Here is a 113,636-nt window from a genome sequence, read left to right on the forward strand (position 1 = left end):
TGCAGGAAACATATTTTCCAGGCCATTAAAGCTTGTTGGTGAAACCTAGCCAATTTAGCAGGTAAACTTTCAGGAATATAATTACATTTCAGTAAAAATTGAAGACCTCCCAACTTATTTAAAGCATTATTTGGAATGAAATACCATATTGAATCAGTATTGATCAAGCATCTTTTCAACCAGTTTATCAGTGGTCTAAGGCACAGCGTCTTAGTGCAAGAGGCGTCACTATAGTACCTCGTTCGAATCCAGGTTGTATCACATCCGGCCGTGATTGGGAGTCCCGTAGGGTGGCGCACAATTGGCCCAGCGTCTTTGAATGTGTACAACAACATAACCAACAATCAATGCCTGTGTATTAGTGAGGAAGCATGTGATAAAAAACGGGTTCAATGGGTATGACGTCATCATGGTGGGCGTGGCATCCCGTGTAATGACGTGTCTGTAGAGGCATAATAGATGTAAAATTACATTGGGGTCTGCGGTAAATAATGTTAAGGTTATAAAAAACTAAGAAAGGATATTCAGTGTCTCATTACAACATGGGATGAAAATGACTGTAAATGGTTTTCTTCCTACCTGAGGCGGCAGGTAGCCTAGTGGTTAGAGCTTTGAGTCAGTAACCGAAAGGTTGCTTAATCGAATCCCCGCGCTGGTGAGGTAGAAATCTGTCTTTCTGCCGCTGAACAAGGCTGTTAACCAACTGTTACCCGGTAGGCCGTCATTGTAAATAAGAATTTGTTCTTAAATTACTTGCCTAGTTAAATGTAGAATATTGACATTTTGAGAGTGTCGCAGTATGTCAACCACCTACTGTCAAACTGGCACACCCTTTTACTGTAAAACTGGGAACCTCCTCTAGGCCATTTAAATGCAGAACAAATATTTCGGGGATTATGAAATATACATTTTCTTAACAGAAATACATTTTCTAAATAGGATCAAATGTTTAATTTCATTTTCCTCAAATCTGCTATAGCTGCATTCTTCTTAGAAAGATATTACCTCGCCAACATAAAAAAAATCCAGCTATATTCATAACCATACAGGTGTATGATGACTAAAACGTTATTTTGCTGTATTTGACTCTGGCGACAATAAAACAGTTATTGAAATTGTTGAGGGGTGAGGTCTTTCTGGTTTCATTCTACAAAATGTCCATTAGAGTGTTTGTCATGTGGAGAATGTAGAGCTGATAGGCCTACATGAAGTTCATTGTATTTTATTCATAGGCTGTAATTACATACAGACTACATCATATCATTAAAATCAAGTATGATTATTATAATAATACATTATAATAATAATATTTATAATAATACATGATCATTCTTAATGTTACACGAAAATAAGTAAATAAAGTTAATACATTTCATTTTTGTATTAATAAATGAAGTTTATCATTAAAATATTGAAATGACTCATATAGTCTCCAATTCTTCCGTCTTTACAATAAAGAATTAAGTGTTCCACTTTGCCAATCAAGGTGTCCCAATTTGCCCGTATCGACTTAAAAAAATGTGGTCTCAGCACAATTTGTGTTTGAAGAAGAGTCATTCATCCTGTGTTTAATATTTATTTATTTTGTTTAGTGTAGTAGAGTAGAGTTTTTAAACTATTTAGAATAGCATCACGTTGGAGGTTAAGACAATGGGATGATTCTGTAAGGTGTTCCGGAAAACGAATTTTCAGAAAGTGTCCTATTTGACCAATTCTCAGCCTAATTATATAATTTGGCAAATGTATTTGAATTTCTCTGCATCACTTCCAGCGCAACCCTTTCTGCAGCGCTATGTTCTCTTCCATGCGCTGTGCTCTACCCAAGGCCTAATAAATTAATCAACACTTCTTATTATTATTTACATCCCTTGTGGTCAGTAACCCCATATGAGGTTATTATGTAGGTAGGCCTACTGTAACAACAATATTTAAAATAATCTATCAGCAAGTAGCCTACAATTACGAGAATAAATGCAGTAAGTCAATTAAGACACTATTGGTTTAAGCTATATTGTTATTGAAACGATGACCTTTTCTAACAAATGTCTTGAATAGCCTATGGGAAAGTGTACAAATGTGTATTCGCCTAAGGAGGGCTTACAGCAGCACCTAGATCTTCTGCACAGATTCTGACAGACCTGGGCCCTGACAGTAAATCTCAGTAAGACAAAAATAATGGTGTTCCAAAAAAGGTCCAGTTGCCAGGACCACAAATACAAATTCCATCTAGACACCGTTGCCCTAGAGCACACAAAAAACGATACATACCGTGGCCTAAACATCAGCGCCACAGGTAACTTCCACAAAGCTGTGAACGATCTGAGAGACAAGGCAAGAAGGGCCTTCTATGCCTTCGAAAGGAACATACAATTCGACATACCAATTAGGATCTGGCAAAAAAAAGTGAATCAGTTAATTAAAGAACCCATTGCCCTTTATGGTTGTGAGATCTGGGGTCCGCTCACCAACCAAGAATTCACAAAATGGGACAAACACCAAATTGAGAATCTGCATGCAGAATTCTACAAAAATATCCCCAGTGAACAACGTAAAACACCAAATAGTGCATGCAGAGGAAAATTAGGCCAATACCCGCTAATGATCAAAATCCAGAAAAGAGCCGTTAAATTCTACAACCACCTAAAATGAAGCGATTCCCTAACCTTCCATAACAAAGCCATCACCTACAGAGAGATGAACCTGGAGAAGAGTCCCCTAAGCAAGCTGGTCCTGGGGCTCTGTTCACAAACAGACCCCACAGAGCCCCAGGACAGCAACACAATTAGACTCAACCAAATCATGAGAAAACAAAAAGATAACTACTTGACAAATTGGAAAGAATTAACAAAAAACAGAGCAAACTAGAATGCTATTTGGCCCTCAACAGAGAGTACACTGACTCAAAATGAAGGAAATCTTTGACTATGTACAGACTCAGTGAGCATAGCCTTGCTATCGAGAAAGGCCGCAGTAGGCAGACCTGGCTCTCAAGAGATGACAGCCAATGTGCACACTGCCTACAAAATGAGGTGGAAACTGAGCAGCACTTCCTAACCTTCTGCCAAATGTATGACCATATTAGAGACACAGATTTCCCTCAGATTACACAGACCCACAAAGAATTCGAAAACAAATCCAATTTCGATAAACCCCCATATCTACTGGGTGAAATACAACAGTGTGCCACAGCAGCAATATTTGTGACATGTTGCCACAAGAAAGGGTCAACCAGTGAAGAACAAACACCATTGTAAATACAACTTATATTTATGTTTATTTATTTTCCCTTTTGTACTTCAACTATTTGCACATCATTACAGCACTGCAAATAGACATAAAATGACATATTTTTTCCCTTACATTAGACATCCTCTACGCTTGACTCTGTGTCGCTCAGCATTTTACATTTTAGTCATTTATTAGACGCTCTTATTCAGAGCGACTTACAGTAAGTGAGTGCATACATTTCTCGTACTTTATTCTTTTTTGTTCTGGTCCCCCGTGGGAATCGAACCTATAACCTTGGCGTTACAAGCACCAAGCGCCAACTGAGCCACACCGGACTAGCATCTTTGGGAATGTATCAATCATGCCGTGGCACAACACTGTAATAAACCATGCGTGTGATCATTTCCACACAAAGTCTGAGATTTATCAATATGAACATTTGCTTGATATTGTGCCAAAATGTATGAACTGCCATGACCATGTGTATTCACAGTACCAAGTGGTGGATTATGGGGGAGCCGGGGGCTCAGCTCCCCTGAATGAGACATTAGCAGTGGCGACCCGTCGTTCTGCCCCTGAACAAGGCAGTTAACCCACTGTTCCTAGAACGTCATTGACTAGGAACAGACTGACTTGTCTAGTTAAATAAAGGTAAAATAAAAAAATAAAATACAGGGTAGGTGGGGCAGGGCCCTACCTGCGTTGAGCCCCACATTTTTTGCAACAACAAAAAATATATTAGTATATATATATTATACTTTTTTTTGGGGGGGGGGGGGGGGCGACTTGCCTGTTTTGCATGTTATTTTGACATTAATACGTGTCACATATCAGTTTGCAAACAATGTAAAAAAAAAATATATATATATCATTTAGTTAATAAAGCCGCATACAAACAGGCAGCTCCAAAATGCAGGTGTTTCAGCCTAGCTCAGTGCTTTCTGTGGTGTTGGGGCAGGCTAACAGAAAATAGGAGCATTGCACCATGATTGGCTCAGCGTTGCACCGTGATTGGCTCAGTGTTCTGTCACTCATAGAGATACTACGTCACCCGCCTTTAGTAAGGGTAGACATCAAGAATGTCCCAGTCATACACTTAGATTAGAAGTGCCCTTCCAAGAAGGCTCGAGGTCATTGACCACAGATAAAATGACGTCAAATCACATATGTACAGTAGCTTTGATTGGACTGATCATGTCAACATCTTACTTTCGAAATCTTAGCTAGTAGTCATCATCATAAATCAAGTAGACAGTCTACAAGCAATACTTTTAATCCTTGTCATATGAAGAGAAATAATGAAGATAAATTATAGATAAAATGTATCGGTGCTCATCCGCCATTGGACATAAACATTACACAACAAGTTGGAAATCGCAAATTAAACAATACGTTTTCTGGAAGGAATTGGTGACAGTGGCTAACCGCAAGCATTGCCACTGGGAAATTAGGAATAAACAGCTCAAACTGGGAAAATAGTTTTGAACGGTCATTCAACTTGGAATTGTAAAACCGGCATGTTTCTCTTTGAAAACACATTTTTTCCAGGAAGGACCGCTGGGTCACTTTCCTGTTCAACTACATCACAACAACGTGAGTCCAAAAATGTATTGTATGCTGTTGCATAAATGATGTAATATGCCAGCTAGATGTGTATAGTGTAGCTAAGAAAGTAATACTAAGTGTATATTGTGTAGTAAGCTGTTAGTAGCACATGTGCCTAACTCTAATAATTTGGTCTATTTTCACCTCTTAATTTCACCTACTGTTCTGACTCGGTGGGGCACATGTAGCCTATAACCTATTTTTGAGGAACATAATCATCGAATATTGTAAGAGCTTTCATTGTCTGCTTGTATCCCTTTCTTTATCCTATGTTTCTGACTTTGGTTTACAGGGAGAACACTGTAAGAACTTCCCACTGTACATTTCAAAAGTGCTGAACAAATAGTTTTATTGAGTACATCCATCCTAGCTCGCTCATTAATGTCTTAATCGAAATTACGGATTGCCTCTTATCCGCTTGTCGTCCCCTTATGCCATAGTTTGTACATCTCAATTGTCAGTAGAAACCACATTTGTTTAAGCAAGTCAGCCATATCAGCGAAGTTTTTTTAAAAGGTAGTAAATGAGGCTGAATGAACTGATTCGCTGCCAGACAAGGCTCTGCTGATAGCCAGGTGTAGCAGTAAGGTGTTGGGACTGCTGTTGGGACTCTGCTGTTGGGACAGCTTTATGTAGGCCCTAACAGTTTGTGGGCACCGTTTGTCACCGTTATAGTGCAATTGATGTATTGTTTAGTGTTGTGTAGTGGCTTTGCTGGCATGCATGCCACTTCATAATTTATTTTGTCCCACCAAGCTTTACATGCTAAAATCGCCACTGGATATATAGATTTCCCCGCCTACCACTTTCAGGTAATCAGTTCTACGCAGTTGGCCATTATTATTATTTTGCATTTCTTATACCAATACACTATTCGAAGAGGGACGCAAGTTGTTTTTTCCTGGATGTTATATACAGCAGCCAGTAGAACTCACCCGTAGTTCGAAAGAAGCGCGATGGCGGTAGGCTATAGTTGTTATTTATTAAGACCCAACCATTCAATCTTCGTGAAGAGAAGTGAAAGCCTTCTGCATCTAATTCTAGTCCTATATTATTCAAGGATGTCATTAAAATGATGAAGATAAGGAAAACAAACTTATTTCATAACTGTTGAAAACGAGAAAGGAATGACGCAACAATAGAGAAAGAGGAGGTAGGTTAATAACATTAGGGGAAATGTTATGAAAGGTATGTATGCGTCAGCCTACTAATTATACAAATAGGCCCTATTATATTTCAAAGTCAAATTCACTAGCTTATACTTGTAACTTTGTAGGCCGCATGTGCTGCACCAGAATCACATGTTCTCTTCTGCTTTATCATGTTTTGAACGATGTGCATAATTACAGTCCATAATACAATACAGTACAGTAATACAGTTCATATAATACAGTATAATACAATACAGTACAGTAATAGAGTTCACGCTCAAAAAGATTAGCCTACTAGAACTAGTTTGATTTATTTACCCACACTGTTAACCCCAACAGTGTCAAGCTAAAAAACAAAAAAAACAATAGTGAATTAAACTCATTACGTGGAAAGTCGTTGTCCTGACTCTGTTTTGGGTTACCCTAACGTGCATGTAGCATTTACATTTCCTGAACTCAACTATTTGATCTGAATACCGTGACTGTACTCATACAGTTACAGCTTCTACCCCCAAGCCATAAGACTCCTGAACAGCTAATCAAATGGCTACCCGGACTATTTGCATTGTCTCCCCCACACCAATTTTACGCTGCTGCTACTCTCTGTTTATTATCCATGCCTAGTCACTTTACATCTACCTGTACGGTCAGGTCCATGAGTATTTCTGAAATAGGAGATACACTTCTGAAATAGGAGATACACTTCTGAAATAGGAGATACTCTATATTCACTTCTGAAATAGGAGATACTCTATATTCACTTCTGAAATAGGAGATACTCTATATTCACTTCTGAAATAGGAGATACTCTATATTCACTTCTGAAATAGGAGATACTCTATATTCACTTCTGAAATAGGAGATACTCTATATTCACTTCTGAAATAGGAGATACTCTATATTCACTTCTGAAGTAGGAGATACTCTATATTCACTTCTGAAGTAGGAGATACTCTATATTCACTTCTGAAGTAGGAGATACTCTATATTCACTTCTGAAATAGGAGATACTCTATATTCACTTCTGAAATAGGAGATACTCTATATTCACTTCTGAAATAGGAGATACTCTATATTCACTTCTGAAGTAGGAGATACTCTATATTCACTTCTGAAGTAGGAGATACTCTATATTCACTTCTGAAGTAGGAGATACTCTATATTCACTTCTGAAGTAGGAGATACTCTATATTCACTTCTGAAGTAGGAGATACTCTATATTCACTTCTGAAATAGGAGATACTCTATATTCACTTCTGAAATATGCAGTGCAGGGAAACTTTAATGCACCTGAATGTGCAATATCTGTACCAGCAGCACACACTCATGTTGGACAATTACCACACATAGACCCACTCTGAAATACACATCAACATATCTGTTACACATAGACCCACTCTGAACTACACATAAACATATATGTTACACATAGACCCACTCTGAAATACACATCAACATATATGCTACACACACTACACACTAACACACTCAAACTAGATGTTGCCAGTTCAACGCCCCAGTAACCAAGCTGTCAGAGCAGCAGTCCCTTAAAAAGCATGGGCTGAGGCACACCACTAAATGTTTGTAGAGTTGCTGAGTAACGGAGGGTAAACAGTATCCAAAGAAAGAAAGGGAGTCTCTCAACAATGATTGTATTAAATTGTTGGAATCATGTGATGTGTGACTTCCTTCCTTGATGTTTAGAACAGCAGTGTCTGACATCCGTCTGAAAAACGTATCCCTTCAGATAGCTGCAATTTTTTTGAACGTTTTACTTGCAATGATTGTGATGTGTGGTTGTTTTTGCCTACTTTAGTTGAATGCAAAGTCAGTGTGGAGTTGAATGGAAATATTTAGTTGAATGGAAGTCGCTAAATGTAGTTCAGTTTGTAGAGCATGGTGCTTGCAATGCCAGGATAGTGGGTTCGATTCCTGGGACCACCATGACTAAGTTGTTTTGGATAAAATTGTCTTCTAAATGGCAGATTATTATATTATTATTATTGTTAAGTTAATGTAAATGTTGCTGTCCCTCCCTCTGTCCCATATTCTACATGAGGAAGAAGGTGCAGAAAGTCCTGGATGATCAAGAGAAACTGATGTCCCGCTTTGGATTGTGAGAGACACAACCAACAGAGACTCCATATTCACCGGCTCCCCTCTCCTTTGTAAAAAAGTTAACCTTTATGTAACTAGGCAAGTTAGTTAAGAACAAATCCTTATTTACAATGACAGCCTACCGGGGAACAATGGCTGAACTGCCTAGTTCAGGGGTAGAACAACAGATTCTTACCTTGTCAGCTCAGGGATTCGATCCAGCAACCTTTCGGTTACTGGCCCAACTCTCTAACCACTAGGATACCTCCTCTCCTTCTCTTTTTCCCCCTGCTGGAAAGGATTTGTACTGTATTTTCTTCTGCTAAAAATGCTAAATGTTACCCTTTTTTTCTTGAAATATGAGTAAATAAATGGCATCTTTTTGTAGAAATGTGTCTTGTCATTGTTGTCTGTCTTCAGTCTAGAAGACCTCAGTTGCATTGAACCATAAGTGGTTGTGGTTTTGTACTATTTTGAGTACTAAACGTTGTGCTCATTTTGTGATAACCGATGTGTTACTGTTTTCTGTGGTAAAGCAGTAGGTACAGGCTACACTAACAGGCTACACTAACAGGCTACACTAACAGGCTCTTTTGGGGCAAAACATAATCCAAAACAACCAAAACAACCAGAAAATGCATCTGAGTTTGTAGAGTCACCAACTTCATGTAGTCATTGCGTGTAAGGAATATGGGACTAAATATTAACGATTTGACTACTTCAATACACTCAAAGACAATGTTTCCCAACTCCGGTGCTCGAGTACCTCCGGGGCAACAACAAAATGTGTGCTGTTGGGAGTAGGCTACTCTTGGACTGGAGTTGGGAAACACTGCTCTAAGTGAATTGGTCAGAATACTTCTTCAAATGGGGGAACAAGATACATAACATGAATTCATTTCTAAACTGTGAAACGGATATGCATAAAATATACCCTAAAATAAAAGGTGAAATTATATACTGTCTCCTCATACTAAATATTTGATCTCAAATCCAAAAATGCTGGGCTGTAGAACAAAATGTACAATTGTAGCTTTACTGTCAAAATACATATGAGGACCGTAAACGCATTTCTATTCCCTCTACTCAGTCTTCCTGCTTCTGCTCCTAACCTGTTATGTATATAAATAATCAATAGGAATTAAGGTTGTGTGTTTATACCACTATCTGGACTAAATGGTTGTGTGTTTATACCTCTATCTGGTCTTGAAGGTTGTGTGTTTATACCACTATCTGGACTAAACGGTTGTGTGTTTATACCTCTATCTGGTCTAGGTTGTGTGTTTATACCGCTATCTGGTCTAGAAGGTTGTGCGTTTATAACTCTATCTGGTCCAGAAGGTTGTGTGTTTATACCTCTATCTGGTCCAGAAGGTTGTGTGTTTATACCTCTATCTGGTCCAGAAGGTTGTGTGTTTATACCTCTATCTGGTCCAGAAGGTTGTGTGTTTATACCTCTATCTGGTCCAGAAGGTTGTGTTTTTATACCTCTATCTGGTCCAGAAGGTTGTGTGTTTATACCTCTATCTGGTCCAGAAGGTTGTGTGTTTATACCTCTGTCTGGTCCAGAAGGTTGTGTGTTTATACCTCTATCTGGTCCAGAAGGTTGTGTGTTTATACCTCTATCTGGTCCAGAAGGTTGTGTGTTTATACCTCTATCTGGTCCAGAAGGTTGTGTGTTTATACCTCTATCTGGTCCAGAAGGTTGTGTGTTTATACCTCTATCTGGTCCAGAAGGTTGTGTGTTTATACCTCTATCTGGTCCAGAAGGTTGTGTGTTTATACCTCTGTCTGGTCCAGAAGGTTGTGTGTTTATACCTCTATCTGGTCCAGAAGGTTGTGTGTTTATACCTCTATCTGGTCCAGAAGGTTGTGTGTTTATACCTCTATCTGGTCCAGAAGGTTGTGTGTTTATACCTCTATCTGGTCCAGAAGGTTGTGTGTTTATACCTCTGTCTGGTCCAGAAGGTTGTGTTTTTATACCTCTATCTGGTCCAGAAGGTTGTGTGTTTATACCTCTGTCTGGTCCAGAAGGTTGTGTGTTTATACCTCTATCTGGTCCAGAAGGTTGTGTGTTTATACCTCTATCTGGTCTAGAAGGTTGTGTGTTTATACCTCTATCTGGTCCAGAAGGTTGTGTGTTTATACCTCTATCTGGTCCAGAAGGTTGTGTGTTTATACCTCTATCTGGTCCAGAAGGTTGTGTGTTTATACCTCTATCTGGTCCAGAAGGTTGTGTTTTTATACCTCTATCTGGTCCAGAAGGTTGTGTGTTTATACCTCTATCTGGTCCAGAAGGTTGTGTGTTTATACCTCTATCTGGTCTAGAAGGTTGTGTGTTTATACCTCTATCTGGTCCAGAAGGTTGTGTTTTTATACCTCTATCTGGTCCAGAAGGTTGTGTTTTTATACCTCTATCTGGTCCAGAAGGTTGTGTGTTTATACCTCTATCTGGTCCAGAAGGTTGTGTGTTTATACCTCTATCTGGTCCAGAAGGTTGTGTGTTTATACCTCTATCTGGTCCAGAAGGTTGTGTGTTTATACCTCTGTCTGGTCCAGAAGGTTGTGTTTTTATACCTCTATCTGGTCCAGAAGGTTGTGTGTTTATACCTCTATCTGGTCCAGAAGGTTGTGTGTTTATACCTCTATCTGGTCTAGAAGGTTGTGTGTTTATACCTCTATCTGGTCTAGAAGGTTGTGTGTTTATACCTCTATCTGGTCCAGAAGGTTGTGTGTTTATACCTCTATCTGGTCCAGAAGGTTGTGTTTTTATACCTCTATCTGGCCATCCACCAAATTCACTTCAATATTCACCACCAACATTGACCAATATCAGTCAAAGCTAAACTTAACTGAGTGTCTAAACCAAAGATTTATTTCTCTTGAGGAACTCTGGGCTACTGTACACAGACAGAGACGGGTGTGTTGTGGTTACTGTATGATGCAACACATATTTAACAAACTAATATTTACAAAGTATTTGATCACATTTAACAACAAAGTGTCTCCTATTCAAAGTCAAAGGCATTTTACATAACTGCACTAACATAACAGAAGATGGATGTACAGTCACAGGAATATAATCCTCTGATTTATTATTGTCATGACCACAGTCATCCGCATCAAGTCACACGGTTGTGTTAGAACCGAAGGGTGTGTGTGTGACTGTTGTCATGGAGACCCAGGTGTTCCTCCAGGACCGAGAAGTCTACTCTACCTGGCACAAAGACACTGAGCAAGGGTAACAGTTAACTAGTCCAAAAGCTGGATAGAGGGGCTCAGTGAATGTGGTGTGGAATGTGTACATGTGGGTCAATGTGTCAGAGAAGACCGTGTAGAAGGACAGAGTGCCGGCCGGCCAGTCCAGATACACTCCTATTCTGTGCCTAGAGGGGTTCCTAAAGGGGTGGACTTTTATATCTGCGCCATTATGACAGAAATGTGTTTTGTACTCCATACACCAGGACTTGTCATTGTGTCCAATGACAAAGTCATTACTGATGCTGCCTTTTCTTTTGATTCCTTTGTACGTCACGCCGAGAACAACGTCATCAGTTGACTCCGTTTCCCAGTAATGACGCTCAGTCAGACCCTCTCTACAAAGAACCTGAAAAGCGTCATAAAATCTCTCCGGGTGATCAGGATATGGCTGTTCCTCAATCTCATATCTCACCACTCTGTTTCCTTCAGACAGAGAGAGGTGTTTGTTTGCTGTGTTTGGGTCCAGTGTGAGATCACAGGCATCTGTAGACAAGAGGTAAGAGAAGAGGATCAACTGGATTAAATCAGGAGTGTATTATTTAAAACAATGTGTAGTATAATACTTTCTTTTGTACCATGTCAAGTATAATGTATTCTTACACTTCTTCAGCAGCTCCAGTTTCACCCAGCACTCATCGTTGTGGTCAATACTGTGCGAGAGGCAGGAGAACAGACAGTGTGAATATACTCAAAGGTCTTACTAGAGTATCTTGCATTATTTTCATCAACTGCACTTACTTGATTTTCAGTCTACAGTCTGGATCTTCCATTGTAGCAGAGAGCATCTTCACTCCTGAGTCTCCTGGGTGATTGTAGCTCAGGTCCAGCTCTCTCAGGTGGGAGGGGTTTGACGTTAGTGCTGAAGCCAGAGAATCACAGCCTTCCTCTGTGACTCTACAGAATGGCAGCCTGCAAAGAGAGGTAATGATGATCCTTGGCACATAAATCCTGCTTTTATCGCTCACAGCAGATTCAGACATGAGACCAAATTGCAAGGCTCAAGACACGCCCACTTTATGATACACCTATCTGCCTTGAGATAGAAGCTGTTTTTCAGTTTCTCGGTCCCAGCTTTGATGTTGATGCATTCAAGACAAGGTCGTTTTTATTTACATCAGATTGTCACAGAGGTAAAGTTGGTTTTATATTCGGACATTCAACAGACATTCGCCAAAAGCCATTTGAAAATGTAAAAATCAATAACTAATTCACCGTTTGTCACAGAATCAAACTAGATATGATTTATTCTATAAATGTCTAGTATACTTTTACAACTTTTGTTTTGTGGAAAAATTCCAGTTTTGATTTGATAGAGGGCATGTAGTCTGTCTAGAGGGCATGTGGTCAAAGTTCTAACTAGTCTGTTATACCCTGTTAGAAGGGGCCTGGCATAAAATTCTGCATCTTCAGTCATATGTAAGCCTGTAATCGAACCCACAAATGCTGATGCTCCAGATACTCAACTAGTCTAAAGAAGGCCAGTTTTATTGCTTCTCTAATCAGAACAACAGTTTTCAGCTGTGCTAACAAAATTGCAATAGGGTTTTCTAATGATAAATTAGCCTTTTAAAATTATAAACTTGGATTAGCTAACACAACGTGCCATTGGAACACAGGAGTGATGGTTGCTGATAATGGGCCTCTGTACGCCTATGTAGATATTCCATTAAATATCAGCCGTTTCCAGCTACAATATTCATTTACAACATTAACAGTGTCTACACAACTACCACACATTGTACCCATTATACCTGTGTAGAAACTACGTCACCTTCATAGGTAATACCAAATCCCTTTCAATTCACATTCCTTGCAGAAATAACTACTTGCAAACCTTTTAAAACATCCAGAAAGACAGTGGTCTTAGAAGGGCATTTATAACTTTAAAATACATATTTTATGTGAATGGATGTGGATGAAAGAATTCTGCCAGTGTTTTAATGGCCTAGTTTCATATTTTTTTTCTTTACCTCCAACTCTATATATCCAAGTGAGCCTATGAGGACCTTGGGGATCAGATTTACCATTATACCCATTGATCAAACGTATAACAGACAGACACTGCTCAAAAGGACTTGTTTGTGATATCTACACTCAGTTGCCACTTTATTAGGTTCACCACCCTATTCACGAAAATAAATTGCTCCTACACACACCAAGTCCAGTGGTCTTGGCTTGCCAGACACTAAAGCATGCAGAGAAGTATTCAGGTATTCTGTTACTGTTTGTTTGAACTTTAGAATGTGCAAAATGACAGCACAGTCTGTGATGGTCTTTTGTAACTCAGAAAAGTTCCAAAACAGTTTAAAAAAATAATTCCAACACTCAGCTTGTATTGACTGTAATAAACTCCAACTGGACATAAAAACATGAACACTTTATCTCCTTTCCCAGTTTCATGAACTGTGTGGAATTCACGCTGCTCCAGATGCATAGGGGGTTGTACCTAATAAAGTGACCACTGAATCTATAGACTTTCCAGAATGTGTTCTGGGAATACCCAGGGTATTAAACATTTGGCTGTAAGTGTTGAACAGTTGAATCTATTACCTCAGGAGATGGTACCATTCAGTTTGTCTGGGGATGACAAAGAAGGACTTCAACAAAGCCAAAATTGAAAATGATTGGAAGGAGCCTCTTTTCTGTTAAATTAGAGACGTATAAATACACAACTGTTGTGCCTTGTAACTACTTTAAAATGTGGAACTGTTGCACTAAAAATGCAAACATTGATTTGGCATACAATTTAAGATTGTAAACATTGTACAACTTCACATAGAACAAATTGCACTTGAAATGAACATTTCTTTAAAGTTATTGCAAATAAATGCATATTTTCACTTTTTTCTGCCAAAAAAATCACTGAATTAGTTATTGATTTCTTCATCTTTAAAGGCAATATTTGAGATTTTATGTATTTCTATCAAATCAAAACTGGAATGTGTATTTCGATTCAGCCTGTACACAAGATTTATTTAATTTTATTATAACATGCATTTTGTTTGTCATTCAAAGATCCCAACATGCTAAATCAAAATGCCTGCATTAATTTAGTAAATCAAACAACCCCTGACAAAGAAATGACTTTGAATTCACAGTCCAAATGAATGTACTAACAGAAAAACTACTGACCTCAGTATCTCCAGTTTACAGTGTTGACTCCCTAGTCCAGTAGAGAGTACCTCAACTACAGAATCCTGCAGTGTGAAGTTACTCAAGCCCAGCTCTCTCAGGTTGCAGCTGAGAACTGTTTTCATAGACGAGACCAAATTATCACGTCCCTTTTTTAAGAGTCCATTCCCACAGAGACTGCAATTGCAGATATAATGCATTAAGGCAGCTTGTTTCATCAACACATTGAGGCAGATTGTTTTGTGAGACATGCTATTATAAATGTACGTTTAATTACATGTTACTTAACCTCTTGTGGACAGATGCACGTAACATAACTGGTATCGTAGCATCTGTCACCAGACTGATGCGACGACTAATGAGAAAGTTTGTTTCGGTGTGGCATTAGCACATGGTTTGCAGTAACATATAATCTTGGACACCCAGAACAAAAATCTTGCATAATTGCATCAGATGCTCGATTAATGCCGCATTCACGTGCTAGTCAGAACATGGAAACTATTACATTTCCGACTTGCTAACTAGTTGAACGCGGCACGCGTATAACTACAACCAGTTAGCAAGTCAAAGATTTCAAAGTTTCCTAGTTGCTACTAGCACGTGAACGCGGCATAAGTCAATTTGAGGCAAATGTTTGCCTAAATGGTAATTATAGTGACAAAGAAAATATTAACACATACAAGAAAGAAAATGTTACCTCATCATTCAACAGCGCTTGCTGACATAAAATTACTTTTTTTATTTAAAAGAAATAAACAAAATCTCTCCAATTACCTCAGTGCTTCCAGTATACAGTGTGGGCTAGACAGTCCAGTGCAGAGCACATCCACGTCTGAATCAATCAAGATTGAATCTATCAGGTGCAGTTCTCTCAATGGTGAGTTTGGTAACTGGAGAGCTGAGGCCAACGTTGCACAGTACCATCTATCCAGATAAACGCCTTCAATTCTGCAGAAACAGAGGAAAATTACATTTAGCCTACATTTGAGTCATTTAGCAGACGCTCTTGTCCAGAGCAACTTACAAGAGCGATTAGGGTTAAGGGCCTTGCTTTTCACCTAGTCAACTCTGGGATTCGAACCAGCATCCTTGCGGTTACTGGCCCAACAGTCTTAACTGCTAGACTACCTGCCGCCCTAATTATTCCTGTGAGGATTTGGATCTGCACAGTTCTTCATAATTTTTGTATGCACACAAGCCCCGATTCCGACCTGAGTTAAGCGCGCTTAAATGGAATGGAATTCCCTTTTTATGTGCTTTTCTCGGAGTATTTTTGACCTTGAATGCTATTCACCCACTATTCAGTTGAGGTGGAGCTTGAATAAATGAAGGTGTGTCTACAAATACACCTTTACGCGCGAGGAAACGACAAATAAGGTCGAGCGAACCTGACGGTTCCAAGTGGAATTTTTAAAATGTTATTTAACTAGGCAAGTCTCTTAAGAACAAATTCTTATTTACAATGACAGCCTAGGAACAGTGGGTTAACTGCGTTGTTCAGGGGCAGAATGACAGATCTTTACCTTCTCAGCTCACAGATTCGATCCACCAACCTTTCGATTACTGGCCCAACGCTCTAACCACCTGCCACCCCAAAAGTTTAATGTTTGAAAAAGCATCTACTTCCTTTTTTCCCATATAAATTAAAGCATTTTCCATGCACTGTAATTTCTAAATTGACAAGTGCTAGGTAAATGAGTAATCCATTTGGAGAAGGGGATTGTAAATACACAGTAATTGTTTTAGATTTTTCCTTATGATCCCTGGAGAGTGCCAAACATTGAACTCGAGGCCCCAGGAGTGCCAAAGATTCAACTTGAGATCCCCGGAGTGCCAAACATTCAACTTGAGGCCCCCGGAGTGCCAAACATTCAACTTGAGATCCCCGGAGTGCCAAACATTCAACTTGAGATCCCCGGAGTGCCAAACATTCAACTTGAGATCCCCGGAGTCCCAAACATTGAACTTGAGGCCCCCCAGAGTGCCAAACATTCAGGCCAAAAAAGCATGATGCTAGAACGTCTGCACCAATAAATCCGTTCTGCGTGAAATTGCCATGTGCTTTTGTGATATTACAACAACAAAGAAGTTACATCAAACAATGAACACTGTTTTGTTCCCCCCAACATCATTGCAGACGCGATAGAACACGCTGCCGGACCCTCCTCTCCTCCGTTTCTTAAACAAAACAAAAACACTAATAAAGGTATTGGGGTGAACAGCTGCGCTGTGCGGATTCCAGCTTTAAAGGGGATATCCAGTAGAAATTGAGAGTTTTCAGTTGAGAAATTATATTCTAGGGTTGGAAATTATTTTTTTAGTGTTAAAGTAGCCAGGGAAACTAATTGTTCTCACTTTATGATTGAACATTCAGATTTTTCTCCCTGACTGTGGCGCTATTTACCTGAATTATTAGGATTTTCTTGTGATCACAACAAAACTACATGGGTGGTAGATGAATCAGACAATATGTTTTCATGCATATAAATGCCACCTGCCTCTGCCTCCTCAGTTAATTGGCAATCAGGTTTAAAAAAAAGTGAATCAGGTCAGACTCGGCTGGAGAGTGTTGTTCAAAATGGATAAACAAAAAGGTAAGACAGGGTTATGCACAAAAACACTTCAAAAAGCTTTATCTGATCAAGGTCGTGCCATATTACCGAAGATCATGGTGGGGGGGTCCCAAATGCCGACTTTATGGGGGTCCGGAGAAACTGAGCTACACCAGTGCATATGTTCCATACTTACAACAGCCATCCAAATACAGACTATGCTGATTTCTCAACAGCATGCTTATTGCAGTTCGGGTAAAAGAGGTAATGAAAACAATAACAATTCAGTATATTCATTGTTATTTGGTATGTGTGAATTTGACGATCTTTCTTACATTGCCTTTCTGCAGTTCCTCACAGCTGGAAGAAGTCTGAAAAAACCCTTTTGGGAGGTTTTATATTTCTTCAGGACAAACTCATCCAACACCTTTTCTGACATCAGAAGTACATGGTGAGAGCTCTCTGTCTGCTTCCTTTTCTGATAGATATCTCTGAATGTCTTCCAGTAGTGAATGGTCTTTAACTTCTTCAGTCAAAGAGAAGAGATTGAGGCACCTCTCAGGGGACACATCAATTAGATCCATCTCCTTAAGTATTATCTTCATTTCTTTAACAATCTCTGAACTGTTCTCTGTCTTTGGCAGCAGGCCTTGTAGGAGACACTGAACGGATTCCATAGAGATTCCAAGAAGGAAGCGGAGGAACATGTCCATCTCTCCATTCTCTCTGGACACAGAATTGTACATGGTAATCTCCATCAACTCATCCAAGGGAATGTCTACAGGCTCCTTCTCCAAGATAGCTTTGAGATATGGTTCTGAACCTTCCACCAGGAAAGACTTGAGGCTCGATGACGTCTTGAGGCTCTTGGTTGTGAAACAGTGGAAAACAAAGAGGGCAGCAACAAACTGCTGAATGGTCAGATGCATGAAGCAGTACACCTTTTTGTACACCTTCTCTTCTTTAAAGATTTCTGTGCACAATGCAGAGTAGACTGCAACTTCACTGATGTCAATGCCATATTCATTCAGGTCTTCCTCATAGAACATGAGATTGCGTTTCTCCAGATGTTCAAATGCTAGCTTTCCCAGTTTCAGAAGGAAATCTTTATTTGATTCCCAGATCTTCTGTTTATCTCTCTCATGCCCAGGATCCTTTTGTGCCAGCTGTATTTGAATGAGCAGAAAGTGAGTGTACATCTCAGTCAGAGTTGTAGGGATTACTCCATTCAAAGTTTCTCTCAACAGTTCCTCAAGAACCTTAGCGGAAATCCAACAGAAGACTGGTATGTGGCACATGATTTTAAAGGTTCTTGATGTTGTAATGTGTGCAATGATTCTTCTGGCCACTTCCCCATTCTTGACCCTCTTCTTGAAGTACTCCTCTTTCTGTCGCTCATCGAACCCTCGTACTTCTGTCACCAGGTTGATGTATCTACGGGGAATCTGATTGGCTGCTGCAGGTCTAGAAGTTATCCAGATCAGAGCTTTGGGAAGCAGCTTCTCCTCTGAGGTTTGTCACCAATACATCTACATTGTTACCTGTCTTTGTAATATCAGTCACCCTCTTGGTATTGAATTTTAGTGGATGTCGCTTTTCATCCAGACCATCAAAGATGAACAGAACTTTGCTCGTAGCATATATCTTTGCGTTTTCTATCTCTGTAAGTTCAGGGTGGAAGTCATTTATAAGTCCATGAAGACTTAACTCATCATCTTTGATCGAATGCAGCTCTCTGAAAGGGAGGACAAAGATGAAATCCAAATCCTGATTGGCTTTTCCTTCGGCCCAGTCAAGGACGAACTTTTGCACGGAGACTGTTTTTCCAATGCCAGCAATGCCTTTTGTCAGCACAGTTTTGATGGGTCTCTTCTCTTCTCTCTCTTGTCCAGCTAAGGGTTTGAATATGTCATTGCAGTTGATTGGAGTGTCTGACAATGTTTCTCTCCTGGATGTATATTCAATCTGCCAAACCTCATGTTCTTTATTAACTCCTTCATTCTCTCCCAGTGTGAAATAGAGCTGTGTGTAGATGCTGTTCAGGGGAGTTTCTTCCTCTGCAGTGCCTTCAAACACAAACCTAAACTTCTTCTTCAGACTGGCTTTATGTTCCTCTTTAACTCTCTGTATGAGTTCTGTAAGGACAGAGTCAGAATAAAACAGCTTAGTTAGAGCATAAGATGAAGAAGTCTTATCCACCTTTCACTCATATGGATGAGACTGTCTACTAATAAACCACTATAAGGTCTAGTGAGGTGCTGTGGGGTTTTCATGAGACTGTCTACTAATAAACCACTATAAGGTCTAGTGAGGTGCTGTGGGGTTTTCATGAGGCTGTCTACTAATAAACCACTATAAGGTCGAGTGTGGTGCTGTGGGGTTTTCATGAGACTGTCTACTCATAAGCCACTAACCCTAACCTTAATCGCAATCCTAACCCTAACCCCTAAGCTTAAAATAGCCTTTGTCCTCATAGGGACGTGGGAAATGTCCCCACGATGGAGAATTGTACTTGTTTTACTATCCTTGTGGGGATTTTAGATAGAAGAACCAACACACACACACACACACAACACACACACCTAAAATAAAATAGGTCTGACAACTTTCAAATCGTCCAGTATATTTGCGGCCTGGTAATTTTTCAGTTTTTTCTTAGTATTTCACGCTATGACAAAAAGAGAAGAAGTTCCATCAGTTCTAGTGACGGCAAGAAAGAGCTCTGGCTGTACATCTGTTTCAACATGATAAGAGTCTCTGTTACTGGACTCCTGTTTCAACATGGTAAGTGTCTCTGTTACTGGACTCCTGTTTCAACATGGTAAGAGTGCTTCTATATACACTGCTCAAAAAAATAAAGGGAACACTTAAACAACACAATGTAACTCCAAGTCAATCACACTTCTGTGAAATCAAACTGTCCACTTAGGAAGCAACACTGATTGACAATAAATTTCACATGCTGTTGTGCAAATAGAATAGACAACAGGTGGAAATTATAGGAATTAGCAAGACACCCCCAATAAAGGAGTGGTTCTGCAGGTGGGGACCACAGACCACTTCTCAGTTCCTATGCTTCCTGGCTGATGTTTTGGTCACTTTTGAATGCTGGCGGTGCTTTAACTCTAGTGGTAGCATGAGACAGAGTCTACAACCCACACAAGTGGCTCAGGTAGTGCAGCTCATCCAGGATGGCACATCAATGCAAGCTGTGGCAAGAAGGTTTGCTGTGTCTGTCAGCGTAGTGTCCAGAGCATGGAGGCGCTACCAGGAGACAGGCCAGTACATCAGGAGATGTGGAGGAGGCCGTAGGAGGGCAACAACCGAGCAGCAGGACCGCTACCTCCGCCTTTGTGCAAGGAGGAGCAGGAGAAGCACTGCCAGAGCCCTGCAAAATGACCTCCAGCAGGCCACAAATGTGCATGTGTCTGCTCAAACGGTCAGAAACAGACTCCATGAGGGTGGTATGAGGGCCCGACGTCCACAGGTGGGGGTTGTGCTTACAGCCCAACACCGTGCAGGACGTTTGGCATTTGCCAGAGAACACCAAGATTGGCAAATTCGCCACTGGCGCCCTGTGCTCTTCACAGATGAAAGCAGGTTCACACTGAGCACATGACAGCCGTGACAGAGTCTGGAGACGCCGTGGAGAACGTTCTGCTGCCTGCAACATCCTCCAGCATGACCGGTTTGGCGGTGGGTCAGTGTGTCTGGAGTGTGTCAGCAGTTCCTGCAAGAGGAAGGCACTGATGCTATGGACTGGCCCGCCCGTTCCCCAGACCTGAATCCAATTGAGCACATCTGGGACATCATGTCTCGCTCCATCCACCAACGCCACGTTGCACCACAGACTGTCCAGGAGTTGGCGGATGCTTTAGTCCAGGTCTGGGAGGAGATCCCTCAGGAGACCATCTGCCACCTCATCAGGAGCATGCCCAGGTGTTGTAGGGAGGTCATACAGGCACATGGAGGCCACACACACTACTGAGCCTCATTTTGACTTGTTTTAAGGACATTACATCAAAGTTGGATCAGCCTGTAGTGTGGTTTTCCACTTTAATTTTGAGTGTGACTCCAAATCCAGACCTCCATGGGTGGATAAATTGGATTTCCATTGATTATTTTTGTGTGATTTTGTTGTCAGCACATTCAACTATGTAAAGAAAAAAGTATTTAATAAGATTATTTCTTTCATTCAGATCTAGGATGTGTTGTTTAAGTGTTCCCTTTATTTTTTTGAGCAGCATATATATTTTTTTTCTTCAAGTTCAACTGGTTCATTTGCAGGTACTAAAATAAATGCGTACATTTGAATGATTTGGTTAGAGATCTCACACAGTAGTATAAATACAAACACAGTAGGAGGATCTGAATCACCATGAAGGGTATTTGAGAGTCCCTGTGGTGGTCTGGATGTGAAAACCCCACTATCAAGAAAAATATTGTTATAGTATTAGAATATAATGATTTGTTAAAACCAGGTTTAATTAGCCATTTAGTATTATATATATCTTGTAATTATGCACAGGTGTTCCTCTTATCAGGCCTTGTGTATCCTCTCATAGCATTTGTTCTCATATTATTTTGCATTGATTATACTGTGCATGAAGTATGTTCTGTCATGCTGATGATGTTGACTGGTTAGTATACTGTACATGAAGTATGTTCTGTCATGCTGATGATGTTGACTGGTTAGTATACTGTACATGAAGTATGTTCTGTAATGATGATGACTGGTTAGTATACTGTACATGATGTTCTGTCATGATGATGATGTTGACTGGTTAGTATACTGTACATGAAGTATGTTCTGTAATGATGATGACTGGTTAGTATACTGTACATGATGTTCTGTCATGATGATGATGTTGACTGGTTAGTATACTGTACATGAAGTATGTTCTGTCATGATGATGATGTTGACTGGTTAGTATACTGTACATGAAGTATGTTCTGTCATGATGATGACTGGTTAGTATACTGTACATGAAGTATGTTCTGTCATGATGTTGACTGGTTAGTATACTGTACATGAAGTATGTTCTGTCATGATGATGATGTTGACTGGTTAGTATACTGTACATGAAGTATGTTCTGTCATGATAATGACTGGTTAGTATACTGTACATGATGTATGTTCTGTCATGATGTTGACTGGTTAGTATACTGTACATGAAGTATGTTCTGTCATGATGATGATGTTGACTGGTTAGTATACTGTACATGAAGTATGTTCTGTCATGATAATGACTGGTTAGTATACTGTACATGATGTATGTTCTGTCATGATGATGATGATGATGACTGGTTAGTATACTGTACATGATGTTCTGTCATGATGATGATGTTGACTGGTTAGTATACTGTACATGAAGTATGTTCTGTACTGATGATGATGTTTACTGGTTAGTATACTGTACATGAAGTATGTTCTGTCATGCTGATGTTGACTGGTTAGTATACTGTACATGAAGTATGTTCTGTCATGCTGATGTTGACTGGTTAGTATACTGTACATGAAGTATGTTCTGTCATGATGATGATGATGACTGGTTAGTATACTGTACATGATGTTCTGTCGATGATGATGTTGACTGGTTAGTATACTGTACATGAAGTATGTTCTGTCATGATAATGATGTTGACAGGTTAGTATACTGTACATGAAGTATGTTCTGTCATGATGATAATGACTGGTTAGTATACTGTACATGAATTATGTTCTGTCATGATAATGATGTTGACAGGTTAGTATACTGTACATGAAGTATGTTCTGTCATGATGATAATGACTGGTTAGTATACTGTACATGAAGTATGTTCTGTCATGATGATGATGTTGACTGGTTAGTATACTGTACATGGATGTTCTGTCATGATGATGATGTTGACTGGTTAGTATACTGTACATGAATTATGTTCTGTCATGATAATGATGTTGACAGGTTAGTATACTGTACATGAAGTATGTTCTGTCATGATGATGATGTTGACTGGTTAGTATACTGTACATGAAGTATGTTCTGTCATGATGATGATGTTGACTGGTTAGTATACTGTACATGAAGTATGTTCTGTCATGATGATGATGTTGACTGGTTAGTATACTGTACATGAAGTATGTTCTGTCATGATGATGATGTTGACAGGTTAGTATACTGTACATGAAGTATGTTCTGTCATGATGATGATGTTGACTGGTTAGTATACTGTACATGAAGTATGTTCTGTCATGATGATGTTGACTGGTTAGTATACTGTACATGAAGTATGTTCTGTCATGATGATGATGGTGACAGGTTAGTATACTGTACATGAAGTATGTTCTGTCATGATGATGATGTTGACTGGTTAGTATACTGTACATGAAGTATGTTCTGTCATGATGATGATGTTGACTGGTTAGTATACTGTACATGATGTATGTTCTGTCATGATGTTGACTGGTTAGTATACTGTACATGAAGTATGTTCTGTCATGATGATGATGTTGACTGGTTAGTATACTGTACATGAAGTATGTTCTGTCATGATGATGATGTTGACTGGTTAGTATACTGTACATGAAGTATGTTCTGTCATGATGATGATGTTGACTGGTTAGTATACTGTACATGAAGTATGTTCTGTCATGATGATGATGTTGACTGGTTAGTATACTGTACATGAAGTATGTTCTGTCATGATGATGATGTTGACTGGTTAGTATACTGTACATGATGTATGTTCTGTCATGATGTTGACTGGTTAGTATACTGTACATGAAGTATGTTCTGTCATGATGATGATGGTGACAGGTTAGTATACTGTACATGATGTTCTGTCATGATGATGATGACTGGTTAGTATACTGTACATGATGTTCTGTCATGATGATGATGTTGACTGGTTAGTATACTGTACATGATGTTCTGTCATGATGATAATGACTGGTTAGTATACTGTACATGAAGTATGTTCTGTCATGATAATGACTGGTTAGTATACTGCACATGAAGTATGTTCTGTCATGATGATGATAATGACTGGTTAGTATACTGTACATGATGTTCTGTCATGATGATGATGTTGACTGGTTAGTATACTGTACATGAAGTATGTTCTGTCATGCTGATGATGTTGACTGGTTAGTATACTGTACATGAAGTATGTTCTGTAATGATGATGACTGGTTAGTATACTGTACATGATGTTCTGTCATGATGATGATGTTGACTGGTTAGTATACTGTACATGAAGTATGTTCTGTCATGATAATGACTGGTTAGTATACTGTACATGAAGTATGTTCTGTAATGATGTTGACTGGTTAGTATACTGTACATGAAGTATGTTCTGTCATGATGATAATGACTGGTTAGTATACTGTACATGAAGTATGTTCTGTCATGATGATGATGTTGACTGGTTAGTATACTGTACATGAAGTATGTTCTGTCATGATAATGACTGGTTAGTATACTGTACATGAAGTATGTTCTGTAATGATGTTGACTGGTTAGTATACTGTACATGAAGTATGTTCTGTCATGATGATAATGACTGGTTAGTATACTGTACATGAAGTATGTTCTGTCATGATGATGATGATGACTGGTTAGTATACTGTACATGATGTTCTGTCATGATGATGATGTTGACTGGTTAGTATACTGTACATGAAGTATGTTCTGTCATGATGATGATGATGACTGGTTAGTATACTGTACATGATGTTCTGTCATGATGATGATGATGACTGGTTAGTATACTGTACATGATGTTCTGTCATGATGATGATGATGACTGGTTAGTATACTGTACATGAAGTATGTTCTGTCATGATGATGATGTTGACTGGTTAGTATACTGTACATGAAGTATGTTCTGTCATGATGATGATGTTGACTGGTTAGTATACTGTACATGATGTATGTTCTGTCATGATGATGACTGGTTAGTATACTGTACATGAAGTATGTTCTGTCATGCTGATGATGTTGACTGGTTAGTATACTGTACATGAAGTATGTTCTGTCATGATGATGACTGGTTAGTATACTGTACATGAAGTATGTTCTGTCATGATGATGACTGGTTAGTATACTGTACATGAAGTATGTTCTGTCATGATGATGTTGACTGGTTAGTATACTGTACATGAAGTATGTTCTGTCATGATGATGTTGACTGGTTAGTATACTGTACATGAAGTATGTTCTGTCATGATGATGATGTTGACTGGTTAGTATACTGTACATGAAGTATGTTCTGTCATGATGATGTTGACTGGTTAGTATACTGTACATGAAGTATGTTCTGTCATGATGATGATGTTGACTGGTTAGTATACTGTACATTAAGTATGTTCTGTCATGATGATGATGATGACTGGTTAGTATACTGTACATGATGTATGTTCTGTCATGATGATGATGTTGACTGGTTAGTATACTGTACATGAAGTATGTTCTGTCATGATAATGACTGGTTAGTATACTGTACATGAAGTATGTTCTGTCATGATGATGTTGACTGGTTAGTATACTGTACATGAAGTATGTTCTGTCATGATGATGTTGACTGGTTAGTATACTGTACATGAAGTATGTTCTGTCGTGATGATGTTGACTGGTTAGTATACTGTACATGAAGTATGTTCTGTCATGATGATGTTGACTGGTTAGTATACTGTACATGAAGTATGTTCTGTCGTGATAATGATGTTGACTGGTTAGTATACTGTACATGAAGTATGTTCTGTCATGATGATGATGGTGCTTTTGTATCCTCTTCTTCGTCATCTTGTTTCTCTGTAGGGTGCTGGATCTCAACACTCCAACCTGGCAGTCATCCTGCTCATGACTACAGGTAAACTAGATGAGAAGAAATATTATTTTAGTTGTATTTGTTTGTTTACCTCCTGAAAAGGAATGATCTGGATTTATGACGTTGTTGAGCATATAGCAGTATATAGTCATTCAGGGAAAATAGGGTGTGTACAGTTTCCAGTTGACAACTAAACCTCACAGTACTTCTCTTTTGGTGGTTTTTCTCTAAAACACTTGGAACTCTCTTAGAACAGATTACACAGAATTCAACACCTCAAATGTACTTCTTACTTCTGGGAACTTCTTCTTTAGTTTGTCAGTTAAAAACACATTCACCACAAGAGGTTAACATCCCATAGTGTATATAGTGACCATCTTCAGTATCAATTCATTTATGATGGAATTATGATTCAGCATCCTGATGTGTGACCTATGTTTCAGGGTGTCTGAGTCAGGACAACGGGAGTGTGACTTACACCGCCAGGAGAGTCTGCTCCTTCGAGGGCTCTTCTGTGACCACGCCCTGCTCTTACACGTTTCCCAAGGGTCACAAAGTCACAACAGCTTTCTGTTTCAAAGGTCAAGTGCCTAGTCTCTGGATCTGAATTTGAACCCTGAGTACAAAGGCCATGTGGAGTAACTAGGGGACAGTGACCGACTCTGTACACTGAGAATCACAGACCTGAGAGAGAGCGATTCATGCACCTACAGCTTCCTGTTTGGGACTGACGTCAATCCTGGGGGATGGATGGGGAATGCAGGAGTAAGGTTAATTGTGACAGGTAAGGCCATGGCATGAATTCATCCACATTAATATGGATAAAATCATTGTCCGTCAAATGTTCAACTCAAGTCAGCTATTTTTGGGCGAGTTGCATACGCACAAAGTCTGCACAAAGGCCGACAAAAGCATATACGTAGAAAAAGAAGGGAAGCGCTGCTAAGGTACACAATAGTAGATGTTGGTAGACTGAAGGTGCTCTTTGGTTAAAGGGGTGAATTGGTCATCAAAAAGAAAGGAGGACCAAGGCCCTCTTCATATAAAACAAAGTTTAAAAACTCCAACGCATTTCAGCTGCATGGCCTTCGTCAGGGAGTACAAAGAAATGATAATACAATGTCCTCTTTTGAACAGCTTATTTTTTTGGGGGGAAAAAGCTGTTCAAAAGAGGACATTGTATTATCATTTCTTTGTCCCCCCGACGAAGGCCATGCAGCCGAACCGTGTAAGAGTTTCTCAACGTAGTTTCCATTGAACATGCCATACTTGGTCCTCCATTCTTTTTGAAAAGCATATGCGTCTTTTAGACTGACAATCATCTCCGCTGTCCATCATCCGTCAGCGGATTACTCCCATTGAAAAAAACATTGGCTTCATCTGTAATTTTAAGAAACCAAAAATAGGAGAATCTTCTAGATGCTTTGGGAGGAGAATGTATTATGCTTTATGTTACTGTCTGTTATATTCCTGGGTTTGACTTGATCTAATAAAGCTATTTAAAAAAAAAAAAATCTAATCAAAACTCAAATCAAAATGACCCCCACTCTACCCAGGGCTCCATGTTGATTTGACCCCTGACCTAGTTGTGGACGGCGAGTGGGCAGACCTTACCTGTGGCTCCTGCTTCTTGAGTGAAAATCCCACCTACAACTGGTACAGGGACACACAGCCTTTGACCTACACCAACAAGGTCATGGTTATGGCCAACTACCTGGAACTAGACCCGGTAGGCAGGGAGGATGCAGGCAGCTACTCCTGTGCGGTGAGCGGCAGAGAGGATTCCCCTGGTCCGGCAGTGATCCTTGTAGTGGGATGTGAGTAGAGTGCTTAGAGAGGATATTAGAAATGTATGAATTTCATCTGTTTATGTCACTAGCAAATCATCTGTTGATTCTGAGAGTCAGCAACCCAAATATGGTTTTGTTTACTGACCTACATCTTAGCATTAGTTTGAAAAACAACAAAGGGGTATACTACAGCTAACTTTGATAAACAACCAGAAATAACCATTAATTTTCTGATTCATTAAGAAAGCTAAACTTCAATATGTGTTTTTGGTTGTTCAGTCAATTAGATCATGTCATTTTAAGCTTGTTTTCTATGAATAAAACATTATTTTAGAATATTTAGGCAAGTTAGCTGGCTAACTCATTGACCCTGCTTCGTAGTAACACCCGCATGAGTGGTAGGACCCCAGTCAGCATGCTCTAAATAACATGCCATAAACAGCTCAATGTCACCACAACATCAGCTGTGGGTGTTAATCTAGACGTCACAAACTGTCTTCATTGTTTTCTCCTCCAGTCTTCCTAAAGAACACCTCAGTGTCAGCCACAGTCAGTCCCTCTGGGGAAATAGTGGAGGGCAGATCAGTGACTGACCTGCAGCAGTGATGCCAATCCACCAGTGGACAAATACACCTGGTACAAGAAGAATGAAGAACGGACAGGGTTCTCAGAAACAGGATCGGGTAGTTACATCATCCTTAACACCATCAATGAGGACAGCGGGCAGTACTTCTGTAAGGCTAAGAATCAATACGGACCACTTGACTCTGCACCTGTGAGTCTCAGTATAGCAGGTAAGATATCCATTTAATTAAGGCAGAATAGACCGGACATATTGTAGGTCAGGAAAATGTCAGATGGGCTGGTTTATATTTCTCCTAGTGGGCCGTTCTACATGATCATTATTAAATGTCAGATGGGCTGGTTTATATTTCTCCTAGTGGGCCGTTCTACATGATCATTATTAAATGTCAGATGGGCTGGTTTATATTTCTCCTAGTGGGCCGTTCTACATGATCATTATTAAATGTCAGATGGGCTGGTTTATATTTCTCCTAGTGGGCCGTTCTACATGATCATTATTAAATGTCAGATGGGCTGGTTTATATTTCTCCTAGTGGGCCGGTCTACATGATCATTATTAAATGTCAGATGGGCTGGTTTATATTTCTCCTAGTGGGCCGTTCTACATGATCATTATTAAATGTCAGAGGGGCTGGTTTATATTTGGCCTAGTGGGCCGGTCTACATGATAATTATTAAATGTCAGATGGGCTGGTTTATATTTCTCCTAGTGGGCCGTTCTACATGATCATTATTAAATGTCAGATGGGCTGGTTTATATTTGGCCTAGTGGGCCGTTCTACATGATCATTATTAAATGTCAGATGGGCTGGTTTATATTTCGCCTAGTGGGCCGTTCTACATGATCATTATTAAATGTCAGATGGGCTGGTTTATATTTCTCCTAGTGGGCCGTTCTACATGATCATTATTAAATGTCAGATGGGCTGGTTTATATTTGGCCTAGTGGGCCGTTCTACATGATCATTATTAAATGTCAGATGGGCTGGTTTATATTTCTCCTAGTGGGCCGTTCTACATGATCATTATTAAATGTCAGATGGGCTGGTTTATATTTCTCCTAGTGGGCCAGTCTCAACTTGTCAACTTCTGTAGGTGCTCACCTTCACCAGGGTTGTAGGTTAAATGTTATGATGTGAGTAGCTGTGTCTTTATCTGGTAATTCGTCCTCTCCCAGGTAAACCAGTGTTTCTCTGGGCTCCCGTTGTGGGGGTGGTGGCTGTGTTGGCAGCTGGAGCTCTCCTATTCGTCCTCTATGGCACACTGAAGAAGAGGTGAGTCCATTAAGATACCAGGGTTGGGGTCAATTCCACTTAAATTCCAGTCAATTCAGAAAGTAAACCAAATTCCAATTTCAAATGTTCCTTATTGAAAAGTATTGAAATTTCAGTTTACTTCCAGAAATGACTGGAATGGAATTGATCCCAACCCTGCCATTAGGATACCCATGTTTTAAAGACACAGTATTTGCTTGAACAGCTTATTGTGCTCAAAAAGGTGAAGTATTTAGAATCCAGTTAGGAAATGACAGCATATAAAAAAATAAGTGCGTCTTTACAGTGTTACGGCCCTGTTGACCTGGGACTACTACATCACCTTTACTCTACAGTGTTACGGCCTGTTGACCTGGGACTACTACGTCACCTTTACTCTACAGTGTTACGGCCTGTTGACCTGGGACTACTACATCACCTTTACTCTACAGTGTTACGGCCTGTTGACCTGGGACTACTTCATGTCCTCTGTCACTCTCTCCAGGAAAGCCCCAAGAGGAATGGACTTTGGAGGGGAGGCACAGATGGTACCTTGTGGTAAACCGACACACACGGCGCAGTCTGATGACACGTACATGACTCTGAATAAAAGGACCATGTCTCCTGAGTATGACACGCTGGCTGTAAGTTTCTCCCTTGAAAAGAACTATGATGACTTACGGGTTAGTCACAATAATATTTCCTTTCTCCCGAAGTGTGCACATGTTCCCCAAGTTTAAAGTGACATCTAGTTCTCTCTCTCCTCTCAGAATGTCAGAAACACTGTTGGCTGAAGAAGACCGTATGGCTGCGACCTCAACATAAATAGGGTTAGAAGTAAACACCGTATAACCTCTTGAAAATTATTTAAAAAAGGTATAATTTTAAAATGATCAATTTTCAATACAGAATACATAAGTGTTGCTACTTGTCTGGGCTACACATGTCCAATATCATCCTATGAAGGTGTTACAGTAAAGAAAGTACCTCATGTTTTGGGTACTCATACAGTCACACTTTACATCTAATCCCGTGTGAAGTGGAGAAGGCAGTCTAGAGCAGAGCGTGTGAAGTGGAGAAGGCAGTCTAGAGCAGAGCGTGTGAAGTGCAGAAGGCAGTCTAGAGCAGAGCGTGTGAAGTGCAGAAGGCAGTCTAGAGCAGAGCGTGTGAAGTGGAGAAGGCAGTCTAGAGCAGAGCGTGTGAAGTGGAGAAGGCAGTCTAGAGCAGAGCGTGTGAAGTGGAGAAGGCAGTCTAGAGCAGAGCGTGTGAAGTGGAGAAGGCAGTCTAGAGCAGAGCGTGTGAAGTGCAGAAGGCAGTCTAGAGCAGAGCGTGTGAAGTGCAGAAGGCAGTCTAGAGCAGAGCGTGTGAAGTGCAGAAGGCAGTCTAGAGCAGAGCGTGTGAAGTGGAGAAGGCAGTCTAGAGCAGAGCGTGTGAAGTGGAGAAGGCAGTCTAGAGCAGAGCGTGTGAAGTGGAGAAGGCAGTCTAGAGCAGAGCGTGTGAAGTGGAGAAGGCAGTCTAGAGCAGAGCGTGTGAAGTGGAGAAGGCAGTCTAGAGCAGAGCGTGTGAAGTGCAGAAGGCAGTCTAGAGCAGAGCGTGTGAAGTGCAGAAGGCAGTCTAGAGCAGAGCGTGTGAAGTGGAGAAGGCAGTCTAGAGCAGAGCGTGTGAAGTGGAGAAGGCAGTCTAGAGCAGAGCGTGTGAAGTGGAGAAGGCAGTCTAGAGCAGAGCGTGTGAAGTGGAGAAGGCAGTCTAGAGCAGAGCGTGTGAAGTGGAGAAGGCAGTCTAGAGCAGAGCGTGTGAAGTGGAGAAGGCAGTCTAGAGCAGAGCGTGTGAAGTGGAGAAGGCAGTCTAGAGCAGAGCGTGTGAAGTGCAGAAGGCAGTCTAGAGCAGAGCGTGTGAAGTGGAGAAGGCAGTCTAGAGCAGAGCGTGTGAAGTGGAGAAGGCAGTCTAGAGCAGAGCGTGTGAAGTGGAGAAGGCAGTCTAGAGCAGAGCGTGTGAAGTGCAGAAGGCAGTCTAGAGCAGAGCGTGTGAAGTGGAGAAGGCAGTCTAGAGCAGAGCGTGTGAAGTGGAGAAGGCAGTCTAGAGCAGAGCGTGTGAAGTGGAGAAGGCAGTCTAGAGCAGAGCGTGTGAAGTGGAGAAGGCAGTCTAGAGCAGAGCGTGTGAAGTGGAGAAGGCAGTCTAGAGCAGAGCGTGTGAAGTGGAGAAGGCAGTCTAGAGCAGAGCGTGTGAAGTAGAGAAGGCAGTCTAGAGCAGAGCGTGTGAAGTGGAGAAGGCAGTCTAGAGCAGAGCGTGTGAGCGGAGCTGAGAGTTAGACATCCTGCTCATCGTTCATGAAGTAGTGCTCACGCACCCCTCTGCTAAAAACCTGTGTTCACAGGAAGAAAAACAAAACTGCTTTTTAAGTAATGAAAGCAAACCATATGGATTTGAATGAAAAGTATTTGAATGAACATGAAAAGCTGAACGTAAGAAGCAAGCAATTTCAAATAGGCTACATGTCATATGAAACAGCATATAAACTCTAAATTGGTCAGGAGCCAGACATGAAGCTAAGAAAAAACGACAAATAATGATTTAGTGTATATTATTTCAAGGCTATAGCCTACAAATAAATACATTGTCAAGCATTAGCGAGTGCGATACAATAGGCTGGTAGGCACAAAGCGCTCAGCCTTTTTAACAACATTTCGTTGTATTAAATCATTAGTCTATAAATTGCTAATATAGGCTGTAACTTACTTAGAATTAAATACAAATTAAACAAATGACTTAGTGCCTTTGAATTCATTTTTAGAAACATCAGTTTGGCCAGTCTGTGGCTTCTGGTTCATAAAATGCTGCCTGGAGAGCAGGTGCCTGCCTGGAGAGCAGGTGCCTGCCTGGAGAGCAGGTGCCTGCAGCAGAGAATACCCTCTCAGACCTTGCAGAGCCACCGGGGATGCTAAACACCCTTTTGGCCACCCTTGCCAGACAGGACAGAGATGGAGAGTTGTATTTGTTTTTCCTATAGGTACGCCTAAAAGGTTTTTAGGCTAAATAACCCATTCAAAACGGAAAGCTCATTGAACGTGGGGATATGCCAGGGCTATTGTATAAATAGAACAAAAATGAATTAAACGTTTAAGAGATCGGATTTTTAGTTTATAATTATTTTGCTACAATGACACACTTAGTTATCTACCCACCTCGTTCCTTTCTTTTAGCATGTGCACATAGTAAGTACACAATCATACTTTTCAAAGGCACTAAGTCATTTGTTTAATTTGTATTTAATTCTAAGTCACCACACTCTCTTGCTCCTCATCTTTGTAAGTCACCTTGCTTTAGCACCTGTGCGTTTTATCAGTTTCTTTATGAAAATATTTAGTGAACTCCATGACAGTTGCTTAAGCAGCACACACGTAGACTACAAATGCATGCCCGGCCCAGCATGTACTGAGCGCTACTTGGAACGAAATTGAAGCGGGTGAGAAGGCAGACGCTCCAGGTTTTGGGAATCTCGCTCCTTGCTCCGCTCAGATACTCTGTTCTAGAGAAGCAGAGCCATTGTGCCACTAGAGGGCGGTCTCCCTCCATTTGACCCTGCTTACTGATTTATTTTATTTAACCAGGAAGAGCTCATTGTGATTTGAAATCTATTTTTCAAGAGCGTCATGGCCAAGATAGGCAGCACCAAGTCATTACACAATTACAGACAGACAACATGCAAAACTACAAGTAATCTAGTAAAAAACAAAGAATCCACAGGAGTATAACAAAATCATAAAACAGCAAGTTAAAAACATTGACAGGTCAGGGAATCAGTCTAAAAATTCGTCATCAGTGATTTAAAAAAACACCAATCGGGACAAGTTCTACAATTTAAAAAGTATTTTGTAAGGCGTTCCAAGACGATGGCGCAGAGTACATAAAAGCCCTTTTACCAAATTCAGTTCGGACATTTGGAACAGTTAGCAGGATAAAGTCCAGCGAACGAAGAGAGCACCCACCACATTTCTGAACAATAAAAATGCCCAAATAAAATGGTAGTAAACCCAAAATGGCTTTGGAAATAAAAGTATACCAGTGACTGAGCCTACGAGTGACTAGAGAAGGCCAGCCAACCCTGGTATACAAAGTGCAGTGGTGCGTAAGGGTTTTGCAGTTTAAGATAAATCTCAAAGCACCATGGTAAAGGGTGTCAATTGATCTCAAACACTGAGCGGAAGCATTCATGTATAAAATATCCCCATAGTCTAGTAAAGGCATAAATGTAGCCGATACTAGCTGATTGACAGAAAGGAGGGCCCATAAGTGTCTCTCTATTCAACTTGTTTCCACCAAAAACAAAGACACACACAAGTCCGAATAGCCAAAAGCCACTTTATTCATGAAACAACCTTAAAGTGACTAGACAAGGGGTCTAGTCTGGCGGTATGCTGTCTAGTTTCTCAAAGTGGAATGTATTCTAGCAGTGTTGCTCAACTCCTGTCACAGGTCCCCCTAGGGCAGGGGGTACTCAACTCTTACCCTACGAGGTCCAGAGCCGGCTGGGTTTCTGTTCTACCCGAATTAGTTGCACCCACCTGGTGTCCCAGGTCTAAATCAGTCCCTGATTAGAGGGCAACAATGAAAAGTTGCAGTAGAACCGGTTTTAAGGTCCAGAGTTTAGTTTGAGGGCCTAAGGGTTGCACAATTGTTTACTTTAGTCCAGCACTACAGTAGCACACATGCTGCAACGATCAACAAGCTCTTGAGAAGTTGTGTCAAGTGTTAGTGCTGGGCTATAACAAATATGTGCAACAGGGGGGTGAGGGCCTGCGAGACTACACTCCCGGAGAGTTGAGTAACACTATTAGAACATTGGTATTGCTGCACCGGCCTGGGCAAAGTAACACTACCATAAGACACCTATAGGTTACACTCAGTAACCACTGAAACTTCAGGGGGATTCATCCTAGAGGTTGAGTTAGCTCATCCTGCTGGCAACACCAGGGTCATTGTGGGTTCATCTCTCAGCCCACATATTACATCAGTCATTTGGGATGAGACTAGAAAGTGTCCAATGACCACATTTAGCATAGTTCCAACCAACAAAACAGCATGTTTTCACTCAAAGTGTTGGTCTGACACCTTTCAGTGTGTGTAAATACCTGTTTTTGTCCCCCGATTCCCTTGTCTAACACTTCAGATACCTGTGGACTGAAATAATTAAAATGTTGCAGATTGAAATACATTGTATAGAATGAACGCTGTTTTGATCTCCACATAAGAGAATCCCGTTTTCTCTGACACGTTCTATTTCAACCTCTTGGGGAAAAGTCTCTGACTTCAGCTATTAAGAATGTAAAGCTAAAGATATTAGCAAATTACACATTACTCATTTGCAAAGGCCGATTGAGTTTCAGGATCATTCAGCTCAAATTCTTGACCACTAAACCACCATGCCACTTAGCATGAAACTTTTGGGCATGCACCAAAGGAGTATGCTAGCATGGACATTGGGGCACATCCAGAATCTGTATCTGAAATAATACCACACGACAGACATCAAAATGGAGTCTGGCGATCAGAATTCACAATAGACAAGTTCACGTGCACAACTTTACTGTATAAATGGAACTCAAGCTAGTAGGACATTGAACAGCGAGCCTAAATAATTGGACATGATCCTATAGAAATGGCAACAGTATAAGGCCGTGTTCACACAGGCAGCCTAATTCTGATATTTTCCTCACTAACTGGTCTTTTGACCAATCAGATCAGCTCTTTGCCAATAACTGGGGGAAAAAAGAATGAAGAATTGGCATGCCCGTGTAAACGCTGCCTAATGACACAATAGTGAGTTGTGGCCTTCGACTCTCAGATACAAATACAGAAAATGAGAGATTGAGGCTAGTGAGGACCAAAATACCTTCTCTATTACAACACTGCTGAGGCGTTTAAAAGACAGGAACAGAGATTGCCACTTCTGTGTGTAAATACTGAAGAGAAAACTACCTTGGAATGCAAGAAAAGCTAGCCTACACTTGCTTGTTGCAATGCAGAACACGTTGGCAAAGACCAAACATGGCTTTTTTCCCCACATGGTGAAAAAATAAACAAGATGATCACCTGGATGTGTAGCTATGTGACTTGCGTCATTAAGTAATCAATGAATTACTCCGCTCAGATGTTTACCACTAGGGGCAGTAAAGTGACGTTCATATTTAAACCCAGTCTATAAATCCCCTCTTCAACTTCTAGTTTCTTGTTACAATTGTCAGAAAACGTGGATAAACTGAAGTCACAATGCTAATGGTGCAGCCAATGACAAGCAACAGGAAGTGAAGTTTCTGTTACTACGGTGACGACACTAATGACAGAAAGTGGAACTTGGATGCGTTCACAATTCCAGATCCCGTCAATACGAGCGGCAACGTCTCCCATGTGGTAAAGGAACTGCAGCGCGTGAGGGGGTTATTGGGCTATGTGCAGCGCGTGAGGGGGTTATTGGGCTATGTGCAGCGCGTGAGGGGGTTATTGGGCTATGTGCAGCGCGTGAGGGGGTTATTGGGCTATGTGCAGCGCGTGAGGGGGTTATTGGGCTATGTGCAGCGCGTGAGGGGGTTATTGGGCTATGTGCAGCGCGTGAGGGGGTTATTGGGCTATGTGCAGCGCGTGAGGGGGTTATTGGGCTATGTGCAGCGCGTGAGGGGGTTATTGGGCTATGTGCAGCGCGTGAGGGGGTTATTGGGCTATGTGCAGCGCGTGAGGGGGTTATTGGGCTATGTGCAGCGCGTGAGGGGGTTATTGGGCTATGTGCAGCGCGTGAGGGGGTTATTGGGCTATGTGCAGCGCGTGAGGGGGTTATTGGGCTATGTGCAGCGCGTGAGGGGGTTATTGGGCTATGTGCAGCGCGTGAGGGGGTTATTGGGCTATGTGCAGCGCGTGAGGGGGTTATTGGGCTATGTGCAGCGCGTGAGGGGGTTATTGGGCTATGTGCAGCGCGTGAGGGGGTTATTGGGCTATGTGCAGCGCGTGAGGGGGTTATTGGGCTATGTGCAGCGCGTGAGGGGGTTATTGGGCTATGTGCAGCGCGTGAGGGGGTTATTGGGCTATGTGCAGCGCGTGAGGGGGTTATTGGGCTATGTGCAGCGCGTGAGGGGGTTATTGGGCTATGTGCAGCGTGTGAGGGGGTTATTGGGCTATGTGCAGCGTGTGAGGGGGTTATTGGGCTATGTGCAATGTGTGTGTGGTGTTATAGAATGGTGCAACGTCTCTGAGTGCTTTTCTTGCTCTTCTTGTTGCTGCGGTTGGTTTCCTTATACCTCCTGATCTCCCTGACTAGAGAGTAGAACGCCTCCTCCACTCCCTGAAACAAAGACGCAAAAAGGAGAAACTTTACACTCAAATGAAGCGTGATGGAATGCAGCTTGGTCGCCTTCAGTAGACTCAAAAACAGAGCAAATGAGTAGAATAGAAGAGTGCTACCTGAATGTATCCAATAACAAAGTTATCCCATTTGTGCCCTCAAATACTGACATAACGGCTGTGTACAGATGTGTTATGTTACCCAATACCTTTAGTGAGTCAGTTGAGTTTATTCAAATTATACACACAACAGTTAAGGACATAGGAGTCTGTCAGGACAACACATCTCCTCTCTGACCCTCCGTGTTTAGGACCAAAAGGCTCCTTAACAGCTTCTACCCACAAGCCGTAAGACTGCTGAACAATTCATCAAATGGCCTCCGGACTATTACATTGACCCCCCCCCCCTTTTTGTACACTGCTGCTACTCACTGTTTATTATCTATGTATAGTCACTTCACCCCTACCTACATGTACAAATAACCCCTAACCTGTAACCCCCCACACTGACTCGGTACCCCCTGTATATAGCCTCGTTATTGTTATGTTATAGTGTTACTTTAAATAATTGTTTTACTTTAGTGTTTTTGGTAAATATTTTCTTAACTCTTCTTGAACTAGACTGTTGGTTAACCTGTCTGGGCTAGGGGGCAGTATTTTCACGGCCAGATGAAAAACGTACCCAATTTAAACAGGTTACTACTCTGGCCCAGAAACTAGAATATGCATATTATTAGTAGATTTGGATAGAAAACACTGAAGTTTCTAAAACTGTTTGAATGGTGTCTGAGTATAACAGAACTCATATGGCAGGCAAAAACCTGAGAAAAATTCAACCAGGAAGTGGGAAATCTGAGAATTGTAGTTCTTTTGAATCCCTATCGAAACTACAGTGTCTGTGGGGTCACGTTGCACTTCCTAAGGCTTCCATTGGCTGTCAACAGCCTTTAGAAACTTGTTTCCTCCTCCTCCTGTTACTGGGCAGAGAATAGTAGCTCAGTCAATGAGTGGACTGCCTATGGACAAAGGGCTTGGGTATGCGTGAGCGCGCCGTTCCTTCTTTTTCTCCTGGAATGAATACGCTATTGTCCGGTTGGAATATTATCAACGTTTTATGTTAAAAATACCATAAGGATTGATTGTAAACAACGTTCAACATGTTTCTACGACCGGTAATGGAACATTTTGACTTTTTGTGTCCTGATTTACGCTCGCGCGTTATGCCTCTCGATAGTGATCTGAACGCACGAACAAAACGGAGGTATTTGGACATAAATATGGAGTATTTCGAACAAAACTAACATTTCTTGTGGAAGTAGGAGTCCTCTGATTGCATTCTGACGAAGATCAGCAAAGGTAAGAGAATATTTATAATACTAATTCAGAGTTTTGTTGATGGCAGAACTTGGCGGGTAGCTGTATAGCTTGCTTCGATGGCTGAGCCATGTACTCAGAATATTGAACAATGTGCTTTCTCCGTAAAGTTATTTTGAAATCTGACAAAGCGGTTGCGTCAAGGAGTAGTGCATCTATAATTGTTTTAATAACTGTTGTAAATTTTATCAATGTTCATGATGAATATTTTTGTAAATTGATGTGCACATTCACCGGAAGTTTTGGTGGGAATACATTTTCTGCTGTTTTGTATTTCGCGCCATGCTATTTCACTGGCTGTTGAATAGTGTGTCCCGCAGGTGGGACGGTCACGTCCCACCTAGCCCATAGAGGTTAAGGGGTTGTAAGTAAGCATTTCACAGTACACTTGTATTCGGCGCATGTGACATAAAGTTTGATTTGTCCAGTTTGAGGCCTAACAGGCCTGCTACAATGGACGTATCATCTCTGCAGAGTGAGAAGTAGGAGACAGAAGCTAGCGCTGCTCAGCGTCTTGTTCTATTTCAAGATTCCCACCTGTGAACACGTGATAAAGTGGATCACGTGCTGCTCAAAAGTTACGCTTCCAGTGTAGCTGGTCCATATCTACTACTCCCCTGTGTAGTTCCCCTGGCTGGAAAACCCACCTGTCTGGTTTTGGCAGAGGTCTCCACGAAGGGCACACCATAGCCGCGGGCCAGCTCCTGAGCCTGCCTGCTCTCCACGCTCCGACTCCCCAGGTCACTCTTGTTCCCCACCAGCACCATAGGCACACTGTCACTGTCCTTCACCCTGTTGATCTGTTCTCTGTGGAGGAGAAACAAATGGACATGTTTTTTTGTCATCTAAATCTACTTTTAATTCCAAAGCCTCGCCTCCATTGTCAGTGACAACGCAGTTCCTCCATGTCCGCCCGGCCGGACGGGAACCCACATGGTTCAAATGATCATGTTGACTTCATGGACCGTCAGTCCTTGCATTCATAGAGCCATCTAGAAATTGGAGTGGCTACAGTTATCCAGCCCCATCCCTCAGCTCTAAAGCAAACCAAGTAGAGGGATTGCCGTGTAGCTGTTGTTCCACATTTAGAGTTGGGCCTTAATGGGGGCGTGATACCTAACGGAGTCTGACAACAGTAAATAAATGGATGCTAACGGAACATGATCATGACACTCCAGTGTTGTATTCAGTAGTCGCGGACCATAGCAAAACGTTTGGCCTGTTTGCGAAACATTTTGCAACGGAAATAGTTTACTCCAAATGGAAACCATTTGGCAATGAAAACTAGAGTTTATATTGGACAAATTCAAGTAGGTCCCTCTGAGTTTCCTTCTGTTTGCTTCCAAGTGTAAACGGTTTCCGTTGCAAAACCTTTCGCAAACAGTCCAAACGTTTTGCCACGGTCTGCGACTAATGAATGCACTCCAGGTGTAGGACAGCAGTCAGTACCTGTACAGGTGAACGTCCTCAAAGGACTTGATGTTGTTGATGGCGAACACACAGAGGAAGCCTTCCCCTGTCCTCATGTACTGGTCCCTCATGGCGCTGTACTCCTCTTGACCTGCAGTGTCAAGGATGTCCAGCAGACACGTCTCTCCGTCAATCACCACCTGCTTCCTGTACGAGTCCTAGGTTGAACATAACAAAGCTTAAGACCAGGATTCTAATATCCTAGAACTCTTAGCATAAATGAGGAAGAATTAAAAACAATGAGACCAGCGATGCTATTAAGCAACATGACTTAATCTGTTTATTTTCAGAAGCTTCCACATGGAATTATTAGGTTTTGCTAACCTGGGTATATTCAACCTAGTACAATCCTAAAATAGGGGTGTGTTCATTAGGCACCAAATGGAAGGAAACAAGCAGAAACAGGGAGGGGCTACCTGGACTTGACCAATGAGAAAACGTTTATTTTTTTCTCTTTTCTGTTGCTCTAATGCAGTGCTTCCCAACTCCGGTCCTGGAGAACCCCACAGCAGCACACATTTTGTAGTAGCCCCGGACAAACATACCTTATTCAACTCACTGAGGGCCTGATGATTAGTTAGAATCAGGTACCTACCCATAGGTACTGGTGTGAATCTGAATGGATTGGAAAGCATGATCGTAACAACATGTTTGGAAAGTAATAATCCTGCCCCTTTGCCACCCTTATAGCTTACGGAGCCACTCTGTAAATCATTCTAACCATTTAGCTAGCGGCAACACTTATCCTAATGATCAGGAGACTGTGGATAGATACTTATAGAATAGAATGTACATAGACTCTATATGTAAGATGCATATAGTCGGTTGCTACGTTTGAAGCAGACGATTTCAAATCGAATTAATTCTCAATTAAAAGGGCAACTCCACAACTTTTTAACCTCCTATTCATTATTTCCAGCACCAAACCAGTGTCTACATATGTGGAAAACTGAGCATTTCTACATTAAAAATGATAAATGACAACAAAAGTTACAAAAAAAAACATTGATTTCCAAACAGATTCGCGTTGGTGTGGGGAGCAAGAAAATACCATCCCTTTAGCTAGAAACTCATTGCAGGTTTTGAAAATCATGGTTTCTTACTTTTAATCCTACCCTGTGATGTCACAGAAGCATTTTTTTTAGGAACCCTTCTTATCCTTTTTAACTACAGATCATAGCAACGTGCCATTTTCACACAGACACTGGTTTGGAGCTGGGGATATAAGGGGAAAAGTAGTGTAGTTGCCCTTTAAGAGTCGCACAGAGAAACACCTGCAACTCACCTCAATGGTGGGGTCATATTCATCCACAAAGTGATTCTGGATGAGCTGGATAGTTAAGGCACTCTTCCCAACACCTCCAGCACCCACCACAACAAGCTTATACTCAGTCATGCCTAGAGAGAGCGGGAGAAAGAGAAACACGTCAATATGTTTCCATTAAAGCTTCACATAGAAATGTGTGTTATAGATCTGTCATTCTCATTGAAAACAAGTCTACGTGGTAAATCTGTTCTATGTAAGCTATTTCTATGCTTCCCGTTCTTATGTTTTGTTTTTGCTTATTTCGGTTTCTTACACCAACTTCAAAACAGCTGAAAATACAATATTTTTTGTAAAAGAATACACAATATTTCTGTTTATGGAAATTATATTTCACAACGGTTTAGATGGTACAATGTTTCTCTAGACAATGACTGCTTGTTTTGTCACATTAACTGAAATTAGGCAAACTATTTAGAATTTTAGCAACCAGAAAATGGCATAGCGATTCCTGCATTTTGCATGTTTAATAGCACACATGGAACAGATCTACCACTTAGACTAAATGAGAATGACAGACCTATAACTCCCATTTCTATGTACATTGTTGGGTCACCCAAAAAGTTACATATTGTAGCTTTAAATGTTGAATCCATTTACAGTTATTAAAATGGTTGATTTAAGTACTAGTTGTTTGCTTACTTGTAAATAAGTTCTGAAATGTCTGTGTGCGCAATTGTGTGTGTGCGCATGTCAAATTTTCACCTGACTGTATGGTTCATTGTAGAGACCTTAACCCAATGACCTCAAAGAGACTTGGACCTCCTGGCTTAATGATTCATGCGTTGGGCTTTACAGTAGCTGGACCCAGATTCGAGTCCTGGTCGGGGCTACCCCCTCGAAATTGGCTACACTGGTGTCAGATGTGAGATGGCACCTGTGAGGCCATCTGAGAAAGGTGTACACCTGAGGAACTTGGTATAGAGAAGCGTGGGTCACAATCTCCTGAAGGAAGGTGGTAATGTAGGGACCTTAACCAAACCTCAACAAGAGATTCTGACCTCTTGGCATAATGGTTAAGGTGTTGTTGACTTGACAGTCTCTAGATCAGGGCTCGTGTCCCAGTCAGGGCTAGTCCCCGAATTCATAACAATATTATACATTAACTCATTTCTGAACCAAACGAGTCCTCATTTCTGAACCAAACATTTTAGGCAAATTATATACTTTCTGTTCAAGTGTGATGAGGTGTTCGTCTTTCTGTCCAATTAGGTAAATTCTAGACAATATTTCTGCACACTTGGGGGACCCCTTTTGAGTGAAGAGTACACCCTAAGGCAAACGCTCTGTATACTCTTTCAATTGAACACAAAGCACCAGTAAGACAAAGGCACGAGGAAACCTGTGGTGTCTACAGTACAGCCAACAACAAGTTCACATAATATGCACGTTCAGTGATTTGGAATAGCCTACGGCCCGGAGAATTGTCTGATTATTGCAGAATATCAATATTTATTCCCGGTCATTACAAAAACATGCTGGTATCTACTAGCAAAGAGTCTGGCTCTAATTTGACCCAGATTTGTATGGGAGCTAACGTTAGCTAGCATAGCACAACTAACAGACTGCGGTAGATGGCACACTAGGCAGAATTACAATCACTGCATTTCTGCGATTATAATGTAACGCTAGGCCTATTGCATGAGCAAAATGACTAAATCAGAGTGCTTACCTTAATTTGGTTGGTCGTTTTCCACCAAACAAAAATGCAGCGTTTGAATGACAAAATGAGATTAGTGCTACATAGCCTGAAACAATTTCCTGATTGAAGCCAGCTAAGAACAAATATTTGCTTTTAGAAGCTGCAATCTTTGCAGCAATTGAGCCACAAATATGCCAAATCACTGTTGGCAATGAACGGGAAATATAGGCTGAATATAACCCAAATTTATTTAAAGGTAAGAATTAGTAGTAGGGGAGTAAATCTCTCTAGACTCCATTGTGGTTGAAAAGGGGCAAGGCTTTCACGGCAAACGCAATCAATGGTATTGATTTCACAGCCAATACCATTGTGGTAAAGCAGACAGACAGTAGAGTAACCTAACCAGAATGGGTCTTGCGTTCTACTTCCGGTTATAACCGCCTTCAAATCAGAAACTGACCAATCAGGAACCGACTGAAAGCCTCATTGGTCGTGTCCGAAAAATAAATCGTGCGCTCGCGACGCCTTGATAGTCCCGCCTGTGTACGAAGATTAACCAATCAAAGACATTGTTGCGGTGAGGTTTGGAAAGAGCGCACTCGAGTCTGATTGGCTCGATTATTTGGGTTGTTGAGTGTGCGGAGATAATTTGACCACTAGATGGAATCACTGTACTAGCGGCTAACCAACCGATAGGCTGTAAAAAGATCTAACCGCTCCCGATCAAAATATACAGAATTTAGATGTCTGTGAAAAACAGACACACAGTCTAGATCGCTTTGTTCATTGCACGCTATTGACGCATTTCAAGCACAAGGTTGATGGCCCAATTTTATGGGGTTTCCTTAAAAACGATATTCAAACTGACAAATTGGATGGGGATAATATTGGGAAATAAAACTTCATGGAATACCTTAATCTCTATTGAGTTTGCTGTAAGTATCGAACTGCATTAGTTAAAGAGAGGATTGGGGCTGTAAAGGTCAGTAGTGGAACCCTGACAGTGATGGATCAAACTGTGTTACACACACACACACACACACACACACACACACACACACACACACACACACACACACACACACACACACACACACACACACACCAGTCTCTCCCCCCTCACCTCCCCGCCATAACCTAGGCTATAGCCAATACCCTGCATCCTCCCCCATTTCTCTCTCTCTCGCCTCTCTCTCTCTCTCTCTCTCCCCTACTGAGTGCATCTGCTCTCATCACTAATCTTTGCCTAAAATCACAGAGATAATCCAGCATCCATCTGTCATGGAGCAGAGAGAGAGAGAGAGAGAGAACCTTGGGAATATGAATGTGAATATTATGTAAAAAGTTACAAATTCCTTGTGCTATTACAATACCAATCGTTGTATTTACTAAAATGTGCCAGTGCTATATGACTACTGTAACCAATATGCTATTGTCTACTTAGAAAGTGATACATCCAGAATTATTGATCAATTATAAACAGTAATGACATCAGCGGTGTAATAATGATGACACCATTTTATATACACCTTTTATTTTACACATATACATATTTCATACATGTCATATTTTTTCTGTGTTTTTGTATGTATATATCTGTATGTGTTTTTACATGTTGTTTCCCCAACAGGTAATCGTACGTTTCCACAAGACAGAGGAGAACACGGAAACAGGAAAGTAAGAAACCAACAGAAAAACAACAACAACTATAGTAACAAGTCCAGGATTGGTTGCTGAAATGTTCTGTTCAGGACACGTAGAGCATACAGTCCCCGTTAGCCTCGCAAACGTACACTGTATAATATGACAGAACACCCACACCTGAAGATACAGTTCGTATTGTTAAAGACCAGTATTAGACACACATTGCACGCTGTGGTACAATGGCAACCGCACATTTTTTCCATCACTGCACAAAAGGTTAACACACAATTCACCGACAGTCAGTCATTCACTAACAGGCCGACAAGTTTCATCAATAGAAATAATACAGCAACGTGTGGTCACACATTAACATCCTAAGTCATTATTACTTCTCTTGTCACACGTGGACACATGGCCACGTTGTGTGGTGCACTCACTGCACCCATGGAACCATCATCACAGCATGCTCACCGCACAATGTTCCAGCACCTGCACCCGACGCACGCACGCACGCACGCACACACACACACACACACACACACACACACACACACACACACACACACACACACACACACACACACACACACACACACACACACACACACACACACACACACACACACACACACACACACACACACACATACATAGACACAGTATTGCGCAGCTAACCTTGTGGGGACATACAATTCAGTCCCATTCAAAATCCTATTTTCCCTAACCCCTATACCTAACCCTAACCTGTACCCTTACCCTAACCTTAACCCTAACCCTAGCTCCTAACCCTAACCCTAATTTTAACCCTAACACTAACTCTAACTCTAACCTTAACCCTAAACCCCCTAGAAATAGCATTTGATCTTATGGGGGACCAACAAAATGTCCCCAGTTGGTCAAATTTTAGTTTGTTTACTAGTTAGTATAGAGCACTGCCTAATACATAGAAACGTATATAGAAAGGAACAGTAGCCTACATACAGTAAATATTGACTTCTACATATAAGTGCGTTCAGTGATTTTGGCAAAATGCCTAAAATACTGAGAGGGTAATATGACAATAATGACAGAATTCTGGAGCACCATTTAACTGCTCTCTGACAGGATTCAGTGGAGTAACCAATGGCCTTTCCTCATGGATATAATGCCCACTTTGCCGATGCTCGAAAACATTGGACTGCTGTGTGCAACATTGGCCAGTAGCAATAGAAAATAAGCTTTGGGTTGAGTCGCATCCATACCACCCATGCTTATAAACAACAAGCTTTTCAAAAACGAGACACTTACATTTGATTTCCAGACACACCCACAAATCCGACAGACTGCTCATGGAGACTTATTCGTTTGAAAGTAAATTACATGTAAATTAAACTCAACTGATGAGTGAGCAACAGTGGCCCAATAAGAGTTTCAGGTTCAACAGGCAAAATGTTCCTCACACACACACACACACACACACACACACACACACACACACACACACACACACACACACACACACACACACACACACACACACACACACACACACACACACACACTGGAATGCTGAGCAACATCTACAAGAAAACATTTAATTCCTTCAAAGCACCACTCCTGACTTGTCACAAAGGGTTCAAGAGCAGGAGGGAATTATGGGAGATTAGTTCAGGTTCTGGACCACAACATACAACATTATCATCACCCCCCCCCCCCCCCCCACACACACACACACACGCTCTCACACACTTACACAAATGCATAAAATTCATATGATGTCCCACATGTGTAAATGTACGTATATACAAAAACACACCTATGACAATTTGCTAACCCTCTATCTTCCCTCACTACATGTCCTTTTTCCAAAACATCTGTCCTTTCTTATTTCACCTCTCTCTCGCTCTCTCTCTCTTTTCCCCATCTCCCCACTCTTCAGACTTGAGAAAGTTACTGTATACTTAACATGAACTTAAGTCAATAAATCATGGACTTAAGTCAGCCTTTTTAGACTTAGGTCCATGTTTAGTCAACTTATCTCAAGTCTGAATAGGGCATTATGTGAGCTCCCTCTCTCCCTCCCCTCCGTAGAGATACTGGTTGTATCCCGGAGGTTGAACATATTCCTCCGTCTTCTCCCAGTCCTGGACCCACCCTGCCCCCCCTCCAGCACCCCCTCCTCCGTTGGGGCCCGCTGTTGGCTGGCTCATGGCTCCGTACTGCCCCCCTCCGCCTGTGCGGTACATCTCTTCCGTCTCATTGGCCAGTTCGTCCTCATCGATGATGCCACACTTCTCATCGCTAGTGTCCTCCTGGTCCGCCCACGGCTGCTTCTCCCCTGACGCAAAGATTCCTGGGAAAGAGCCAGAAGGATAATTCAGAATCAGGTTTGGGTCACATTAGATTCACACCTCGGTCGTAGGCTATTCATAAGACACCAATCGGAAGAAAACTGATGGAAACAGAAAGGGACTAACTGAGCTTGTCCAATAAGAAATGTGATTAATGTGATTAATACTTTATGTGGCAAAGTGGATTCAAATGAGTAATCACATGTGATTGAATTCATGTAATTGGATTCAAACATGATTTTTTATTTAATTCAGTCTGAATTCCCTTTAGGGTTCACACATGATTGATTTGGTGAAGGATTTACATCTGTCATTCATTCGTGATTCTCATGCGATGTCGGCAGAACTCAAGTTGCATTTATACATATATTGGTGATTTACATGAGCCACAGTCGATTAATTTGTGGTTCATGCTAAATTGGCACTGGATTCCCAGTATTTTACACATAATTTATTTGCGATTCACATAGGAGTCATGTGATTTAGAAACCCCCCACACATGGTTCGTTGACGAAATTAACTATTTGCATACAATTCACAAAGACCCCCTGAACTATAGGTTCATTGAATGACTGGAGCTTCACACAGGAACCAACACATAAACACATACCATAGAAAATCACTCCACCATAGTGAACAACTGAAGCGATGAGGAAGACACCCTGCCAATCTTCACGCGTCTGAGAGAGAGAGAGAGAGAGAGAGAGAGAGAGAGAGAGCAGAGGTTTTAAGATAGGGAATTATGGAAATATAAACATGTTAGAATCATCCTGTTGACAAATTCTGGACAACAAACCAAACAAAACAGTTGAATAGTTAACAAGCTGTTTATGATTAGACCTAAAGCCTTGTCCTGGACTAAAAACCATTCTCACTAAATCATGTCCATTCAAAGTTCATTTCAGTTAGTACCAGTCTTTTTCTGCTGTCTTGCCGACGACTCATGGAATTGTCTTGACAATGACAATGAAGTAGGTAAAGCACAGACAGATCTGGGACCTGCCTATATGTTAGTCCAGGACTAGGCTTAATCTGTGTCTGGGAAACTGCTCCTCCATGTAACTGGTTAAATGTAATGCCAGTTTGATAGAACAGAGTGCTGTGTGTCTTGGTAATTCCCCTCCATGTAACTGGTTAAATGTAATGCCAGTTTGATAGAACAGAGTGCTGTGTGTCTTGGTAATTCCCCTCCATGTAACTGGTTAAATGTAATGCCAGTTTGATTGAACAGAGTGCTGTGTGTCTTGGTAATTCCTCTACATGTAACTGGTTAAATGTAATGCCAGTTTGATAGAACAGAGCTCTGTGTGTCTTGGTAATTCTCCTCCATGTAACTGGTTAAATGTAATGCCAGTTTGATAGAACAGAGCTCTGTGTGTCTTGGTAATTCCCCTCCATGTAACTGGTTAAATGTAATGCCAGTTTGATTGAACAGAGTGCTGTGTGTCTTGGTAATTCCCCTCCATGTAACTGGTTAAATGTAATGCCAGTTTGATAGAACAGAGCTCTGTGTGTCTTGGTAATTCCCCTCCATGTAACTGGTTAAATGTAATGCCAGTTTGATAGAACAGAGCTCTGTGTGTCTTGGTAATTCTCCTCCATGTAACTGGTTAAATGTAATGCCAGTTTGATAGAACAGAGCGCTGTGTGTCTTGGTAATTCCTCTACATGTAACTGGTTAAATGTAATGCCAGTTTGATAGAACAGAGCGCTGTGTGTCTTGGTAATTCCCCTCCATGTAACTGGTTAAATGTAATGCCAGTTTGATAGAACAGAGCGCTGTGTGTCTTGGTAATTCCTCTACATGTAACTGGTTAAATGTAATGCCAGTTTGATAGAACAGAGTGCTGTGTGTCTTGGTAATTCCCCTACATGTAACTGGTTAAATGTAATGCCAGTTTGATTGAACAGAGCGCTGTGTGTCTTGGTAATTCTCCTCCATGTAACTGGTTAAATGTAATGCCAGTTTGATTGAACAGAGTGCTGTGTGTCTTGGTAATTCCCCTCCATGTAACTGGTTAAATGTAATGCCAGTTTGATAGAACAGAGCGCTGTGTGTCTTGGTAATTCCCCTCCATGTAACTGGTTAAATGTAATGCCAGTTTGATAGAACAGAGCTCTGTGTGTCTTGGTAATTCCCCTCCATGTAACTGGTTAAATGTAATGCCAGTTTGATTGAACAGAGTTCTGTGTGTCTTGGTAATTCCCCTACATGTAACTGGTTAAATGTAATGCCAGTTTGATAGAACAGAGCTCTGTGTGTCTTGGTACCTTGTGTTTGGTCATGGCGCCCACTATAAGAGGGCACACCATACCCGACAAGGTGCCCACTCCGTTGGAAATGCCCATCAAAATGCTGGCATAGCGGGGGGCAATATCCAAGTGATTCACGTTGAAACCTGAAGAGAGAGGGAGGGATGGGGGGACAGGAGAAATGCAGAGAAATATGTTGGTTTGGCACCCAGAACCAAATCTCCCGCTATGTAACAGTCTGTCTGGAGTGACTCACCATCTGACCATGCTACAAACAACTGAAGTATGAAGCTTTCCTCATCACCAGTAGGCTGCCTAATCTAACCACAACCTTACCCAAACCCTAACCACAACATTACCTTAACCACAACATTACCATAACCACAACCATATCCTAAACCTAACCACAACCTTATCCTAACCCTAACCACAACATTACCTTAACCACAACATTACCATAACCACAACCATATCCTAAACCTAACCACAACCTTATCCTAACCCTAACCACAACATTACCTTAACCACAACATTACCATAACCACAACATTACCTTAACCACAACATTACCATAACCACAACCATATCCTAAACCTAACCACAACCTTACCCAAACCTTAACCACAACATTACCATAACCACAAACTTATCCTAACCCTAACCACAACATTACCATAACCACAAACTTATCCTAAACCTAACCACAACCTTATCCTAACCCTAACCACAACATTACCATAACCACAAACTTACCGTAACCATTACCACTTATCCTAACCCTAACCACAACATTATCCTAACCCTAAAATAAGACTAAAAAACTCATAAGAATCTGATTATATAGCCCATTTTTTTCATAGCATGACCATTTCAACAAAAATCACTTTCAATGTCTGAAAAGGAAAGAACAGTCCTTAGGTTTGGTATTATCTTCCTGACTGTTGTTACTCAGTAAACCTACCTGACAGTTTGGTATTATCTTCCTGACTGTTGTTACTCAGTAAACCTAACTGACAGTTTGGTATTATCTTCCTGACTGTTGTTACTCAGTAAACCTAACTGACAGTTTGGTATTATCTTCATGACTGTTGTTACTCAGTAAACCTAACAGACAGTTTGGTATTATCTTCCTGACTGTTGTTACTCAGTAAACCTACCTGACAGTTTGGTATTATCTTCCTGACTGTTGTTACTCAGTAAACCTAACTGACAGTTTGGTATTATCTTCCTGACTGTTGTTACTCAGTAAACCTAACAGACAGTTTGGTATTATCTTCATGACTGTTGTTACTCAGTAAACCTACCTGACAGTTTGGTATTATCTTCCTGACTGTTGTTACTCAGTAAACCTAACTGACAGTTTGGTATTATCTTCATGACTGTTGTTACTCAGTAAACCTACCTGACAGTTTGGTATTATCTTCCTGACTGTTGTTACTCAGTAAACCTAACAGACAGTTTGGTATTATCTTCATGACTGTTGTTACTCAGTAAACCTAACAGACAGTTTGGTATTATCTTCATGACTGTTGTTACTCAGTAAACCTAACTGACAGTTTGGTATTATCTTCATGACTGTTGTTACTCAGTAAACCTAACTGACAGTTTGGTATTATCTTCATGACTGTTGTTACTCAGTAAACCTAACTGACAGTTTGGTATTATCTTCCTGACTGTTGTTACTCAGTAAACCTAACTGACAGTTTGGTATTATCTTCCTGACTGTTGTTACTCAGTAAACCTAACAGACAGTTTGGTATTATCTTCCTGACTGTTGTTACTCAGTAAACCTAACTGACAGTTTGGTATTATCTTCCTGACTGTTGTTACTCAGTAAACCTAACAGACAGTTTGGTATTATCTTCCTGACTGTTGTTACTCAGTAAACCTAACTGACAGTTTGGTATTATCTTCCTGACTGTTGTTACTCAGTAAACCTAACTGACAGTTTGGTATTATCTTCCTGACTGTTGTTACTCAGTAAACCTAACAGACAGTTTGGTATTATCTTCATGACTGTTGTTACTCAGTAAACCTAACAGACAGTTTGGTATTATCTTCATGACTGTTGTTACTCAGTAAACCTAACAGACAGTTTGGTATTATCTTCATGACTGTTGTTACTCAGTAAACCTAACAGACAGTTTGGTATTATCTTCATGACTGTTGTTACTCAGTAAACCTACCTGACAGTTTGGTATTATCTTCCTGACTGTTGTTACTCAGTAAACCTACCTGACAGTTTGGTATTATCTTCCTGACTGTTGTTACTCAGTAAACCTAACTGACAGTTTGGTATTATCTTCATGACTGTTGTTACTCAGTAAACCTAACAGACAGTTTGGTATTATCTTCATGACTGTTGTTACTCAGTAAACCTAACTGACAGTTTGGTATTATCTTCATGACTGTTGTTACTCAGTAAACCTAACTGACAGTTTGGTATTATCTTCCTGACTGTTGTTACTCAGTAAACCTAACTGACAGTTTGGTATTATCTTCCTGACTGTTGTTACTCAGTAAACCTAACAGACAGTTTGGTATTATCTTCCTGACTGTTGTTACTCAGTAAACCTAACAGACAGTTTGGTATTATCTTCATGACTGTTGTTACTCAGTAAACCTAACTGACAGTTTGGTATTATCTTCCTGACTGTTGTTTTTCAGTTAACCTAACTGACAGTTTGATACCTGTTTTGAATTACGAGTGGGACATTTCACTTCCATTTATCCAGCGTGTGGTGCAACTGAGCATCGTTTCTCAGACCAACAAGTTGACTGAAGAATACCCTAACTGATTGGTTGTTGTCTTTCTCCAAAGTGAATTGACCAATCAGATTAGCACAGAGGTGGGAGATGACACCCATACCCTTGCATCACAAAGCATTCGTCACTGAGGATTCTACCAATGCTCATGCACAGACAGTGGACACGTTCCAGGCTGACTACACTTCAGACACATGATCTCACAATGCCTGGATAGGTGTTTAATAGCTAACCACGTACATATGTCATCAACAGAACATCGTTGACAGTTCAAAACAAGTAGATTATTTATAATTCATTGATTGGATTTATATAGTGCTTTTCTACCAACTGAGGTACTCAAAGCGTTTTACATAGTAAGGAGGAAACTCACCTCATCCATCACCAATGTGTAGCACCCACTTGGGTGATGCACGGCCACCATTTTTGTGCCAGAACGCTCATCACACAACAACTGAATATGAATTTAAATATGGTTTCTCACAGCTCTGTAGAAATGTAGTGACAGTCCTAAAGTCTGTTTGCTTGTGGGAGAGAAAATCTTTCATGTTCTTACCTGAGATGGCAAATCCACTGAAGCCCACAGCGATGACTAAAAAGGAGATGGCCATGACCTTGGTGTGAGAGTATCCCACCACCAGCAAGAAAGTGGCCTCCATTCCAAACCCTGGTGACAAAACAGGAACCACAACTAAACACACTAAAATCACCACTAACAACAAACAGGAAAGATCACAATATGGAAAGGATCTTAACCTTTGACTCTAATGTTAGTCCTGGTATTAGGGGTGGGTGGTGGTGTTGATCAACATTTAGTTTTGCCATCTGTGACAAACATAGGTTGTGGGCAGAGACATATATTCAGAGAGTTGGGCCAACTTTTAGATTTTTTTGCCCAAAAATGTACATATTGCAACTTTATCATTAATGTCTTGTCCTAGTCGTGTTTGTTGACTGGATGATTTTAATTTGCCCGTTCTGTCATGCCCATGCCCTGTGCCAGTGATGTGATGATGATGATCCTGTGTGGCTCAGTTGGTGAGAGCAGAGCGCTAGCAATGCCAAGGTCACTGGTTCAATTCCCACAGGAATCGTGTATATACAGATACTATAATGTTTGCCCTCACTGAACTGTGAAGTCATTTTGGACTAAAGTATCTACCATTTGGCACATATTATATCCCTTCTGTTTTAAAATAACAATTAGAGAACGTTCTGCATTCCTTCTGTTTTATATAACAATTATAGAACGTTCTGCATTCCTTCTGTTTTATATAACAATTATAGAACGTTCTGCATTCCTTCTGTTTTATATAACAATTATAGAACGTTCTGCATTCCTTCTGTTTTATATAACAATTATAGAACGTTCTGCATTCCTTCTGTTTTATATAACAATTAGAGAACGTTCTGCATTCCTTCTGTTTTATATAACAATTAGAGAACGTTCTGCATTCCTTCTGTTTTATATAACAATTATAGAACGTTCTGCATTCCTTCTGTTTTATATAACAATTAGAGAACGTTCTGCATTCCTTCTGTTTTATATAACAATTAGAGAACGTTCTGCATTCCTTCTGTTTTATATAACAATTAGAGAACGTTCTGCATTCCTTCTGTTTTATATAACAATTAGAGAACGTTCTGCATTCCTTTTTATTGGTTCGATGGTTCTTCCCCTCTCTGACACAAATTGGTTGGGTTGGGACGTTGAGCTAACGTTGAGCTAACGTAGTTCTGGCACTGAGAGTTACCTGTCTCCTGTTCTGTTCTGTGAGACTGCTCTCATTAGCAGAGGGGCCAGTGATGCGTACACAGCAGGCTTGTGTTAGTGCAGTCCCAGCTGTAGAATCAGCAGTTTGATCCAGGCTAGCGCACCACTACCACTAGCTCACAGCAGCAGAACATGTCTATGTGCTGCGACCGTCATACACCATGCTCTCTCAGGCACTTTAATACTGCTTTTACACACATGATGCCCTCATGAACAAGCTGCCGCCACAGTCACACACACACTCTCTCTCTCTCTCTCTCTCTCTCTCTCTCTCTCTCTCTCTCTCTCTCTCTCTCTCTCTCTCTCTCTCTCTCTCTCTCTCTCTCTCAATTCAATTTAAATTTACAGGGCATATGTTTACATTGCCAAAGCAAGTGAAATAAAACATTTACAGTAAACATTACACTGTTCCAAAAGAATAAAGACATTTCAAATGTCATATTATGTCTATGTGCAAATAGTACAAAAGGGAAAATAAATAAACATAAATATAGGTTGTATTTACAATGGTGTTTGTTCATATCTCTCTCTCTCTCTCTCTCTCTCTCTCTCTCTGGGGATAATGATGTATTTTATTCTCTTCCCTCTCCTCTTTCCCTCTCTCTCTCTCTCTCTCTCTCTCTCTCTGGGGATAATGATGTATTTTATTCTCTTCTCTCCTCTTCCCCCCCCCCCCCCTCTCTCTCTCTCTCTCTCTCTCTCTCTGGGGATAATGATGTATTTTATTCTCTTCTCTCCTCTTTCCCCCCCCTCTCTCTCTCTCTCTCTCTCTGGGGATAATGATGTATTTTATTATCTTCCCTCCTCTTTCCCCCCCCCCCCCCCTCTCTCTCTCTCTCTCTCTCTCTCTCTCTCTCTCTCTCTCTCTCTCAATTCAATTTAAATTTACAGGGCATATGTTTACATTGCCAAAGCAAGTGAAATAAAACATTTACAGTAAACATTACACTGTTCCAAAAGAATAAAGACATTTCAAATGTCATATTATGTCTATGTGCAAATAGTACAAAAGGGAAAATAAATAAACATAAATATAGGTTGTATTTACAATGGTGTTTGTTCATATCTCTCTCTCTCTCTCACTCTCTCTCTCTCTCTCTCTCTCTCTGGGGATAATGATGTATTTTATTCTCTTCCCTCTCCTCTTTCCCCCTCTCTCTCTCTCTCTCTCTCTCTCTCTCTCTGGGGATAATGATGTATTTTATTCTCTTCCCTCTCCTCTTTCCCTCTCTCTCTCTCTCTCTCTCTCTCTCTCTCTGGGGATAATGATGTATTTTATTCTCTTCTCTCCTCTTCCCCCCCCCCCCCCCCCCCTCTCTCTCTCTCTCTGGGGATAATGATGTATTTTATTCTCTTCTCTCCTCTTTCCCCCCCCCCCTCTCTCTCTCTCTCTCTGGGGATAATGATGTATTTTATTATCTTCCCTCCTCTTCCCCCCCCCCCCCCCTCTCTCTCTCTCTCTCTCTCTCTCTCTCTCTCTCTCTCTCTCTCTCTCTCAATTCAATTTACATTTACAGGGCATATGTTTACATTGCCAAAGCAAGTGAAATAAAACATTTACAGTAAACATTACACTGTTCCAAAAGAATAAAGACATTTCAAATGTCATATTATGTCTATGTGCAAATAGTACAAAAGGGAAAATAAATAAACATAAATATAGGTTGTATTTACAATGGTGTTTGTTCATATCTCTCTCTCTCTCTCTCTCTCTCTCTCTCTCTCTCTCTGGGGATAATGATGTATTTTATTCTCTTCCCTCTCCTCTTTCCCCCTCTCTCTCTCTCTCTCTCTCTCTCTCTCTGGGGATAATGATGTATTTTATTCTCTTCCCTCTCCTCTTTCCCCCTCTCTCTCTCTCTCTCTCTCTCTCTCTCTCTCTGGGGATAATGATGTATTTTATTCTCTTCCCTCTCCTCTTTCCCTCTCTCTCTCTCTCTCTCTCTCTCTCTCTCTCTCTCTCTCTCTCTCTCTCTCTCTCTGGGGATAATGATGTATTTTATTCTCTTCTCTCCTCTTCCCCCCCCCCCCTCTCTCTCTCTCTCTCTCTGGGGATAATGATGTATTTTATTCTCTTCTCTCCTCTTTCCCCCCCCCCCCTCTCTCTCTCTCTCTGGGGATAATGATGTATTTTATTATCTTCCCTCCTCTTTCCCCCCCCCCCCCTCTCTCTCTCTCTCTCTCTCTCTCTCTCTCTCTCTCTCTCTCTCTCAATTCAATTTACATTTACAGGGCATATGTTTACATTGCCAAAGCAAGTGAAATAAAACATTTACAGTAAACATTACACTGTTCCAAAAGAATAAAGACATTTCAAATGTCATATTATGTCTATGTGCAAATAGTACAAAAGGGAAAATAAATAAACATAAATATAGGTTGTATTTACAATGGTGTTTGTTCATATCTCTCTCTCTCTCTCTCTCTCTCTCTCTCTCTCTGGGGATAATGATGTATTTTATTCTCTTCCCTCTCCTCTTTCCCTCTCTCTCTCTCTCTCTCTCTCTCTCTCTCTCTCTCTCTCTCTCTCTCTCTCTCTCTGGGGATAATGATGTATTTTATTCTCTTCTCTCCTCTTTCCCCCCCTCTCTCTCTCTCTCTCTCTCTCTGGGGATAATGATGTATTTTATTATCTTCCCTCCTCTTTACCCCCCCCCCCCTCTCTCTCTCTCTCTCTCTCTGGGGATAATGATGTATTTTATTCTCTTCCCTCCTCCTTCCCCACCCCTCTCTCTCTCTCTCTCTCTCTCTGGGGATAATGATGTATTTTATTATCTTCCCTCCTCTTTCCCCCCCCCCTCTCTCTCTCTCTCTCTCTCTGGGGATAATGATGTATTTTATTCTCTTCTCTTCCCTCTCCTCTTCCCCCCTCTCTCTCTCTCTCTCTCTCTCTATCTCTGTCTCTCTCTCTCTCTCTCTCTCTCTCTCTCTGTGCCCTCCCTTATAACTACAGGATCTTCATTTGAGCCAGTTGGCTACAGCATGAAACTAATCCAGCAGCAACAGGAAATGTGAATTATTATGTGGATTAGAATTCATGGACATTTTTTTTGAAAGGTTGAATCTGAAATTACACTACAAGTTTACTACTACCTCTCTATTTGCCCTCCCTCTCACTCCACTCTACCCATCCTCCCTCCTCTCTCTCCACCCACTTTCTCCCCTACTTTTCAATTCAATTCAATTCAAGGGGCTTTATTGGCATGGGAAACATATGTTAACATTGCCAAAGAAAGTGAAGTAGATAATAAACCAAAGTGAAATAAAGTATAAAAAATAACAGTAAACATTACACTCACATTACACTTGTTCTAAACATTACACTTCTTCTTCACTGGTTGCCCTTTTCTTGTGGCAACAGGTGACAAATCTTACTGCTGTGATGGCACACTGTGGTATTTCACCCAGTAGATATGGGAGTTAAAAAAATTGGGTCTGTTTTCAAATCTAAGTTTCCCTTAATTAAGTACAGATCTAAGATCAACTTCCCCTCCCCCAATCCTAACTTGAACCATTAGTGAGGGAAATGCAAAACTGACCCCAGATCTGTGTCTATATAGGGTAAAGTTCACCGTGGAGTGGCCTCTCACCTCCACAGTTCATGAGCTTCCTGACATTAGTGGTGGTCATGATGTTGTGTGTTCTAAGGTAGTCGGCCAGCTGTCCCCCAATGGGCACAACGATGGTCATCACCAGATGTGGCAAGGCCGACACCATCCCCACCTGACAGAGAGAGAGAGAATTCACAAAATGGAGCAAACATTCTGCATGCAGAATTCTGCAAAAACATCCTCTGTGTACAACATAAAACATCAAACAATGCAGAACAGAATTAGGATGATACCCCCTAATTATCAAAATCCAGAAAACAGTTATTACATTCCATCTAAAACAAAGCGATTCCCCAACTTCCTATAACAAAGCCATCACAAACATAAACACAAACATACCCCACAGATCCCCAGGACAGAAACACAATTAGACCAAACCGAATCATGAGAAAACAAAAAGATAATTACTTGACACATTGGAAAGAATTTACCAAAAAACAGAGCAAACTGGAATGCTATTTGTCCCTAAACATAGAGTACACAGTGGCAGAATACCTGACCACTGTGACTATGTACAGACTCAGTGAGCATAGCCTTGCTATTGAGAAAGCCCGCTGCAGGCAGACCTAGCTCTCAAGAGAAAACAGGCTATGTGCACACTGCCCACAAAATGAGGTGGAAACTGAGCTGCACTTCCTAACCTCCTGCCAAATGTATGACCATATTAGAGACATATACACTGCTCAAAAAATAAAGGGAACACTTAAACAACACAATGTAACTCCAAGTCAATCACACTTCTGTGAAATCAAACTGCCCACTTAGGAAGCAACACTGATTGACAATAAATTTCACATGCTGTTGTGCAAATGGAATAGACAACAGGTGGAAATTATAGGCAATTAGCAAGACACCCCCAATAAAGGAGTGGTTTTGCAGGTGGTGACCACAGACCACTTCTCAGTTCCTATGCTTCCTGGCTGATGTTTTGGTCACTTTTGAATGCTGGCGGTGCTTTCACTCTAGTGGTAGCATGAGACGGAGTCTACAACCCACACAAGTGGCTCAGGTAGTGCAGCTCATCCAGGATGGCACATCAATGCGAGCTGTGGCAAGAAGGTTTGCTGTGTCTGTCAGCGTAGTGTCCAGAGCATGGAGGCGCTACCAGGAGACAGGCCAGTACATCAGGAGATGTGGAGGAGGCCGTAGGAGGGCAACAACCCAGCAGCAGGACCGCTACCTCCGCCTTTGTGCAAGGAGGAGCAGGAGAAGCACTGCCAGAGCCCTGCAAAATGACCTCCAGCAGGCCACAAATGTGCATGTGTCTGCTCAAACGGTCAGAAACAGACTCCATGAGGGTGGTATGAGGGCCCAACATCCACAGGTGGGGGTTGTGCTTACAGCCCAACACCGTGCAGGACGTTTGGCATTTGCCAGAGAACACCAAGATTGGAAAATTCGCCACTGGCGCCCTGTACTCTTCACAGATGAAAGCAGGTTCACACTGAGCACATGTGACAGACGTGACAGAGTCTGGAGACGCCGTGGAGAACGTTCTGCTGCCTGCAACATCCTCCAGCATGACCGGTTTGGCGGTGGGTCAGTTATGGTGTGGGGTGGCATTTCTTTGGGGGGCAGCACAGGCGAGCAGCCAGAGGTATCCTGACTGCCATTAGGTACCGAGATGAGATCCTCAGACCCCTTGTGAGCCCATATGCTGGTGCGGTTGGCCCTGGGTTCCTCCTAATGCAAGACAATGCTAGACCTCATGTGGCTGGAGTGTGTCAGCAGTTCCTGCAAGAAGAAGGCACTGATGCTATGGACTGGCCCGCCCGTTCCCCAGACCTGAATCCAATTGAGCACATCTGGGACATCATGTCTCGCTCCATCCACCAACGCCACGTTGCACCACAGACTGTTCAGGAGTTGGCGGATGCTTTAGTCCAGGTCTGGGAGGAGATCCCTCAGGAGACCATCCGCCACCTCATCAGGAGCATGCCCAGGTGTTGTAGGGAGGTCATACAGGCACATGGAGGCCACACACACTACTGAGCCTCATTTTGACTTGTTTTAAGGACATTACATCAAAGTTGGATCAGCCTGTAGTGTGGTTTTCCACTTTAATTTTGAGTGTGACTCCAAATCCAGACCTCCATGGGTTGCTAAATTGGATTTCCATTGATTATTTTTGTGTGATTTTGTTGTCAGCACATTCAACTATGTAAAGAAAAAAGTATTTAATAAGATTATTTCATTCATTCAGATCTAGGATGTGTTATTTTAGTGTTCCCTTTATTTTTTTGAGCAGTGTATTTCCCTCAGATCACAATGACCCACAAAGACTTCCAAAACAAACCCAATTTGTATAAACTCCCATATCTACTGGGTGAAATACCACAGTGGGCCATCACAGCAGCAAGATTTGTGACCTGTTGCCACAAGAAAAGGTCAACCAGTGAAGAACAAACACCACAACCCATATTTATGTTTATTTATTTTCCCTTTTGTACTTTTTTGCACATCAATATAACACTGTATATAGACATAATATGACATTTGAAATGTGTCTATTCCTTTGAAACGTGTCTGTGTAATGTTTAATGTAAAACATTTTTTTATTTCACTTTTGTTTATTATCTATTTCACTTGCTTTGTCAACGTCAACATATGCTTCCCATGCTGTCACGTCCTGAACCTTGTAAGATGTCATTTTCTATAGTAGAGTAGGTCAGGGCGTGACAGGGGGTGTTTTGGGTGGTTTTCAGTGTTTTCTATTTCTATGTTTTTTTGGGGGTTGATCTCCAATTGGAGGCAGCTGGTCCTCGTTGTCTCTAATTGGCGATCATATTTAAGTAGGGGTTTTTTCCACCTGTGTTTGTGGGCAGTTATTTTCTGTTTAGTCTCTGTACCTGACAGAACTGTATTCTGATCGTTTGCCGTTTGTCTTTAGTGTTTTTGAGTTAATAAATATCAATATGAGCACTCAACACGCTGCGCTTTGGTCCCCTCTATACGACAACTGTTACACATGCCAATAAAGCCCTATGAATTGCATTGAATTGAGAGAGCGAGAGAGGCCTTTTTTCTTCCCAAAAACAAAAAATGTGAAACTATGGTGGGCCAAATTTAACCCGCAGACCACCAGTTGTTTTTCTCTGGGCTAGAGGCCAGTGGATAGGGTCTGGGCTAGGGTATAGGGGCTAGGGGATAGGGGTTAATTCATAATTAAAACTCTGTCTCACCTTGCTGATCTCAAAGCCAAACACTTCCTCGAAGTAGGCCGGCTGGCTGATGAGAAGCAGGTAGAAAGTCCAGCTCCTGCAGAAGTTGGCTACGATAATGGCGTACACCGGCATGGACGTGAAGAATGCTCTCCACGGGGTTTTGAATTTCTGCAACAAGGAGGAATGAGAGATGGTTGTGCTCACAGTCCTCACCAGTCCTCACACAGCAAAAAAGTGAAATTATAGAGGGATGTGGTGTGTGTGTGTGTGTGTGTGTGCGTGTGTGCACAAGTCTCAAGCAAAAAGAAAAGCGGTGGAGTGTGTGTGTGTGAGAGACAGTGCAGTTTATTTGAAACACAATGGTGTGTTTCATGTGTCTTTGTGCCTACCTGTAGAGGATTGGCAAAACCTGCTGACTCTCCGATGGCTTCCTCGATGTACTTCCTCTCCTCAGGGGTGATAGTGGGGTGGGCTGCTGGGCTTTCATACGACACCAGGATCCAGAACAGATACCATGCTATCCCAAAACTGCCTGGGAGAGGGAGGGAGAGGGAGAGAGGAGAGAGGTAAAGGGGGAGAGAGAGGATGACAGAGAGAGGAGAGAGGTAGAGGGATAAAGATGAGAGAGAGATGAAAGAGGTAGAGGTAAAGAGGAGAGAGAAAGGAGAGAGAGGAGGATAGAAGTAGGGAGGTAAAGGGGGAGAGAGAGGAGGAGAGTGGTAGAGAGGTAAAGAGGGGAGAGAGAGGAGGAGAGAGGTAGAGAGGTGAAGCGGGAGAGAGAGGTAGAGAGGTAAAGAGGGGAGAGAGAGGAGGGGAGAGGTAGAGAGGTAAAGGGGGGAGAGGAGGAGAGGTAGAGAGGTAAGAGGGAAAGAGGAGGAGAGAGGTAGAGAGGTAAAGGGGGAGAGAGAGGAGAAGAGAGGTAGAGAGTTAAAGAGGGGCGAGAGAGGAGGAGAGAGGTAAAATGGAGAGAGAGAGCAGAGAGAGAGGAGGAGAGCAGAAGAGAGGTAAAGAGGGGAGAGAAGGGTAGGAAATGAGAAGGGTAGAACATGAGAAGGGTGGAGTAGGGAGAAAGGTAGGGTAGGGAGAATGGTTTCTACAGTACACTACAGTGATGACACGTTTGCAATAACATAAATTGTGTCAGTTTGGATGTCATTGTCACAGAAAAAATACCCAGCAAGCTCTTATTGGACCCATGTCTCTACCTCTCTCCTCCTATGAACTGGTGCTATACCGCTAGCTCCCCAAAGGAGGCTAGCACTGGCTAACTGAGTAGTCAGCATACCACTTTCAATAGTCTGGGCTACCAACACTGGGTCATGGGCAGTAGGCAGCTGAGCAGGGGCCACCCACTGTAAGTTTGCTGGGGTTTTATCTTAGGGGACCTGTATGGTGATGAAACCGTTCAACTCTGTACTGCCAGGTTGGTTTTACTCACCATAGACGTAGAAGACTGAAGGCCACCCTACATACTGAACCAACACTCCAGCAAGAGGCATGGCCACCACAGCTCCCGCATAGGAACCTGTGACACAAAGGAAGAGCAAGACACAGAAATATGGTACATTGATGTTTCTATTGTTGTTGTGTAAAGCCTCCATCAGACCAGATCTGAACAGCTCAGCACCCACCATCAAAGTCAGTAGCAATAGCTAGCTAGCTAGCTCACGCAATATTTGGTTCTGGGTTTCGAGATTAGCTAGCAAGCTAACTAACTAACTAACTAACTAACTAACTAACTAACTAACTAACTAACTAACTAACTAACTAACTAACTAACTAACTAACTGTGGGGGGAAACAATTAACTTACAGTAAGAACAGTTAATTAGCTCTTTGCTAGAAAAGATTACGCTGCCTCCAAAACTGAGAAGGTGGCTTCACTAATGTTTACACATTGACCCGTCATGTTCATTGTCAATGCCTATGAAAAGTCATTCACAGCACAGGAGGTTGGTGGCACCTTAATTGGGGAGGATGGGCTCGTGGTATTGGCTGGAGTGGAATCAGTGGAATGGTATCAAATACATCAAACACATGGTTTCCATTGTTTCCATGTGATTGATGCCATTCCATTCGCTCCGTTCCAGACATTATTATGAGCCGTCCTCCCCTCAACAGCCTCCACTGTTTCACAGCATTACACTTATAACCCGTTACATACTGTATGTGGACAGGGCAAACTGAAATGTTTCTAACAGAAAACATTTAAAAAGCATAACCATGGTAGCAATTGAAAGGGAAAACTTTGATCAGAACAAAGGTGAGGATACAAAAAAGTCAGAAGACCCAATCCAAGCAATTCCATTACTGTTGATATTTAAATTTACTGGACTTTTCGCAGCATTTGTCAATAATAGAATCTGGAAATATTCTGGATACATTCAGTGACAGAATAAGAATATTCATGCAACATTTGGGCTTGGTGAAACATTTTATTTGGAACAAAGCCCTGCATCCCCACCATCACACAATTACTGTTGATGTTTATGCAATCCAACAACAGTCAATTACAATCCAACAACGGTCCATTACAATCCAACAACGGTCCATTACAAACCAACAACGGTCCACTACAATCCAACAACGGTCCATTACAATCCAACAACGGTCCACTACAATCCAACAACAGTCCATTACAATCCAACAACAGTCCATTACAATCCAACAACAGTCCATTACAATCCAACAGCGGTCCATTACAATCCAACAACAGTCCACTACAATCCAACAACGGTCCACTACAATCCAACAACGGTCCACTACAATCCAACAACGGTCCACTACAATCCAACAACGGTCCATTACAATCCAACAACGGTCCACTACAATCCAACAACGGTCCATTACAATCCAACAACGGTCCACTACAATCCAACAACGGTCCATTACAATCCAACAACGGTCCACTACAATCCAACAACAGTCCATTACAATCCAACAACAGTCCATTACAATCCAACAACAGTCCACTACAATCCAACAACGGTCCATTACAATCCAACAACAGTCCATTACAATCCAACAACGGTCCACTACAATCCAACAACAGTCCATTACAATCCAACAACGGTCCACTACAATCCAACAACGGTCCACTACAATCCAACAACGGTCCATTACAATCCAACAACGGTCCACTACAATCCAACAACGGTCCACTACAATCCAACAACGGTCCGCTACAATCCAACAACGGTCCACTACAATCCAACAATGGTCCACTAAAATCCAACAACGGTCCATTACAATCCAACAACGGTCCATTACAATCCAACAACGGTCCACTAAAATCCAACAACGGTCCATTACAATCCAACAACAGTCCATTACAATCCAACAACGGTCCACTACAATCCAACAACGGTCCATTACAATCCAACAACGGTCCATTACAATCCAACAACAGTCCACTACAATCCAACAACGGTCCATTACAATCCAACAACGGTCCATTACAATCCAACAACGGTCCACTACAATCCAACAACGGTCCATTACAATCCAACAACGGTCCACTACAATCCAACAACAGTCCATTACAATCCAACAACAGTCCATTACAATCCAACAACAGTCCATTACAATCCAACAGCGGTCCATTACAATCCAACAACAGTCCACTACAATCCAACAACGGTCCACTACAATCCAACAACGGTCCTTTACAATCCAACAATGGTCCACTACAATCCAACAACAGTCCATTACAATCCAACAACGGTCCACTACAATCCAACAACGGTCCACTACAATCCAACAACGGTCCACTACAATCCAACAACGGTCCACTACAATCCAACAACAGTCCATTACAATCCAACAATGGTCCTTTACAATCCAACAACGGTCCACTACAATCCAACAACAGTCCATTACAATCCAACAACGGTCCACTACAATCCAACAACGGTCCACTACAATCCAACAACAGTCCATTACAATCCAACAACGGTCCACTACAATCCAACAACAGTCCATTACAATCCAACAACGGTCCACTACAATCCAACAACGGTCCTTTACAATCCAACAACGGTCCACTACAATCCAACAACGGTCCACTACAATCCAACAACAGTCCATTACAATCCAACAACGGTCCATTACAATCCAACAACGGTCCATTACAATCCAACAACGGTCCACTACAATCCAACAATGGTCCACTACAATCCAACAACAGTCCATTACAATCCAACAACGGTCCATTACAATCCAACAACGGTCCATAACAATCCAACAACGGTCCATTACAATCCAACAACAGTCCATTACAATCCAACAACGGTCCACTACAATCCAACAACGGTCCATTACAATCCAACAACAGTCCATTACAATCCAACAACGGTCCACTACAATCCAACAACAGTCCATTACAATCCAACAACGGTCCATTACAATCCAACAACAGTCCATTACAATCCAACAACGGTCCATTACAATGCAACAACGGTCCACTACAATCCAACAACAGTCCATTACAATCCAACAACAGTCCATTACAATCCAACAACGGTCCACTACAATCCAACAACGGTCCACTACAATCCAACAACGGTCCATTACAATCCAGCAACGGTCCACTACAATCCAACAACAGTCCATTACAATCCAACAACAGTCTATTACAATCCAACAACAGTCCACTACAATCCAACAACGGTCCACTACAATCCAACAACGGTCCATTACAATCCAACAACGGTCCACTACAATCCAACAACAGTCCACTACAATCCAACAACGGTCCACTACAAATCTCCATCTTGTTTAGGTAAAAGCATAATTTGAAAGCGCCTCAAATTTAAGCTCTTATCAGTGACCAAATCTGCCATTTTGATCTCTCATACCTGGACCATGGAGTGTTAAGGGTGACATACACTTCCTGCAGCTGAGAATGCATCAATGGAGGCTGTTGAGGGGTGGACGGCTCATAATAATGGCTGGAATGGAGCGAATGGAATGGCATGTATTTGATACCATTCCACCGATTCCACTCCAGCCATTACCACGGACCCGTCCTCCCAAATTAAGGTGCCACCAACCTCATGTGGAATGCATGCATACAGTATGTAGGAAGACAATGTGCTACACTAGATTTATTTGGGATGTTACCAATAGGAATTTTACTATAATGTTGAGGTTGTTTATAAGCACATCTTAGCTTCCCTCTTGACAAGAACATCAAGTAACATCACTAATGGTTTGATCCAGTAACGAGTAGAGTAGTCTTTATTATCCCCGGGGGGAAATTCATTCATTGTGTGGTTTAAGAGAGAGAAAAAGGGAGGGAGAGAGTGAGAGGATGTTTAAATCCATTTGTTTTAGTATCTTACCACAGAATGCTGTTGTGGCCAGTCGACTCCTCTCTAGAGGCGGGGCCCATTTGGCCCAGATCCCATGGCATGCTGGGTAAGATACACCCTATAGGGAAGTAATGAAGTGATGCACACAGTAAATATCCAAACATAATATTCAACACACACGCACATGTACACACACACACACACACACACACACACACACACACACACACACACACACACACACACAGAGAGAGAGAGAGAGAGAGAGAGAGAGAGAGAGAGAGAGAGAGAGAGAGAGAGAGAGATGCACTCTAAGTACCTCGACGAGGCCTTGGCATATCCTGACTAGTATGACACAGCTGTAGTGTGTACGAGCAGCAGATGGAATCAGCATGTTGAGAGTGGATGTGGCCACTATGGCGAAGCCAAACACTCTGAAACACACCAAGACAGAAACAGTCAGAGACAAACACAACCAGCCTTCATTTCAACCACTGAGAGCGATAGAGCCCAGCCTTCATTTCAACCACTGAGAGCTATAGAGACCAGCCTTCATTTCAACCACTGAGAGCTATAGAGACCAGCCTTCATTTCAACCACTGAGAGCTATAGAGCCCAGCCTTCATGTCAACCACTGAGAGCTATAGAGCCCAGCCTTCATGTCAACCACTGAGAGCTATAGAGACCATCCTTCATTTCAACCACTGAGAGCTATAGAGACCAGCCTTCATTTCAACCACTGAGAGCTATAGAGACCAGCCTTCATTTCAACCACTGAGAGCTATAGAGCCCAGCCTTCATTTCAACCACTGAGAGCTATAGAGCCCAGCCTTCATGTCAACCACTGAGAGCTATAGAGCCCAGCCTTCATGTCAACCACTGAGAGCTATAGAGACCATCCTTCATTTCAACCACTGAGAGCTATAGAGACCATCCTTCATTTCAACCACTGAGAGCTATAGAGACCATCCTTCATTTCAACCACTGAGAGCTATAGAGACCATCCTTCATTTCAACCACTGAGAGCTATATAGCTCAGCCTTTCATTTCAACCACTGAGAGCTATAGAGACCATCCTTCATTTCAACCACTGAGAGCTATAGAGACCATCCTTCATTTCAACCACTGAGAGCTATAGAGACCATCCTTCATTTCAACCACTGAGAGCTATAGAGACCAGCCTTCATGTCAACCACTGAGAGCTATAGAGACCATCCTTCATTTCAACCACTGAGAGCTATAGAGACCATCCTTCATTTCAACCACTGAGAGCTATAGAGACCAGCCTTCATGTCAACCACTGAGAGCTATAGAGACCATCCTTCATTTCAACCACTGAGAGCTATAGAGACCAGCCTTCATGTCAACCACTGAGAGCTATAGAGCTCAGCCTTTCATTTCAACCACTGAGAGCTATAGAGATCAGCCTTCATTTCAACCACTGAGAGCTATATAGCTCAGCCTTTCATTTCAACCACTGAGAGCTATAGAGATCAGCCTTCATTTCAACCACTGAGAGCTATAGAGATCAGCCTTCATTTCAACCACTGAGAGCTATAGAGATCAGCCTTCATTTCAACCACTGAGAGCTATAGAGACCAGCCTTCATTTCAACCACTGAGAGCTATAGAGGCCAGCCTTCATTTCAACCACTGAGAGCTATAGAGACCAGCCTTCATTTCAACCACTGAGAGCGATAGAGACCATGGTTCATTAGGGGTCAGTTTAATTTTCAATTTAGTTTAATTCAGGAAGTGATTATTGGCAAATATTTTCTATGAAGATGAAATATTTAAATTCTATAAAGATTTCAATTCATGAGCTGGTTTTCATTTCAGTTCCTAAATTGACTGATGTAAACATGTAATTAACCCCAATCCTGAGAGAAACGTCTCTGGTGTTATTGATGAGACTGTCCCAAGCTTTGTAGCAGTTCAAAATGTCTGATGGAAATCCTTGAATATAAGGGCTCCGTCTATACTTCATTAGTAAAAATGAATACAGAACTTTTTGATTGAGGCAACATCCGCAGCCATAGTTTAGTAGCCAATGTATACTGTTCTCTTAGTTTTTGTACCGCTTATAAATGTGTCAAGCCAACTGAGTGGCCTTGTGGCAGGACTGTCCACCCTGAGATTGGAAGGTAGGGGGTTCAATCCCTGGCCAAGTCATACCAAAGGCTGTATGAATGGGACCCGATGCATGTCTACTTGGCCCTCTGCATTAAGGAGATAGATGGAGAATAATGTCCTGTCCAGGGGATGTACTTGTTCATCAAGCTGCTACAGAAACAGGAGATAGACTCCTGTTATTATGAGGCTACTACTGATGAAAAAGTCATATCGGACCCCTTCATGTTATCATAACACTACTGTTATTAGACGTTGTTTGGGGACAAAGGAGAAAGTGGGAAATATAATGCATATTTTAGTTAAATATAATGTATACTCTAGTAAAATATAATGTATACTTTAGTAAAATATTATGTATACTTTAGTCAAATATAATGTATACTTTAGTAAAATATAATGTATACTCTAGTAAAATATAATGCATACTTTAGTAAAATATAATGTATACTTTAGTCAAATATAATGTATACTTTAGTAAAATATAATGTATACTCTAGTAAAATATAATGCATATTTTAGTAAAATATAATGTATACTCTAGTAAAATATAATGTATACTTTAGTAAAATATAATGTATACTTTAGTCAAATATAATGTATACTTTAGTAAAATATAATGTATACTCTAGTAAAATATAATGTACACTTTAGTAAAATACAATGTTTACTTTAGTCAAAATAATGTATACTTTAGTCAAATATAATGTATACTTTAGTCAAAATAATGTATACTTTACTCAAATATAATGTATACTCTAGTAAAATATAATGTATACTTTAGTCAAATATAATGTATACTTTAGTCAAATATAATGTATACTTGAGTAAAATATAATGTATACTTTTGTCAAATATAATGTATACTTTAGTCAAATGAAGCCTAGTAGTAATAAAGTTGCCCTCCGACTACTTTGAGGAAAGGTATTGACATACAAAAAGGAAATCAGTCAATCAATACAGGAATAATAATCCCAAAGCATGCTAAAACATACATACTTGTTAGCTTTATATTTTTTGACACATGAAACCTCCAGGAATCTGTATGACAATGTATCCTAAAAATGTACTTACTTGTTAGCTTTATATTTTTGACATATAAAACCTCCGGGAATCTGTGTGACGATGTATCCCCAGAAGAAGGACCCGTGGATCATCCCCACGGTCTCTGGATCCCAGCTGAACTGTGCTGCCTGTGGGAGAGAAAGAGGAGGAGAGACCATGGTTGTGTTCATAAAGCACCAAACGGAAGAAAACCATCTGGGAGCAAGGGACTACCTGGATTTGTACAATAAGTTGCAGAACATTTTGAAGCGTTTTTTTCGTTGTGTGTCCTAATGAACACAACCCATGACTATGGATGTGTAGCGGAGTGGGTTCGTTAAATAATGCTTGAGTGATGAGAAACCTTGCCTGAGACCTGAAGACTTGTGTTAGCTTCCCAAGCACCTTGATAAAGGCTACACTTCAAAAGGTGCTGATTGTGATTATAAATAAGTATTTTCAAGTCAAAGTACATTGTCCATTGACAGTATTCTTCTTCCTCTGCACAAATTAAAGCTTGGACACACTCCAACCTCAGCGAGGTCGGAAACAACCGGAAGTATGCGGATTTCATTGATACAGTATCTTCAACCGAGCTTGCTTTTCCCCTGAAAAATGGATGTGTGGACCTCGCTCAGGTATTTATTTTACACCTGCTACGTTAGGTTACACACACTGTGAGCCTCCCAGCCCAAAGTTACAACCTTTGTTGTGGCCTATAGCCAGCCCTCCCCCTAACCTAACCTGACCTGACCCCAACCCTCCTCTTCCCACAACACTAGCTAGCAAGGTTATTTGCTACCATTCAGACAGCGAAGAAAGTAGGGAAGAACCCTCTTCAAGAAAATGTTTCTTTGAGTAGAAAGTGTGCCACATAGAACCATCGGTCACTTCAAAGAGCCTCCCCTTTTCAGACATTTACATTTCAGTCGTTAGCGCAGACAGTCATAGTAAGTAAATGTTTTCCTCATTAAAGCAGACAGTCATAGTAAGTAAATGTTTTCCTCATTAAATCAGACAGTCATAGTAAGTAAATGTTTTCCTCAATAAAGCAGACACTCATAGTAAGTAAATGTTTTCCTCAATAAAGCAGACAGTCATAGTAAGTAAATGTTTTCCTCAATAAAGCAGACAGTCATAGTAAGTAAATGTTTTCCTCATTAAATCAGACAGTCATAGTAAGTAAATGTTTTCCTCAATAAAGCAGACAGTCATAGTAAGTAAATGTTTTCCTCAATAAAGCAGACAGTCAGAGTAAGTAAATGTTTTCCTCAATAAAGCAGACAGTCATAGTAAGTAAATGTTTTCCTCATTAAATCAGACAGTCATAGTAAGTAAATGTTTTCCTCAATAAAGCAGACAGTCATAGTAAGTAAATGTTTTCCTCATTAAATCAGACAGTCATAGTAAGTAAATGTTTTCCTCAATAAAGCAGACAGTCATAGTAAGTAAATGTTTTCCTCATTAAAGCAGCCATCAGCAAAGTTCCACAAGGGTTCTTCGGCTGCCCTATATAGGATAACCCTTTTTGGTTCCATGTAGGACCGTTTCGGTTCCATGTAGAACCTTTTTCCATAAGAGTTTTACTTGGAACAAAAATAATCATTTTCCAAATGGGTTTTTACCTGGAACCAAAAAGTGTTCTACCTGGAACCAAAAAGGATTCTTTAAAGGGTTCTCCTATGGGGACAGCCGAAAAACCCGTTTAGGTTCTAGATAGCACCTTTTTTTCTAAGAGTGTAGGAAGAAAATAGAAGTGTGAGTGTAAGTGCCAGAACAGCGTGCCTCACCACCAGGACCTCCTTGTTACCCTTCCAGACGGTGTGGTCGTTGACCATGCTGACGATGGCCACGCCCAGGTTGCAGCGGATGCCGAAGGAGATGCAGAAGCCCAGGCCTGAGAGGATGGCGATGATGTAGCGACGGGGAAGGCCGAAACAGGTGCAGTCCACCACGGGCATCTCCTTCTCCTCCACAAGCTCTGGGCGGCCCTCGGCCGAAAGCTCGATGGTCTCGCCATTGGGCTGACGCTTTTCTAGGATTCTGGTGAAGAGCAGAGGGAGAGAGGGGGACAAAATTAGTAGTAATAATAATAATTACACATGGTATTTATGTAGCGCTTTTCAAGGACCCAAAGTTGCTTTACAATTTTATAAAAGAAAAACAAGAAGCTGAAATCTAGTGAGAATTGAACCCGGTGGTGCTCAGTTGGAAGAAGCAGCATTGTGCTAACAACGGCAAGGGTTCAATTCCCATATAATTTATTATTATAATTTTTTATTTAACCTTTATTTAACTAGGCAAGTCAATTAAGAACAAATTCTTATTTACAATGACGGTCTAGGAACAGTGGGTTAACTGCCTTGTTCAGGGGCAGAACGACAGATTTTTACCTCATCAGCTCAGGGATTTGATCTAGCAATCTTTCGGTTACTGACTCAACGCTCTAACCACTAGAGGTAAAAACCACCTGCCGCCCTGAATCACATAGTATACTTCAAATGTATGCACTCGCTGTACTGTAAGTTTCCTTGGGTGAAGGCGTCTGTTAGTGTCATGTAGTGTTAATAAGCAGGGAGAATGTGGACCAATGCAACAGCCAAGTCAAATTTCCATTGATGTGTTGAAAGGATACCTTTTTGTAAACCAACGTGTTTGTAATGTCGACGAGGTCAGGGTCATCTTCATGTTTAACAGGGTTGGGCTCAATTCCCTTTTCAGTTCAGGCATATCATGAATTTCAGTTTGAAGCTAGAGATGACTACATGACCATTTATTGAAGGGCCTGGGAGGTCGTAAGCCCCGCCCCCCAGCCGTGGTAAAAAATGAACATCACTGATACTGTGGATAGCATGACTGCCTCACAGCCAGAAGGTTGTAGGTCCGAGTCCCGGTTGGGATACCCCCCCCCCCCCCCCCCTGAATTCAGTACTGTGTATTGGCAATCCATACAGACTGCATTAATGACCCTAGCTATGTGTACACATGGTTAAGAGATCAAGCAAACATTTCACATAGATTGTCTTTCCACAGTCTTTTAGTGGTATAGGGGTTAAATGATTATAAAGCCTGACTTGCTGTCTCTCCCAAGCTTACGCATGCGCGCACGCACGCTCACACAGAAACACACACACACACACACACACACACACACACACACACACACACACACACACACACACACACACACACACACACACACACACACACACACACACACACACACACACACACACACACACACACACACACACACACACACACACACACGCATATGTTAAGGTCATCTCTGAATCAGCATCTCCCCCTGTGTGGGAGCATCTGTTGTTTGCCTGGTCCCTAGGTGGGTGGGTACCAGCTATGGCACATTCCCCCAGTGTTCAGTCCTTCACAGTAGCCTATACCTGCTGCTGCCCTGGCACTGACCACTCTGTCACACACACACACACACACTTTGGACACAAAAGCGCAGTTCAGTTCAGAGTCTAAAGCAGCTGAGTCGTGATAGTCCGGCGTCCCATAGTGACATCAAATCAAATCACATTTAATTTCTCACATGCACAGTGAAATGCTTACTTACAAGCCCTTAACCAACAATGCTGAATTTTTGATTTTGCTCTGCGATCACCATCTGCAGGAAACACACAGCCCGACCATGCACCTCCCCCAAATTCTCAACCAAAGCATCTCCGTGTACGTAGCTCCTATTCATTTCAATGTGGTGATGGTTGCAGAAATGGCTTCAGCCACACTGAGAATAGAAATAGTATGAAAGCCAACGGCCTAGTATTCTAGAACACTGCTGTGCGGACCCTGACTGATAAGCTCTTAGCCCTTCTGACTCTGTCCACTCTGTCATATACACACTGGAACCAGCACCCACCCACACAGAGCTGTGCTATCTAATCAAAGAGAGGGGTAGAGAGAAAGACAGAGACGGGCAGAGACAGAATTAGAGAGCGAGACAGAGAGGGACAGAAACAGAATTAGAGAGCCAGAATGACAGAGGGGTAGAAAGAGAGACAGAATGAGAGAGGGGTAGAGAGAGACAGAATGAGAGAGGGGTAGAGAGAGACAGAATGAGAGAGGGGTAGAGAGAAAGAGAGACAGAGAGAGAGGGACAGAGACAGAATTAGAGATGTTTTGTGTGTGTGTGTTTGTGTGTGTGCGTGTGTGTGTATATAGGTGTGTGCATGTATATAGGTGTGTGTATGTGTGTGTGTGTGCGTGTGTGTATAGGTGTGTATCTGTATAGGTGTGTTTGTGTGCGTGCGTGTGTGCGTGTGTGTGTGTGTGTGTGCGTGTGTGTATAGGTGTGTATGTGTATAGGTGTGTTTGTGTGCGTGCGTGTGTGCGTGTGTGTGTGTATATATAGGTGTGTGTAGGTGTGTGTGTGTGTATCGGTGTGTGTTTGTGTGTTTTAGTGTGTGCCTGCATGTGCATGTGTGTGTGTGTGTGTGTTTGTACCGGTTTCACACAGCAGCTCACAGGTTGTCTGGTTTCCATAGAGGAGCCAGTTATTCAGTGAGGTCGACAAAAGCAGCCGGAATCACTGCTAGGAGTCATAGGGTTCCAAAGAGTTGATTCATTGTGAATCAGTCCGGACTAAATCAAATAGAATGTCTAAATACAGTAGAAAGACTCATCCTTAATTCAAATCAAGTGATTTAGAGATTCCTGGAGATGATTCTTGCCTCACTACTCTCCTCTTCCATTATTTTTCTCCCACAAGTATGAACACACACACACACTGAACACACACACAGACACACACTGAACACACACACACAGACACACACTGGACAAACACACAGACTCACACTGAACACACACACTGAACACACACACACAGAAACACACTGAACACACACACAGACACACAATAAGCATTTCACCGTAAGGTCTGTATTCGGCACATGTGACAAATACAATTTGATTTGAATGAACACAAATACACACCACACACAAGAAAGTCCAACTCTTAGATTGATTAAATATTCATAGATTTTTTGGGGAGATGAATTATTGAGTTATCCCCCTTCTAATATTCTCTGTCTTTCCCTCGTCATTTTCTGTCTGTCTGTCTGTCTGTCTGTCTGTCTGTCTGTCTGTCTGTCTGTCTGTCTGTCTGTCTGTCTGTCTGTCTGTCTGTCTGTCTGTCTGTCTGTCTGTCTGTCTGTCTGTCTGTCTGTCTGTCTGTCTGTCTGTCTGTCTGCACTGAAAAATATATATAAACGTAACATGTAAAGTGTTGGTCCCCATGTTTCATGAGCTGAAATAAAAGATCCCAGAAATATTTTCCAGATGCACAAACAGCTTATTTCTTTCAAATTATGTGCACGAATTTGTTTAAATAGCTGTTAGTGAGCATTTCTCCTTTGCCAAGATAATCCATCCACCTGACAGGTGTGGCATATCAAGAAGCTGATTAAACAGCATGATCATTACACAGGTGCATGCTGATTGCATGAATTTCCACCAGAGCTGTTGACAGAGAATTTAATGTTCATTCCTCCACCGTAAGAAACCTCCAACATTGTTTTAGAGAATTTGGTAGTACGTCCAACCAGTCTCAAAACCGCAGACCACTTGTAACCATGCCAGCCCAGGACCTCCACATCCGGCTTCTTCACGTGCTGGATCGTCTGAGACCAGCCACCCAGACAGCTGATGAAACTGTGGCGTATTTCTGTCTGTAATAAAGCCCTTTTGTGGGGATTTTTTTGGGGATTGGCTGGTCCTGGCTCCCTACTGGCTGTGCCCCTGCCCAATCATGTGAAATCCATAGATTTGGGCCTAATGCATTTATTTCAATTGACTGATTTCCTTATATGAACTGTAACTCAATAAAATCGTTGAAATTGATGCATGTTGCGTTTATATTTTTGATCAGTATATCTCTCTATCTGTATGTTGGTCATGCTCTTATGCTGTGCTTGTGCTGCAGCTTGTACCTCCCCCTTTCAACAAAGCAGATTTGTTGTAATCTCTTCAAACGCTGAAAACACGCAATCAGTAAGACGCAAACCAAGAACAGCAAAGAAGATAGAGAGAAAACCTGGTTCTACATTGAAATGTACATAATATTTATTTAGCAAAGTAGTATACAGCATATTGTTATATTGACTAATACAATGTATAGATAGAGGGATAAAAAAACAGTTTATTTGGATGTAAACGGGATTAAATGTTATGTCCTCCCTCCCCTCCCTCCCTCCCTCCCCTCCCTCCCTCCCCTCCCTCCCTCCCTCCCTCCCTCCCCTCCCTCCCCTCCCTATCTCTCTCTCGCTCCACCCTTTCTCTCTCTCTCTCTCTCTCTCTCTCTCTATCCTACCCCCTGCTACTGTACCTCTTCCGGTGTATTCTCCCTCCCTCCTCACTCGCTCTCTCCCTTTTTTCATCTCTCATGTGCTATTCAAGTGATCCCACTCCTCCCACTCCTTCTTAATCTGTCACAACATTCAGATTAGGATTACCCAAAAATATTTACTTCCGGAAATGAATATGGAGGAATAAACGATGGCATCAACCGCGACACATACTACCGTTCCCTGCTACGCTAGTGGGCCATCCTCTAGTCTTTATTCTACCACTCTATCCTCTAGTCTTTATTCTACCACTCCATCCTCTAGTCTTTATTCTACCACTCTATCCTCTAGTCTTTATTCTACCACTCCATCCTCTAGTCTTTATTCTACCACTCCATCCTCTAGTCTTTATTCTACCACTCTATCCTCTAGTCTTTACTCTACCACTCCATCCTCTAGTCTTTATTCTACCACTCCATCCTCTAGTCTTTATTCTACCACTCCATCCTCTAGTCTTTATTCTACCACTCCATCCTCTAGTCTTTATTCTACCACTCCATCCTCTAGTCTTTATTCTACCACTCCATCCTCTAGTCTTTATTCTACCACTCCATCCTCTAGTCTTTATTCTACCACTCTATCCTCTAGTCTTTATTCTACCACTCTATCCTCTAGTCTTTATTCTACCACTCCATCCTCTAGTCTTTATTCTACCACTCCATCCTCTAGTCTTTATTCTACCACTCCATCCTCTAGTCTTTATTCTACCACTCCATCCTCTAGTCTTTATTCTACCACTCCATCCTCTAGTCTTTATTCTACCACTCCATCCTCTAGTCTTTATTCTACCACTCCATCCTCTAGTCTTTATTCTACCACTCCATCCTCTAGTCTTTATTCTATCACTCCATCCTCTAGTCTTTACTCTACCACTCCATCCTCTAGTCTTTACTCTACCACTCCATCCTCTAGTCTTTATTATACCACTCCATCCTCTAGTCTTTATTCTACCACTCTATCCTCTAGTCTTTACTCTACCACTCTATCCTCTAGTCTTTATTCTACCACTCCATCCTCTAGTCTTTACTCTACCACTCCATCCTCTAGTCTTTATTCTACCACTCTATGCTCTAGTCTTTATTCTACCAGTCCATCCTCTAGTCTTTACTCTACCACTCCATCCTCTAGTCTTTATTCTACCACTCCATCCTCTAGCCTTTACTCTACCACTCCATCCTCTAGTCTTTATTCTACCACTCCATCCTCTAGTCTTTATTTTACCACTCTATCCTCTAGTCTTTATTCTACCACTCTATCCTCTAGTCTTTATTCTACCACTCCATCCTCTAGTCTTTACTCTACCACTCCATCCTCTAGTCTTTATTCTACCACTCCATCCTCTAGTCTTTACTCTACCACTCCATCCTCTAGTCTTTATTCTACCACTCCATCCTCTAGTCTTTATTCTACCACTCCATCCTCTAGTCTTTATTCTACCACTCCATCCTCTAGTCTTTATTCTACCACTCCATCCTCTAGTCTTTATTCTACCACTCCATCCTCTAGTCTTTACTCTACCACTCCATCCTCTAGTCTTTACTCTACCACTCCATCCTCTAGTCTTTATTCCACCACTCCATCCTCTAGGCTTTACTCTACCACTCCATCCTCTAGTCTTTATTCTACCACTCCATCCTCTAGTCTTTATTCTACCACTCCATCCTCTTGTCTTTATTCTACCACTCCATCCTCTAGTCTTTATTCTACCACTCCATCCTCTAGTCTTTATTCTACCACTCCATCCTCTAGTCTTTATTTTACCACTCCATCCTCTAGTCTTTATTCTACCACTCCATCCTCTAGTCTTTATTCTACCACTCCATCCTCTAGTCTTTATTTTACCACTCCATCCTCTAGTCTTTATTCTACCACTCCATCCTCTAGTCTTTATTCTACCACTCCATCCTCTAGTCTTTATTCTACCACTCCATCCTCTAGTCTTTATTCTACCACTCCATCCTCTAGTCTTTATTCTACCACTCCATCCTCTAGTCTTTATTCTACCACTCCATCCTCTAGTCTTTATTCTACCACTCCATCCTCTAGTCTTTATTCTACCACTCCATCCTCTAGTCTTTATTCTACCACTCCATCCTCTAGTCTTTATTCTACCACTCCATCCTCTAGTATTTATTCTACCACTCTATCCTCTAGTCTTTATTCTACCACTCCATCCTCTAGTCTTTATTCTACCACTCCATCCTCTAGTCTTTATTCTACCACTCCATCTTCTTGTCTTTATTCTACCACTCCATCCTCTAGTCTTTATTCTACCACTCCATCCTCTAGTCTTTATTCTACCACTCCATCCTCTAGTCTTTATTCTACCACTCCATCCTCTAGTCTTTATTCTACCACTCCATCCTCTAGTCTTTATTCTACCACTCCATCCTCTAGTCTTTATTCTACCACTCCATCCTCTAGTCTTTATTCTACCACTCCATCCTCTAGTCTTTATTCTACCACTCCATCCTCTAGTCTTTATTCTACCACTCCATCCTCTAGTCTTTATTCTACCACTCTATCCTCTAGTCTTTATTCTACCACTCCATCCTCTAGTCTTTATTCTACCACTCCCTCCTCTAGTCTACTTTTCTCTGGCTGTCTTTATTCTATAGTGGAACACCATCTCTCTCTCTCTCTCTCTCTCTCTCTCTCTCTCTCTCTATCTATCTAACTCTCTCTCTAACTCTCTGTCTCTCTCCTCTCTCTCTCTCTCTCTCTCTCACACACACACTCTCTCTCACTCTCTCTTCCACTCTCTCCCTCTAACTCTAACACACTCAACCCATCTGCTCCAACAACTCTTTCCCTAACTCCACCCTTTCTTTTATATCTTTATTTTTTGGATGGACATACAGTATTCTTTACTAACCATCTCGGTTTTAGCAAAAAGTCACACTTGGGGAATTCCACTGATTATTCAATTGAGTTCATGAGAAGGATGACTGGTACACTAAGCACTGATGTATGCTAGGATTGTTTAGCATACTTACTTACTTATGTGCAATACACAGTATTTCAAATATCAAAATAGGATAAACTAGTCAGACTTCTTTCCTTCAATATGCAGATTTGATTGAGATGACACAGTTCCTTTGTCTAAAGTAAGCAATTTGGATGAAGTGGCCAGTCCACCACAACAATAGCATATTTGATAATATATTTTTTATTTATAATATTAAGTCCCTTTGGATTTCCCTTAGCACATTTGGGATTTTAGCACCTCTAACAATCTGCTGAATAATGGTATCCATGGTATCCATCCACCCAATACAAACAGAGGAGATGAAATGGTGACTAAACACCAGAATGCTACCAGCCCCATCACAGCTGAGCTGAGTGGTGGGGATGTTACAGGAGGGCCTTCATTAACCATCAGCCTTTGAATTGAGACCCAACGAGACAGATTGCAGCCCGGCCCCGGCACATATGCTATCTGCTAACGAGACAAGCCCACGGCGCTAATTAACGTTAATTACACTTCTATTCACTCAAAGGGCTGCTCTTTCCCCCACGGTGTGTGGTCTCTGGTCCAGGGCTTCCGCAGTACTCTAGTGGGACGTCCTCTTCAGTATTGTGTAGTCTCTTTAACCTAAGAGCACTATCAAGGTGGCTAAATTCACTGGAATTGTTAATTTAATATATTCTGGAAATTAACTTTCAATTTATTAAATTCAAAACGTAATTCAATAAGTATATCAACACATTCAATGAATGGATAGAATTTCCATCCATCTCCTGAATGGACTAAATCAAAATGGAACAGAGCCCCCATCCTGATCACTGTATCAATGTGACTCAGAGTAACTGAAAGGAAGTTTGTGAAAATGACAGTTTTCTTAAGCCCATCCTCACCATCAACATCATCATCACCACCACCACCACCACCACCACCATAATCATCATCATCATCACCACCATAATCATCATCATCATCACCACCATCATCATCACCACCATCATCACCACCATCACCATCATCACCACCACCATCAACATCACCATCATCATCATCACCACCACCATCATCATCATTAACACCACCACCACCATCATCATCATCATCATCATCATCATCATCACCACCACCATCATCATCACCACCATCATCACCACCATCATCATCACCACCATCACCATCATCATCACCACCATCAACATCACCATCATCATCATCACCACCACCATCATCATCATCAACACCACCACCATCATCATCATCATCAACACCACCACCACCATCATCATCAACATCACCATCATCACCACCATCATCATCATCACCCCATCATCATCATCACCATCATCATCATCAACATCAACGACACCATCATCAACATCATCACCACCACCATCATCATCACCACCATCACCATCACCATCATCATCACCACCACCATCATCAACAACATCACCATCACCATCATCATCATCACATCACCATCACCACCATCATCATCATCATCATCACCACCACCATCATCATAATCACATCATCATCACATCACCATCATCATCACCACCACCACCATCATCATCCCCATCATCATCACCATCATCATCCCCACCATCATCATCACCACCACCATCATCATCACCATCATCATCATCATTACCATCATCATCCCCACCATCATCATCACCACCATCATCATCACCATCATCATTACCATCATCATCACCACCATCATCATCACCATCATCATCATCATTACCATCATCATCTTTCTGTGTCCTCGTGTGAAGCTCAACCACCTCATTTCCCGGTCAGCTGATACAGTTCATATAGTGTGTTCTGATTGGTCTCAGCTGGCAGCAGTTAAGAGGTAGGAAACACACACACACACACATAATGAAGAGGTAGGAAACGAGACATGAGGCATGAGTCAGATGACCCTAGGCACTGTATTAATGATGTCAGGAAGAAGGAATCCAGTGTAACACATGGGGATGTGTGAAATTCACTCCTTAGCCTGAAAGATCCCCACCTGCTACTGAATAGCTGGGTAAGACTCTTCAGGAGGGCGGTCAGGTGTGTTTGCGAGGCAGAGATTCTGGGTTAGAACCTTGGTATGAGTCGAATCAGGAGGAAGTGGTACTCGCTAAGCAAACAGAGTGACGTCTATTACACTACAAAAAAATGGATGTTTACCGGTACCTCTGCATTCCCAAAATGTTAGTAGGGACATTCTGAGAAGGTTTAAAATGTCAACTTCTCTAAAAGTTCTCTGAATTATTAACTGGGGTTCCCAGGGATGCTCCCCCATGAGATGGCTATAATGTTTTCTCTATGAACATTCAGTTAACTGGACAAAAACCCATTCTAGAAATGTCAAAAACAAACAGTAATGAGATGTGGTCATGCTAACATTAGTTGTAAACCAAATTGGGACTCCATTGGAACGTTACCGAATGTTGCAGGAATGTTGGCTGTTTGCTGGGAAGAGGTTCCTGGGCCATTCAGAGACAGTACTATGCCGACCGTCTGGAGCAGACCAGGTACAAATACTGTACTTTAAATGTTGGAAATACTTGTGGTTGATTTAGCTATCCTGGCCTGCAAAGTTTGCGCTTTTGGAACAATTCCATTGGTTCCATCGTTCCATTGTGCCTGATAGGAACACTTTTCTTCGTTTTTTTCTGTCCGTTTTTTAAAGGTGCCCGTTTTTAAACCGAATACAACCCGATGACAGTCAAGGAATACGATTATCATTAAATTGAGGGGACAACAGATAATTCAGGTCCTCTTTCCATTGCTGTTCCAGTCAAATGTCAAATAGCAACCTTGGTTTATTCAAAGGGTACGTTTCAGCCTTGACTGTGTGTGCGGCGTGAAGCACTGCACTACCCATAATGCAATGAGAGCATAGCATGGTCATTTGTTTCACATTTATCAGCAGAAGGCTAAAGTGAATCAGATGTGGCCTTAAGCTGACAGATTCTGCTGTTGACTTGCAGATAAGATAAAACATGCATGCACATATCTCCTGTACACGTACAGCCAGTCCCAGCTAGTCCCTCTGGTGGCACTATGGAATCCATATCTACATGTACAGGTAGTCCCAGCTAGTCCCTCTGGTGGCACTATGGAATCCATATCTACATGTACAGCCAGTCCCAGCTAGTCCCTCTGGTGGCACTATGGAATCCATATCTACATGTACAGCCAGTCCCAGCTAGTCCCTCTGGTGGCACTATGGAATCCATATCTACATGTACAGGTAGTCCCAGCTAGTCCCTCTGGTGGCACTATGGAATCCATATCTACATGTACAGCCAGTCCCAGCTAGTCCCTCTGGTGGCACTATGGAATCCATATCTACATGTACAGCCAGTCCCAGCTAGTCCCTCTGGTGGCACTATGGAATCCATATCTACATGTACAGGTAGTCCCAGCTAGTCCCTCTGGTGGCACTATGGAATCCATATCTACATGTACAGCCAGTCCCAGCTAGTCCCTCTGGTGGCACTATGGAATCCATATCTACATGTACAGCCAGTCCCAGCTAGTCCCTCTGGTGGCACTATGGAATCCATATCTACATGTACAGCTAGTCCCAGCTAGTCCCTCTGGTGGCACTATGGAATCCATATCTACATGTACAGCCAGTCCCAGCTAGTCCCTCTGGTGGCACTATGGAATCCATATCTACATGTACAGCCAGTCCCAGCTAGTCCCTCTGGTGGCACTATGGAATCCATATCTACATGTACAGCCAGTCCCAGCTAGTCCCTCTGGTGGCACTATGGAATCCATATCTACATGTACAGCCAGTCCCAGCTAGTCCCTCTGGTGGCACTATGGAATCCATATCTACATGTACAGCCAGTCCCAGCTAGTCCCTCTGGTGGCACTATGGAATCCATATCTACATGTACAGCCAGTCCCAGCTAGTCCCTCTGGTGGCACTATGGAATCCATATCTACATGTACAGCCAGTCCCAGCTAGTCCCTCTGGTGGCACTATGGAATCCATATCTACATGTACAGCTAGTCCCAGCTAGTCCCTCTGGTGGCACTATGGAATCCATATCTACATGTACAGCCAGTCCCAGCTAGTCCCTCTGGTGGCACTATGGAATCCATATCTACATGTACAGCCAGTCCCAGCTAGTCCCTCTGGTGGCACTATGGAATCCATATCTACATGTACAGCCAGTCCCAGCTAGTCCCTCTGGTGGCACTATGGAATCCATATCTACATGTACAGCTAGTCCCAGCTAGTCCCTCTGGTGGCACTATGGAATCCATATCTACATGTACAGCCAGTCCCAGCTAGTCCCTCTGGTGGCACTATGGAATCCATATCTACATGTACAGCCAGTCCCAGCTAGTCCCTCTGGTGGCACTATGGAATCCATATCTACATGTACAGCCAGTCCCAGCTAGTCCCTCTGGTGGCACTATGGAATCCATATCTACATGTACAGCCAGTCCCAGCTAGTCCCTCTGGTGGCACTATGGAATCCATATCTACATGTACAGCCAGTCCCAGCTAGTCCCTCTGGTGGCACTATGGAATCCATATCTACATGTACAGCCAGTCCCAGCTAGTCCCTCTGGTGGCACTATGGAATCCATATCTACATGTACAGCCAGTCCCAGCTAGTCCCTCTGGTGGCACTATGGAATCCATATCTACATGTACAGCCAGTCCCAGCTAGTCCCTCTGGTGGCACTATGGAATCCATATCTACATGTACAGCCAGTCACCAGCTAGTCCCTCTGGTGGCACTATGGAATCCATATCTACATGTACAGCCAGTCCCAGCTAGTCCCTCTGGTGGCACTATGGAATCCATATCTACATGTACAGCCAGTCCCAGCTAGTCCCTCTGGTGGCACTATGGAATCCATATCTACATGTACAGCCAGTCCCAGCTAGTCCCTCTGGTGGCACTATGGAATCCATATCTACATGTACAGCCAGTCCCAGCTAGTCCCTCTGGTGGCACTATGGAATCCATATCTACATGTACAGCTAGTCCCAGCTAGTCCCTCTGGTGGCACTATGGAATCCATTGCACTCTGTGATAATGTTAGTAATGACGAGGAAAAGAAGAAAAAGAAGAAGAACAACAAGAACAAGAACACGATATCATCATTCTAACAATATACTTTACAGCATTCCATACTGAGAGGAACCTCTAAAGGTTCTAATGACTGGATATAGATTGATTTACAGTGAAGTACTGTAACAGAGGACTGTTCTACAGTTAGAAACAGTAGGATACTGTTAGATATTGGCCGTGTCCCGAAATCTGTCTTGCCTACTACTTAATAAAACTACACACTGTATCCTAATCTTACTACATGCTATTTATAACGTACTATTTAGTAACAATGTATGCAGTAAGCAACAAATATTATACTGAGAATGCGTCATGTAATCACTTTACCTCTACCTACATGTACATATTACCTCAATTCACACGACTAACCTGTGCCCCCGCACATTGACTCTGTACTGGTACCCCCTGTATATAGCCTCGTTATTGTTATTTTATTGTTGCTCTTCAATTATTTGGTATTTTTCTATTTTCTTAAAAAAAATTGTATTCATATTTTTCACTTCAGTTCATTTAGTAAATACTTTCTTAACACTTATTTTTCTTAAAACTGCATTGTTGGTTAAGGGCTTGTAAGTAAGCATTTCACTGTAAGGTTTACACCTGTTGAATTCAGCGAATGTGACAAATACCATTTGATTTGATTTGATTTGTAATATGCAATTGTGTTGTTTCCCGCCGTTCATTCATTTTGATACAGCCCGTCTTCTTATCTGATTATCAGCTGTTGTCAAACACACCGTGGGTCTGAAAAGACGATGCTTTTCCTCAATAGCATGCTTCCAATTCCTACTAGATGGAAAGCCGAAAAGACTATGACATCCTGGCATTTAAAGTATACACAGTTCGCAGAATGTCACATATTATAAAATGTATATTTTCGCATACACAATCAGCCTACTATTTAGAATTCGACTACGGGTATTGGGACACGGCCAGTGTCTCAGTGATGCTCTGTGTTGAGCTGTGGATATAGACTGGATGTTCATTTAAAATAATGTAGTAGGTTGTAATCTAACATTAATCCATCCATCTATGCATCTATCCATCTACAGTCGTGGCCAAAAGTTTTGAGAATGACACAAATATTAATTTCCACAAAGTTTGCTGCTTCAGTGCCTTTAGATATTTTTGTCAGATGTTACTATGGAATACTGAAGTATAATTACAAGCATTTCATAACTGTCAAAGGCTTTTATTGACAATTACATGAAGTTGATGCAAAGAGTCAATATTTGCAGTGTTGACTCTTCTTTTTCAAGACCTCTGCAATCCACCCTGGCATGCTGTCAATTAACTTCTGGGCCACATCCTGACTGATGGCAGCCCATTCTTGCATAATCGATGCTTGGAGTTTGTCAGAATTTCTGGGTTTTTGTTTGTCCACCCGCCTCTTGAGGGTTGACCACAAGTTCTCAATGGGATTAAGGTCTGGGGAGATTCCTGGCCATGGACCCAAAATATCTATGTTTTGTTCCCCGAGCCACTTAGTTATCACCTTTGCCTTATGGCAAGGTGTTCCATCATGCTGGATGTGTGAAATGTATGCATTCACTACTGTAAGTCGCTCTGGATAAGAGCGTCTACTAAATGACTTAAATGTAAAATGTAAATGTTCGTCACCAAACTGTTCCTGGATGGTTGGGAGAAGTTGCTCTCGGAGGATGTGTTGGTACCATTCTTTATTCATGGCTGTGTTCTTAGGCAAAATTGTGAGTGAGCCCACACCCTTGGCTGAGAAGCAACCGCACACATGAATGGTCTCAGGATGCTTTACTGTTGGCATGACACAGGACTGATGGTAGCACTCACCTTGTCTTCTCCGAACAAGCTTTTTTCCGGATGCCCCAAACAATCGGAAAGGGGATTCATCAGAGAAAATGACTTTACCCCAGTCCTCAGCAGTCCAATCCCTGTACCTTTTTGCAGAATATCAGTCTGTCCCTGATGTTTTTCCTGGAGAGAAGTGGCTTCTTTGCTGCCCTTCTTGACACCAGGCCATCCTCCAAAAGTCTTCACCTCACTGTGCGTGCAGATGCACTCACACCTGCCTGCTGCCATTCCTGAGCAAGCTCTGTACTGGTGATGCCCCGATCCCACAGCTGAATCAACTTTAAGAGACGGTCCTGGCGCTTGCTGGACTTTCTTGGGCGCCCTGAAGCCTTCTTCACAACAATTGAACCGCTCTCCTTGAAGGTCTTGATGATCCGATAAATAGTTGATTTAGGTGCAATCTTACTGGCAGCAATATCCTTGCCTGTGAAGCCCTTTTTGTGCAAAGCAATGATGACGGCACGTGTTTCCTTGCAGGTAACCATGGTTGACAGAGGAAGAACAATGATTCCAAGCACCACCCTCCTTTTGAAGCTTCCAGTCTGTTATTCGAACTCAATCAGCATGAGATAGTGATCTCCAGCCTTGTCCTCATCAACACTCACACCCGTGTTAACGACAGAATTACTAACATCATGTCAGCTGGTCCTTTTGTGCCAGGACTGGAATGCAGTGGAAATATTTTTGGGGGATTCAGTTCATTTGCATGGCAAAGAGGGATTTTGCAATTCATCTGATCACTCTTCATAACATTCTGGAGTATATACAAATTGCCATCATACAAACTGAGGTAGCAGACTTTGTGAAAATGTATATTTGTGTCATTCTCAAAACATTTGGCCACGACTGTATCCATCCATCCATCCATCCATCCATCCATCCATCCATCCATCCATCCATCCATCCATCCATCCATCCATCCATCCATCCATCCATCCATCCATCCATCCATCCATCTAACATTGATTTGGAGCACAATCTCATCTACAACATTGACTTGGAAGTTTCTGTAGCAGTTCTGTAAGCTATAACAGGTTATAAGGTTAAAAGGTGCTGTGAAGGTTATAACATACACACTACCTCACTGCCAGATAGAAAAGCCTGGCTAGGTCTCCATGTGTGTTTTAACATATAGACTGGCTAGGTCTCCATGTGTGTTATAACAGATAGACTGGCTGGGCCTCCATGTGTCTTATAACAGATAGACTGGCTGGGCCTCCATGTGTGTTAGAACATATAGACTGGCTGGGCCTCCATGTGTGTTAGAACATATAGACTGGCTGGGCCTCCATGTGTGTTATAACAGATAGACTGGCTGGGCCTCCATGTGTGTTATAACATATAGACTGGCTGGGCCTCCATGTGTGTTATAACAGATAGACTGGCTGGGCCTCCATGTGTGTTATAACATATAGACTGGCTGGGCCTCCATGTGTGTTATAACATATAGACTGGCTGGGCCTCCATGTATGTTATAACATATAGACTGGCTGGGCCTCCATGTGTGTTATAACATATAGACTGGCTGGGCCTCCATGTGTGTTATAACATATAGACTGGCTGGGCCTCCATGTGTGTTATAACATATAGACTGGCTGGGCCTCCATGTGTGTTATAACATATAGACTGGCTGGGCCTCCATGTGTGTAATAACATATAGACTGGCTGGGCCTCCATGTGTGTTATAACATATAGACTGGCTGGGCCTCCATGTGTGTTATAACATATAGACTGGCTGGGCCTCCATGTGTGTTATAACATATAGACTGGCTGGGCCTCCATGTGTGTTAAAACATATAGACTGGCTAGGCCTCCATGTCTGTTATAACATATAGACTGGCTTGGCCTCCATGTGTGTTATAACATATAGACTGGCTGGGCCTCCATGTGTGTTATAACATATAGACTGGCTGGGCCTCCATGTGTGTTAAAACATATAGACTGGCTAGGCCTCCATGTCTGTTATAACATATAGACTGACTGGGCCTCCATGTGTGTTAGAACATATAGACTGGCTGGGCCTCCATGTGTGTTAGAATATATAGACCAGCCTGGCTGGGCCTCCATGTGTGTTAGAACAGATAGAACAGACTGGCTGGGCCTCCATGTGTGTTAGAACAGATAGACCAGACTGGCTGGGCCTACATGTGTGTTAGAACAGATAGACTAGCCTGACTGGGCCTCCATGTGTGTTAGAAGAGATAGACTAGCCTGGCTGGGCCTCCATGTGTGTTAGAAGAGGTAGACCAGACTGGCTGGGCCTCCATGTGTGTTAGAACAGATAGACCAGACTGGCTGGGCCTCCATGTGTGTTAGAACAGATAGAACAGACTGGCTGGGCCTCCATGTGTGTTATAACAAATAGAACAGACTGGCTGGGCCTCCATGTGTGTTATAACAAATAGAACAGACTGGCTGCGCCTCCATGTGTGTTAGAACAGATAGAACAGACTGGCTGGGCCTCCATGTGTGTTAGAACAGATAGAACAGACTGGCTGGGCCTCCATGTGTGTTATAACAAATAGACTGGCTGGGCCTCCATGTGTGTTATAACATATAGACTGGCTGGGCCTCCATGTGTGTTATAACATATAGACTGGCTGGGCCTCCATGTGTGTTATAACATATAGACTGGCTGGGCCTCCATGTGTGTTATAACATATAGACTGGCTGGGCCTCCATGTGTGTTATAACATATAGACTGGCTGGGCCTCCATGTGTGTTATAACATATAGACTGGCTGGGCCTCCATGTGTGTTATAACATATAGACTGGCTGGGCCTCCATGTGTGTTATAACATATAGACTGGCTGGGCCTCCATGTGTGTTAAAACATATAGACTGGCTAGGCCTCCATGTCTGTTATAACATATAGACTGGCTTGGCCTCCATGTGTGTTAGAACATATAGACTGGCTGGGCCTCCATGTGTGTTAGAATATATAGACCAGCCTGGCTGGGCCTCCATGTGTGTTAGAACAGATAGAACAGACTGGCTGGGCCTCCATGTGTGTTAGAACAGATAGACCAGACTGGCTGGGCCTCCATGTGTGTTAGAACAGATAGACCAGACTGGCTGGGCCTCCATGTGTGTTAGAACAGATAGAACAGACTGGCTGGGCCTCCATGTGTGTTATAACAAATAGAACAGACTGGCTGGGCCTCCATGTGTGTTAGAACAGATAGAACAGACTGGCTGGGCCTCCATGTGTGTTAGAACAGATAGAACAGACTGGCTGGGCCTACATGTGTGTTAGAACAGATAGAACAGACTGGCTGGGCCTCCATGTGTGTTATAACAAATAGAACAGACTGGCTGGGCCTACATGTGTGTTAGAACAGATAGAACAGACTGGCTTGGCAAATGAGCTGATGAAAACTCTTTTGTTACCTTTTATATTAAATTCTCCAATTCACAGAGCGTTCCTGATAATCCCCTCATAAGAGGATGAGAGACAGACAGAGATAAATAGAGGGAGAGAGAGAGGAGAGAGTAAAATGTTACGTAATCTCAGACGCCCTAGTGATCACTTGTCCATATATAATGATATTTCCGAGGTCCCTCCCTCCTCTTGCTGTCCCTCCCTCCTCTTGCTGCCCCTCCCTCCTCTTGCTGTCCCTCCCTCCTCTTGCTGTCCCTCCCTCCTCTTGCTGTCCCTCCCTCCTCTTGCTGCCCTCCCTCCTCTTGCTGTCCCTCCCTCCTCTTGCTGTCCCTCCCTCCTCTTGCTGTCCCTCCCTCCTCTTGCTGCCCCTCCCTCCTCTTGCTGTCCCTCCCTCCTCTTGCTGCCCTCCCTCCTCTTGCTGTCCCTCCCTCCTCTTGCTGCCCTCCCTCCTCTTGCTGTCCCTCCCTCCTCTTGCTGCCCCTCCCTCCTCTTGCTGTCCCTCCCTCCTCTTGCTGTCCCTCCCTCCTCTTGCTGCCCCTCCCTCCTCTTGCTGTCCCTCCCTCCTCTTGCTGTCCCCCCTCCTCTTGCTGTCCCTCCCTCCTCTTGCTGCCCTCCCTCCTCTTGCTGTCCCTCCCTCCTCTTGCTGTCCCTCCCTCCTCTTGCTGTCCCTCCCTCCTCTTGCTGCCCCTCCCTCCTCTTGCTGTCCCTCCCTCCTCTTGCTGCCCCTCCCTCCTCTTGCTGTCCCTCCCTCCTCTTGCTGTCCCTCCCTCCTCTTGCTGTCCCTCCCTCCTCTTGCTGCCCTCCCTCCTCTTGCTGTCCCTCCCTCCTCTTGCTGCCCCTCCCTCCTCTTGCTGTCCCTCCCTCCTCTTGCTGCCCTCCCTCTTCTTGCTGTCCTTCCCTCCTCTTGCTGTCCTCTTGCTCTCTCTCCATCCTATTGCATTCCCTCTATCCTCTTACTGTCCTCCCTCCTCTTGCTGTCCCTCCATCATCTTGCTGCCCCCCTCGCGTCCTTCCTCCTCTTGCTGTCCTTTCCTCCTCTTGCTGTCCTTTCCTCCTCTTGCTGTCCTTTCCTCCTCTTGCTGTCCTTCCCAAACTCTTGCTGTCTCTCCCTCTCATCCTGTCTTTGTGTCATTCTTTCTCCTCCCTCCACTTGTCTCTATTGTCATTATATCCACTGTTGTCATAGTGTCTACTGTACAGTCTAATGTTGTGACATACAGCATACATAAATCACTGGAGTCTGGACTGAGGATACTATGTCATTGTGTTAGGTGGGTGGGAGATTGTGAAAGAGCTGCTGCAACTACACCCATCCAAAACCATTCACTAAACGAAATGGGGAAAAATGTGCTGATTCATTTTAATATTGATAAATAATCAAACTGTTGAGGTGTTCAGCTTTGGTATTTGTTAATGAAAAACAAAGTTAAAGCTGGAATCCTTCATTGAAACAACAGCCAGCGGGCAACCCGCCTGTGTTTTGGTAAAACAAACTGAGGGATGGGCCCGGAGACATGTAACCACTCTAAAATTCTAAACAAGAGGTGTGTACAGTAAATGCAAGGACAGACCATCCATGATATGAAAAGTATAGTTTGAACCATGTTATGAGGCTATACAGAGTTTGTTTACATTTTCTTTGTTTACAAACATTGGAGTAAAACAAGCTTATATTTGGGGTTCTGATGGGGCACAACAGTTAAACTAAGCTCGTGAGGCATTTAAAAGTTAGATTCTTCAAGAATCAATGGGTATAAATCATTAATTAATACGTCCAAAAATGGATGTAGCACCTAAGGATTCCAGCTTTAAAGTTCAATGAAATGAATAAACTGGTTGAATGGAAGAGATGACTTGTTGGATGTCGTTGTTGAAGTGACGGTTGGGGGCTTCAGAACAGTGCCCTTGTCTACTATCCATACCTCCCAAATGACACACTATTCCCTACATAATGCACTACTTCTGACCAGAGCCCTGTAGGGAATAGGATGCCATTTGGGACTCAGCCAGAGCAGTTGCAGGTCACTGGGTGGAAACCTTCTTTCGGTTAAGTCCAGTGGTTTATTTGAAACCTAGTGAAAGCTGAAGGTGGACATATTGAACATTGGGCGCCGTCTGATGAGATTGATTCAAATCTCCCTCTTGACGCTCTAAATGATTGCTGCTATTACCATTTGAATTAAGATAACAGTGATGGCTTCCCTTATCCCTCTCCCCCCTCTCTCTTTCTCTCTCTCTCTCGCTCTCACCCTCCCTTCCTCTCTAGTGAACAGATTGTGTCTCTATGGGACTATGTTACCTAGGGAGTCATACTACCCCCTCCTGTCACACGATCTCCGTCATAGACAGACACACAAACACAAACACACACACGTACGCACGCACGCACGCACGCACGCACACACACACACACACACACACACACACACACACACACACACACACACACACACACACCCACACACACATTGCATGACCTTCATACACCCCAGACACAAAATTACACCGAGACATTGTGAAACAACTTAGTACAAACTCACTCATGCATATACACACAGACACACACAAACACTCACGCAAACCTACAGCCTGCAGTTGTACAGGACTGCTCTTGAAGAGATATGAGTTATTACTACTCACACTGCAGACTGCATTTCAATTCACAGAACATAGAAAGACAGTATCCATGTGACATACTGTAAAACCAGGAAGTCACTATCAATACATATTAAAAAGCCACCGTCAATTTTTTTAATCATATGTTATTACACAAATATTTCATTTGTTGTTTACTATGTTTATTTTACCTGGCAAGTCAGTTAAGAACAAATTCTTATTTTCAATGACAGCCTAGGTTGGGTTAACTGCCTATTTCAGGGACAGAACGACAGAATAGTACCTTGTCAGCTCGGGGATTCGAACTTGCAACCTTTCGGTTACAAGTCCAATGCTCTAACCACTAGGCTACCTGCCGCCCATGTGTGTACTGTATGTACAGTTTTTTTGTGTATATTTGTAGTGTTTTAATTTTTATGAAAGGTGCTTTACAGATCAAATGTAGAACTATAGAAGCACTGTCTTGACATTGCAATAAAGCATCGCTAGTGTAGAAAGTTGCCATTTCCCTCCCCATACCTGTGGTAGCATTTCCTTCTAAACCTGTTCCTGTTTGACATCCATAACAGGAGAGGTGGGGAGGGCTCACTGTGTATCTTAACCATGAATTCCATCAATATCAGTTTTTAAAATGACATGAATTCCATCAATATGAGGGTTTAAAATGACATGAATTCCATCAATATGAGTTTTTAAAATGACATGAATTCCATCAATATGAGGGTTTAAAATGACATGAATTCCATCAATATGAGGGTTTAAAATGACATGAATTCCATCAATATGAGGGTTTAAAATGACATGAATTCCATCAATATGAGGGTTTAAAATGACATGAATTCCATCAATATGAGGGTTTAAAATGACAGTGCCGCTGGCACTACGTATCTTAACCATGAATTCCATCAATTTGACAATGATACCACTTTATGTCTCTGCCAAAATGTCATCCTGCATGTCGGGGTCTGTTACAGGCTGTACTAATTGGGTGTACGACCCCCCCCCTCCCCCAGCAGCCTAACTTGAGAGACCTCCACTGTGATAGTCAATAGGTTGAGAATGCTCCGCTGTGATAGCCAATAGGTTGAGAACGCACCGCTGTGATAGCCAATAGGTTGAGAGAGCCCTGCTGCGATGGCCTATAGGTTCAGAGAGCTCCGCTGCGATGGCCTATAGGTTAAGATAGCTCTGCTGTGATGACCATTAGGCAATAAGCTAGATTCCAAATAAATGCACATTGCTTGTATACTATAGGTGAAAGCTGTAGGACACGTCTACTGTTTGCTCATTTAGTAGAGCACGGTCCTCTGTAGACCAGTTGGTAGAGCATGGTCCTCTGTAGACCAGTTGGTAGAGCATGGTCCTCTGTAGACCAGTTGGTAGAGCATGGTCCTCTGTAGCTCAGTTGGTAGAGCATGGTCCTCTGTAGACCAGTTGGTAGAGCATGGTCCTCTGTAGACCAGTTGGTAGAGCACGGTCCTCTGTAGATCAGTTGGTAGAGCACGGTCCTCTGTAGATCAGTTGGTAGAGCACGGTCCTCTGTAGACCAGTTGGTAGAGCACGGTCCTCTGTAGATCAGTTGGTAGAGCACGGTCCTCTGTAGACCAGTTGGTAGAGCACGGTCCTCTGTAGACCAGTTGGTAGAGCACGGTCCTCTGTAGATCAGTTGGTAGAGCACGGTCCTCTGTAGACCAGTTGGTAGAGCACGGTCCTCTGTAGATCAGTTGGTAGAGCACGGTCCTCTGTAGACCAGTTGGTAGAGCACGGTCCTCTGTAGACCAGTTGGTAGAGCACGGTCCTCTGTAGACCAGTTGGTAGAGCACGGTCCTCTGTAGATCAGTTGGTAGAGCACGGTCCTCTGTAGATCAGTTGGTAGAGCATGGTCCTCTGTAGATCAGTTGGTAGAGCACGGTCCTCTGTAGACCAGTTGGTAGAGCACGGTCCTCTGTAGACCAGTTGGTAGAGCATGGTCCTCTGTAGATCAGTTGGTAGAGCACGGTCCTCTGTAGATCAGTTGGTAGAGCATGGTCCTCTGTAGACCAGTTGGTAGAGCATGGTCCTCTGTAGACCAGTTGGTAGAGCATGGTCCTTTGTAGACCAGTCGGTAGAGCATGGTCCTCTGTAGATCAGTTGGTAGAGCACGGTCCTCTGTAGACCAGTTGGTAGAGCACGGTCCTCTGTAGATCAGTCGGTAGAGCACGGTCCTCTGTAGACCAGTTGGTAGAGCACGGTCCTCTGTAGACCAGTTGGTAGAGCATGGTCCTCTGTAGATCAGTTGGTAGAGCACGGTCCTCTGTAGACCAGTTGGTAGAGCATGGTCCTCTGTAGATCAGTTGGTAGAGCATGGTCCTCTGTAGATCAGTTGGTAGAGCATGGTCCTCTGTAGACCAGTTGGTAGAGCACGGTCCTCTGTAGACCAGTTGGTAGAGCATGGTCCTCTGTAGACCAGTTGGTAGAGCATGGTCCTCTGTAGACCAGTTGGTTGAGTATGGTCCTCTGTAGACCAGTTGGTAGAGCATGGTCCTCTGTAGACCAGTTGGTTGAGTATGGTCCTCTGTAGACCAGTTGGTAGAGCACGGTCCTCTGTAGATCAGTTGGTAGAGCATGGTCCTCTGTAGATCAGTTGGTAGACATTCTTTTATTTTATTTTTGTACATTTTAGTCATTTAGCAGACACCCTTACCCAGAGCAACTTACAGTAGTGAATGCATACATTTCATTTCATTTCATGCATTTTTTGTTTTGTTTTTTGTACTGGCCCCCCGTGGGAATCAAACCCACAACCCTGGCATTGCACACACCATGCTGGCATTGCAAACACCATGCTCTACCAACTGAGCCACAGGGACGACTATGAGCATGGTCATAGTCTTATGAGCATGGTCCTCTGTAGACCAGTGTAACGCCCTGGCCATAGAGAGGGGTTTTTTGTTCTTTATTTTGGTTAGGCCAGGGTGTTACATTGGGTGGGCGTTCTATGTTCCTTTTTCTATGTTTTTGTATTTCTTTGTTTTGGGCCGAGTAGGGTTCCTAATCAGAGGCAGCTGTCTATCGTTGTCTCTGATTAGGAATCATACTTAGGCAGCCTGTTTTCCTTTGGGGTTTTGTGGGTAGTTGTTTTCTGTCTTGTGTGTGTTCACCTGGCAGAACTGTTGGCTTTCGTTTTCCCTGTTTGTTTTTGAAGTGTCTCATTAAAAATCATTATGACCACTTACCACGCTGCATCTTGGTCCCCTCTTCCAGACGATCGTTACAGAACTACCCACCACAACTGGATCAAGCAGCGTGCTCTGGAGGAGATGGACACCTGGTCTCGTCAGGAGTGGCTGGGGAGGAAAGACTGGACATGGGGCCAGGTGATCGAAAGATATCGGAGCCTACCCGGGAAGAACGAGAGGCAGCCCCAAAAACATTTTTTGGGGGGGCACACGGGTAGTTCGGCTGGACCAGGGGTGAGGCCTGAGTCAACTACCCATGCTTTTCAGGTGCCTGCCTCTCGCACTCTCTCTCCAGTACGCCCTGTTCCTGCTCCCCGCACTAGCCTGAAGGTGTGTGTTACTAGTCTGGCGTCTCCAAAGCCAGTCCTATGCATCAGGCCTACAGTGCGCATTCCCCGTCCAGAGCTTCCGACGACAGTTCCCCGTCCTGAGCTTCCGGCGACAGTTCCCCGTCCTGAGCTTCCGGCAACAGTTCCCCGTCCTGAGCTTCCGGCGACAGTTTACAGTCCGGAGCCGACAGAGACGGCCGACAGTCCGGAGCCGACAGAGACGCTCCTCAGCCCGGAGCCTCCAGTGGGTCTCTCCAGCCTGGTCTATCCTGTGCCTCCTCCCAGGACCAGGCCTCCAGTGAGTCTCTCCAGCCTGGTCTGTCCTGTGCCTGCGCCCAGAGCCAGGCCTCCTTCATGTCTCCCCAGCCTGGTGAATCCTGGGCCAGAGCCGTCAGAGTCGCCCGCCAGTCCGGAGCCGTCAGAGCTGCCCGCCAGTCCGGAGCCGTCAAAGCCGCCCGCCAGTCCGGAGCCGCCAGAGCCGCCCGCCAGTCCGGAGCCGCCAGACCCGCCCGCCAGTCCGGAGCCGCCAGAGCCGCCCGCCTGTCCAGAGCCGCCCCCGCCGAGCCGCCCGCCTGTCGGGCCGCCAGAGCCGCCCGCCTGTCCGGAGCCGCCAGAGCCGCCCGCCGGCCCGGAGCCACCAGAGCCGCCCGCCAGCCTGGTGAGTCCTGTGCCTGCGCCCAGAGCCAGGCCTCCTTCATGTCTCCCCAGCCTGGTGAATCCTGGGCCAGAGCTGCCAGAGCCGCCCGCCTGTCCGGAGCAGCCAGAGCCACCCGCCAGCCGGGCGCAGCCAGAGCCGCCCGCCAGCCGGGCGCAGCCAGAGCCGCCCGCCAGCCGGGCGCAGCCAGAACCGCCCGCCAGCCGGGCGCAGCCAGGGTCGGTCGCCAGCCGGGCGCAGCCAGGGTCGCCCACCAGTCCTCCGGCGCAGCCAGGGGCGCCACTTAAGTGGGCGAAGCCGAGGGTGGAGCGGAGGCCACGTCCCGCACCTGAGCCGCCGCCGTAGGAAGGCCCACCCGGACCCTCCCCTTCAGAGTCAGGTTTTGCGGCCGGAGTCCGCACCTTTGAGGGGGGGGGGGGGGGTACTGTAATGCCCTGGCCATAGAGAGGGGTTTTTTGTTCTTTATTTTGGTTAGGCCAGGGTGTTACATTGGGTGGGTGTTCTATGTTCCTTTTTCTATGTTTTTGTATTTCTTTGTTTTGGGCCGAGTAGGGTTCCTAATCAGAGGCAGCTGTCTATCGTTGTCTCTGATTAGGAATCCTACTTAGGCAGCCCGTTTTCCTTTGGGGTTTTGTGGGTAGTTGTTTTCTGTCTTGTGTGTGTTCACCTGGCAGAACTGTTGGCTTTCGTTTTCCCTGTTTGTTTTTGAAGTGTCTCATTAAAAATCATTATGACCACTTACCATGCTGCATCTTGGTCCCCTCTTCCAGACGATCGTTACAACCAGTTAGTAGAGCATGGTCCTCTGTAGATCAGTTAGTAGAGCATGGTCCTCTGTAGTTCAGTTGGCATGGTGGTTGCAACACCAGGATTGTGGGTCTGATTCCCAGGACCACCCATACATAAAATATATGCACACATAACTGTAAGTCGCTTTGGATATTATTTATTGACGGATGACAAGGGAATGACTGCAGGGAAGGGGTGAAGGAAGAGAAGAGAGGAGAGGAGAAGGTGTTGGGGCTGCTCTGTACCTTACACTACTATAGTATTTGCCTACCTAGTTTAATATAGAAACAAGAGACGCATTCTGATGGAGAAAAACTCTAAATAATAGATGAACTACTGGCAGCATTCACAGCATTCACAGGGAGGGATCACGGTTCTGCCTGTGAGGTAGACCACTCACACAGTATACATGCTCACATACGCACACGCAAACACACATACTTCCCATTGTTTGAATATACAGTACAAGTCAAAAGTTTGGACACACTTAATTCGGGTTTTTCTTAACTATTATCTACATTGAAGAATAATAGTGAATACATCAAAACAAATACACATATGGAATCATGTAGTAACCAGAAAAGTGTTAAACATATCAAAATATATTTTATATTTGAGATTCTTCAAAGTAACCACCCTTTGCCTTAATGACAGCTTTGCACACTCTTGGCATTCTCTCAACCAGCTTCACCTGGAATGCTTTTCCAAAAGTCTTGAAGGAGTTCCCACATACGCTGAGCACTTGTTGGCTGCTTTTCCTTCACTGGGGCGGCAGGTAGCCTAGTGGTTAGAGCATTGGGCCAGTAACCGAAAGGTTAGGATTGAATCCCCGAACTGACAAGGTAGAAATCTGTCATTCTGCCCCTGAACAAGACAGTTAACCCACTGTTCCTAGACCGTCATTGTAAATAAGAATTTGTTCTTATCTGACTTGCCAAGGTAAAATAAAAATCTCTGCAGTCCAACTCATCCCAAACCATCTCAATTGGGTTGAGGTCAAGTGATTGTGGAGGTCAGGTCATCTGATGCAGCACTCCATCACTCTCCTTGGTCAAATCGGCCTTACACAACCTGGAGGTGTGTTGGGTCATTGTCCTGTTGAAAAACAAATGATAGTCCCAATAAGCGCAAACCATATGGGATGGCGTATCGCTGTGGTAGCCATGCTGGTTAAGTGTGCCTTGAATTCTAAATAAATCACCAAGTGTCACCAGCAAAGCCCCCCATACCATCACACCTCCTCCTCCATCCCTCGTGGTGGGAACCACACATGTGGAGATCACCCGTTCACCTACTCTGCGTCTCACAAAGACACGGCGGCTGGAACCAAAAATCTCAAATTTGGACTCATCATACCAAAGGACAGATTTCCGCCGGACTAATATCCATTACTCGTGTTTCTTGGCCCAAGCAAGTCTCTTCTTATTGGTGTGCTTTAGTAGTGGTTTCTTTGCAGCAATTCAACCATGCAGGCCTGATTCACACAGTCTCCTCTGAACAGTTGATGTTGAGATGTGTCTGTTACTTGAACTCTGTGAAGAATTTATTTGGGCTGCAATCTGATGTGCAGTTAAGTCTAATTAACTTATCCTCTGCAGCAGAGGTAACTATGGGTTGTCATTTCCTGTGGCAGTCCTCATGAGAGCCAGTTTCATCATAGCACTTGATGGATTTTGCGACTGCACTTCAAGAAACTTTCAAAGTTCTTGAAATGTTCCGTATTGACTGACCTTCATGTCTTAAAGAAATGATGGCCTGTCATTTCTCGTTGCTTATTCGAGCTGTTCTTGCCATAATATGGACTTGGTCTTTTATCAAATAGGGCTATCTTCTGTATACCACCCCTACCTTGATACAACACAACTGATTGGCTCAAACACATTAAGAAGGAAAGAAATTCCACAAATGAACTTTTAACAAGGCACACCTGTTAATTGAAATGCATTCCAGGTGACTACCTCATGAAGCTGGTTGAGAGAATGCCAAGAGTGTGTAAAGATGTCATATAGGCAAAGGGTGGCTACGTTGAAGAATCTCAAATATAAAATGTATTTTAAATTGTTTCACACTTTTTTGGTTACTATATGATTACATATGTGTTATTTCATAGTTTTTATGTCTTCACTATTATTCTACAAGAAAAACCCAAGAATAAGTAGCTGTGTTCAAACTTTTGCCGGTACTGTAGGCCTACATGAATATACCAATAATTTACAAAGTATGGATTAGTTCAACCCTTCGATTCGGATACACTACAGTCATATAGCTAGTTCCTCTGAGGGTGAGCCCTCAGTCTGATACACTACAGATATAGCTAGTTCCTCTGGGCCCTCAGTCTGATACACTACAGTCATATAGCTAGTTCCTCTGGGCCCTCAGTCTGATACACTACAGTCATATAGCTAGTTCCTCTGAGCCCTCAGTCTGATACACTACAGTCATATAGCTAGTTCCTCTGGGCCCTCAGTCTGATACACTACAGATATAGCTAGTTCCTCTGGGCCCTCAGTCTGATATACTACAGTCATATAGCTAGTTCCTCTGGGCCCTCAGTCTGATACACTACAGTCATATAGCTAGTTCCTCTGGGCCCTCAGTCTGATACACTACAGTCATATAGCTAGTTCCTCTGAGCCCTCAGTCTGATACACTACAGTCATATAGCTAGTTCCTCTGAGCCCTCAGTCTGATACACTACAGTCATATAGCTAGTTCCTCTGAGCCCTCAGTCTGATACACTACAGTCATATAGCTAGTTCCTCTGAGCCCTCAGTCTGATACACTACAGTCATATAGCTAGTTCCTCTGGGCCCTCAGTCTGATACACTACAGTCATATAGCTAGTTCCTCTGGGCCCTCAGTCTGATACACTACAGTCATATAGCTAGTTCCTCTGAGCCCTCAGTCTGATACACTACAGTCATATAGCTAGTTCCTCTGGGCCCTCAGTCTGATACACTACAGTCATATAGCTAGTTCCTCTGAGCCCTCAGTCTGATACACTACAGTCATATAGCTAGTTCCTCTGAGCCCTCAGTCTGATACACTACAGTCATATAGCTAGTTCCTCTGAGCCCTCAGTCTGATACACTACAGTCATATAGCTAGTTCCTCTGGGCCCTCAGTCTGATACACTACAGTCATATAGCTAGTTCCTCTGGGCCCTCAGTCTGATACACTACAGTCATATAGCTAGTTCCTCTGAGCCCTCAGTCTGATACACTACAGTCATATAGCTAGTTCCTCTGGGCCCTCAGTCTGATACACTACAGTCATATAGCTAGTTCCTCTGGGCCCTCAGTCTGATACACTACAGTCATATAGCTAGTTCCTCTGAGCCCTCAGTCTGATACACTACAGTCATATAGCTAGTTCCTCTGGGCCCTCAGTCTGATACACTACAGTCATATAGCTAGTTCCTCTGAGCCCTCAGTCTGATACACTACAGTCATATAGCTAGTTCCTCTGAGCCCTCAGTCTGATACACTACAGTCATATAGCTAGTTCCTCTGAGCCCTCAGTCTGATACACTACAGTCATATAGCTAGTTCCTCTGAGCCCTCAGTCTGATACACTACAGTCATATAGCTAGTTCCTCTGAGCCCTCAGTCTGATACACTACAGTCATATAGCTAGTTCCTCTGAGCCCTCAGTCTGATACACTACAGTCATATAGCTAGTTCCTCTGGGCCCTCAGTCTGATACACTACAGTCATATAGCTAGTTCCTCTGGGCCCTCAGTCTGATACACTACAGTCATATAGCTAGTTCCTCTGAGCCCTCAGTCTGATACACTACAGTCATATAGCTAGTTCCTCTGGGCCCTCAGTCTGATACACTACAGTCATATAGCTAGTTCCTCTGAGCCCTCAGTCTGATACACTACAGTCATATAGCTAGTTCCTCTGGGCCCTCAGTCTGATACACTACAGTCATATAGCTAGTTCCTCTGAGCCCTCAGTCTGATACACTACAGTCATATAGCTAGTTCCTCTGGGCCCTCAGTCTGATACACTACAGTCATATAGCTAGTTCCTCTGGGCCCTCAGTCTGATACACTACAGTCATATAGCTAGTTCCTCTGAGCCCTCAGTCTGATACACTACAGTCATATAGCTAGTTCCTCTGGGCCCTCAGTCTGATACACTACAGTCATATAGCTAGTTCCTCTGGGCCCTCAGTCTGATACACTACAGTCATATAGCTAGTTCCTCTGAGCCCTCAGTCTGATACACTACAGTCATATAGCTAGTTCCTCTGGGCCCTCAGTCTGATACACTACAGTCATATAGCTAGTTCCTCTGGGCCCTCAGTCTGATACACTACAGTCATATAGCTAGTTCCTCTGGGCCCTCAGTCTGATACACTACAGTCATATAGCTAGTTCCTCTGGGCCCTCAGTCTGATACACTACAGTCATATAGCTAGTTCCTCTGGGCCCTCAGTCTGATACACTACAGTCATATAGCTAGTTCCTCTGGGCCCTCAGTCTGATACACTACAGTCATATAGCTAGTTCCTCTGAGCCCTCAGTCTGATACACTACAGTCATATAGCTAGTTCCTCTGGGCCCTCAGTCTGATACACTACAGTCATATAGCTAGTTCCTCTGGGCCCTCAGTCTGATACACTACAGTCATATAGCTAGTTCCTCTGGGCCCTCAGTCTGATACACTACAGTCATATAGCTAGTTCCTCTGGGCCCTCAGTCTGATACACTACAGTCATATAGCTAGTTCCTCTGAGCCCTCAGTCTGATACACTACAGTCATATAGCTAGTTCCTCTGGGCCCTCAGTCTGATACACTACAGTCATATAGCTAGTTCCTCTGGGCCCTCAGTCTGATACACTACAGTCATATAGCTAGTTCCTCTGAGCCCTCAGTCTGATACACTACAGTCATATAGCTAGTTCCTCTGAGCCCTCAGTCTGATACACTACAGTCATATAGCTAGTTCCTCTGGGCCCTCAGTCTGATACACTACAGTCATATAGCTAGTTCCTCTGGGCCCTCAGTCTGATACACTACAGTCATATAGCTAGTTCCTCTGGGCCCTCAGTCTGATACACTACAGTCATATAGCTAGTTCCTCTGAGCCCTCAGTCTGATACACTACAGTCATATAGCTAGTTCCTCTGGGCCCTCAGTCTGATACACTACAGTCATATAGCTAGTTCCTCTGGGCCCTCAGTCTGATACACTACAGTCATATAGCTAGTTCCTCTGGGCCCTCAGTCTGATACACTACAGTCATATAGCTAGTTCCTCTGGGCCCTCAGTCTGATACACTACAGTCATATAGCTAGTTCCTCTGAGCCCTCAGTCTGATACACTACAGTCATATAGCTAGTTCCTCTGAGCCCTCAGTCTGATACACTACAGTCATATAGCTAGTTCCTCTGGGCCCTCAGTCTGATACACTACAGTCATATAGCTAGTTCCTCTGGGCCCTCAGTCTGATACACTACAGTCATATAGCTAGTTCCTCTGAGCCCTCAGTCTGATACACTACAGTCATATAGCTAGTTCCTCTGGGCCCTCAGTCTGATACACTACAGTCATATAGCTAGTTCCTCTGGGCCCTCAGTCTGATACACTACAGTCATATAGCTAGTTCCTCTGGGCCCTCAGTCTGATACACTACAGTCATATAGCTAGTTCCTCTGGGCCCTCAGTCTGATACACTACAGTCATATAGCTAGTTCCTCTGAGCCCTCAGTCTGATACACTACAGATATAGCTAGTTCCTCTGGGCCCTCAGTCTGATACACTACAGTCATATAGCTAGTTCCTCTGGGCCCTCAGTCTGATACACTACAGTCATATAGCTAGTTCCTCTGGGCCCTCAGTCTGATACACTACAGTCATATAGCTAGTTCCTCTGAGCCCTCAGTCTGATACACTACAGTCATATAGCTAGTTCCTCTGGGCCCTCAGTCTGATACACTACAGTCATATAGCTAGTTCCTCTGGGCCCTCAGTCTGATACACTACAGTCATATAGCTAGTTCCTCTGAGCCCTCAGTCTGATACACTACAGTCATATAGCTAGTTCCTCTGGGCCCTCAGTCTGATACACTACAGTCATATAGCTAGTTCCTCTGGGCCCTCAGTCTGATACACTACAGTCATATAGCTAGTTCCTCTGGGCCCTCAGTCTGATACACTACAGTCATATAGCTAGTTCCTCTGAGCCCTCAGTCTGATACACTACAGTCATATAGCTAGTTCCTCTGGGCCCTCAGTCTGATACACTACAGTCATATAGCTAGTTCCTCTGAGCCCTCAGTCTGATACACTACAGTCATATAGCTAGTTCCTCTGGGCCCTCAGTCTGATACACTACAGTCATATAGCTAGTTCCTCTGGGCCCTCAGTCTGATACACTACAGTCATATAGCTAGTTCCTCTGGGCCCTCAGTCTGATACACTACAGTCATATAGCTAGTTCCTCTGGGCCCTCAGTCTGATACACTACAGTCATATAGCTAGTTCCTCTGAGCCCTCAGTCTGATACACTACAGTCATATAGCTAGTTCCTCTGGGCCCTCAGTCTGATACACTACAGTCATATAGCTAGTTCCTCTGGGCCCTCAGTCTGATACACTACAGTCATATAGCTAGTTCCTCTGGGCCCTCAGTCTGATACACTACAGTCATATAGCTAGTTCCTCTGGGCCCTCAGTCTGATACACTACAGTCATATAGCTAGTTCCTCTGGGCCCTCAGTCTGATACACTACAGTCATATAGCTAGTTCCTCTGGGCCCTCAGTCTGATACACTACAGTCATATAGCTAGTTCCTCTGGGCCCTCAGTCTGATACACTACAGTCATATAGCTAGTTCCTCTGGGCCCTCAGTCTGATACACTACAGTCATATAGCTAGTTGCTCTGAGCCCTCAGTCTGATACACTACAGTCATATAGCTAGTTCCTCTGAGCCCTCAGTCTGATACACTACAGTCATATAGCTAGTTCCTCTGAGCCCTCAGTCTGATACACTACAGTCATATAGCTAGTTCCTCTGGGCCCTCAGTCTGATACACTACAGTCATATAGCTAGTTCCTCTGGGCCCTCAGTCTGATACACTACAGTCATATAGCTAGTTCCTCTGGGCCCTCAGTCTGATACACTACAGTCATATAGCTAGTTCCTCTGAGCCCTCAGTCTGATACACTACAGTCATATAGCTAGTTCCTCTGGGCCCTCAGTCTGATACACTACAGTCATATAGCTAGTTCCTCTGGGCCCTCAGTCTGATACACTACAGTCATATAGCTAGTTCCTCTGGGCCCTCAGTCTGATACACTACAGTCATATAGCTAGTTCCTCTGAGCCCTCAGTCTGATACACTACAGTCATATAGCTAGTTCCTCTGGGCCCTCAGTCTGATACACTACAGTCATATAGCTAGTTCCTCTGGGCCCTCAGTCTGATACACTACAGTCATATAGCTAGTTCCTCTGAGCCCTCAGTCTGATACACTACAGTCATATAGCTAGTTCCTCTGGGCCCTCAGTCTGATACACTACAGTCATATAGCTAGTTCCTCTGGGCCCTCAGTCTGATACACTACAGTCATATAGCTAGTTCCTCTGAGCCCTCAGTCTGATACACTACAGTCATATAGCTAGTTCCTCTGGGCCCTCAGTCTGATACACTACAGTCATATAGCTAGTTCCTCTGAGCCCTCAGTCTGATACACTACAGTCATATAGCTAGTTCCTCTGGGCCCTCAGTCTGATACACTACAGTCATATAGCTAGTTCCTCTGGGCCCTCAGTCTGATACACTACAGTCATATAGCTAGTTCCTCTGGGCCCTCAGTCTGATACACTACAGTCATATAGCTAGTTCCTCTGGGCCCTCAGTCTGATACACTACAGTCATATAGCTAGTTCCTCTGAGCCCTCAGTCTGATACACTACAGTCATATAGCTAGTTCCTCTGGGCCCTCAGTCTGATACACTACAGTCATATAGCTAGTTCCTCTGGGCCCTCAGTCTGATACACTACAGTCATATAGCTAGTTCCTCTGGGCCCTCAGTCTGATACACTACAGTCATATAGCTAGTTCCTCTGGGCCCTCAGTCTGATACACTACAGTCATATAGCTAGTTCCTCTGGGCCCTCAGTCTGATACACTACAGTCATATAGCTAGTTCCTCTGGGCCCTCAGTCTGATACACTACAGTCATATAGCTAGTTCCTCTGGGCCCTCAGTCTGATACACTACAGTCATATAGCTAGTTCCTCTGGGCCCTCAGTCTGATACACTACAGTCATATAGCTAGTTCCTCTGAGCCCTCAGTCTGATACACTACAGTCATATAGCTAGTTCCTCTGAGCCCTCAGTCTGATACACTACAGTCATATAGCTAGTTCCTCTGGGCCCTCAGTCTGATACACTACAGTCATATAGCTAGTTCCTCTGAGCCCTCAGTCTGATACACTACAGTCATATAGCTAGTTCCTCTGGGCCCTCAGTCTGATACACTACAGTCATATAGCTAGTTCCTCTGGGCCCTCAGTCTGATACACTACAGTCATATAGCTAGTTCCTCTGAGCCCTCAGTCTGATACACTACAGTCATATAGCTAGTTCCTCTGAGCCCTCAGTCTGATACACTACAGTCATATAGCTAGTTCCTCTGAGCCCTCAGTCTGATACACTACAGTCATATAGCTAGTTCCTCTGGGCCCTCAGTCTGATACACTACAGTCATATAGCTAGTTCCTCTGGGCCCTCAGTCTGATACACTACAGTCATATAGCTAGTTCCTCTGGGCCCTCAGTCTGATACACTACAGTCATATAGCTAGTTCCTCTGGGCCCTCAGTCTGATACACTACAGTCATATAGCTAGTTCCTCTTGGCCCTCAGTCTGATACACTACAGTCATATAGCTAGTTGCTCTGAGGGTGAGCCCTTACAGTCCTGCAAGAAGTGTAGTGTGAAGGTGATTTTCCCCTGTTAGCCTACTATGTAACACGCTTTCAGTACCTCCTTTAGCCTACTACCTCAGTTGGTAGAAAGCATTTGGTAGAAAGGCCCTATATAAATAAATCTAATCTAATCCAATCAAATCACATACAGTATTTCAAAGCAACTAGCATTGGACACCAGCACGCACGTGCCTCAGAGAGCCAGGGAAAAAAGCGATTTGACTCGCGTGCCCTTACACTCTTAATCCGGGGCCCCGGATGAGATGATGGAGTAGGCTGGTCTGTGAATGAGGATGGGGGTGAGGGAAGGGGGGCGAGAGGAAGTGACAGTGGGCTGGGCTTGGAGTGGGACTATGGGAGGGGTAGAGTTAGGGGATTTGCGTGGACCGACAGCTGGGCCGAGAAACGGGCTATTTCAGGATGGGGATTTATGTGTTTGGTTGCTACCTCAAATCCCGAGAGACCTCGAGTTTGCTGCCCTATCAATGACTACAATCTCTCATTTTTTTGTCACCTACACAGACGATCAATTGATCACTTTTTAATATTCTATTTTAAACCGTTGATGGCAATGTATTATGTAGATTACCTACCAGTTTAAATGAACATGAAATTGTGTTTTCTCACAGGGTTTTCCTTCCGTAACGCTGCATTTGTTTAGGCCATGCTGTTGTAAATATATATAAAACATGTAAACGATATTAATAATGGGTTAATAATAATAAAATAAAGAAAAGGTGAGATTTCTGAAATCTTCAAAACGTTTTGAGTTATGCTTCGATTCAGGGTTTCGACAGGAGGCTGCAGGAGCTTTAAAATGGGATTTTTTTCCTACACCTATTTTATAGCCTTTAGTTCAGCAGTGACTCCTGCCTCAGTGTCCAGTCGACCTACGGAGAATCCGTCTGACGAAATAACCTGTAGGCCTAGTCGACCCACGGTAGTTCGTCTGGCTGGAGCTGGAGCACCGCACTACATTTATCGAATAAATAAACCCAATAACTGGGGCGTTTTATTTTATTGCAGGCCTATTTGTACGCCATATAAGCCCCAATGCTTTTTTATGAATACATTTCAAAGTTACTAAATAAAAATGGATTGGAAACATTATTAATTAAACCAGTGGATGCGCGTGACCACTGCATTTGCATAGCGAAAGATAGGCCTATAATCCGCACCTGTAGTTGCAGGGGAAGTTTAAAATAATGTCCCAACTATGTACATGTTTAGAGCCATTGCATCGAACCGTCAGTTTGAATGTAAACTACTTGATTGAACACGCGACAATTAGGATGGCGATGTCCCCTAGGTCAGCCTACAATCCAAGGGTTTGGGTCAATTCGAATTTAAAGCAGTCCATTTAGGAAGTGAATTCAAAATTTAAAAAAATGCTACTTCGGAAATAAATAGCTACTTTCCAGTTTATTGAGAAGTCATTGAAAATGTGTGCCCTTTTCAAATAATTGAATTGGAATTTCAGTTTAATTCCTGAATTGACTGCATTCAGTTCGAATTTACACCTATACATTTCGATTGGAGTATTGCACAATGTTATACAGCCTATCCGAATCGAATTTCATACCATGCACTCTCTCGATTTGTTTGAGTTTTTCTAGTTTTCTAGTGATAATGTCCACTCCATCTCTGGACGCACACCAGATGTTGCCATTTTGCTGTGCCCCTGAGCGCACACTGTCCAAACGAGTCCAGGTGCACCTAGCATACAGTGCGCGTCACTGAGATTCAGGTATCGACCGTGCGCTATATTGTCTGAAAGTGCCACTTCTTTTTAGTCACTTTCACGAACAGTTGCCCTTTTGGACTTTGAATATCACCAATAAAGGTTATAGGGTGGTAAGAATTGGGAATGGGTAGCAGATGGTGATCAATTACCGCAGCCTATAGAAAAAGCTATTTTCAATAAACGGTTTACATAAAAATAAAGCAAGCCATAAGCAATTGTTAAGAAGTTAAGGAGGTACCTGTGTATCTTTCCCAGATTCTTGGCTGCAACCGCCTTAAACCTGTCTGGTCGGATCTCCATCCTCGCGACTCCGCGATCCAGCCGGTGTGCTATCCCGCGCGCACTCCAGCTCTAAACGCAGTCCCTCTCTTTCTCTCTCTCTCTCTCTCACACTCCATCCCTACCACTTCTTGCGCTCCGATACACAACAGAAATGGCTTGTCATAAAATGCATATTTCTAAATACAATAGCCTACATTTAGATGTAGCATAGTCTAGCCTATAGGCAGGCCTATCTTTATTATTGCGCCCATTCGGAAGTTACTTTTCTTTCACAGGATAGCATAGCCTACACTACCCTCTCGAAACAACATTGTTAGAGCTCTCATCCACCAAATGTAGGCCTATGTATAATTTGGGGTATTTTAATCAATGGACATGATAAAAGTAATAAACATAGTTTTGTCGTCATGTGATTAAAAAACACGATACTAAAACTTTTCTGTCATCCACTTATTTTTGACACGGACTGCCTCGTGACCAGTCTCTCCACTCAGTGTGTGCATGCTGCCATCTAGCGGCAATCTTACTTTCACATTAGATGGCGACAGTGTTTAAACGTTTCCGCCCCTTTTTTCCCCTTCAATTTTCGCCTAAAATGACATACCCAAATCTAACTGCCTGTAGCTCAGGACCTGAAGCAAGGATATGCATATTCTTGATACCATTTTAAAGGAAACACTTTGAAGTTTGTGTAAATGTGGAATGAATGTAGGAGAATATAACACATTAGATCTGGTAAAAGATAATACAAAGAAAAAAATAACATTTTTTTTGTATTTTGTTTGTACCATCATCTTTGAAATGGAAGAGAAAGGCCATAATGTATTATTTCAGCTCAGGCGCAATTTAGATTTTGGCCATTAGATGGCAGCAGTGTATGTGCCAAGTTTTAGACTGATCAAATGAACCATTGCATTTCTGTTCAAAATTTGGTGTCAGGACTGCCCAAATGTGCCTAATTGGTTTATTAATAACTTTTCAAGTTCATAACTGTGCACTCTCCTCAAACAATAGCATGGTATTCTTTCACTGTAATAGCTACTGTAAATGGGACAGTACAGCTAAGCTTTCTGCCAGTATCAGATATGTCTATGTCCTGGGAAATGTTCTTGTTACTTACAACATCATGCTAATCACATTACCGCACATTAGCTCAACCGCCCTGAGGGTGGGACACCAATCTGTAGAGATTTAAGATGCAATTATCTCTCCTTCCTCCCAAAGTTTGCACTTGTTAACTTCCCCTTCACTGATTTGAAGGAAAACACTGGTAAAATTACATTTGATGTAAACTCCCTCTAGCCTACATGCCTCCACCAATCCAATGCTTTTAGATTTGTGGGAAGTAGCCTAGTGAACAAGAGTAGGCCTACACTTCAGGAGAAAGGAGGAGTTATTGGGAACGGTATTAGGAGCGGCCAGGGGTAGGCTGCCTAATAGGACCATAGATAGCAGCAGTTTAAAGGAAGTTCCACAGGTTTTCAGTTGGACCTTTTTTTTTTAGCTTCAGCCTATCCACACCTTATGTAGCCTATCTTTGTTTGGACTTTTAAATATATGATATTTCCGTTTCTCACAAAACGGAAAATTAAGTATGTATATTATATTTTACTCTCGTTCAATTCTAAAGCTGATTGCCTCTAAAATCCAATACACTGTAAAACTCCATCATAACCTCAGAGGCTGCTCATCCACTGGACCACTGCTTTAGAATAGAACACAGTAAAATATAATAGATATTTCTTCTACCTATCTCAATCCCCTTTATCTACCTATCTCAATCCCCTTTCTCAACATATCTCAAGGCCATCATCAGTTATGCAGATCCTTATTGGAAATGCGTTAGCGCTGGGATAGAACAAAAGCCTGCTCACCCAGTAGTTCCCCATCACCGGACTTGGAGAGACCTGCCCTAGGAGGAATAGAAGCCAAAGACAAACATGGAACAGTAAATCACCTGTTCAAAAGTATACTTTATTTGGTATATACAGTACAATCCTCTCATTTGACAACAACACATACATACTTGAGGTATGACATCTTTCAAAACAACTCATATATATATATATATTCTGACAGACAGACACACACACACACTCAGTTTTACACTGACATTGATTCAGTCAGAGGCATACATACATAATCACAGTTCCTAGGGAGCTAACAAGGCCAAGGTGGTGTCCATGCAAACCCATCCTCAACATGGATCAAGCTAAGCTGAAATTGCAGCATAATAGCACAAGCTTTTTCACAATATACAGTAAAACACTGCATGCAAACCTCTTTGGCGTTGGTAAGATTGTGCTGTAATAAACTCACACACAAAAACAAACACAAAGCTGCCTTGATTGTCTGGGGTGTGGAATCTATGCCAATGTGACGTCTCACTGTCTCAACAGGGTAGTGTTTACTATGCACCAAACAGAAGGAAACTGACTGAAACAGGGACGGATACCAGAACAATAAGAAACAATTGTTTTTAGTTGCAAAACGTTTTGCTACGCTGTGCCCTAATGACTACAACCCAGCCTTCCTGCAGTTCATCTATCTCAGGGTGTGTCCTTGACCCTCAGGCCTTAGTGAACCCTGGACTGTGTATCTGTCTTTCAGTCTCCCTCACTTTTTGTCATCCATTCTCCTAGAGCAGGGATGGGCAACTCCATTCCCCTGGAGCAGGGATGGGCAACTCCATTCCCCTGGAGCAGGGATGGGCAACTCCATTCCCCTGGAGCAGGGATGGGCAACTCTATTCCCTTGGAGCATGAATGGGCAACTCCATTCCCCTGGAGCAGGGATGGGCAACTCCAGTCCCCTGGAGCAGGGATGGGCAACTCTATTCCCCTGGAGCAGGGATGTGCAACTCTATTCCCGTGAAGCAGGGATGTGCAACTCTATTCCCCTGGAGCAGGGATGTGCAACTCTATTCCCCTGGAGCATGAATGGGCAACTCGAGTCCCCTGGAGCAGGGAGGGGTAACTCCAGTCCCCTGGAGCAGGGATGGGCAACTCTATTCCCGTGGAGCAGGGATGAGCAACTCTATTCCCGTGAAGCAGGGATGGGCAACTATATTCCCCTGGAGCAGGGATGGGCAACAGTATTCCCCTGGAGCATGAATGGGCAACTCCATTCCCCTGGAGCAGGGATGGGTAACTCCATTCCCCTGGAGCAGGGATCGGCAACTCGATTCCCCTGGAGCAGGGATGGGCAACGCTATTCCCCTGGAGCAGGGATGGGCAACTCTATTCCCCTGGAGCAGGGAGGGGTAACTCCATTCCCCTGGAGCAGGGATGGGCAACTCTATTCCCCTGGAGCAGGGATGGGCAACTCCATTCCCCTGGAGCAGGGATGGGCAACTCCATTCCCCTGGAGCAGGGAGGGGTAACTCCATTCCCCTGGAGCAGGGAGGGGCAACTCCATTCCCCTGGAGCAGGGATGGGCAACTCTATTCCCGTGGAGCAGGGATGAGCAACTCTATTCCCGTGAAGCAGGGATGGGCAACTATATTCCCCTGGAGCAGGGATGGGCAACAGTATTCCCCTGGAGCATGAATGGGCAACTCCATTCCCCTGGAGCAGGGATGGGTAACTCCATTCCCCTGGAGCAGGGATCGGCAACTCTATTCCCCTGGAGCAGGGATGGGCAACTCCATTCCCCTGGAGCAGGGATGGGCAACTCTATTCCCCTGGAGCAGGGAGGGGTAACTCCAGTCCCCTGGAGCAGGGATGGGTAACTCTATTCCCCTGGAGCAGGGAGGGGAGCAGGGAGGGGTAACTCCATTCCCCTGGAGCAGGGATGGGCAACTCTATTCCCCTGGAGCAGGGATGGGTAACTCTATTCCCCTGGAGCAGGGATGGGTAACTCTATTCCCCTGGAGCAGGGAGGGGAGCAGGGAGGGGTAACTCCATTCCCCTGGAGCAGGGATGGGTAACTCCATTCCCCTGGAGCAGGTATGGGTAACTCCATTCCCCTGGAGTAGGGATGGGAAACTCCAATCAATCAGGCCCTCGAGGACTGGAGTTGCCCATCCCTGACCTGGAGTGTGTTTGACTGCGGGACTGCAAGTGTACCAATCCTTCTAGTACAGTAATGTTTCCGGCCACACTTGACACCATAGGCTTCGCCTTGTTATACCATATTAACTACCAATGAAATAAGCTTTGTAATTACCATGTAATAACAGGGTCGTAAACATGTTTTGGAATTGTCACTACTTTTGGATTCCCTTTTTCATATGAATTAGAATTTGTATTTTTTTCAAATACTAATTTCAAACACTTAAATGGAAAAGCAGTGGAAGAGGACTGTAACTGGGTACATGTCTGGTATTAAATCATTACATTTGTTAATTCATTACAGTTACCAATAAGGCCTAAGTCACGTTCTGTTGCCATGATGATGTTTGTACAATCATTGAGAAGTCTACGTCCCAGTTGTAACTGTGGAGGGTTCTGTTCTCTCTGCAGTCTCCATTGCAGCTACTAGCTTTGCCTTGATGGGTATAGCTGTGCAGAGCACTCAGAAATCCCAGTTTATATCTAATGACATGAATGGGCAGAGCTGGGTGGTAAACCTACCAGGCAGGATCAATGAGTTAGCCAGTTGACCTGGGTAAACTCAACACTGAGAAATACACTAACAGTTGACCTGGGTAAACTCAACACTGAGAAATACACTAACAGTTGACCTGGATAAACTCAACACTGAGAAATACGGTAACAGTTGACCTGGGTAAACTCAACACTGAGAAATACGGTAACAGTTGACCTGGGTAAACTCAACACTGAGAAATACACTAACAGTTGACCTGGGTAAACTCAACACTGAGAAATACGGTAACAGTTGACCTGGGTAAACTCAACACTGAGAAATACAGTAACAGTTGATTGTCTTGATCAAGGGTGCATAAACTCAGGCCCTCGACATCCACAGTCCTGCTAGGTTAGTGTTTCTCCCTGGTACTTATGATCAACTAATGATTGGCTGACGTGTGCACACACCTAGTTTCCCAGCGACAAATCAATCTCTGGTTACAAGGCAAAGATGAAAAAACAGTCCTTTTCACACTACGGAGTAGAATCAGAACAGTATGGTTAGGATCAGAACGACGGTGTGACTAGGTTAAAGGAGTAGAATCAGAACAGTATGGTTAGGATCAGAACGACAGTGTGACTAGGTTAAAGGAGTAGAATCAGAACAGTATGGTTAGGATCAGAACGACGGTGTGACTAGGTTAAAGGAGTAGAACCAGAACAGTATGGTTAGGATCAGAACGACAGTGTGACTAGGTTAAAGGAGTAGAATCAGAACAGTATGGTTAGGATCAGAACGACAGTGTGACAAGGTTAAAGGAGTAGAATCAGAACAGTATGGTTAGGATCAGAACGACAGTGTGACTAGGTTAAAGGAGTAGAATCAGAACAGTATGGTTAGGATCAGAACGACAGTGTGACTAGGTTAAAGGAGTAGAATCAGAACAGTATGGTTAGGATCAGAACGACGGTGTGATTAGGTTAAAGGAGTAGAATCAGAACAGTATGGTTAGGATCAGAACGACGGTGTGACTAGGTTAAAGGAGTAGAACCAGAACAGTATGGTTAGGATCAGAACGGCGGTGTGACTAGGTTAAAGGAGTAGAACCAGAACAGTATGGTTAGGATCAGAACGACGGTGTGACTAGGTTAAAGGAGTAGAATCAGAACAGTATGGTTAGGATCAGAACGACGGTGTGACTAGGTTAAAGGAGTAGAATCAGAACAGTATGGTTAGGATCAGAACGACGGTGTGACTAGGTTAAAGGAGTAGAATCAGAACAGTATGGTTAGGATCAGAACGACAGTGTGACTAGGTTAAAGGAGTAGAATCAGAACAGTATGGTTAGGATCAGAACGGCGGTGTGACTAGGTTAAAGGAGTAGAATCAGAACAGTATGGTTAGGATCAGAACGACGGTGTGACTAGGTTAAAGGAGTAGAACCAGAACAGTATGGTTAGGATCAGAACGGCGGTGTGACTAGGTTAAAGGAGTAGAACCAGAACAGTATGGTTAGGATCAGAACGGCGGTGTGACTAGGTTAAAGGAGTAGAACCAGAACAGTATGGTTAGGATCAGAACGACAGTGTGACTAGGTTAAAGGAGTAGAACCAGAACAGTATGGTTAGGATCAGAACGACAGTGTGATTAGGTTAAAGGAGTAGTCTGCTTTGAGGACTGAGACTTTGCACCATGATCTCTAGAGCATAAGGGAGGTAGTTGCAACTCATTGAAAGTAAGAGTCAAAAATGCAATTCCTGTTTCAAGTAAGTGTTTCTTATGAACTGGATATACACTATGTCCAAAATATATTATTAGACACTTAGCTCACTGGTTCTGCCTGGTGACCTGCCCCCTGATGGAGCCTCCCTAGCTCACTGGTTATGCCCGGTGACCTGCCCCCTGATGGAGCCTCTCTAGATCACTGGTTCTGCCTGGTGACCTGCCCCCTGATGGAGCCTCCCTAGCTCACTGGTTCTGCCTGGTGACCTGCCCCCTGATGGAGCCTCCCTAGCTCACTGGTTATGCCCGGTGACCTGCCCCCTGATGGAGCCTCTCTAGCTCACTGGTTCTGCCCGGTGACCTGCCCCCTGATGGAGCCTCCCTAGCTCACTGGTTCTGCCTGGTGACCAGCCCCCTGATGGAGCCTCCCTAGCTCACTGGTTCTGCCTGGTGACCTGCCCCCTGATGGAGCCTCCCTAGCTCACTGGTTCTGCCTGGTGACCTGCCCCCTGATGGAGC

The 113,636-nt window shown here is 43.0% G+C and overlaps 3 protein-coding genes across 3 annotated transcripts; all 3 read right to left on the bottom strand.

Annotated features, from left to right (window-relative positions):
* Positions 1 to 11,092: 11,092 nt before the first annotated feature.
* On the bottom strand, positions 11,093 to 12,112 carry LOC106592515 (stonustoxin subunit beta-like). The gene is made up of 3 exons (XM_082973136.1): positions 12,081 to 12,112; positions 11,943 to 11,992; positions 11,093 to 11,825 (listed from the first exon to the last, which is right to left on the bottom strand). Exons 1-3 carry the CDS (start codon positions 12,110 to 12,112, stop codon positions 11,290 to 11,292), a joined length of 618 nt encoding a protein of 205 aa, XP_082829262.1. The 3' UTR covers positions 11,093 to 11,289.
* A 21,695-nt stretch (positions 12,113 to 33,807) lies between these two features.
* LOC106601908 (GTPase KRas) lies at positions 33,808 to 42,934 on the bottom strand. Its single transcript, XM_045715722.2, has 5 exons — positions 42,632 to 42,934; positions 40,921 to 41,033; positions 39,615 to 39,793; positions 38,813 to 38,972; positions 33,808 to 36,792 (listed from the first exon to the last, which is right to left on the bottom strand). The coding sequence occupies exons 2-5, from the start codon at positions 41,029 to 41,031 to the stop codon at positions 36,679 to 36,681; spliced, it is 564 nt and encodes a 187-aa protein (XP_045571678.1). The 5' UTR covers positions 41,032 to 41,033; positions 42,632 to 42,934; the 3' UTR covers positions 33,808 to 36,678.
* A 3,347-nt stretch (positions 42,935 to 46,281) lies between these two features.
* Positions 46,282 to 106,962, bottom strand: LOC106601845 (vesicular glutamate transporter 1). Its single transcript, XM_045715723.2, has 13 exons — positions 106,822 to 106,962; positions 70,418 to 70,670; positions 68,658 to 68,776; positions 65,774 to 65,888; positions 65,485 to 65,572; positions 61,582 to 61,668; positions 60,533 to 60,675; positions 60,162 to 60,311; positions 56,959 to 57,091; positions 52,151 to 52,261; positions 48,847 to 48,974; positions 47,186 to 47,255; positions 46,282 to 46,577 (listed from the first exon to the last, which is right to left on the bottom strand). The coding sequence occupies exons 1-13, from the start codon at positions 106,881 to 106,883 to the stop codon at positions 46,282 to 46,284; spliced, it is 1,755 nt and encodes a 584-aa protein (XP_045571679.2). The 5' UTR covers positions 106,884 to 106,962.
* Positions 106,963 to 113,636: the final 6,674 nt, after the last annotated feature.

The sequence above is a fragment of the Salmo salar genome, chromosome 03 (genome assembly GCF_965601325.2).
Source record: "Salmo salar chromosome 03, fSalSal1, whole genome shotgun sequence".
NCBI lineage: Eukaryota > Metazoa > Chordata > Actinopteri > Salmoniformes > Salmonidae > Salmo > Salmo salar.

Coding starts and splice junctions, on each gene's coding strand:
- LOC106592515 (XM_082973136.1), bottom strand. CDS start 12,112: ATGGAAGATCCAGACTGTAGACTGAAAATCAA. Junction 11,993..12,080: donor GACTGTAGACTGAAAATCAA/GTAAGTGCAGTT, acceptor CCTCTCGCACAG/TATTGACCACAACGATGAGT. Junction 11,826..11,942: donor ACTGGAGCTGCTGAAGAAGT/GTAAGAATACAT, acceptor TCTTGTCTACAG/ATGCCTGTGATCTCACACTG.
- LOC106601908 (XM_045715722.2), bottom strand. CDS start 41,031: ATGACTGAGTATAAGCTTGTTGTGGTGGGTGCTGGAGGTGTTGGGAAG. Junction 39,794..40,920: donor AATATGACCCCACCATTGAG/GTGAGTTGCAGG, acceptor TGTTCAACCTAG/GACTCGTACAGGAAGCAGGT. Junction 36,793..38,812: donor CCTCTGCCAAAACCAGACAG/GTGGGTTTTCCA, acceptor TCTTTGTTTCAG/GGAGTGGAGGAGGCGTTCTA.
- LOC106601845 (XM_045715723.2), bottom strand. CDS start 106,883: ATGGAGATCCGACCAGACAGGTTTAAGGCGGTTGCAGCCAAGAATCTG. Junction 70,671..106,821: donor AATCTGGGAAAGATACACAG/GTACCTCCTTAA, acceptor GCTCTTCACCAG/AATCCTAGAAAAGCGTCAGC. Junction 68,777..70,417: donor GTAACAAGGAGGTCCTGGTG/GTGAGGCACGCT, acceptor TCTCTCCCACAG/GCAGCACAGTTCAGCTGGGA.